Here is a 144179-nt window from a genome sequence, read left to right on the forward strand (position 1 = left end):
CTTCTTTCAAGAAAGCTTGCTTCTAGCTACCTTATTTCATGGGAGATTGTCTCATGCATCCTTCATGCTCTAGCTAGCTTCCATTTTCATGTATGTATCTATGATTCAAACAAGCAAAAGTAAATTCAACAATTGATGACTTAGGTAATATTTTCAATACAACACACTTAATGCAATGAGAATGCATTTCATCAATTGTAGGCTACACATGTTATGGGAACAAGAAGAATGTGGTGAACTTATTTGCTTATTAAAATAGAAAAACACTCATGTTAAATCAAAGACTCAATTTACCATATGAAGATAGATAAATTACTTCAATATCTTTAACATTTTATTAATGTAAGACAAATACTTATAAGGACACAATATCAAACTAATAAATAAGTCACTAACAAATATAAATAAGAGAGAATAATATGATATATAATGTGCTCATCAGTGGTCATACTTGGTGGTGGAACAAGGAAGGGATCCTATCCCGAGGACATATTGAGATGTTGTTTATAATATCCTCTCAACGACCTTGGTTGTCAAACAAGAGCGACTCATCAGTTAACATGTGGCAGTGAGTGGACTTGACACAACCCACCTCAAAAAACGACATAATATTTATGGTAAGTCTTGCAAGGACCACTATCTCATGAAGCATACCAAAATTTCGGCATAATCTCCCTTGAAGTAGCCAACTATAACTGCACAAAAACAACATGTATAAAATCTCAGTCCACACTCAACTCCTAAAGCCACCATGCTCCCTATAATTCCCCAAACTCTACAACCACAACCATTATTCAGAATTCACAATACTAAATAGTTTATGATTCTCAGAGCAGTACTAAAATCTCACAACTAATTTAGCGGAACCTGCAAAGATGACTATGCCTCACTTCTGGTACCATTGACCTCATCAAGCTTTTCCTGCGAACTTTGTTAGAGTGAGTGGACATAAAATAATAAATCAAACTTGTGATTAAAGTAAAACTGAAACATTAAATACTTTTCCTAAATAGTAGAAAATTACTTAATAGTACTAGACAATATTTATATTAACTAAAAAATCACTTCTCATATTTTTTATACAAATTAGGACATAAGCCCAAGCCTAAAAATGAGTGTACTCAAACCTGATTAATTAATTAAAGCTGAAATATACAAACTACCACTAGTTTCACGAAAATTATCAAGCTGTCATTACTAGATCTAACAAGTTTCTCTCTTCTCAGTTTTTAGTTTTTTTTTTCAAAAATTTTAATTTTTCAGCCAAACCATCGGAAATTTAGAGGTGAGCCAATATATAAAGTTGTTTCTTACGTCATGAGATTTCATTTAAGTACCATATTACATATTTTTTTTAGAAACTTTGAAATTTCGAATTTTGCTCACAAAAAATCACAATAACAGTTAGATTCATAGTCGACAATAGCAGCTAGATTCATAGTTGATAGTAGCAGGTACATTCCTAACTAATAGTAGCACCTTTCAAGTCGGCATAAGCAGCTAGTTTCATACTCGACAGTAGCAGGTTACTTAATTAAATAGTAGTTGTTAGTTTCATAATCAACAGTAGCATTAGTTTCTCAGTTGGCAGTAGCATGTAGCCTCTTAGTCGACAATAACATGTATCTTCTTAGTCGATAGTAGTAGATATATATATATATATATATATATATGTAGATGTGATATGTGGTAGTGAGAATATATTTTGAATTCTCTTAAATGTGATGGGATAAAGAGGGGTAAAAAAGTAAAATATCTTATGACATGTGGTAGCTTCCCATTATATGGTCATTATTTATAACTTTTGGTCATAATTTGCTCCATCAAACTAGAAAGTGAGTTGTTTGTAAACCAAAATGTTGTCTGGTACTTATTAGTAGTTTGTTATATAAATAAACATCCATGCGATTAATGAGTTTAGGAATAAATGTGATTCCACCTTATAACCTTAGAACTTCATTTTCGTAAACCAAATTCAACAATAGCATTGACAAAGAATATCAATCACCACTCACGTTCTGAAAAACATAAGCAATCAAAATAATAATATAGTATAAACAAAACTTCACACACACGCCCGTCATATCACTCATAACACAATACAAGACTGCAACAACACTCAAACGAGCTACCAGTGAATCTCCTCACTCTCTGAATCTATATCTAAGATCCACTAGTACATCCCATCGCTTCTAGCGACTCAGTGACATCTGTAACACTGCTAGTTCATCCCATCTCTTCCGGTATCGTACTCTTAAGAGATCACTAGTTTATCCCATCTCTTTTAATGTCTCAGTAACATCAATATCACTGTCGGTTCATCACCACTCTTCCGGTTCTATAAAATGGACTAGCCCCGCTAGTCAAAATAATGTCATAGTGCCACATAGTATGCCCCCGGACAACAATAACACTCCTAAACTCCTAATATTGTCACGTCACGCTAATGGGGAGGGTATTAACCTATCGTGATATTTCCGGATATATCACATCGTCTCCCAAGCGGAAAAAGGATATCATAGGAAATCTGCTAGTTCATCCCCTCTTTTTTAGCTCATACAATATGCCCCCCGGGCAATCAGAAATGCTCTCATACTTCTAATATCATCATGTCACGTTAACGGAGAGAGTATTGGGCTGTCGTGGTATTGTTGACTATACCACATTGCCTCTCAAGCGGAAAAAAGATTTCACACTGATACGGTTCTCAACCGTATGAAAATATGTAGATAAAATCCGTTAGTTCACCCCCTCTCTTTTACCTTCTTATACAGGTGAGATTACTAATACATTCTCTTTCTTCTAGTTTCTCAATATATCTTATACTAACTCCATCGACCACTCCGTAACATCACCATGAGTCTCACTCGTATCCATGTATCTAAACACCCTTTTCAGACTTAACAATAAATCACCAATCATAACCAACCAACTAAATAAGTAAAGTAATTAGATCTATATTATTTCCCAGAAATCCCATTTCTGGTAATTACCTAAATAGAATAGTAGTTTTTCATAAATCACATTTCTGAATAACTAATTAAATAACATAGTTTTCCGAAAATCCTTTTTCTGAAATAAATATTTAAAGGACAAATAACTATAGTATTCAACTCTATGTATGTTTGGTCATAGAGGTCTGAATAATTTGGAATTTAAAATCAGAGGATGTGATGATGTTGAATCAAATATCCACTGTTCTCCAACACATGAATTTTAGAAAAGGTCATTGGCTAATTATAGCGTATGCCCTCTAATTCTAGTTGTCCAGTATATTAATTTAGGGAGCTTCTATTCATATCTTCCAAAACAGCACTTAGACCTCCTTATGTTCCCAAGTTTGTTTTGAATTTTCAACTTATATGAAATTACTAAAAAGATATATGAGTGAAAAAAAAAACAAAAGAATTCTTAACCTGCCTATTTTTAAATAGCAAATATAAATAATTTTTTCTTTCTTGTCAATTCTTTATTTATGTATTTATTTCAGGAAAGCCCTAATTGGGAATAATAAATTGAATAAGATGATTTAATTATTTTTATTTTTTATTGTTAAAAAATAGAATAAATAACATTATTAATCTTCATGTATAAATTGAAAAGCTACATAGAAGTTTTGATAAACTTCGGTTAATATCGGAGAGAAAAAAATTGTTCGATAGATGTTAGAATTTTTTGTATTGATTTTACTATTTGATGAGTTTCAAATCAATGAATGAAAAAAAAAAATTATTAGTCATGAATTTAGGAGTGATAGAGAAAATAAATTTGAGAAGATAGATTATGTAACTATTAAGAATTTTTTGAATTTTTTATAATAATGGAATAAAAGTATAATTGGAAATATATTAATGGATATTAGATTGAGTTGATATCTAATAATGATTTATTGATTATGGACATTTTTGGAAAAGTATAAAGGTCTAAATATCATTTTAAAATTTTATAAAAGTACAAAAGAATCTACTAAATGAAGAGGTCTAAATATTATTTTTTGAGGTTCGAATAGAAGCTCATATTAATTTATGATGCCTAGAATTGGACTACCGACAGAAAAACATATATACCATAATAAACTTCCTAGGGGCTTCAGCAGTTCAGTCTATGGTGATCAGGCTCACCTGGGCTTCACTAATATTAACCAACTGTTTTAGAAATACAAATCGGGCACGGAGATGTTCAACAATTCGTGGATGGAGATGGGCTTCACTAATATTAACCAGCCTATGGTGTCTATCATGTCCCTTAAAAAAAAAACACTATATGCGCGCCACTTTATTAGTGTTACTTCATTCCTAGCATTTGGGCCAACGTCACAAGTTCAACAAGAACCTATGCAGTGTAGATTCTGAAATTAGTCATTCATACAAGCACTCAGCTTTGAACAAATTTAAAACTGCAGTTATTTTTCAGAAATTAAACATAGGAAACCATATATATAAAGCTAAGTTATGTATACCACTAACATGTTGATAATTTAGTGCCCTAAAATCGCTTTACTAGAGTTCTGTCAGCAACTCTAGAGAATTGAGATTGATTAATTATTGACCAAAAAAAAAAAGAGATTGATTAATTTTTTGTGATGGCATGAAGAAGATGCTACCTTCTTCTCTCCTATGGCAATAAACTCATTTAACTGTGATTTTTAAGTGAGACCCCAATTCAAAAAGGGCGAGTTTCATCTACATTATGAAAGAAATGACAGCACTTATATGTTCACTTTCTCATTGCAATACTTGACAAAAAAAAAATGTAGCAACATCTGTATGCAGGGTACGAAACTAACCATTTGAATTCTTTAAAGTGCACACAACAATACAGAAAATTGAACTTTTTTCATAATGTTTATTTTTATATGATATGTAGCAACTCAAAAGACATCAGTAACCAAGAACAAGCAGGTCTTTTTGATCAGGCCCAAATGTTGTTGCGCTCGTGATACTATGGAATACATAAGCATTTGATTTGAATCATGGGATTCATTCCCAAATGCAAACTATAGTATTGGTCAAAGATTATTGCTTTACTCATGATAATCATAAGAATTAATTTAAGTTTATCCCACTAAATTTTACACCTAAAATTAGTTCACCCTTTAAACTTTTATTTTAATTAATTCACCCCATATACTTTCAAATAACATTAAAGAAGGATAAAATTCAGATTTGCTTGGTTAAAATCCGATCAAAAACTATCGAAAGAAGGATTCAAATCATATATGCAAGACCAAAACAAAATTTCTAATAATTTTACAACAACACTAAAGTTTTAAAATTAGGTCTCGTAGCATGATTATCGATATAATTCATATAAAAATTTAAATTTTGTTCTTGTTTGATGTCATTTGAAAGTATAGAGAGGTGACCTGATTAAAATAAAAGTTTAAGGGGTGAACTGATTTTGGGTGTAAAATTAATGGGGGTAAACTAAAATTAATTCTAATCATAATTAGACAGAAACCCATTAAAGGAAAATCACATGTTCACAAACAAATTCATTATGAAGATTGGGAAGGAGAAGTGGAGCTAGCATACCAAGAAAAGGGAGAAAGTCAGCTTCCAAAGAAATGTTGTTGGAAATGAAACTAAATTGTGAGGGTTTAATTTTAGGGCTTCTTATAAAAAATGCATGTTTGATTCTTGAAATTAGAAAAAAATCAAATAAGATTTCAAAATTAGAAAAAAATCACATTTCAAAAATCCTTAACCGTTGCCCAGAAAGTTAGTTAAAATTACATGATGCCACTACTACTTTTCTTTTACGACTTTGCAGATTGTCATTTTCTTTGAATTTGCGTCGCACCTTCTGCTTGACATCGTACACGATTTCCTCCCAGACCTTGTCCACCATCTTTGGCCTCGACGCGGAGGAGGACTGGATTTGCATGCTAGTGGTGTCCATCATAGTTATATGGGCGTCCGCCGGGGGAAGAGTGTTATTGTAGACGTCGCGGAAGAGGCCGTCAACGGTCATCGGCGCGGGACTGGCCGTGTTAATGTAACCGGTAGAAGTGTTGTTTATGGTTTGATTGGCGGTGGAGGAAGAAGAAGAAGGATGGGAGGGTTTGGGTTTAGGGTGACGAGAGAGATCAGAGTTGCGGGACCTGGACGAGGAAGAGGAGGAGATGAGCTTTGAAGAAGCCATGCGTTACCGGAGAAGCCAAAATCTCAGTCAGGATTATGTGTAGGGTTTTGGGGTAACTGGGTATGAGAAATTGAGATTGAGAGAGATGGTTTGGAATGTGGGAGCAGTTTTTTAGAAAATTGTTGTCACACTAGCTATCACATTACCTATCACACTACCTGTCACACAAATTATCTAGTGTGATAGGTAATGTGATAGGCAATGTGATAGCTAATGTGATAACAAGTGTGATATGTAGTGGTAATGTAATAGATAGTGTGGCTGGAGTTGTGACATCACATTATTGTCGATATTTGGATCATATGAGTTGATTTGAGAAATTTAAGATCACATAATAGACAAAGGTTTGTTATTTACTAGTCATTCTTTTTTATTTTTTTTCTTCTTCTAATTATTATTATTATTATCACATAAAACAGTGTGATAGCTAAAGTGTCAGCAGGTGTGATAGGTAGTATGAAAACAAGTGTGACAACATGTGTGATAGCGGGTGTGATCAGTAGTGTGACAGGAGGTGTAACAGTTGGTGTGACAGGTAGTGTGATAGCAAGTGTGATAGGTAGTGTGACAATGAGTCTGATAGGTAGTGTGGCAGCAGATGTGACAGGTAGTGTGACATCGAGTGTGATAGGAGGTGTGGCAGTGAGTGTGACAGTGGGTGTGACAGTGAGTGTAACAGGTAGTGTGACATATAATGTGATAGGTAGTGTGACAATGGTAGTTAGTGTGATATGCAGTGTGACATCGGGCGTGACAGCAGGTGTGACAGGTAGTGTGACAATGGGTGTGATAGGTAGTGTGATAGTGGGTGTGACAGCGGGTGTGATAGGTAGTATGACAGTGGGTGTGACAGCGAATTTGACAGTAGGTGTGACAGTGGGTGTGAAGGTTAGTGTAATAGGTAGTCTGATAGTGGTTATAACAGATAGTATGACAAAGTTTGTGACAGTGGGTGTGACAGTTAGTGTAAATAGATAGTGTGACAGGTTCTGTGACAACAGTGTGATAACGCTTGTGACAAGAGGTGTGACAGTGATTGTGACAGAAGGTGTGACATGCCGAGAGGAAATATGCTAAATTTTGTTAAAATTTAAATGAGATTGGTATAAGTATGCTCAGAATGAAGAGAATAGTTAGAATTAGGGAACATTGAGCTTCGGTTTCGCCAGAATTGCTTAGAGCACCGCCATCGATGTCGGCAACCCTTTGTGATAGTTGTTGCGTCTTGTATGGTTGGTCGATTTAGAGTGGGTAGTATATCAAATGAAAGAGAGGAACAAGATCTTTCTAACAGTACCAATTTCGTCAAAATCTATCGCCGGACGAGAAAGTTATGGCCGAAATTAGAAAAATAAGGAAAAAAAGAAGAAAAGAGTCAAAAAGGGCAAAACAGTCTATAAAATATTTTTTAAGTGATTTTTTTATAATTGTGTTGACTTTTTTATAAATTAGAGTTAAATGTGATGACATTTTTATAATTAATTCATAAGTAGTGACTTTTTTTCTAATATAAGTTGGGAGATGATACATTTTTATAATTTATCCTTAATTTTATAGCTAACGAGTCTTCTCATGCGGGTTCCCGACCCGATTTCCGAATTTAAAACAATGCATTACCTAGCCTTAAGTTAGTTTCTAAATCCTAGGTCCCCCTACTCCCTTGGTTCCATCATATTATACATTTTATGATGAATGATAACACCTCAATGTAAAATCTTTCTGATTCAATGCCCTAAACTTGTAGAATTTTTCTGACTATCAAGTGGCGGATTTAGGAGTATAAATGAGCTGAGTCGAGCCGAATAATAAGTTATTCATGTTTGTCTTGTTTTCATTCGATCAAGCTCGAGCCGGGCCAAAATTTAATTTTTGTGCTTCATGTTCAAGCTCGGCTCGGCTCATTTTATTAGATGAGATCGAACTTAAATTGAGCCGTCTTGAATTATATAAAATTAAAATATTAAAATTAAAAAGAAAATTTTAAATCTAATGTCATAGCATCACACAAAATTTCTTTTATTTATAATAAAATAAAAATAACAAATCAAACTCGTTATTGAACTTAAAGTCTTTAACTAATTAATCTAGAAATAAGTCTTTCAGCTATTTCGAATTAATATTATATTTTTAATATTATTTCTTATACTAAAATTATACTTTTTATATATTGTAAAAATAAATAAGTTAAACTTAATTAATAAACGAGCTGAGCTTTTAACAAGCCCAAGCTAGCTCGTGAGCTAAACGAGTCGAATAAGCCGAATACTTATTGTTCAACCTCAGCTTATTTTAAAGGTCAGGCTTATTATTGAGCTCAAATTCGGCTCATTTAATTTTACGAGCTCGAGCCGAACGGGTTAAAAGCAAGCCTAGCATGAGTCGAACACGAGTGGCTCGAGCCTACTTACAGCCCTAGGCGGATTTTGAAATAAATATTTGGAAGGACCAAATTATCTGGAGGGGTTAATGATTACCAATTTTTGGAATTAAATCGTAATTTATACACAGTTCTGCTATAGGATTGATTGAGCGAGACTTGTATCGCATGGAAGACAAACAAAATATACATGTAGTCTTTTTTTTTCTTTCTGTATTTTGAGATTGTTCACCATATTCTACCTCTACTTTGTGTATGCCAACCTTTGTCTTATCTTCATCCTCTTCCTTCTTGTGTTGCTACCTTTTATATAGGAGCACAGTTTAGATAACTAACTGATGGGCCTTCAAATCTCTTTGTTTTGATTTTTAAATAGGGATTTTATCTTTAACAAGTGTGAGACTATGAGCAACGTATCATGGAATGCTTCTCATTTGAATGTGTCAAAGCCAACAAACACTACTAGCGAAACGTCTAAAGGCTACAGATCCAATGGGACGACATTTTTGTCTGTGACAAATGTACTAATTAGGGACAGAAGAGGGGTGGCCGTCCCAAAATAGAGACGTGGCCACATCATTTGTCTCCATTTGTAGAGAGGTATCAGTTTTTTGACGGAGACATGGATAAATCGTTTCAAAATTATGTCCCCAATTTGGCCCAGACACATCCCCAATTTGTAATTACCTATGTAGCACGGACACGGACATGAGTGTCCGTATTGGACACGATTCGATACGTAGACACGGCATATAGAAATTTTTTTGGACACGGACACGTGGTGGACACATCAATTAAAATTATTTTAATATATATATATATTTATTAAAAAATTAATTTAAAAATTTGAAAGTATTTAGATGTATATATATTAAAGTGTGCATAAATATAACAAAAACTGAATTTGTTGGAATGGTTGAGAATTTGTTGGATCATTTGGATGACCAACGTTCGAATCCCACCACAAGCATTTTTATTTTTATCATGAGTTTATCTCCTTATATATATTAAAGTGTGCATAAATATAACAAAAACTGAATCTGTTGGAATGGTTGAGGAGTTGTTGGGTGCCTTGGATGACCAAGGTTCGATTCTCACCATAAGCACTTTCACTTTTATTATGAGTTGGTGCGTGTCCGCGTGTCCGATTCCGACACTCGCGTGTCCGGGCCGTGTCCAAATTGAGTTCGCGTGTCCAAGCGTGTCCGAGCGTGTCCGTGTCCGTGTCCGTGCTTCATAGGTAATTACTGTTGGAATAGCCACGAACACTTGGGAGTCTGGCCCCATATTTTTAATTATTATTGACTTCGTTTACAGCAACACAAGTATTTTCCTCCCCAACGTTCAATTACTAGTTAGTTTTCCATCGGATCTTCAATGGTTGTCCCCATACTTTTTATAAAAATGATAAAATTTAAACTTTGAATTGGCAATATCTCCTTTAGTTGCGGTCAAGAGTTGGCCAAAGTTATCATGTTAGAAACTTATCAAATGAGATATAGTTAATCACCGTTGTAAGGCTCCCACATTTTCGATTTATTTTAAACACCATGAGCATGAATATAGCCCTTTATAAATTGGACATATGAATTTTTTTGGGTATCAAAAAACACGATATATAGTGCATATACTAGTTCATGTAATGAGAGATGATAACCATATTAAACCGCAAGTATGAGTATTTTGATTAAAATTGATTCTTCATACTGATAGGAAAAAAAAAAGTCATCGATGTACCCTTAGACTTGGTCATATCAGACTTCTACGTAATATGTGATCTTTTTTTCAAGGGTGTTTCTAAATTTACCCAACAAATCTCTTAATAAACCTAGTGAGGTTAAAATGACTCGTACTAAATGACTTTAAGACCTATGATAAATCAAGATAACAACATAATAACCAATTAAATTTGGAATGCAATTTTTATGCAAGTACCCAGCAACAATTTCTCTTATCTTTTACTCTAGAACGTAAAAACCTATTCATATTCATTACTTCAACGCTTTTATAGATTATGGTTAAGAGAGTACTGTGTGGTTAAAATTGCAAAAGGATTGAGAATATGATTGGAGACCATGTCATTTGATAGGATATACAAAACATGGTGAACTTAATTTTATGAAGACTAGTAACCATGAGATTTGCATTCAAATAATTGTAGTTAAAAATTGAAACAAACTTCAACCAAAAAACCTGAAACCCCACGACACATTATGAACACACTGCAAATTGATTACATTATAGGCTCAATCAAAGTGTAATGACCAAACAGTTTCCTCAGATTCATAATTACAAAAGGAAGGAACCCACTGATTTGTGGGATGATTTGTATCATCATCGTGTGCTCTTCCAAGTCTGGGATTCCAAACAAAGACAAAGATGCGTATGATGGTGGGTAAAACTTCATTGTTTCTATTTTGTTTGCTTTCCCAAAGAAACGGTTCAATTGGAATCGATTTTGGTAGACATTTATGGAACGATGTAGTTTCATTTGGCTGGGTACCATCTTGAACAGTTCGAATTGATCAACTTTCTCAAAAGCAATTTGAATTCAGAGCAGAACACAATATTGCCCATGAATCAAGAAGGGAGCGGTTGAGTTTTGCTGGGTATGATACAAGGAGTGTGGTGTATATTTTTGCAGGGTTACATATGGAAGGGTATTATCAGAAAGTCGATGGGTGTATTTAGTAATTCTGTAGGTGTAGAAAGTTTATTGGGTCTAGTAAGAGATTTGTCGGATACATTTAACACCACTATTTTTTCAATGAAACAGTGAATCATATAATTAATTAATTCAGTTAATGAATGAGTCATGCTCAATTACAAGTTTCAATATTTTAAGGCCCGTTTGATTAACAGAAAATCATGGAAAATGAATTCATTTCAGTTTCCATGTCAATATGTTGTTTGATTGTAATATGATATTATAATGGAAATACATTTAATTTTACTAGAAATCAAAGCCTGAAATAAATTACCTATTTATGGATGGTATTCAATTTTCATTCTCATCGATAAAGACTATGTTTTTTTAAATTGCATTTTCTTTTCTTATAAATGAGTTTTAACAAAAAAATTAATTATTTATTATATTCTAATGATTTACCTAAATAAAATTACAATATTTTCCAAACACTCCTATAGAAATATAAAATTCTATAATCATTTCAAATTAGTTTGGAAAGGAAAATAATTCATTTCTGTAAACCAAACGGGGCTTAATGTAGCTGTTGATAATGATAGGGAAAGAGAGTCACCGCCTATCCTCTTGGACTTGATTAAATCAGACTTTACATCTTTCTTGATCTGAAGACTGAAATCACTCACCCAACGGCACCCAATTAAAAATCTGATTTTAAATCATCACAATTTTGTTTTTTTTTTTTTGAAAAGAAGACGACAACCAGTTTATCAAGAATCAAACTAAGAAGTACAATGGTGAGCAACTACCTCGCTCTGTCGCTCACCCTTGCTTCCGAATGACATTGAACCTATTACAAGAAGCAGAAGTAACCAAACCATGGCCTGCAACATTAGCAGATCTACCAATATATATAAGAAACTCGAGAGGCTCCTTAAAAAAAAAAGAAAAAAGAAACTCGAGAGCTTGTGACTACAAGAAGTTCCCTAATATCCTCTGACAACCGACCCAACTCTGAAATGTCATTATCACTAGTCATATCTAGATATATACAGTAGTTTATTATTGACGTCTTATAAATTTTTTCGGTGTGTAACTTGTTCAACAAAAGCGAATTATTGATGTCAACCTTCCCCCACACTCGAACCATGCATTGTCCTCAATGAATGTCAAAATAAATAATGCAATGGAAGACTCATAGTGGAAAGAAACAACTACAAAAATAAAAACATGGGAAAAAGATGAGAAAATCTCCCCCATGTCGCGGTCCAACAGCTTGCATTCCATGCTTCATAACGTTTGAAAGTAATCTTCAATCAGTAAGACAACAGTGGGAATTGAAAGCTGATATTTCTAGCTTTCCAAGCATATAAAGTACGTTCGCTAACTCCAAATGAGGAGAAAGTTATGCCCCTGCAAATTTGTCACGTAAAACAGGTTCATAGAATCAAAAACTGGAATGACCTTTACCTCTTTGTACCTGATTTTCGTTGACTTAAACAGCCGGAATGAAAAAGTGTCATGAATGAAAGTTTTAGATAACACAACAAACTTTCAATCCATGTATGGTACGACTGCCCAGTTTGGCCGGAAGTACTCCCTGTTTTGCAGTTTCCGGACTACAACTGCACGAGTTCTGAATTTCTGACACGACCTTCCTGCCTTCAAATTGCAACTGGGAATGATGTAGACCTCTAAATCCAGTTCTGTAAAAAGTTACAGCAACTAGACTCAAATACCTTTGTTTCCATATAAAGCACATATTCCAACTCCCTGTGAGCTAGGAGATACAGTCTGCCGAAGTCGACGGACTGTTTCTGCCAGATTCTGTTGAACGAAAATTTTTGGATCTTCTTCACGTTTTCTCGAAAACTAATTGACACAAACACAAAACACATCAAAAAGAAAAAAAAATAAATAAAAACAATAAATATAAAAGAAAACAAATTGGGTTGCCTCCCAACAAGCGCTTAAGTTTAAAGTCTAATAGCTTAGACCGAGTTTTCATTTCAATCATTTTGTAGGTGACACATTATGGGGTTTCTCCTCCGCCATTTTGTTGTCCAACCTTGTAGTATATTCTCGAGCTCATTGTTGGTCACTTCACTATAAACCTGTAGAATCTCAATTAAAATCATTAGTGACAAGTGGGACCTACCGAACATAACATAGGACACGAGGTCCTTAAGGGACTATGTTCCTCTAGCCATATGATATTCCGTGGAATTAAAAATGCAACATGAATGAGATGCAAAATGAATGCAATGCAGAATGAATGCAATTAGAATGAAATGATGAAGATGCAATGCAAAAGTTAGAGCATAACAATTAGGAAGTCATTGTATATACAAGTCACAAACATGTCAAAAGTCTTTTAAATATAATAAGCACATGTTAAGGGGAAAAAGAAACGAAAACAAGCTTAACAATCAATCCAACATAATGTCAAATTTTATGTTTAAGTTCGTTTTAATTTCTCAACTAAATAAACCTAAAAAAGTACACACAATTACAATTATTATATGTCAATTTTTTTTGTTACAAGTTACTTTTCAATCGATTTCATGCTTCAGCATTCTTAAGTTGTTATTCAAACAATTAAATGATCAATTGATTCTAAGTTGTAAACCAAAGTGGACGTGCGGCCTAAGTATGGATGTCTAAACGCAAGTTTGAATCGTTGTTTCAGAAGGCCGGATAGCTAATTCAGAGATAGTAAACATGGTAGGACACATTTGTTGAACTACGGAGGGCAAGCCCCCTATCGACTCCATCACCGAGATATATGTCAGTCAATAGTTCTCTGAGATCCAATTTTGGTCCCATGCACCAGGGTAATGAAAGAGCGTGCCCCTTACTCAGCTAGAAACAAACTTGGGTGTTAGACAAATCTCCAAGTGTTAATAAAAGCCGCCCTCAACCTCATGCAAAAAATTTGGAAGAAAACATAAGGGGTTAAGGCTAATATTAACAAAAGGGACTTTACCTATTCCGTTCGATTTACAACCTACAACAATCATTCATTCAATCATAAAAAATAACAACCTAAGATAAAATTACTATATATTAGAACAAAGTAAAAAAAAAACATATACAAATTTACAATATGAATAGTGAATTCGAAATTAAAAGATTGGGATCCATAATGATGGATCCCCGGCAACGGCGCCATTTGATCGGTTCGATTACTCGAGATCAATATTAACCCTGTAAGCATCGTTAGTAGTATAAAGCAAGAGGGTATCGTTCACAAACCGGGGATCCAACCAGGGTAAAGAATCACAAACATTTAACAACGAATTCATGAGTGTTTAAAAGAGTTTGATATATAGGATCGGGTTGAAAGATAAAAACAGAAAATAAAACCTAAACTAATATATACATGTGATCAATCAACCAACACATAATATATTACCAAAACAAATCATACAAAGCTAACGAAAATCAGATTCTAGTCCTCCTTTAACAGTCTTGCCGAGACACTATCATGAATAACTAAGGTCGGATCATGCAATTAGGGTCCTAAGCAGTAACCTAAACACATAGACACTTAACACATTCGATTCATTCCAAGCGGTCTTAATCGAAATCTAACATACTTATCCTACTATGAAACTTCAAAGCCACGCATATTGAATTCATTAAGCATGTCACCTACTTAACCCCCAATCATGCAATTCCGAAAATCACATCGAAAAGATAAACATATTCATAGCACAAGTCATAAATCCAACAACCTAAATATCATGCTACAAGCGAATACATAACACATAGATACTCTCGAAATCACACAAAGACATATCACGGCATAAACTAAAATCATAGAACTACAAACCTAAAATCGAAAGTTATATAATTTGAAACAAGTAACTATCTCATAGACAAAATCAAAACAAGTTTACAATGACCAAAACACATACACAACCAAGAACAAGAAAAACCAAAAACCGAAATAAACATAGAGAGAATCATGGTTACACTTTATCAATCAAGCGATCTCACAAGGTGTAGCCGTGGCTTTCCAAGGGGATGAAACCTCTTCACAAGCGTGCTTGAAGGCTAAGGATTGGTGGAGAATGGTGGAATCGGTTTTAGGATTTCTTGGAAGGGTGAGTATGAAATTTGGTAGAGCATTGGCTAGTATGTGCACAAGGTTGATGATCTGTTTCTGTGGAATTGAGGTGCTATATATAGAGGAAGAAACCCAAGGGAGGATGGCCACAAAGTCCACAAAGTTGAAACCAAATTGGTTGAGGTTTCCTAGATTCGGCAAATTTGACCTTTGTCCCTTGTTGTGGCCATAACTTTCTCTAGAAAATAGATATTGAGATGATTCCAACTGGCAATTTCAACTAGACTTCCGTGGCTTTTCATCCATATAAGGTACATTTTCTCAATCATTTTGAGCTGTCCAGGGGAGCCCGTCAAAGATGGATGATCTGCACTGCCAGAATTCTGATTTCTATAAGGATTGCATATCTTTTGCATTAATTACATATCTTCTTCCTCCTTTATTGCTGATTTCTTTTGCACAAATTTCTTCCTTTGAATTAGGGAGGCAGCAAAAGTCTTAATTGTTGCAGCCATGTTTGATTTTTCTTACCTCTCCTCATTAAATTTGCTGCATGCCTTCTTTGACTTTCTTGCCTCTTCTCATTTAATTTGCTGCATGCCTTCTTTGACATTCTTTGGTGCTGGGATTTATGGACATTCTGATACATATTTGTGCTCTATTTGCAGAAGGAACAAAGTCCCAAGTTTCCCTCATAGCCCTTGGATCAAAAGCAAATCAATGGCTGAGATAATTCCGCCGAGTTCATTGGACCTCCGATCAATGATTCAGTCATATCTCTCTGTAGGAATAAGATATTGATTTGATTCCAAATCCTACAGAAACTAGACGCAAATACCTTTATTTCCATATAAAGTAGGTCTTCTAAATCGATCGGAGCTATCCAGGGGAGCTCGTCGAAGTTGGACTACGAATATTGACAGCATTTTGATTCTTGAATGGATTGGGCTTTTAAGTGTATTTTCTTCTCTTTCCTTGTGGAACTAGGATTGTTTTCCTTCTCCAACATGGATTTGTATTTCCTAATAAGAATAAGTATGTTATAAACAAAGAAATACGAAAGGATGAATCCTACTCGAACAAGGAATCATATCTCAACAAGGATTATTAACACTTAGCACGATTTCATCATCAATTCACTCATAATTGATATAAGCTCTACCTAGACACTTATTCTTACAAAAGAAACTAAAACATACTAAATAAGAGGTAACAAAGAGTAAGAATAGGGTATAATCACATTAAGAACGTCACACTTTGTGCTCCTATCAACGGACTTTGACAATATTAGTTGAATGACAATTGTTATTTTGGACAAAGACTTTCCTTATTATGGGAGAAATGACTACTAATCTTTTGACTACTAACTAATATTAACTAATTTCTTTTAATTTAAAGTACATTTACTTTATTAGCACATTTACATTCAAGTTTATTAACTTGTTTATTTCATGCATCCATTGAGTTATTGATAAGTATTTATATCTTGGTGTAAAATTATATATTTTTTAAGTATTTAAATATTTTCTTAATTACTAAAATTTGTGATATTCTATTGACGTTATTGAGTTGGAGATGTGAAGCCGGGTGATTAGTACTACCCCGTGCTTAAGTGAATTGCTGGTAAAATTGTTTTGTGCTTTGTGAGTTAGCCTTAGGCCCTAGTTCCTACAGATAGTGCACTATTATACTCATAGGAGAATTGAACTTGAGTATACATACTTTGGTGTTGGCCTCGGTATGCTGAGGCTTACCGTGTTTTGGGTAAACGTGAACTGTAACATGTAAATTTGAGATTAATTACCAGTTTTCTTGAAAATTCACATAATTGAATGAAGATATTAATGCTGCTATGTATATCTATATGCATAAGTAAGAATTCGTGTGACCAGCTACATCTGATTCTTGATACATTTTACTTGGTTGTTCATATTTGAATTTCTCATTAGCCAAATTATTATAAGAATGCATTATGTATTTACTGGGTCTGTGTTACTCATGATGCTACACAATCTTATTTTCAAAATAATGAGTAGATGTTTGGGGAATGAGATGAATCTACTAAATAAAATGATGGTTTTTCTTTAATTATTATTTCAAGACAATAAATGCGAGACTCATGTATCTTCGCTAAATTTCAGTATTTCTAAATCCGTTGTATTGTAAAATAACTCTGATTTTGTTTCCTAATAAAAGTATTATTCAAGCACATATCTCTATCAGTTTTATTGAGGAAATTTTATTGGTTTTAAGCTCACACCTCTAATTCGGGAACCATATTTTCATATAATAGTGGTCTCGGATTTAGGTGCGTGACATTGGTGGTTGGGCTTCAACAGTTTCGATTGAATTTGGGGCGGCAGATTTGGTGCTACACTTTTCTCCTTTGGTCTGTTTCTTGTGCTCTTCTTGATCAGAACTGAGGGTGTGGCAAGCTTATCCTCGAAGTCACCAGGATGGAGCTGCACCGGTGGGAGCAACTCTAGCCACCGGAGGCTGTGAGGAGGTCCTCGGTTTGGTTTTGGTTATGGGCTTTTTGGCCCGAGCTTGAAATCATGCTTGGGTCCTGTTTTGGCTTGGGCCCTTGGGCTTGAGCAGCTTAGTCTTTGTTTTCCATAATAAGTTGAGGTAGAGTTTTGATGTAGCTTCGGGGTCTACCTTGACAACGTCATTTGGTTACTGGTTCTTGTGTTCTTGACTTTTTTTCCAAGGTTGTATTGCTTTAGGTGAAGCTAGGTTTTGACTTAGGTTTGCCTATCATGGCTCACTTTTGATGTAGCTAGGAATTTCCGGTCATGCAGATAATATAATCTTCTTCATACATTAATTGAATGTGACGTCTCCGATTATTAAAAAAAATATCTCGAACCCCAAGATTCAAATACTCATCCTGCACTGTTGTTCAAGGGAAGAGAGAATAATCATCACTAATCATATATCTCTACGTATTTTCACAATGTGAACTGCAGTACGTAGGGATGTTTTCAGTAGCTTTGTTAGTGATATATGTCACTCATTGGGTTAGCAAATGGAGAAATCCAAAATGCAATGGTGTTCCTCTCCCTCCAGGTTCGATGGGTTTGCCACTCATTGGTGAGACTCTCGATTTGATCATTCAAAGCTACTCCCTGGATCTACACTCTTTCATCAAGAAGAGAATTCAAAAGTAAGCATATATCCATGCATGCATGCCTAGCTATACCAAAACTAAAACTGTTGCTGATCTATTTCACAACGGTGACTCTTGTTTAATTCTCCATTTCTTTCTCATTATATTCATAGATATGGACTCATATTCCGAACAAGTATAGCCGGCAGACCGGTCGTAGTATCTGCCGATCCTGAGACTAATAGTTACCTAATTAAACAAGAAGGGAAGCTAGTTGAACAATGGTACATGGACACATTTGCCATGATATTCGGGCTAGATGGTGATTCGCGAGTAAATGAAACTGGACTCGTTCACAAGTACTTGAGGCACATTTTCTTGGAGCACTTTGGTGCTGAGATCCTGCAGGAAAAGCTGCTCACCATAATAGATACTTGCATCAACAAAACTCTATGTTCGTGGTCAAGAAAGGAATCTGTCGAAGTGAAGCATGCTGCTTCGGTTGTAAGTTCAATTCACAAATGTGCCATGCATATTCTCTCTTTACAATAGTGCGCGCGTGCTTAAATTTGATCTGCTGCTATAATAGTAAATATAATTAAGAGAAAATTAGAGTTAAATCCAATAATTGGAGCACATTTTTAATCTAAGCCCACATCCATTTTTTCTTTCATTCTACACCCAAAATTACTTATTATTATTAATTTTTATTTTTGTATAAGTCTAAACTACCCTTCTAACATATAAAAGGTTATATTAAATAATTTTCTTAATCTTAGGTTTTAAAATCAATTTTGAATGTGAAGCTCGTTAATTGTATCCATAATTATATTATTGTATTTATTTCATACTGCTAACATCAATGTGTATATATATTCATCACAAAATTCAGTTTTGCAACTTCTTGTTCTTCTTCTATCAATTCCATTTTACAATATTTTACACCAATTATTATTTTTCAAGCAATAGGAGCTAGTCGTATGAAAATTATATGAGAAATTCATATGAAGGTATATAAGGTACCAAATGATCTTGATTTAGTAAGTGTTTCTCATCGTGAGGTACATATTGTTCTTGTTGAATTATCTTTTTTTCCTTCTTGTTAGGTATATTGTCACATTAATCCATTATAAGAGGTATTGAATAATATTCTGAACAAGAATCATAGGTATATACATACACTATAACATCTAATAAAGAGGCATATTAAACTTCCCTTATATATTATTTTTTTTCAATAAAAGGTAGATTTCTATGGATGAGACATATATATCTATGAACTAGGAATTCTACATGAACCTTCTAAATAGATATGCTTCTCATTCTTAGGTTGTAATTAAAGAGATACCTACTAACTAGGTTAAACACTTAAAGTCTCACATACCTTTAATTTAGGTTATTTAATAGATGAATGAAACTTAAAAAATCAGAAAAAAGACTACGATATTTCAAAGTTCTCCAAGTTAACAACCTGATCGAAATCTTAAATCACTAAAATATAAGCTTTACATTCATTATCTTAAGGTATTTGAATATAATCTATTGGTAATAATGATGAGTTAAAAAGGAAACTTGCAAAATTGTATTCAATCTATAATTAAGGTAAAAAATTAATACTAAAGTTGACTAATTAGAATTAAATAGTGGTAATATGTAATTTTTGTTAAAACGAAAGATAATTTAGTATCTTATTTGACAATATTTAAGTAAAAAATATAATTAAATAATATGTGGGTTTATTTTAAAAGCATGCACCAAAAATGGGTATGAAATGAAATACCCTTATAATTAATTATAAAGAAAACATGGAGTATGGATTACAAAATTAGGAGTGTAAATCCTCTGAAAATAAAAAATGTTCCTCTTGTACAATATGATCGCATAGCATTCAGGTTCCAGAAGTAGGGTAATGTAGGAAAAGGTAGAATTTAAAATGAAAAAATGGATGTACAGCATATATATTAACAACAGTACGTTGAATGATTATCGATCGATCGTTGTTTATTTGCTTATCAGGATGATAACTTCTCCATTTGTTTCAGTACTTCAGTAATCAGAAGCAAATGAAGACAATGACAACATTAACGAAACTTACGAAAGAGCTACCAAAAACTTTTAGCTATAAAAGAAAAAAAACATATGAGCATGATAATGTATGAGCTTTATATAATTGCTCTTACCTGCTGCTTTTATCCCTAAACTTCAGTCTATGTTAGTCACTCACTTCTAACCTTAATATGGATTCCCAATATGTTTCTTTCTCCCATATATATAGGGAAGATTAAGCAAATAAATATAACTAAGTTTTCACTGTTTTTTGGCATCCTCGGGGTCATCTTCATGCTAATAAAATATCAGTATCACAACGTCAGCTACATGATCATTGTCATGCATGACGAGATCAAGTAGACCATATATTGCAATTGAAGTAAGTTAACTTAGTTAATTACCTTCAATATTTCATGCCAATAATTTCAAGACGATAAATGTATAATACCAACAATATATATCATAGAGAAGGAATCATCCATATTTAATTAACTACATGTAGAGAAAATGGTATAGTCTTGATGATTGTTATGCATGACGAGAGAGTTGAATAAGTTTAGACTATGGAATTTTAATATATTATATGTGCCCTTGATGATTCTACAAGAGAAAGAAAATGATCGATATATTTTTTGTAAGGAAGGCCGACTTCTTATCTTAGCGTGGAAATTGTTTACAAGGTATAGTAGATCTAGTAGTGCACGAAATGCAAATTATTTTAAGAAAATTATTTAAAGATTTTGTTGTTGTTTTGTTGTTGTTGACGAGTGTTACGTTAGACGTTTGAAACTTGAAAGTTTTCTAAATTAATTCAAAAAAGAATTAGGCAATATTAATTTATCTGATGCAGACAATGGGGCTTAATGGACACCCATCTTGGTCATTTATCATGCTTCTTTGCGCAGCAGACACAATAGGTAAAATTGATTAAGTAAAAACATTATTTATCACACAAAATGTGGTTAAAGTTTAACTGATGGAGTGACTCAAGGATATATTGTTATTCAAGACTAATCGAGTCACTGGATCATCATCTTGGTTCGAAGCAGCATGCTCATAGATCAATTTCCACCTAAGCACAACAAGAATGCTAGTTGAACCCTTGGCTTGCAATGGAAAATTCTTCCTCAGGTTTCTTAGTTCTTACACTACAAGTCGAAGAAGTCATCTAAGATTTTCTTCTCCGAAATGCTCTGATGAGTCCCTCAAAGTCGGCTCGACTCTTTCAAGATGCAAATCGTTTGGCGTTTGAGGCAGTGTAATCTGCTAGCTAACAGAAGAGGGGTCTTCACCAATACTGTGCTAAAACCTCCATTAATTTGTTCCACAACTGCTTCCAGTTCTTGGGTAGAGAAGGAATGCAACTTAAATGAATCTACTTTCTCTTCGCTGACTACTCCCTGCAGCAAAGATGTTTTGTGATGCGTAGATAAAGATAAAAAATATAATTAGAGTCTTATCAATTATATCACATGAAATTCTCAAAACTCTGACATGGTTTTCTAAGTTGTGGCTTTTCTTGGCTCGGTAAATACATATACAATCAAGTTGTTGATCCCGGGGTAACAACTACATAGAACACAAATAAGAAACAGTATCTTATTCAGTTCCTAAGTTACACAAACATAGGGATCGATCAGGCCAGCGGCCATGGAACAAACCTGAAACTCTCACAGCATCTTATCTGTTTTAAAGGAGAGATTTAAAGAGCAAGTTAAAATCAGTTGATACTGTTAGCGTGATTAGTGTAATAGCATGATTGAAGGAGGAAATCACGGGCGTGATTTCCTCCTTAATTTTTGGGGGTAGGCTAAGTTGTTTATATATAGATTACAAATCAAGTGTAATTGAATTAAGTGTGAAATACCATTTCTATTGGTATTAGAGCCTTGCTCTGTTCTTTCTGGGTTTTTTCCTTGTTTTTACTTTTTTTGGTTCGAAGCTCTGCTGGTATCCCTTCGTGAAGCACATCCCCTTCTATTGTAATCAGTTTTGCCAAAAACAGCAGGGAGAATCGAAGCAGCGTCTTCCATATCTCTTCTCCTTCCGCAAACCGAAGTAGAGCCATACCGAGGAGCTTCCTGCACCACCGGCGGAGGAACAACCACCACTTCGTTACCCGCATGCAAACCTTTCGACTAGCCACGAGTAGTATTAACCACATCATTAACCAACCGGACAGTCGGGCCGGCCTTTGCAGCCACTTCTTCACGTCTGTCTTCCACTGTCGCCGATGCGCCTTCCCATGACATCAAACGCTGCAGATCAAGCTTCTGCCGCTTCAAATCGAACGCCCGTGATCACCGCTGCTGCTCGGAACCTCCGCTCGCCGCTGCTCGAAACCTCCGCGACCCGCTCGCCGCTGCTTGGAACCACCGCGAACGACGAACAGCCCCGGGATGACCCGCAGCGACGCCGACCCGCCCCTTTCCGAAGTCAAACCCGCCGTCGGCGTCATACCCGAAGACGTGGACTCTCATCCCGGTGCTCCCGCCGTCGATCCTTGAAACTCTGGTGAAGAAGAGGAGGATGTAGAAGTGGAGCGCGACGGCGAAATATTTGGGACGAAAATCCGACCCGACCCGGTCCTTTTTCACCCAAACCGACCCGGAAACCCGGATTCAAGCCGACATGCAGACCCAGATTCGACCCGACCCGGAGACCCGGATTTTATTATTTTTTTGGTTGTCAGTGTAGGTTCACCGACAGTGTAGGCGCACCCCGTTTAACTCCGTTCTTTATTCTATTGTGTTCCCGCTGCATCAATCCTGATTTTTTATTTTCAATGGGTTTTCGAGACGACACAGAGAGTTCTCAGTTCTATTGTGTTCCTTTCTCTTATTGTCATGATACTAACCATGCTCGGGCAACATGTTGGAAGTTGTATCCACACCTTAGGCCTAAGCGGCCTAATTATCATCCCAAGGCGAAAGCAGCCATTCAATTCTTCCACGAACCAGATATCTATGGTCTGATTGGACATGATCATCACACAGCAGGAGGAGCAATACTTGCCGCATCCATAGTTGTTCGTAGTAAAATTGGTATGATGTTAAATATTTCTAACTTTGTTGGTTTTGATACATGGATTATTGATTCTGGTGCATCTGATCATATGACTTATGACAAATCTTATTTTACCGTATTGTCTCCTCCACCAGTACCCTATGTTACTAATGCTAATGGTGAGGCATTCCCCGTGTTAGGGAAAGGGTCAGTTCGTATTACTCCCACAATAGAGCTTCACAATGTGCTCTATGTCCCTGTTTTATCTCATCATTTGATATATGTTCCCTAATTGAACACTGACGCTAAGTGCTCTGTGACATTTTTTCCTATGTATGTGATATTCTAGGATCTTCTCACCGGGGAGCTAATTGGTTGGGGGTATCTGAGGGGCCGGTTGTTTGATCTAGATCCGACATATGCGGGGGAGAAACCAGGGGCACAGTCTCGGACCGCTTTAATCTCCACTTCTGACAAGCTAAGTGAAATTTGGTTATGGCATCGTCGCTTAGGGTATCCATCTTTTAGTGTTATGAAAAAATCTATACATACTTTATTTATTAGTGTAGATGAGTCACTTTTACGTTGTGAGACATGTGTTTTGGGCAAGAGTCATATATCTACATATTCCCCTAGTAATTCTCATAAACGTACCCGTCCTTTTGACTTAATTCATTCTGATATTTGGGGACCCTCTAAAGAGTCTACTGTGTCAGGGATGCGGTATTATGTGTCATTTATTGATGATTGCACCCGTCTTTCGTGGATCGTTCTCCTCAAAAATAAAGATGAGGTTTTTCCAGCTTTTCAGGCTTTCTATACCACTGTTCAAACACAATATAATGTCACAATTAGAGTTCTTCGTTCTGATAATAGGGGGAATATGTGAATCATGTCTTTCAGAAATTCTTTAACACACACGGAATTGTTCATCAAACAACGTGTCCTTACACACCTGAGCAGAATGGAGTTTCCGAAAGGAAAAATCGTCATTTACTTGATATGGCTCGGTGTATTCTTTTTAGTGCTCATATGCCTAAGTACCTTTGGGGTGATGCTGTCATAACTTCCGCCCACCTCATTAATCGTATTCCCTCTCGTGTCCTTCAGGGAAAAGTTCCATATGAGGTGCTTGCATCTCATGTCTCATTACCTTCTTTTCATAATCTTCTGCCCATGTTTTCGGTTGTGTTGCTTTTGTCCATCTTCCAAAATATCAGCGGTCTAAATTGGATGCCCGGGTAGTTAAATGTGTGTTTGTTGGGTATGGAGGACATCAGAAATGGTACCAGTGCTATCATCCGGATGATTCCGGTGGTGTAGTCACTCCAGACATTCAAGTACCAGAAGATGACAACACAGCTGCCCCTCATGTCTCCCGTACTACTGATTCTACACCTGACCAATGCTCTCCTGGTACAGAAGATCACTCATCTGAGGTTAGTCATCCTTTTGGGGCTAATACTAGTGAGGTTTATAGTAGACAATATGTCTTTCCAAATAGGTCTACTCGGGGTCAGTCAACAAAAAAATATGAACCCACCCTTCAGGCTAAAGCTAAGTATCCTGTGGCAAATTTTATGTCTACCAAAAGGTTGTCTAAGTCATATGAATCATTTGTGAATCAAATATCTACTGTATCAGTACCTAACAAAGTGCAGGATGCATTGGGAAATCCAAAATGGAGGAAAGCCATAGAGGAAGAGATGGAAGCATTACAAAAGAACAATACTTGAGAGCTTGTATCTCCACCACATGGCAAGAAGACTGTGGGATGTCGTTGGGTGTTTACAGTGACGCCGGTATAAAGCGCGTCTAGTAGCAAAAGGGTTCACCCAGATATATGGCATAGACTATGATGAGACATTTTCACCTGTTGCAAAGATAAACATTATTCGGGTATTGCTCTCTTGTGCTGCTAGCTTAAACTGGCCACTTAGACAGTTTGATGTTAAGAATGCATTCCTTCATGGAGAACTTACAGAGGAAGTGTACATGGATCTTCCGCCTGGATATGTGGCCGCTTCTCCAAGTAACTTTGTATGCAGATTGAGAAAGTCTTTGTATGGTCTTAAACAGTCACCTCGTGCTTGGTTTGGAAGATTCTCACAATTCATGAGGAAAATTGGCTACATATTAGAGTAATTCAGACCACACGTTATTTCTCATATATCAACAAGGGAAGGTAACAGCTCTAATTATATATGTTGATGATATGGTAGTTACTGGGAATGATACTGTTGAGGTGGATAGATTACAGAAACAGCTAGCAACAGAGTTTCAGATGAAGGACCTAGGTACACTCAAGTACTTCTTGGGCATTGAGGTAGCCCGAGGAAGTGATGGTATCTATATGTATCAAAGGAAGTACATCATTGATCTATTAACAGAGACATGTATGTTGGATTGCACTCCCATTGATACTCCTATTGAGCAGAACCATCGGTTTGCAGAGTATCAAGATCAAGTGCCTACTGACAAACCTCGTTATCAAAGGCTAGTTGGACGCCTGATTTATTTATCACATACCAGACCAGATGTTGCGTATGCAGTAAGTGTAGTGAGTCAGTTCATGCATAATCCTAGTGTGAACCACATGGATGCTGTTGTAAGGATTTTGAGGTACTTGAAGTCAGCTCCAGGGAGAGGAATAATGTTCTCTAATCACAATAATATCCTCGAAGTTTGTGGCTTCACAGATGCAGACTGGGCCGGAAATATTTCAGATCGGAGATCCACATCAGGGTACTTTACCTTTGTTTGGGGTAATCTTGTTACATGGAAGAGTAAGAAACAAAAAGTGGTAGCTCGATCTAGTGCTGAGGCAGAATACAGGGGTATGGCTCAGGGAGTGTGCGAATTGTTATAGCTTAGAAATTTGCTATAAGATTTGGGCATTAAGGCTAAATGTGCTATGTAGCTGTACTGTGACAACAAGGCGGCTATTGATATTTCACATAATCATGTGCAACATGATCGTACAAAACATGTGGAGGTTGATCGTCACTTTATAAAGGAGAAGCTAGATGCAAAGATCATTAGTTTTCCTTTTGTTCCTATAGAAGAGCAACTTGCCGATATGCTCACAAAAGGAGTGTCTAAGAAGGTTTTTTATGACTCACTGAGCAAGTTGGGCATGGTCGATGTGTATGCGCCAACTTGAGGGGGAGTGTTAGCGTGATTAGTGTAATAGCATGATTGAAGGAGGAAATCACAGGCGTGATTTCCTCCGTGATTTATGAGGGTAGGCTAAGTTGTTTATATATAGATTACAAATCAAGTGTAATTGAATTAAGTGTGAAATACCATTTCTATTGATACTTGAGTGTGTGACCATGTCATTTTCAGTTACCAATTTGTCTTCAACCTTTATTACAGAACTCATAAATGATGATTTACCTAGTTTGGTGAAGGGAGCCACGGATATAACTATTAGATCTTCCTAAGTACTGAATTTATAGGCGTAAAGGAAATAAGGATGAAACCACAAATACTTAAAAAGCATGCACTTTACTCTTTACAGAGGATGAGAATCACCTGCTGAGGTAGAATATCTTCCAACTGCATCCATGCCCAAAATCACAACTGTACAGTCTGCACTTTGTTTTGGCAAAGGTGGTTTTGTTACTTGTGTATACAAATTGACCATAAGGGGTTAGCTGCTAAAGCTAATACCCATTAAATGTTTCTAATACTTACGATGACAAATATTAATGTAAGGTAAACTACAAAGAACCTGCTAATGCCAACTCCACTGTTCACTGGAAATGCTTTTCCAATTTTCTTTGCTGCCATGTCTCTCTTTCTTCAATAAAATATGCTTTAGGCCAATAAGAAGACTAATTTATAGAAATCTAACAGTAGACCGGTGGTATCAGAACTTGGTTGAGCGTCAGAGTTGTCAAAATTTACAATCGAGTATATAAAACCTTCTAAAAAATTGGTCTCTTACGCATAAGAACGCTGAAGGTACAGGAGTTCTTAAGCATGCAAAGAAGAAGCACCTCTGTGCTGCAAAGGAATAGGGTACTGATAATATAACATTCTCTTGTCAGACTAACAAGACAAACTAGCAAGAGAAACTTCTCGAAAGGGTCTTAGGATCCGAAAGAATTAGGCAGAAATATAATCAGATAAGAAGTATGGCTTACAGTTTTGTGCACAATCCTTCTTGATCTCCAGGATACTGAAAGCCTTGTCAGATATTCCCCACTTTTCAGCTGGTTAAGTAAGCATACTCAGCAGCAAATTAAGACACCTACAAAGAAAGAGCTTCTGCCTTCTAGTGAACTGCATTTATATGACTCATGTCTGCTGTTAATAAATGTTTTATGAACCCAACTTCAGTCCAGGCTCACCTCAATTTCTTCGAAAAATTGTTATCACATAATCATAGAACCTGAATATCATAAATTCGATTGTCTGAATCTCTGAATCAATCGAAGTCATAGATTATATATAATGTTTTTCGTTTTCTTTTATGGAAAAAGTAACGATCTTACATTTAAAACCAAAAAGAATTAACTAAGAAATGTATAATACTCCTAGGCCAGCTAACATAGTCGATCATTTGACAATGAGATAAGCAAAACAAAAAAGAAATACAGGTGGGCGATAAATAGGACAGTGGAGACAGTAAAGATAATCAAATTGACAAATGCTTTGCACTAAAAAATTAAACATGGAATAGTGTCTGAACTCTGTACTTAGCAAACAATAGCTGAATCACAGCTATGGAATTCATACCTGACAACAAAGTTTTTACAACAACATATTACATGCTTTGCCAACAAGAGTACTTACAACTTCAGTCAGGTACGAAGCATGCTGTCTACTAAGTGGTTCGATTTCTTGACACTTCCGCTTGCTCATCCTTGGAGGAACCTTAAAAAACCCCGGCACCAGTTCCATAAGCCATTTGGATTCTATAGCACTGATCTCGCGCATGTACTCTTTCGTGGTCATGACCAGCTCATTGTAGATAACCCAATCTGGTTGTCTCCGGAAAGGAACACTGCTTGGATGGATATAAACTGGCTGATTATCAACAAAGGTTCTATAACCATCATGTGGATCCCTTTTGGCTACTTGGAAAAGAATCCAGCTACAATCGTCTTTCTGATCATTGTGAGATCTTTTCCTACACTTACAACCTCTAACTCATGCTTGTCCATGACAGTAAGAAGCTGCTTCCTGATATCTCGAGCCCTACTCAATGACCGAAACTGGACATAGTTCTCAGAACACCATGGGACAGAGAAATTCTTGGCTTTCCATGACTCATAAACAGTAAGTAAAGTCAGAGGCTGTAAGAACTTGGCCCTTTTCTGATCAGCTTCAGCTTGCTTTCCTCTAGGCCTGTAGAATATATTGCCTGCCTCAACCATTGAAACAATTGTCAAAATTTCATCACTGCAACCTAGGCTCACACTGGCAATGAGCATTTTTGACAAAGGTGGATCTAGAGGCAACACCGCCATTCTACTCCCCAATTTTGTCACTGACCCCTCTGCATCCACTGCTCCAAGATCTTGCAGCTGTTTTGAAGCAGAAATAAGTGCTTGGGAAGGTGGTGGATCCAAGAAGTCAAAAGATAGGACATCCTTTATCCCCATGGCTTTCATCATAAGTGTGGTATATACAAGGTTTGTTCTCTGGATTTCTGGAACTGTAGCAGGAGACATCTCATTCTTAAATGCAGCCTCAGTGTAAAGGCAGTAACAATTGCCTGGTCCTGTCCGCCCAGCACGCCCAGCTCATTGCTTCGCTGATGCTTGTGAAATTGGACTTACAGTCAGCATTTCTATCCCTTTCTTCGGATTATACACATTTTTCTTTGGATATCTTGAATCAATGACATAGTATATCCGATCAATGGTTAAAGAAGCTTCAGAAATGTTGGTAGCCACCACCACTTTCCTCTTCCCTGGAGGAGTAGGCTACTAGGCTTAAATATCTTTGCCTGCTCATTACTACGTTGGGCACCATAAGCTGGTAGTATGATCAATTCCGGAACACCTTTTCCATATTCTTTCATCCTCTCATTCAGAGATTGACACGCAGATTCAATCTCATCCTCACCAGTCAAGAAGAGAAGTATATCACCCTCAGGTTCTGTCAAGTGAATGTGCACAACAGTTAATAGAGCTGAATTCAAGTAATCTCTCTCATGCAAGTAGAACAATTCTACAGGATAAGTTCTACCAGGAATATTAAAAATCATACAGTCGAAGAAATAAGCCAAAAACTTATCAGCATCTAATGTGGCAGATGTGACAATCAAGCGAAGTTCAGGACGCCTTCTAACAAGTTGCTTCAGCAATCCAAAGAGAACATCAGTAAAGATTGTTCTTTCATGAGCTTCATCAAGCATGATCACTGAGTACTGAGAAAGATCATTATCGACCAAAATCTCCCTAAAGAGCATCCCATCAGTCATGTACTTGATCATAGTTTCCGGTCCAGTACAATCTTCGATACGAATAGCATGCCCCACTTCCTCCCCCGCTGCACAACCAAATTCTTCAGCAACCCTCTTAGCCACAGAAGTCACCGCTACTCTTCGGGGTTGCCCTTTGTGGCGTAACCTGCTTCAGCAAGATACTGTGTTACCTGCGTTGTCTTGCCGGAACCAGTCTCACCGATCACAACAAGAACCTGATTATCATGCACAGCTTGAATAAGCTCTTTCTTCAACTTGTATATTGGCAAGTTCCTATTCTGTTGCGAGTTTCTATGCCTCCTCCTACTCCTAAGCTTAATTTTTTACCTCTCTTATCATATCGATCCCCTTGCATGCTATTGTCAATCGCCATGTCCGGGATTTTGTTCTTCTGAGAAACCATTTTAGGGGGAGGAACAGAATGAACAATTGTAAACAACCTGGACATGAAATTTTCAGGCATGTCAACACCGTATTGCTTCAACACCTTAAGAAATTCACCCACCACCTCACAGTCTCGTCCCACCTCGGCTATCAACTCTGCTAAGAATCTGTCTCCAGAACCCCCATTTTGGTCTTCAAGCTCTGAGCAAATCCTGGAGACCAGGAAAAGGTATGCAAGCTTGTCGAAAACACCGCCTTGCTCAGACACAGCCATTGTTGAAGGAGAAAAGAAAACGTAAAATGAAGGAACTGGTTACAGCCTTACAGGTATATATGCATGTGTAAAGCTATTCCTTGCAGAAATAGGATTGATGGGATTCCAAGTTTTAAACAACCAGATGAATTCTGATCGAAGCTATACGTATATAAATAACAAACCTTTATACGAAAACAACAGACGAACCTTTTCTGATATACTGAGCATCGATCTTTATATGATTCAGCATCGTCTTCCTGGCCTAAATCGTCGTGGATTTCAATCCAGCACCCAAGCTCTACCAGTCTGCTCCGGGAAAGCAAAGTTTTTGTTTCCTAAATATATTCCGGGGAGAAGTAGAAAATAGTTGATTTTTTTGGGGTATAGTAGAACACGTTTGATATTATCATTGCAAGACTACGGTCAAGTCTATAAGGACTGCTGCAAGAAAATAATACTAAGATTAGGGGTCACTTTTCGTCAATACAAAATCCCAAACTTGGAGAGCACACATTAGTTTTCCTGAGGCGGCTGAAAAGTCAGGTTGACCTGATTTTTGTAATTTGTACTTCAGCATTAACAGAATGTTTATCAATAAATTGCAAATTCTCATCGAAACAAATAAATAAATTGAAAATCACACTACAAAGGCCGGACCAGATTCACGACATTTAGTGTTGAGAAAAATTACTGTCATTCACACATGATTGGGACTCCAATAACTACTGCATTAGATGTTTCACAATAACTACTGCGCAGATCCAAATGCATGTGCTCAGATTTTTATTGAGATATTCAAAGATCACAGCTTTGCTCAAGTCTAATTGAAGGACAAAAGGAAAATTGATTGTAGCGAAACTCCTAACAGTCGAAAAGCTAGGCACCTGCAGTTTTTGGTCCTGTAGGTGGTTGATCATCTTGTGGTTTCATGGCTGGGAATAGAAGCACTTCTTTGATATTCTGTGAGTCTGTCAGTAACATACATAGGCGGTCAACACCCAAACCCCAGCCACCAGTAGGAGGTAACCCATAATCGAGAGCAGTACAAAATGTTTCATCCAAAGCCATGGCCTCATCATCACCTGACTGTCGGTCCTGAAACTCACATCACATATCATCAGGGAAAAGATAATGAAATACTGTCTTATAGGATAACAATCTCAACCGTTTAAGTGTACCTTCAGTTGATCAGCGAACCGTTGGCGTTGTACCACAGGGTCATTCAATTCAGTGTATGCATTGCAAACCTGGGCAGCAACATAATTTGTGAGTGTAATGAAAGGGGACAAATGGTGCCTAATGAGATATAGATCAGAAAAGTTCGCGAGCATACTTCATGTTTGTTGATAAACAACTCGAACCGTTCAGTAAGGCCAGGCTTCGATCTGTGCCACTTGGCCAACGGACTCATAATCTCTGGATGGTTAATTATAAATGCTGGATTTACACAAGTCACCTCTAAAAAGTGTCCCACAAGCTGCAATAATAAACATAAATTTTAAAGCATAAGTCAATTTTCAATACCGTAACCACTGAACCAGGAGGAGTTAATTTTCAATTATAAAAAACTCATTTACCTTGTCTAATAAACGTGCGGTTGTTTCAGGAGGGGAACACTGGATCTCAAACTTCTTACAAGCCTCCTTAAGATAAGTGTTAACTTCCACACTGGAAAGATCCTTTGGATTTATGTTCAGATTTGCCATCTTGTTTAGCTCTTCGACCATGTCGATCCTTCGGAAAGGGGGAGTGAAGTCTATCGCAATGGGTTCCTTGTCAAGCCCATTTGAATGGTACATTACTTTATATCCTCCAGTTATTTCCTTAACCACCCCTGTTATATATTTAAAATATCAGGAATAGAAGTAACCAAGTGATTTCAAGGACATGCAAAAGATGCATGGAAACACAAAGGCAGACATGAAACTATCATAACTTACCACTAAGAATTTCCTCGGTCATCGTCATCAAATCATTGTAATCAGCATAGGCCATGTAAAATTCACACGTCGTAAATTCCGGGCTGTGTGTTAAATCAATACCCTCATTTCTGAATTGCTTTCCGATCTCATATACACGGTCCAGTCCACCCACAACAAGCTGCTTGAGGTAGAGCTCAGGTGCAACGCGCATGACAAGCTTCATGTTGAGATCATTATGATAAGTGACAAACGGTCGGGCAGCCGCACCACCAGCAATCATGTTCATCATCGGAGTCTCAACCTAGTGGTGGGACAAAATAAAAGAACATGACATAAATCAAGATGACCCCAAGGTGAGGCACTATCAAGATGTCATAAGAACACAGCGACTCGGAAAGCAGGCTGATGAAACTTACCTCCATGAAATCAAGATCGTCAAGGAACTTCCTGATGTACTTGACAACCTTGGATCTGGTCTTGAATACTTGTCGAACCTCGCTAGTCATTATTAAATCCAGGTAGCGTTGTCGATAACGAGTTTCCTAGAAAGAAAATTAAGAAGGCAAGCTGTTCACAATACTGGTGGGGGAAAAAACATATATTCATCAATCAATACCTGATACAGAGTGTATGTTTCAAGATTCCTTGGAGTTCCTGGGACCCATCCACCAGCTATCTGCAGAATTGAACAGCATCATATATCCATCATGGCATTAGTCTCATTTCACCTATACTATTAATAAAGAGTGTTAATTACCCTAAACTTTCACTATAATCAATACTAGCTTTCACATTTCCCTTTATCATCATAGGACAAACCAACCATCCTCACCTCCAGATTGGCATTTTCAGGAACACCACGCTCAGGTTTCGGCCTCGGCAACATATGCAAGCAATGTGATAGCACGGTAAATGACCTCGGAAAAATACTAAGTTCCCCCCTCTTAGTTTTCCCTGCAAGTGAAAATACTAATTCAATCCTCTGTCCAGGTCCCAAAGAAAACTGCATAACAGTTCGTATGTAAAATCATACACTGGAGAGTAACTGAACAGTTATCACAAACCTGGAAACCCACTAATACCAACAAGATCACCACGCTTGACACTGGAGTGGAACCTAGAGAATTCAGATTCATCCAGCTCTGATATCCTGCGTGAAATAAATAAACATATCTTTTAGCAATATTGATATCGAAAGGAAATAAAATCTGAAGACAGGCAGTACTGATGTACTGAAAAGGTTAAGCCAAAAATGAAAAAGACACATCCAATCACGGCTGGGAACATTGGAGTAAATAACAAAACTTTTAAAACAATTAGGTGCCTAACTCTGATGTACAAGACTTCCACTTCACTCGTAAAAATTGTGAACCGAGAAAATTTGATAGGAGCCATTCCAGTTATGTACAACAATAAAACCAACATCTTCACAATCCCATGGGAACTCCCTTCTCAAAAAGGGAAAGAAGAAAAAAGCATAACAAAAGTTCACAGGTTCACATCATTGACTCATTTCACAAAAGGCCACCCCGATTTCCATGGTTGCCCACTACCACTACCACTTTGCTTTTTTTTTTTTTATTCCTTTCCTTTCCTTCAATGTGAGAGAAAGAAAGAAAGAAATCCTACAATGCTAGTGGGTGGTGCTCTCTCTCAGTAGCTACCTTGCTTTGACTAAATTTTATATCAAATAAACAACTTGGGTCTAAAATCATATTAATCCACTTTGTACAGTTTTGCGAAATAAAACATAGAAAAAGAATATGAGTTTTACCACACAAGTCCTTTATTGACGGGCCTATTACATGTTACATTATGATTGACATTATAAAATACAGCCATTAGAAAGTGATAATCGTATTCCCAGCCCCAGGGTGATTTCATTTGAAGGAAGCAAATACCTGGCATCTGCCATAACTTGGACCTTCCAACCACCAGGGGTGACATGCAAATCATAAAACAAAAGCTTTGTGCCTGACGATCTTTTGCGCAGGATTCGCCCTATTACATAGAATTAATCAAAATAACAAACATAATGGAAGCGACAGACAAACGATACCCGTCAAAAGTAAAAGTTACTATTTCTTATTACCTGCCAATGAAACAGTGATATCCTCCTTATGCTCTCCATTCTCTAGGCCTCCAAATTTTTCCAGATACTCTCGGTCAGTCATTGTAACATGGAATTTGTGAGGATATGCATTTTCTATCGAAGCAATATACTTGAGCCTGTTTTCATGATACTGCTGCAAAACATACAATGAAAGAACAAAGAGAAATATAAGGACCAAGTCATACCCAAGTGAGATCAAATACCAACAGTAAATATTAGCTGGAAAACTGAACATACCGTCGGGTCCATTTCTTCATCGTCCACGGCTGCATTTTTCCCCTTTGGCTGTGCACAGCTTGCAGCAGCCTGGTAAATAATTCAAATAGTTCATTAACGCATCATCACACAACGACATACAGCAAACTCTTGGAATAACACACACCATCACTCATTCACTGACGATGGAAATAATAACATATCATGATTAACAACACCCATCCGATTTCATTGTCCCAACCTTTCTTCACTAAACCAAACCAACAAATCACATAGTACAACAAGAAAGATGACCACCATTATAATTACTCTGATGACTACATACAACAAAACAAAACAAGTTGTGCCGAAATTCAAACAGTACACAACATTTTATCCTAAACAAGTGCTTCAACAAAAATGTATCAATTTCCCAATTCTTTTCACTGTTCTACACCGAACCGGAACTCCGAAAATTCCAGGGAAAAAATGGAGCTGTACCTGATTACCTGTAAAGCTTTCTCCTCCGCTTTGCGCAGCCGCTCCTCTTCCTTGTGCTTGGCCTTCAACTCCTTCTTTTGCGCACTGCAAACAATCAAAAACCACCGCACATATTCCAAACCAATCAAAACCAAACATCCAGACTCTAAATCGATTGAATTACAAAACGAAATGAGACGGAGAAAAAGAGAACACCTACGTTTTGCTTATTTTGTTGGTGCCTTCGCCGTCCATCGTGAAATCGGAGACGGACTTAGGTGGTTCGCCGGCGGATTTCTATTTAACAACGAGTCAACGACCACTGTCGCAGAGAGAGAGGAAAGAGTGTGTCAGAGGCTTTGACACTGACAGTTTGAGAGCTGTTTTTCTGACAGTGGAGGTTTTATAGTTGAGGTGAGTCGGGTCGGGTCGGACCTCGGGTTCTACAGAGCCAAGTATCCGACCCTTCTCATTCGTCTCTAGTCTCTAGTCTCTACCAAATCCCAAACTTGGAGGAGACTTGGAGAGCACACGTCAGTTTTAGCGCCCCAGAGTTGGCTCCCAGTTTTAAACCACGGTATTCTCAGAGTTGGTTGTCTTGCCAATACGTACATCTCCCATTTCAAAAAAAAAAATATACGTACATCTCAACATAGGAAAAGTTGGGTTGACCTGATTTTTTTTGTTGGTTACACAGGGGGGCACAAAGGCCCAAAAAAACCAAACGAAAAATACTAAGCACCAGCCCCAACTCTGGAGCTTCTAGGTCTTGTAACACTATTCAGAACTTGATCAAACCAGGAGCATACTTAATGCTATTCTTAGCTAGGGAATCCGCAGTCATATTGCACTCCCTAAAGACATGATTAATTTTAGGATTGTCCATAGAAGATAAGAGGTGGTGGCAATCAGTGATAAGAGAGCCAAGGGGATGAAGAGAAAGATCAGATCTCTGAAGAAGATTAATCAAAATGGCAGAATCTGCCTCAATCTCAATGTTGGAAATGTTAAGATCCCTGGCCAATTTCAAACCATAGTACATTCCCCAAGCTTCAGCATCAATGATAGCACCTTACCCAAATTTATCTGAAAACTAGAAATCCAATTGCCCAAATAATCTCTTATGACTCCCCCAGCACCAATCTTGCTTGAATGGCCAGATCGTGTGCCATCCACATTGATCTTAAAACAATGTTCAGGGGGTTTAACCCAAGAAAACATGTTAACACAAGTAGAAGACACTAACTTTGTGCAAAGCATTTTTCCATTCCTCAGCAGCATCAAGAATGAGTTTTCTAGGAAAACTAGGAAAAATGAAGCTAGGATAAAAAAAATCATCTTATTCCTCCATTTCCAAATGAACCAGCAAACTCCAACAAAGAAATTACACCATTTAATGCCCTCATGAGTAAGAGACTTACAGTTCATATGGCCAGCAATCCAACTGTTCCATTCCAAGGAATTAATAGAAGAAACAGCAGCAAGCAAAGATAAACAACTCCAAACAAGTTTAGCCTTGGATCAGTCTCTAAAGAGATGTAATAGAGTTTCAGCATCAGAATTGCATATAGAACAAGCGCTTGACTGCACAAAACCACGCCTAACTCTCTGAACATTAGTTAAAAATTTCTTGTGTAAAACAACAAGAACCCAGAGAAAAGTTTTCTGCTTAGGGGGTAAATCAAATTTCCATAAATATTTCCAATGAGGATCAATAGGACTATCAAAGTCAAAAATGGAACTGTAGGCAGATTTCATAGTAAAAATACCATTTGAGGTAGCAGACCAGATCTTCACATCCTTACCACAACCCTCAAAACCAGTTGGAGTATTAATCACCCTTTCTATAGTATTTTTAGGAAGACAAGTAGAGAGTATGTCAATGTTTCATCCAAACTCATCCCAAAACTCACTAACAGTAGCATTATGATTAATTGCGGCATTAGGAATAACATGATCAATAAGAGTATCAGAGAAAAGCCAAGTGCCATACCAAAACTTAATTGTTTTTCCATCACCAACACGCCATTTTAAGCCTTCTTTGAGCAAAGCTGCACCATGAGTGATACCTAGTAGTCGGAAGGAGGCAGGTAATTTTCATCAACTAAAGAACAATTTTTCAGAAATTTTTCATCTAATGGTTGTTTCTCTGTCAAGTCTGCTTACAACTCTTTGTTTGAGATAAATAGCGCCCAAAACCCTCTGTGGAGATTTGTTTGGAAGGTGAGTTGTCCTCTCAAGCTGAAAACTTTTCTTTGGTATGTGATTCACAAGAAAATTCTAACTAATGTCCAAAGAGTGAGAAGAAGATTTGCTATAAGTGCTACCTGCCCTATTTGTAACTCTGTGGATGAAAGCCTCCTTCACATTTTTAGAGACTGTCGCAGATCCAAGACCATTTGGAATGGTATGAGTCCTCTTGTTTCAATTGCTAATTTTTTTTCTCTTGATTGGAATGGCTGGTTGGCGGCTCAGCTTCACTGCCATTTAAAAATCAAGAATAACATTCGATGGTGCAATATTTTTGTCTTTGTTTGCTGGTTTATATGGAAGTGGAGAAACATGTGTGTTTTTGATTCCTCATTTATCATGTCAGTTTACACTGCTAAAATCATTTGGGATTATGCTGAAGAGTGGAGCTGCTCTCTAAGCAAGGTTAAAATGAGTTCTTTTTATAGTTATACTATGTTTTCTTGGTCTCGGCCTCCTGCTGGTTGGAATAAGTTGAATATTGATGGCACCAGAACTTCTAACTCTGGAAAAATTGGTGTTGGAGGGGTGATTAGAGATCAGCATGGGCATTGGATTCATGGATTTCAAATGAACTTGGGGATTGAGGAGATTTTAGATGCTGAGACTTGGGACTTATTTTTTTGTCTGAAACTCATTGCCAAATATTACAGTGGAAATGTGGAGATTGAGTCTGACTCTGCCATTTTTGTCCAACTTATGCAAATGGATAACACTTTTATGCATCTGCTTGGGTCTCTGCTTGCTAGTTGTGCTTCTACGATTTCCAAACTACAGAATGTGAAGCTCTCTCATATTTTTAGAGAGTGTAACATGGTTGCCGATGCCTTGGCCAAAAAAAAATATTTCTAATGAGTTGGGGCTGATTGAGTTTGCTGATCCCCTTGCACATGCTGCGCAGACTTTCTTAGACGATCTGACCAGTGTTGCTAGATGTAGGCTCACATGAGCCTGTTTTAATATTTAGTCTCTATATTTTTTGTTGCTGTGCCTTTTAGGTTCCCTTTTTTGTAACCCAAAAAAAATTCAGGGTTATTTTAGTAAATTAAGTGGAGGTCTAGTGAGCAAATGTTTATGTTCAAAAATAAAATGAAGGTGCAGAGAGAATGAGAGATCTAGTGAGCAAATATGGAGATCCCAGTAGCAACACTCTATATGTATTCACCTTATCTACAAGGATATTGCAGGTGGAAATGAATCTTCAGAGCAAAGCAGGAGTGAGGAGAAGAGTCGTTAAGCAATGTTGAAGCTGGGGATGAAGCAAGTAACTGATGTTAGCAATGTCACCATCAAGAGAACCAAAAGGGTAAGCAGCTGCTTTGTTTCTTTGCAATATATTTCGTTCCCTGTACATGTTTATCCAATGCTAGATGCTTATTTATGTTATTCCTTTACAGAATCTGTGTGTGATTTTAGAACCGGATGTGTTTATAAGTCCAAACTCAAATTCGGTAAGGATTTGTACTCTCAGCTGCAGACACAGGCTGCCCAGCAGTTGAGGATGCCTGACATGAGTCCTGTAATGGCCAAACTAGAGATTTCTGGAGCTGGTGCTGGAGCCCTTGCAGATGAAGAGGAAGAAGAGGGTGTTGAAACTGGTGTTGAACCTCAGGGACATTGATTCTGTCATGGCACAGGTTGGTGCATCAAGGAGCAAGGCAGTCGAGGCTCCCAAGACTCAGATGGGATATTGTCAGTGCTATCATGGACCTCACCACTTAATGTGGTTGGATTAGTATACTGCTCATAGACAAAACTCCAGTGCAAATGGATGCATTTTTACGACGATCTAATTACGCTTGAGATCCTAAACTTGTTTATCTAAAAAATTAAAAACTAGTTATGACTGAGAGAAACTGTTATTTTACAAGTCTTTGGTCTTCTTCTTACTCATCTCTCTCCCAAGCTCCTAACAGTGGCTTCTTTTTCCTACTCTTCATCACCACTTTTTGTTTGATCACGTATCACATGCAAAGCTCTCAAGTCCTGATATTCACTTTGTTCAGGGACAATCTCCAGCATTTGGTTGTAACGTTAAAAGGACATTAAACTTTGGTCGCTACAATGTATTGAATTTCGCTTTCAACCCCATGAATGCACCAATGAACGCTGCTCATGATTAGCAAAATGAGGAGGATCTTTAGAAGGTCTCAGAAAAAGTATCAATGGAAGACCCGTATACTGGAGGAGGATGTGCCTTTTAATAGTCAAAATCGAACAGGTCTAGACACTCTTTTCCCCTCTTGTTGTGTGAGACATATATGAACCTCTACTCTTTCTGAGTCGCTCATGAAATGAAATATAGAATCCAAGAAAAATCCTCTGACCCAGTGGATTCGGGGTTGAGGTCTCTCACTTAGTTTCAGTGTATCAATGAATATAAGGATTGATGTCCCTGTCTGCACTAATAAAATGATTCTACCTTACATTGCAGTAGAATAACCTTCTAGTTTTTCGGCCAATTACAAGTAATCTCAAAAAACAACTTGTATCTTCCTCATCGAACAAGTGGTATAAGTAGATACTCAGCATAAAAGAGCTGCAGGAAGATCGAAATATTGGATTAACGAAAAGTTTACTCATGGAAATCAGGTGCATATGATCTATAACATTAACTACTAACATTAACTAACTGGCATACTCCAACAAACAAGGCTCAAGCATATTAAAATCACAGTTGGCTTAATATGGATGTAAGTTTTAAGTCTTTCGTGTTTGAAAACAGTTTGATGTCTTGAGGAAGAAAAAATAACTACAAAGAATAGTAGGAATAGTAAAGTGAGCAACTGAAGTGGTGAGCATCTGTAATAAGAGCTTAACAGAAAATAGTTTTAACATGTACATTATCAAGATGTTACTCTTGGGTCGACTAATTTGAACAAAAAAGAGAAAACAAAAAGTAGCTGAGATGGGCATTTACCTTCCAAATAAACATGTAGAAGGTCGTTATTGCAGCTTTGCTGGTGAGATCTACAGATTTTGCTCGGCTCCAGAGTATCAAAGCCAAAATTGCATGTCCCAAAACCTAAACATGGATAAACAGAAAAAGTCAAGATGCCTATACTTTGTTGAGATTGTTCAGTTCTTAAGTAGACTAGTACTTGAACATATATAAAAAGAAGACTATAGGTTGAATGGATTATGAAAATCGGATCAAGCTTCCCCAGTATCATCAATTTAATCTCAGATTTTAATAGTATCACTGATTCCATGTAAAACCAATCATATCAATATTTCAAAAAGCATTAACCCTATATATGTATAAAGAAGTTGAATACAAAAAACAGTATATTGACTGGTTGTACTTTACAGTGTAAGCATTTGTGAGGAAGCTAATTAGGTTAAACAGAATAAACCCAAAAGTTATCAAATTGGGTAAACAATGAACTGACCCATTAAAAAAATTTATCAAGTTGTAATATCGCTAGATTAACATTTAGACTATAACTGTAAGCCCTACCGTGATGCATTTGCTCAACATGAAGGAGGATGATGCTCCAACTAAAATGGCAACACCATAAGCCATTTGAAGTAGCCATATACATATCCAAAATACCTGACCCAAAATAGCAATAAGAAATAACACTGAAAAGCAAATAGTAGAATATCAATTTGTGGAACATAATTAAGTTTAGTAAAAGGTTACCCGCTCTTGTCCCAGACGTACTGTAAAGGACCGGATGCCAAAGATCTTATCTCCATCAATATCAGGGATATCCTACATAAGTCGGTACATATTTAACATTAATCTCAATCCTTTGTGTAGGAACTGCCTGAATTAAATTAAGACGAACCAACAATGAACAAAACAAGTATACAACTTTGATGTAAAATCACTACTGTTCCTCTTCAAACGAAAGAAAAGGAAAAGGAGAAGCATTTACCTTAAATAATGCAATAACAACAGAGAAGAAACTCATAAATGCAGTTGCGAAGATAAGTGGCCTCGAGAAGGCAACCGGTCTTTTGTACACATGAGTCTGAAATCGAAACGTAAATTAGTACAAAAGAATGATAATTTGCTCCAATTATACTAGAATCTGTATGAACAACTCTTCATTTTTCACCCTGATGCCTCTGCCAGAAGTCGACTCTGTTACTTTCTCATGTTGCACATTTGAAAAAAATGAATCATGACGGTTTATGTGTTGATACTGGTGTGTGTTTTTTTCCTCCCCATAACTGCTCTCCCAGAACTTATCCATTCCATCTAAGCATGGATATATCCCTAATTAAATTTTTTTTATGTATCCCAAAGAAATGATGTGTGTGCATGCAGATTGTATTTCCCAAGCACTGCATCAGGAACTGACAATTATTATTCAGAGATATCAAAACTGATAATTTTCCAATGATGTTATATAGGCTACGTCTTGCAACAACCTCCCACACATAAAAAAGTATGGTTTGGATAAAGTACTGCCAAAGAGAGAAAGTGGAAGTAAGATAGATTAGAATCCAACGTAACAAACCTGCATGTGCAGGAAAAAAGCAAGTTGAACTATCACTGCTCGAACAGCTAGAATGCACATTGCTGCAACCACAGCAGACCTCTTCCATCTCAGTAGTGGCACCTGAATAAATAAGAGTAATAGACCATGTTACGACACAATTGTTTAACTTTATCACATAACATCAACATATTAATCATCAAGTTTTATCTAAAAGAAAAGGCAGATAATACAGCCATGTATGAAACTGAGGTTACGTATATTTAAACCATATGCAAACATATGTGCATTTAAACTCCTGAAAACTACATACATATGCTGTAGGTTATGCAGTAGCATGCACATGTCGGCATGAGGATGATCGATTTGGTCAACTAGTCACTTGGACTCTTGGAGATAAGTTTATAGAGATGGGCAGTAAAATATCCCGACAAAGGGTTTATGCACATGCATCTGTATGTAAACATTAGCATGAAATCTTGCACTCATTCCCCCCCCCCCCCCCCCCAAATTGTATTTCTTGTCAGGGATATGTTTTTGGGTCAGTCTCACTTAACAGTTCCAGCTACTGAATTGAGGTCATCTGTATGCGAAGGTAATATTCTTTGATTCAAAATTCAGTCATCTGATTGTTACTAATGAATTCATGTAACCTTTAAGCATTCAATATGCAGCTATCGGAGGTCTCTAATATTGAAGACAACTTACATTGATTGAATAAGCAGTTCCAAGTACAAAACTGATGAAAAGGGCCCACAACAATGGCCATGAACCAACAATCCATCCCAGCCAAAAACTCTGGTAAAAACGAATAAATTTGATTAGAAAACATTGCCTAAATTATTGACATGGTATACTATCTGAAGAAATTAACTTCAAAATAAATAAATAAAATTAGTCAGGTGGTACAGATAGTCAGCATTCAACATGTAGCACCACTTATTCAAATTATGAGTTATCCGCCTAAATTGTTTAGTATTAGTCAGAATTATGGTGAACTATGTTTCCTTCAAGCATATCTTGCCTGTCAATGATTTGCATGCTGCCTAAAAAGTTGTAATAATTTGAGAAACAGACTTGAAGAAAAAACCTCATAGGTTATATATATCTTAACCCAGATGACTTTAAATATGCCCTTCCTCTATAGCAAACTTCAAGTGAGGAGCAGCAAAAATCAGGGATTTAAATCTACAATCAAGGGGAGAGACAGAGAGAGAGAGAGGTTTTAAATAGCTTTTGGTTTTCATTTCTAATATCATCTTTTATCTCTCACTTGTTCCAAACTTTGCTGATCTTTGTCTCACCACGCTCTTTCTCTTCTACAGTAAATAACAAAAACAAAGCCAGATGTTTCTTGAGGGGCTCTACACAAGCATAATACTTAGATGAGTATATGCTTTGACAATGCTTATCCATACCAGAATCACGAAAGAAGTCACAATCATGATGCCAGTCACCACCGAATATTCCCCTGATGCTAATGGAAGATAAGGCTTGTTCACCTGCAATAAAACGTGACCAGATTATCATTTAGAGAATCCAATTATGTAGATATATTTGGTGACGCCTTCCAAGAACAATATAGGGCAACAAACAAAGAAATCTGCCTCGATAGCTCTAAAAAAACATACTGTCTACTGGAATGCCAAGCTGAAATTTCTCCAACCAAATGTTTTTAAGCAATGCAATGCAGTGCAATGTCACAGGTAAAATTTCAAACCTACCTTGTCTATATCAATGTCAGACAACTGATTTAAACCGACAATGTAAATATTCATGAAGAGAGCAGCAACTACAGCCTGAAAATAAAACAATAAATTTGTAAAAATACAGCCATATGATAACAACGTAATGATTTAAACTTAGCAAGATATCGGTATCACCTCCAGCAACCCACTGAAAAATAAGGGGGAAAAATCTGATAGATTCTTGACTGCAAGGAGAGAAACAGAAACTATGCTCAATGCCTGTACAAAGGAAAACATAAGTGAGCTCTCTATACATTGACCAGAAAATAATTAAAGCATATGTCTAAAAAAAATTCTTGACCGACTGTTATTCACCAGTATATTTCATGCATCAATTCGTAATTATTGCATTACCAGAAATGATGATAATTACAATGATACTGTCAGAAAACTTAACTGTGCCAATAACTGTGTGCGGCCTTGAAAACCGGTAAAAAGCATCTGTTGCATTTTTGATAGTGCCCCAGACGTTTTTTGCATTATAAGCTCCAGATTCAGAATCTAAAGGGTGACCAGCAGTTGCATTCACCAGGAACTTTTTATGGGTCCTGTAGGATGTAGAACCTTCCCTAGTGCCTAAGTTATGATGCCTTAAATGCTGTTGCGGATGCTGAGGCCCAACAGCACAGTATCTTTGTAGGATGTCCCATTCTCTGCACCTTGAAACTCTAACTGCAGTATATGAACCTATACACACAAAAGTTGGGGTGATGATATGTACCAAATACCAAAACCAACGAGTAAAATGCATTTACATAGTAGTATAAGTCCTTAAACTACAACTCAGTCAGTCTCTCTAAGCTTAAAGTCTATATTGCACAGTGCTTGTGTGAATTCTTGCACAAAGGAACTTTCTATTGCTCAAAAATTCAAAAAAAAGGCAGCAATAGACATTCTGATGAGATATCAAACCTGAAAAGCAAATTTTCTTGTGATTCTCCCTTCTCCAACTGTTCCCACCTACAAGTATTCATCGTGCATCAGAAACATACCAAGATTTCAGTCATCAGAAACTCTATGTTGCAGGAAATGAACACTAAAAACCAAATTCAAAATATAATATTGGAAAAAGCACAGTCAACCGAACCAGTTACAGTACAGAAACATAGAGTAAAGAAGGAAAAACCCCTATTACATGAGAAAACAGAGAAACTCAGATCAACAATAATAATCTTCGGTCACTCAGCTCACCATGAACACTAAAAAGAAAGAAACTTTAAACACATGAAAAAACAAAATATTCCCAATAGAGCATAAACAATTGAACCAAACCAAATGACCGAAACCCAAAACCCAATGCATGGTTCATTTCCAGCATTGGAATCATCTAAACCCATCAGACCCCAAACATTCAACGCCAGAAATTAACAACAGCACTTAATCAAGAAACAGCGAATCAGTGCATCTTCATAAAAGTGAACTGAAAACCAAGTACCTAAACAAGCTTTTGGGAAGGACCCAAGAAGCGCATAATCCATAGCTTCAGCCAAGAAAACGATGCTCTTTCAGTCCAACTATGAGCAATAGAACCAGTGATTCACCGAGTCCAAAGACTGAGAGGGTGCTTAAATAATTAGAAACAAAATTGAATAATTAGCCAAATTTGAAAAAACAGGGCTTGTGCGTCACAGACCAACAGATGTCTTGTAATGGAAAATACTGTACACACGATGTGGCAGAAGGGTTCAGTTGAGTTCAGAGAAACTGTTGAGTCACTGACACCTCAGACCCGTGTTCAATTCTGACATTATTTAAACGGTGTACTCCGACCTCACCAAAGATATCTGGTAAAACTAGGGGCGGGCACGGACGGATTCGGACACGATGAAACTAATCTCACGTCGCGTCTCACTTATTAATATTTGTGTTTTTAAAAATTCGTCTCACCCGGAATCGGGATGAGATCAAACATATCACACTTTCTCGGATTTTAAATAATAAATACTTAATTTACTATTAATAAAAATTTAGTATCAATTATTGTAATAGAAAAAACATATAATTGTTCTAAATATTCTTCATCATCTACTTCGATACTATGAGTTTAATTATTATAAAATTAAATTAATCATTCAAATTATAACGTTATAGATATTGTACATAAAAATTCTAGTGTTATCATACAAGAGAAATATATATAAATATATATTGTATATAAGATTATATAGGTTTTGATTGCTAAGTTCATAGAAATTTGCAATATACAAATTGTCTTTATTTATATCGTATAACTCGAACTATATATTAATGAAAAAATTAACCGGGATTGGTTTATCTTTAAGAAATTAACCAAGGTCCAAGATTCATTCTTTGAAGTTAGTCATTTCCTTATCAAATGCATCTAAGATGTTCTCATAAATTATAAATATATGATTATGATGAAATATTTGATGGTTAAAATTCAAATGAAATTTAAAACGAGACTAAACAAAGCAGGATAGAAATTATTCGTCCACACGTCTCGTCCCACTATTATGAAACGGGACGAGATCGGAATTTCAGCTTTTTATGCCCACCACTCGGTAAAACAACAAAAGTTGCATACTGGTACAGTGTCCCCACCCTGATGCTTTTATATTCAGAAAAGAAATGAAGTAGAAAATAATTTGTTGATTTACCTCATTGGAATGAAACTTGTAGAAAAACCTCATGAAGCCAATGGTCCTCTTCTATAGCAAGAGTTGAGAATTTTATGCAAATATGAAGATAGATGGTTGATAAGCTCTTAATTGTAATAATGATACCCACCTTCATGACTACCGAAATTTGAATGGAAATTCTAGTTGTATATTTAGATATCTTGGTGTTCTTTATTTTTTATATTATAAGTCAATGCATTACTAGTGGGAGCTTCAAGAGTTAGAGTTGCTTGTCGATAAAAGAGTTAAAGAGTTGTGATCAAAGACGTAACTAGTTTTGTATCAAAAAAAAAAAAGACGTAACTAGTTCCTGACGAGTCATGTCTGCTTAATTGGTTCTAATCATAGGTTGATTTCATTGTATAAGCATCTAGTAAGAGTTTCAAGAGAAAACATAACTTTTTTTTTTTTCATTTGATGACTTCAAGGCATAATTAGTTCACAATCGGTGATCTCACAGCAACTCCAATATAAAAGAGTCAAGTGACAAATAACAGTCCCAACGATTATTTTTAACAATGGAGGTGAGTGGCCTGGAAATGCAGGTGCATGATGAGGGTATTCCGATTATGGCCACTGAGATGCCGAGTAGTGCAACGGTGATTGGCTCGGCCCTAGTTGTCCCATCAGCAGAATCAGCATGCAAAGGTGGTGACCCTAATCACTTTGGTGATACACATATTTAGCTAGATATTGTGGGTCCCACTGATTTCAAATCAGTGCACTGATTTCTTCTTGGGAAATTTTATGGTGCAGCGCTGCACGTGTGTAGCGTTGCATGCGTGCAGCGCCTCTAATCCACCATTCATACATCACACGGACCACACGTGCATTTTAAGACACATTCTATCCACCGTCGGATTCGGTATGTATGGTATGCAGCGCTGCACCATAGACGAATCCATTCTTTCTTTGGTGAATTACTTGAAGAGATTGGCCACGTATGAGCTCTGTCGCTCGTGGAAGAAGTATATTTAGTCCAATATATACTCTTTCGATTGAAGAAAATATGTTGATTGTGGTGCATAATGAGAAGTTGTGGGTGTCCCCGAAGACTAATTGTAAACCTGGTCATCCTAAAGGTAGTACGAAGCCTAAGGTAGCCCGAAAGTTAGCGATGGAGGCTTCAGACAACACTGAGGCTAATTCTTCGACTAGGAATATGGCTGCTAAAAGAAGAAGACTAAAGTTTCGATACCAAAGGTGGTCTCTAAGCCTGAGACACCAATAGAGCCTCCGACAACTAAGTGTGTGGGACTAATTGAGCATGTGACTCCTATGGAGGCTGCGCATGAATCAAGGATAGAGACTCATATTTCTCCCCATGTTGAAAAGATAGTTTTAATCTAAGAGCAAGTCCAAGATGCATCATTTTACTCTTTTGTCTACATTAGTTTAGACTTATTATCTAGAACGCTTTAAACAATTTTGAAAATGTAAGTGAGTTATGGTCATATAGTTAGTTTTGTCTAGACTTTAGAGTCAAGTGATAGCTCATTTTTTGGGCCTCTAGGAGTGTGCTATCTTGATAATTCTTACTAAATAATATTGATTGACTTTTTAATTCAAAAGAAAAAAATAGAATATGCAAGTGGGCTAATTTGATATATTCTTTATTGTTTAGTGAACAAATCATAAACTCATAACATTTAAGACTGGCTTTACCAAATGTGTTCATGGTAGTGTAGGGCTGGACAATCTCTAAAATTAGAGTTAACAAATTTTATGGCCAAACTAGGTAAAGATTTAATTATCACCCGCCCATTAGGGTCGGGCTGTATTTGGCTCGGTTGACCACACATTAATGTATTCTTTGCTTTACGGGTTTAAGTTTCGAGTTTCACCCCAATGTAAATCTCACTATAAGAAGCCTACTCGTTTCTCTCTGGCCATGTAGGGTTTGACCGTTTGACCATGGTGGTTGGAAATTCAGATTGAAAGATTGGCTCATCATACATGGTTTCCTGAATTTGTTTCGATAAATGGAGTTGGTAAATCCGTAATGATTTTAGTTTGTTATTGGGGAATAGCTGTGAACATCTCGACCTTGGTCTCAAGCCATATATAAATTGGTTGGATGCGTGACCATGGAGGATGGTTTGCGTTGCCCCGAACGCGGTGGTGATCCAATAGTGGTGATGGTGTGGTGGGGGACTTGTGGACTTCTTTACCCTCCTAGATGTCGTGGTTATAATGTAAAGATGAGCTTAGTTTGAGCCTAGATTGATTTATCTTTAATTTCCTAAGTTCTATTAAAAACTTTTATTATACAATAATAAGCTGCATTAGAGCGACATCATTTATATAATTAATAATTCCATACCTTTGTTTAGTAGGGCTCGGCTTGGTGGGCTTTGTCCCGTTTTATGCACTTAACATGCCTTGTTTTCCAAATTATTGACAGAATTAAATGAAGTGTTGCTAGATTTATTCATTGGTTAACATCATAATTAGAATTCTGCTATCTTGATACTTATGCTTTGTGATTGTATTCGAGTCATCCTACTATTAAAATTCACTTTTATGCCAAAACTCAAAACTGATGGAGTAAGCATTCGAGCGCTCTTCAGTCTTCAGTCTTCACTAATTGGGGCATGTTCGAAAACATGAATCGCATAGGGACTCTAGATATTAATTTGAGACATTCTCATAATGCTTTTTGTAATATGGAATTTAAACTCAATATCATCTCATATTTGGTAATTTCACTAATTAAGACTTAAACACAACTACACAAACTTTTTTGTCCTACATAATGTCGCACTTAAGTCTATGATATTACGTCATTGGAGGAGCTAAAATTATATTTTTTTTCTTCAGATTTTAAAATATTGTTTTAATAGATTTTAGAGAGCAATGGGAGGTAGATTTGATCTACAAAAGTACAAAACACTTCATAAAATTGTAACATAAACCTTTGTTTATAAAACCCAATCTTTTTGCCCATACCATCTTCCAATAGAGGCCAGTCATCTCCCCCAATCTCTCTCTCAGTTTTACATAATCAATCTAACCCAACACCAGCTTCAATAAAAACCAATCATCTCCCACACTCCCTCACTCCCTCAAAAGTACCACAATGCTTCCCCCAGTTATCCAAATCCAATCTTCTTTACTTCTCTAGCTTTCACCAAAAACCCAGAACCCCAAACTCCCTCTCTTACAATGGAAGGCACTCTCTTCCCAACTAGACCAGTCCTTCCAATTCAAACCAGCAGACCAGTACAACCCAGCCCTCCAGTCAAATTCAATGCAACCACTCTGCCACCTCTCCCCCAAACCCCATCTTCATTCCCTATAGACTCTCTTCTCCAACACCTCCTCAACATCTCTTCACCTCCCAACACTCCCCACAACCTTAAACCCTTAAACTCACCACACCAAACCAATGGCACTTTTCCTTCTCTTCACATTTCAGCCGGTTCGACTCCGAAAAAACAGCAAGAGTTCAAGAGACCCACTTCGGTTCTGGTCCCGAGTTTCGAGGACAAGGCCAGAACTGATGATGGGGTCATTGACTTCTTGACTATAAAGGGTAAGATGATGTTCAATTCCATTGTAGAGTCGCCTTTGCATTGTGTTAGTGAGTTGTGTGATTCTGCTAAGTTTGAGTTGCTTGAAGTTGATTTGATTAGTCTGTTGAAAGCATTGGATCTTTCTGGCCATTGGGAAAGAGCCCTTTTGGTGTTTGAATGGATTATGCTCAACTTGACTGCCGAAAATTTGAAACTTGATAAGCAGATTATTGAACTAATAGTTAGAATTTTGGGTAGAGAATCACAGCATACTATTGCTTCTAAGCTGTTTGATGTGATTCCCATAGAGCAGTACTCGCTGGATGTTCGAGCTTATACTACTGTCATTCATGCATATTCTCGCACTGGCAAGTACGATAGGGCCATTGACTTGTTTGAGAAATTGATGGAGATGGGTCTGTCGCCGACTTTGGTTACTTACAATGTAATGCTTGATGTTTATGGGAAGAAGGGTCGGTCTTGGAATAAAATTCTGGGCCTGTTGGATGAGATGAAGAGCAAAGGAATGGAATTTGATGATTTTACTTGTAGTACGGTGATATCTGCTTGTGGAAGGGAGGGTTTGTTGGATGAGGCAAAGGAGTTTTTTGCCGGATTGAAGTCGCAAGGGTATGTACCGGGAACAGTTACCTATAATTCTTTGCTACAAGTTTTTGGCAAGGCGGGGGTGTTTATGGAGGCATTGAGCATATTGAAAGAAATGGAAGATAACAACTGCCCACCTGATGCTGTTACTTATAATGAGCTTGTGGCAGCTTATGTGAGGGCAGGATTCGCCGAGGAAGGTTCATCTGTGTTAAAAACAATGACCCAAAAAGGAACTATGCCAAATGCTGTTACATACACTACCGTTATAAATGCATATGGCAGAGCAGGGAAGGAGGAAGAAGCTCTGAGATTGTTCAACCAAATGAAGGAGACTGGCTGTGTTCCTAATGTTTGTACCTACAATGCTGTCCTTGCAATGCTTGGAAAGAAGTCACGGCCAGAGGAGATGATAAAAATACTTTGTGATATGAAGTTGAGTGGATGTGCACCTAACCGGATTACGTGGAATACAATGCTTGCCATGTGTGGTGATAAGGGCAAGCACAAGTATGTAAATCAGGTGCTTCGAGAAATGAAGAATTGTGGTTTTGAGCCTGACAGAGACACCTTCAATACCTTGATCAGTGCATATGGGCGGTGTGGATCAGATATAGATGCTGCGCAGATGCATGATGAGATGATTAGAGCTGGATTTACTCCATGTATTTCAACTTACAATGCACTTCTAAATGCTCTGGCTCGGCGAGGGGACTGGAAAGCGGCAGAATCTGTTATTTTAGACATGAAGAATAAGGGTTTTAAGCCTAATCAAACCTCATATTCATTGATGATCAACTGCCATGCAAAGGGAGGGAATGTGAGGGGGATAGAGAGAATTGAGAAAGAAATCTATGACGGTCATATTTTTCCGAGCTGGATTCTTTTGAGAACACTTGTTCTTGCAAACTTCAAGTGTAGAGCACTGAGGGGTATGGAGAGGGCATTCCAGCAATTGCAGATTAATGGCTATAAACCTGATTTGGTCCTTTTCAATTCTATGCTTTCCATTTATGCTCGAAAGAACATGTATGACCGGGCCAATGACATGCTGCATATGATTCGTGAAAATGACCTTCAGCCAGATCTTGTTACGTACAATAGCTTGATGGACATGTATGCCAGAAAGGGAGAGTGTTGGAAAGCAGAAGAAATTCTCTTGTCCTTGCAAAAATCTGGTGGGAAACCAGACCTTGTTTCTTATAACACTGTCATCAAAGGGTTTTGCAGGCAAGGGCACATGCAAGAGGCTATAAGAATTCTCTCTGAGATGACAGCTAGAGGGATCCGACCGTGTATATTTACCTACAATACTTTTGTGACTGGCTATTCAGGGCGAGGAATGTTCTCAGAAGTAGGTGAAGTGCTTAGCTATATGACTCAGAACAACTGCAAACCTAATGAGTTAACCTACAAGATTGTGGTGGATGGTTATTGTAAAGCAAGGAAGTTTGAAGAAGCTATGGACTTTCTGTCAAAGATCAAGGAGATTGATAGTTCCTTTGATGATGAATATGTTGAAAGACTTTCTTCTCGCATCAGGGGAAATTGGGAAGCATTGGAGAACTTAAGTAATCCAGGTTACTGATCGCAGTACAGGACTTTGGCAGTCATCTTTCATACATCAAAGTAATACCCGAGAATTTTGGAAACACCTTAGTCTGTAGGGTTTGAAAGTACTTGTGTAAATTTGTAACTATATTTTTCCCTACAAGGGTTGGTACTTTGCAGTCAGGGTAAAGTTTGCTGTGCATTACAGTGTCAGAACTTTGAGCAGGTAACTGTAATTTTTCCTCGGGCGCTGTATTCGCTGTTTTATAGAGTTTTATCTGGAAACTATTTTGCATATGTAATAGAAAAGGCTGCCTTTATTTCTTTGTACATGATTCCTTTTTATTTTGCGACAGGATCAATAAACTTATATAGTTCATATGAATCATATTGCTTCTGCTGATATCTCACTTGCCCTAGCCGCTTTTGGGATCATGAATCTTTCGATCTCTTTCAACTTTATGTGAAGGTCAAGGCAAACTGCTTTCTCTATCTTCTGATGTGTTTAAGTGAAGAACACTGTGTTGCCTCCTGCGATTTGTCTTTGCAACTTTACTAGACTTGCACTACTTTACATAGGCTGTAACCCTGTTAAAGAAGCCTAGACTGGGATTTAATCATTTTGTACTAATTTCATGTATGTAGAGTTTTAGGCTATGCAAAATAGTCAATCCTGATTTGTGTTTTCATGGAATTCGGTTCGTTTATTTTTTCTATAAAAAAAAAAACAAGTGTTTCCATTTCAAATCGGTTATATAAGTTTCCTGCAATTAGATTTGGAAAACAGAAGAATTTGATGGTAGCTGATTTCTGAGAGCTGATGTTCATATAGTTTTCCATGTTGGTTCAATCCGGGTTCTGAGTTGAAATGGAGAGCACAGTTTCATTAACTTTTACTACAAAAAACAAACAGAAAACTATGATATGCTTCGGGTAAACCTCTTCAGCCCTATCCATGTGCAATCACAACCAACACTAATGACACGGGAATCAGAACAAGAACAGAAGGACAATCAGTATCTACAAGTTCTTATGATCTTTTTAGAAGATTTAACGGAAGTTGTACAGCAATTTAACAGCACTGAAAGACTGATCTAGATACGCTCTAAAAGTACACTTACACAAAAGAAAAAGATAGAATTTATGTCTATAGAATACACGTTAGAATTTCATAGCAAAGCAATTGGAGATGCTTGATGGTACAATAATAATAATAATAATAATAATAATAAATAATAATAAAACAAGTAAAAAATATCGTCAACAACTAGAAATTTGGGTACGAATTAACCACAACAAGTAATTCAGTAGACGTAAGTCACGTAACAAACCCCTAATTTAAGCTTGGCTATCAAGCTTTGTTGCTAATGTTCACTCTCATTTTCCGGCATGTTCACATTGAAGTTAATTTTGTAGCTAATCTATCTCACTCCCACGTAGCTCCGTCTTTCTAACTTCACGGTTCCTCACTTCCTCAGGTGTATTCAATTAATATTTTAAGAGACTTTCACTGATTTTTAATAATCTATGAAATTCTTTAATTTCATAGATTGTTTATGGAGTTAACTGTATTTATTTGGATTGATTTATCTATGTTTATATAGACTTAGAAGTCCATAAATTGTTTCAAGTAGAAGAAAATATGTATCAAACCACAAACAATAGAATACAATTGGTTATGATTTGAAACAAAAATGTTATTATACTATACCGGAGGTTACTTGTAACAAATCAAAGAGAGATATACATCTAATGACCCATTCCATTAGTTATCTGATTAGTAGACAGAGCTCCAATAGTCATAGAACTCAGCCTCCTAAATAAAACAGTTGGCAACTTGGCATATCCAGTCTGAGCCATTTTGAAGTTAGGCACCCAAATGTAAGCAATACATGCTCATCTTTTGCATACAATAAACAAGAAGGCATTCGTTTGTACATAGCTCTATTCATTATTGATCTTTGAACTAGGCTACAAGAGGATTGATTAACGGGACAAAAATTTATCAACAATGGCATTGAAAGAAAAAAATACATAGGACACAATTCAACAACCCAACATGAGTTCAAAATTCTCAAAACCTAAATCACAATCACAAACAAATTTATTAACCAAAAGAATTAAAGAGTCACAAATAGTTGGCCTTGATAATATAGATTTTGTTGATACCCAATACAATCCAATTAAAAATTTCATAATTCAACACTCATTATCTTATATCCCTATCATTATTTACCAGATCAATCTAGAAATCTCAAAAACAAAAAAAACACTAGACTATAAACCCAAGATGAATCTGCCACAGAGATTGCCAAATATTGTAAACATCTTGTTTTCCATGTGAAACAATTCCATCCCAACACGAATGAAGAAGTTTCTCGATGAGCTCTGGAGCAACTTGTTGTGGCTCGCTCTTTCTTCGGCACCTATGACCCCTGCGACTTGACGAATCAAAGCAGTGACTCGAGGGATCAATCCCGTCAAGGAATGTGAAGATTCAGATGTGGGAGGCGAATTGCCAAAGAGGGGGAGGGTTAGGGTTGCAAAATTTGGAGGAGACAGATTGTCAAAATCTTGAGGGAAGTGGCCAGATTTCACAATGGATCTTGTATTTATATCTAGCCCCTTGAACTCTAATAGAATCCAGCAGTTAATGAAATCGGGAAGAATCGAGGGAGTTTTCAATACCATGGTATTTTGATGGATATTTTAAAATCCAGATTGAATACAACAAGATTTGTCAAGACTTTTTATAATCCGGATTGAATACTCATAAACTTTTAAAGTCCAAAAAAATCCAACAAATTCTTAATTGAATACACCCTCCTAAGTGTCCCCAACATTCTAATGTTCCAGTTGAATCAGTTGTGAAAACAATGCACCTGACACCTACTCTAACTCAACCTCTATAAAAATGGTAAAATGATTTTCACAATTCTTCTAGACTCTCCTTTGAAAAGGGTTTAGTAGTCTAGTAGTCTGCATATCTCTCTCCTTAAGGGATTTTTTTTGGTATTTTAAAGAGATAGTTAATTCATCAACTTTTCGATGACATTTTCACATCTCCACCGTTCAACTTTTAGAGTTTAATATGTAGATTACCTATGTAAAAATTCAGCTAAAATGATGATCATTAAGGTATTAAACTTGGTGAAAGCAATGGACGCATCAAATCTGTTAAACATGAACAATTTATGTTAAGTTTAAATCTCAGTTTTATATGTCTTAAACATTTCTATTTTAGTTGAAGTTTTACAGAGGTAATTTACACATTAGACTCTAAATGTTGAATGTGGAGATGTTGAAATGTGATCAAAAAATCGGTCAAGTCACATATCCCTTTAAAATACCTAAAAAGAGATATCTTAGCAGAAATTCCATATATATATGTATAGTCTTTATCAAGAGTGAAGCTTCATTCAGAAATTTCAGAGTGAAGTTCCAATTTTAGCACACTTTTCGGTCAAATGTTTTCACTATAAGCGATTCAATATGTAGGTATGTTATTCAAGATCATCTCTACAAAATTTCATCTAATTCGGACATCGTTAAAGTATTGAAATTACATTAAATCAATGAATGAATTAAAACTGTTCAACGTGAACCGTTCGTGTAAATATCAATTTTGAAAGTTCAAACCATTGTCAAATTGGATGAAACTTTGTAGAGATGATCTTGAATAACATACCTAAATATTGAATCGCTTATGGTGAAAATATTTAACTGAAAAGTGTGCCAAAATTGGAACTTCACTCTGTAATTTCAGAGTGAAGCTTCACTTTGGATATTAACTATATATATATATAATTATATATATATTACCATTACCCGACCCGAGTATGAGATTAGTACCATCTTTTTGGGTGGCGGTGGACGAGTACACGAGCTACAAGGTAATTAAACGAAAGCCGACCATCCGTTAGGCTTCATAGCTAACTTTCTCTCTCTCTCTCTCTCTCTCTCTTCCTCTACTGCCAAACACTGCCTACCACTCGTTGTTCTCTCCCCTGATCTCTTCTCTGCTCTTTTCTCTTCTCCGTTTTCCGATTCCCCATGGGGTGAACCACGAGCCTGATTCCAACAAGCAAGTAGTACTAGCATTAAGCCAATAACAATGGAGTGGGACAGCAATTCGGATCTGAGCGCCGAGGAGGAGGAGGAGGAGGAGGACGAGGAAGAGGTCAGCTCCTCCTTCTTCAACGACGACGAGGCCGCGGGTATGGGCCCGCTTCCTTTCCCCGTCGAGAATTTGCTCCACACGGCGCCGTGCGGCTTCGTCGTCACGGACGCCATCGACCCTGATCATCCCATCATCTACGTCAACACCGTGTTCGAAATGGTCACCGGCTACCGCGCCGAGGAGGTCCTCGGCCGCAACTGGTCAGTTTTCAATCTCTAATTCCCTCTGCTTTGCTATTTAGGGTTTTCATTTTCAGTAATGTATATATTTATTTTTTGAGTTTGCTGGTTTGTGATTCTGAGAAATGGCCTGTTTTCGTTGCCGGAAAGTTATGAAATTGATTTGAGTTATTTTATGGAAGTGATCGAATTAGAGTTGGAAATGAGTAGCTTGGTAGAATTAAATGGATGTGAACCAAGCACAAGGCTTTTTTGTGTATAGTGTGTACTTGCTCTCTCGGTACGAAATTCTAGGCTCAAGTTTAAAAAGGATTGAGTTGAAAATATGTAGTCACTAATCAAGAAAGGTGATATAGCTCGGGGATAGTTTGAGGCAAAAGGCTCGGGGATGAAGCCATTGGAATATAGCCAAACCAGAGTGTGTTGGGTATTCCTAGGCACAGTCGGATGTTCTTTTATATTGAAGCTGGTATTCTCTAGCTTTCACACTAAGCAAGTTTACTAACTTTTAATGGGAGTAGCTAGATACAAGCAAACATTCCAGCGGGAAAAAAAAACGCTGATGGACTTTCAGTCCCCCAACTTACTTTCTTCAGAGTGAAGAAAAGCTGCTATTCAAGGGGCTAGGTGTGGCCCTCTCTTTTTACGGTGTTGCTTAACTTGTCAAGTGTTGGGGAATTTCGGAGACTTGTTAAATTATGGGATGACTCTTTCCAGATCTGAAAGAGATGGCATGGGTTGAGGGTCTAACTCTAGGTGACTGTAGTTTCATAGTCATTTTCTTAATCATGTTCCCGAAACATCATAAATGCTCTGGCATGAAAATGACTTTGGGAAGTTACTTTAGAGAGAGGAAAATGACTTAGATCTGAAGATTTGACAGATTGACAAAGAGGGTTTCTTTGCGTACTATATAATCACTGCATTTTTTTGGCATGTCATTGTTTCGGAATAGGATGAAATTCTTTTTTCTACTCTTATTTGTTTTTACTTATAGGGGTGTAAGGCTTTTTCTGTGATAAATATTCGTGCTCCTAATTTCAGATATTGTGCTTTTCAGTGGCATGAGTATTATGTCTACGAGTTTTAATAATCTGATCAATATCTTGGTTTGTTTTTGCATACCCACCTAGCTAGGCATAACTTGCAGTTTTTCTTAAATTTGCTGACATAATTATCAACTGAGATTTCTGTCATTGATATACATAACCGACTTCTTTCAAATGAATGTTTTTACTTATTAGATATTGTAAACAGTAAGAAAAGCATAGGGTGGTGAATGATTTGAAGATTCATTTCCCTATGACTTGATATTTAGTTCCATTTAGAGTTACACCTGAAAAACAAATCAATCACATAATAACTAAATTAGTGTAGAACATATAATAGAAGAAGAAATACAGTAGAACCCGTTACAAATAGGGGTATGCGTTTCCCTCAAGAATAGGTCAGGACAGTGAAATTCACAGAATATTACTATGACTTGCAAAATTTTAAGAATAATGGTGCTGAATCACCGTGCCAAACTGAAAGGATGTTATCATGTTTGAAACTAGCTATCTTATACTAAACCCTTACTGGGTCACGGGACCAGTAGGTCCCTGTATGGCTCCACAACTTCCTGTGAACTTGGAATGATATTGATAATTAGGAACTAGGAAAGACACTTTCTTCCCTTTTATAGGTATAGTAACACTTGAACAAGGACGATAATTGAGTCGAAGTTGCAATCTTTATGCAGGAAATTTGTAGCAGGAAGTTTTTCACAAGTTGTAACTTTATATTGTAAAGTTTCCAGTTCATGGAGGTCACTTAAAATTTTAGTGTCTATTGTATACTTTTATTTTCATAATCCTATCCTTTATGTTGTCATCAATTTGACCTCATAGAGGGTTTTGAAACATAAGTGGAATGCGAGTTCTTTAGCTTCATGTTCCAACAGTATAATGATAAGTATCTGGAGACATTGCGAGTCAATCTTGTGGCTCTGCATTTGTAAAATAGAATACTTTTATAACAGAATAACGCATGTATATCTGCCGCCCTTTATTTTGTTCTGATGTTGTTGTATATTTTTTGCAGCCGATTTTTGCAATATAGAGGGCCATTTGCCAAAAGAAGGCACCCACTAGTTGATTCTGCAGTAGTGTCAGAAATCAAACGATGTATGAAGGAAGGCATGGAATTCCAAGGAGAGTTGTTAAACTTTAGAAAAGATGGTTCTCCAATGATGAATAGGTTGCGGCTGACACCTATATATGGAGATGATGATATGATAAGCCACGTCATTGGAATTCAGTTTTTCACAGAGGCAGATATTGATCTAGGTCCAGTGCCTGGTACAACCATCAAGGAGTCCGCAAAGTCTTATGATCGGTTTCATGCTTGTCTTTCCGCTTTTCGTCCTGGACTGCCTGTGGGCGAGCGAAATATTTGTCGTGGAGTTTGTGGGATATTGCAATTAAGTGATGAGGTTATTGCTATGAAGATTTTATCTAAGTTGACGCCTAGAGACATTGCCTCTGTGGGTTCAGTCTGTAGGCGACTCTATGAGCTTACAAAGAATGAGGACCTTTGGAGAGTTGTCTGCCAGAACGCATGGGGTAGTGAAACAACCCGTGTTTTACAGGCTGTGCCTGGTGCGAAGAGGCTAGGTTGGGGTAGGCTGGCACGTGAACTGACCACTCTTGAAGCAGCAACATGGAGAAAGGTCACTGTCGGAGGTGCTGTGGAACCCTCACGCTGTAACTTTAGTGCATGTGCAGTTGGTAATCGTGTTGTTCTTTTTGGTGGCGAAGGCGTTAACATGGAACCAATGAATGACACCTTCGTATTAGATCTAAATGACAGTAACCCAGAATGGCAGCATGTCCAAGTGAGCTCCCCTCCTCCTGGTCGTTGGGGCCATACACTTTCTTGTGTGAATGGGTCACATTTGGTGGTATTTGGAGGCTGTGGTACGCAAGGCTTGCTAAATGATGTTTTTGTACTGGATTTGGATGCAAAACCTCCAACATGGCGTGAAATATCTGGCTTGGCTCCTCCTCTTCCAAGATCATGGCACAGTTCCTGCACTCTTGATGGCACCAAGTTAATAGTTTCAGGTGGTTGTGCAGACTCTGGAGTCCTTCTCAGCGATACCTTTTTGCTTGATCTCTCGATGGAAAAACCTATCTGGAGAGAGATTCCAGTAGCATGGAAGCCCCCTTCCAGATTAGGTCACACCCTGTCTGTATATGGTGGTAGGAAAATATTAATGTTTGGGGGTCTTGCCAAGAGTGGGCCACTTCGGTTTCGTTCGAGTGATGTATTTACAATGGACCTTGGTGAGGATGAACCCTGCTGGAGGTGTGTCACTGGGGGTGGAATGCCCGGTTCTGGAAATCCAGGAGGAATGGCTCCTCCTCCTAGACTGGATCATGTTGCTGTGAGTCTCCCAGGTGGAAGAATTTTGATCTTTGGTGGGTCTGTTGCTGGTCTTCACTCTGCTTCACAACTTTATCTACTGGATCCAACTGATGAGAAACCTACATGGAGAATATTAAATGTACCTGGGCGGCCCCCAAGATTCGCCTGGGGACATAGCACATGTGTTGTTGGGGGGACAAGGGCAATTGTCCTTGGTGGTCAAACTGGAGAAGACTGGATGTTAAGTGAGCTTCATGAACTTTCACTAGCAAACTCGGTAGTCTGATTGAGAGTTATGGTTGTAATGTGGTGTAACCGAAGGGCACAGAAGCCAACAACTCCAGCATTTCAGATCATTCTTAATCAGGAAGAAATTGCTGTTCCAGTCACTAATCACTCTTGACAATTGTTACATTAGTTGGGACTCCTTTTGGTTCTGAAAGTTTCTTATATGGATTTGTTCTGGCATGGGGTGACATTTCAGTTAATACAAAGGGATCTGAAACAATGTTTGTTTTTTGTGAGGTTTGTGTTAGACTGCTCCAGTACAGACAATGAATAATTCTTTCTTGTCAGGTCAGTAGTATATAATGGACAGGTAGGCTTATATATGTAGGATTAGTTTATTATTATGCCTGTGTTATCTGAATTCAGGTTCTGTAATTTGAACCAAACATGAAGATGATGCCTGTTAATACTTAATAGTAATGTATTGCTAGTTAGATATGTAATGAATATTTCTCCAGTTCTCTTTTACTCATTTTATATATGTCATCCAGCTTTTATATACAAGCAAAGATTGTGAGGCAGATCTCTGAAGAAGCCAGCACCCTAATTTTGTAGAACGTGGCAGTGTAGTTTTTGCGTCCAGATTAAGTTCCGTTTACTGACTTGAGTGTCCCTTGACAAGTTTTCATCCTTGAAGGATGTGGCTTCTTTGGTTTGCTGCCCTGATCTTTGCCTTTAGTTTATTTTCAAATAGGCATTTTCCTTTTAACCCAGAGATACATTTGTTACTCTATGCTCTTTAGTCTCCATTTGATTACACATTCTCTGTCTGCACTTTTCACAGCCAAAATACAGTTATACTTTGATTATTTATTCTACAAATCTAACGTTACAGCCGTATGATTTTGTTATGGTTGTTGACTAAAGCTGTGTTCTGTCATTCAGCGTTTACATGCACTCGCTGAGTCAGTGACATTGAGTCATTATCAGTTCCTGTAAATCTGTAATGCTAATGATTTATTTGGCCAAGTTTTGCATGTGTTTTGGTTGCTGAATTGAGTTAACTTTTGGTTTGCACTATGCCTGTCTGTGACATGGAGTCATGGTTTCTGTAGTGCTAGAGATTGATTGGATTTTCTGCATCTTTTTTGGTTGCGGAATAAAGTTAATTCTGCGGTCACTTCCTTAGAATTCTGTTTCTTAGATTCTGCAGTCAATATTTCTTTGATAGTCTCGAGTTCTCCATGGCTCTTTGAATATCAAGTCTGTCGTCTTCAAGTATAATATCAAATTCTCAGAAAATGTGTATCCCATTCCACTGGTAAGTACTTTCCTTGCACTTGTCATTCAGAATCCCCTTTTTATTGTTTTGTTGGAACTTGGAACAATGATTCGGACTAGTTTCAATTCTGCTAGATTAAGTCCCGTCCTGCCGAAGGTTTTGGTCCCTTAGTTTGGAAATTATACTCAGAATGACATACTTTTGGAGTCAACGTCAAGTCTCAGTAAGGTAAATTAGCGATATTGCTGCACTTTTTGCTTAGTTGGCTTGCTCGATGGTCTGGAAAATAAGTATTGGGTCATCATTGGATCAATAATTGGCATGTATGGAGTAATTGGGTACTAGGGTTTGGGTAAGAACAAGTACCAAGGGAAAAGTTATCCCTCCATGCTAGTTTTACTACAAATCGCAATCTGAGTAAGACAGATTTAGCTTAATTGGAGTGAAATCTTCATGAGAACCATGCAACCATCTCATAGCTTTATTGTTTGTAGACTATTTTGTAGCACTGTATTATCGGGCTATAATCATGAAAAAATAACGTGGAGTATCTTATACCACAAGACTAATCATTTTCCCTAAACGCATATCCTTTGGCAGCTTGTGATGCAATAACCTGAAAGGCTCCATCACTTAGAAAATAGAAAACATAATTGCTTTAGTACTAAGCTATACTTGTGGATCAACGATTGATAAATCCACTAACTCAGATTTCTCCATCCAAACTAAAAGAAATCATGAAGCTTGACCTAAATTAATTTGAGTTGAGGGTATGAAGGCACAACTAATTAGTCACTCAGACTAGTGGGGGCATGGCCGCAAGATTGCTACCATCATCTTGGTCGGAAAAAAGAAGAAGTTGTCGACTCTTTCTGGTTCCTTTACATAGTTACTTTGTCATTGAAATTTTCTAATTAAATTGTTAATAAGCAGTAGGCAATTAAGCATACATCCCATGTGGCCCTTATATTGACCATGTTGAGGAGATGGGGTTTGTGCCCCGATTCCCAATATCCTTGTGCCTAGAATTAGGTTGCGCTAAAGAAATGCGGTACAGAAAAGATCACATTAGAATGATTAGATTAGTGATAAATAAAAAGGTTAAATTCAGTTTACCTCCCAAAGGAAAGGTTTGGGGCAACATCATGTTACTCCATGTTCTTTCATTTTAAACAGGTATACTCTTGTGCTTTCAATTTTTCATCAAAATGGTATTTTCCGTTATCTTTTCCGTTACCCCTCCGTTAGTAGTTTAAAACAGTTTTTTATTTTGACTTTTTTACCCCTAGTTGAGTTTTATTTATGCTCAAGTCATTTTTATTTTCTGACGAAGCGTAGTGGGCCCATACAGTTGAATTTATCTATATAACTTATCGCATGTACATGAATCTATCCTCGATACACAAAGATAAACAGTTAATTTTTATCATAATAGCAAATTACATAGCAACCAGATTAGATCTTTTAGCAGAAGTTAGACTTTCTTATAAAGAACTACAAAAGCCAAATTAAGAGAAAAAAGACTCATAAAAATTAGAAATACTCTCCCTAGAGATATCCAAGATTATTGGGATATTATCTATGATATCCAATAGCAAATCTATCACCTAAGAGAAGAAATTGCAGTACTTCAAGAAACATTTGAAGAAGATCAAAAGCCACTGAATATTTTGAGCATTGGTTAGATCCACAAACTAGCTGGTATCAGAGCCTAGCCATGAGTTAGTGCTCAAAATCTTAACCCAAAATCCAAAACCAAGTACCAAAGATGGGAACATGAATTGAACAAATATTAGAAAAGCTGAATTTTTTAGTACAACAAATTGACGCAAGGCATCAAGAAGCTATAGTCGAAGTCTCTAGACAAAGAGAATATCTAGAACGACTTCCAGATATAGTCTACCAGTTGACTAAATTGGAAAGTAAAATAGACTATATCAGATCCTTCCCAAAAAAAGAACTATTGGCAAAAGTCAGTAATAAAATAGAGGAGCTCAACTTACAGATGGGAAAAATCTTGGATCATGTTCAACATATAGCCAGAGAACATAAGAGGTTAAAAAATGAAAGTCAATATAAGATTAAGACTACAAAACCACAGGGATTCAAAGAGGTTATGTAAGGGGTTGTGCACGTATGCACAAAGATTGGATACATGCCAATTTGGCAATGGTGGAAATCCTAAGTCCTTTTAATCCCTTCCAAAATCAGAACATGTATTGACTAAAAGCTTTGAATAGCACAAGAGTGAGTTCTAGTAATTTCTCTAGTCCATTAAACTTAATCTATGGCAAATAATCAATCGAATTGAAAGAATCATGAGATCAAAAATCAAAGTAAGAAAATAAGAACATTTTTCATTTCACGATCAGAAAGAAAATGTACATATACGGCTCAAAACCTAACAAAACCACAAAGACACAAAAGAGAACACACTAAATATACTAAAGAAAACACACTAAACCTTTCAACATTAGTCTCACATATTTTCATGTACAAAAGAATAGCATACCACCAAGACTTAATCATGAATCATTCAAGAGTTAAATAAAGCATATATATGACACATCACATGTAGGACTTGGTGAAAACGATGGTGATTGGGTGGAGCTCAGCATATTTCAGACAAGTAATGAATCAACCTCACAATGGATACACTCTTTCTTCTCTCAGAATCAAGGCTCATGCTTAAAAGTTTATTCACTTAAATGCATATGTGAGAGAAAATATAAAGGCAAACAAATAGCTCACATATTAAGAAAGAAAATCACTTTGTGAAAAATAAAGATCTCATCAATGATATCAATTACTTGCACAAATGGACCCAAACCATATGCTCACTCTTGTAATACCTCCACATATCAAACGCTGCCCATCTTAAGGATCATAAAAAGACTATCAAGGTTGTACTTAGGCCAAAGTTAGGGTTTAAAGAATAAAAGGATAAGGGAAATACAAAACATCCTAAAAACCTAGTAGATCCATAAGATAACCTTAGAAGAACACTAAGAGGACAAAGACTGATAATAACAACAATAATTAGGCCTTCAATTGTAAACAAACTCCTCAATCGCATATGAGGGACTTAATCCAAAATTCACTATTTTTTTTCTTCTTCTTCAATGCCATCATACATGTACTAATTTTCTCTTTTCAAACTATCTTCAACTTCCTTTTTTTTCTTTCACGACAACAACATTTTTTTTTCAATGATAAGTCTATCCGCACCCACACGTGCTCTTCATCATCACCTCTTTCTATTGAATACTAGGAAGCACAGAAACGTGACTTCACTCACGTTTCCCACTTCCGAAGCGGAACCACTCCGGAAACGCGACGGAAACGCTCGGAAACGCCCGGAAACGCGGTGGAAACGCGAGTATAAAAAAAAATAAAGGTTTTTTTTATGTTTTTTTATATTTTTTAAATGAAGGGCTAGACATACATTCGTCGAGTCAAATGACTTATTTCGACATATTTTTGACCTCTCGCCGAGTCGCCAACCCTCCTTTTCTCTTATTGATACCTATATCTTTCATTATATTTTTATTATTTCGAATGTTGAACACCAAGTTATTTAAGTTATTTGAGATTTTGAGTTACTTAAACTAAAATTTTGTTATTATATTTATTTTTTGTATATTTATATATATATTTTTTATTTTGACGTTTCCAAAACGTACCCGCTTCCTAAATTTTTTGAAAAACATACTTCCGCTTTTTCAAATGTTTCGCTTCCACGTACCCGTACCCGATTCCGTGCAGCCTAGATTGAATAAGCACAAATCACCAAAGTACAACTCTATTAGATCTTTAGAATAAAGGTGAGGATGTAACTATACTAAGGCTTCAAAGGTAAAGGCTAATATGGGTGATAAAACAAAAGGTTAAACATGTAAGCTCAAAGAGGTTATCTAAGGGGTTGTGCACGTATGCATAAAGATTGGATACATGCCAATTTGGCAATGGTGGAAATCCCAAGTCCTTTTAATCCCTTCCAAAATTAGAACATGTATTGACTAAAAGCTTTGAATAGCACAAGAGTGAGTTCTAGTAATTTATCTAGTCCATTCAACTTAATCTATGACAAATAATCAATCGAATTAAAAGAAACATGAGATTAAAAATCAAGGTAAGAAAATAAGAACATTTTTCATTTCACGATCAGAAAGAAGATGTACATATATGGCTCAAAACCTAACAAGGGTAATTTTTGAAATATAACTCATCCTAACATGCACATATTTTGTACCATGTTAACAAAGCATCGACTACACATCATATGCCACATATATTCTATTTAACCAAAGAATAATATCAAACAAGACTCAATAGCATGAACTCTTAAACATGAATTTAGAGATATAGAATCGGCCTAGACATAATTGTTGAAAGGGATCCTAGAATTCAAGACATAAACAAACACAAATTATACAAAAAAAATGAACAAAAAGAAAAATCAAATTCCCTTCCCCCACACTTAAATCTAACATTGTCCCCAATGTTGAAAGAATTAAAGCAAGTAATGCAAATAAAAGCATGGAGATAAGAAACAAAATAAAAAATGTAAAGAGAAGAGTTTAGAGCTCCCTGAGAATGAATGAAGAGTAGCACAGAGTCAATTTGAAGTCGAGTCAGAAGCAAAATAAAAGTTGTCTGAATTTCGTGTAGATTGAGTATCGGTTACTATTTCATGAATATCTCTCATCTTAGAGCTCGAAATGATAATCCGTCGATTGCATTGGAAAGTAGACTCGCAAAGCTTTCTGGTGAAATATAATAAGGCTACAAAAAATTCTAGAAAGATGTCCAAAACCTGTTGCAAAAGACACGTACAGAACCTGAAAAGAAAGATAAGATGGAAAAAAACAAATTCAAGTTATAAAAAGAAAAACTAAAAGCAATCAAATTAGAATTAAAACCAATCGTCGATCTCCGATAACAGAGCTAGAAACTTGATGTGAAATTTTATTTAAAACTTACAAGCGCACGAATCGATGTTAGTATAGTGGGCAAGTATGAGGTCGTTCCAACTAGGGATTGAGAATCGATTTAATCCTAACTTAATTAATCTAAACTAAAACCTTAAAAGCAATCAAGATATAGTTTTTAGATTTTCAAATAAAAAATGAGATAAGATAACAAACAAACAAACAAACAAGATATAAACCTGGGGTATCAAAATCAACCACTAATAATCCTGATTACATATCGATGCAACTAATGGATACTTTCTTCTCTCTAGATGACAATTCTTGTATCTATGTCATGTCCTTCTCAGGTACTCTAGACCATAGTTTTCCTTAAGTGTATGACACTATCCCTCTCGGGTAAAGGTCGTATATCCTAGCTATGCAGTCTATCATTCTTAGGTATAAATTTAACATGTATGACTCATTACGTTCTAGAAAATAAGGAAATCAAACAAACCATCATTCTCTCTCGAATAACAATGTAATTCAGCGCACTTAATCATAAGAAGTTTTCATAAATTATATTGCATCTCTGCTTCAAATTTATCTTCGAATTACTATATGCAAAGCCCTAAGATGATCAATCAAAGAACTTAAACATAAAGCATCAATTCAAATAGTGACTAATAATTCATCATAAAGAAACTATAAATCCATTAATTAAATATCAAACTACATAAACAATCATGATATGACATCATTCTAATCCTAGAAAAGGGTTTAACAAACTATGATTAAGAAAAACATAACAAAACATAAAAGAATGAAATGGTGAAAATGGATGGATGGTCTATGCTCCTCTAGTATCTACATTGTGCTATGGAGATCTCCCTCTCATAAGAAATTCGTGTTCCTTTATATAGGGAAGATTCTTGCTCATCTTTGACTTCATTTTTCTTGTAAAACTTGGTTTCAGACTACTAACTTGATATGAAATAGGAAAACCTTAAAATATTTTTTGTAAAAGTAGAAATCCATGTACTCTTTTAATCGTCATCTGAATCATTGACCTTGATGTATTGAAATTGATGCATTGTGCCATGAAACTTGAGTTCTCCATGAATGCTAATGAACCCGTGTAGGTTTCAGCTCTGATCTCTCGTCACTCAAGCGATCATAACTTCTTCTCAGAGTATCGAAATTAAGATTCGTAAATTTCTAAAAAAACATGGACATCCGTATCCATCTAATGGTATAAGGCTCATTTTATTATTTGATCCGGACCATTCTTATTATTTGAAGAATACTTGAATGAGTTTCAAGAGTACTACTACACAATAAGAGATTTGGAAACTATAGATATGATATATCTCCTATATAGAAAACTCCCTGAGCCATGGAGATCAACTGTAAAAGAAAGCATAGACATCAAACCACTTGAACGACTATAAGTCGGATGAGTGGCAGAAAGAATCAGAGAACTGATGAGAGAATAATGCAAGGAAAATATAAGAGCTAAAGCTGCCAAGAAACAACTCAAAGGAGCTGATAACTTTTGCACCAAACTCCTCGAAGTCCCAACTAATTGGGGTTGCAAAGAGCAACAACGAAGGAGAAAGAAGGAAAAGAAGATCTACAAAAAAACGTTTTGGAAGGAAGAATTAGAATTTCAAAAGAAGCTCAAATTATAAGAAAGAAAAATATAATCCCAAAAGGAGATTTGTTAAGAAGAAAAAATCAACTCCTTAAGAATCTATAAAGAAGAAAACATGCAGATGTTAGTTGTGCAAGGCCGAATGACATTACGCAAACGAATGTCCGAAGAATGAAAAAAGAACTTCGAAAGCCCTATTTGAAGAATATGAAGAGGTTATAGAGATGGCCAACATAAAAGGGTTTGAAGTAGTCTATTCAAAAGATGAAGACAACATGTCTATCTACTCGGCTTGTTCAGAAGATGATTCGTCAGAAGAATATGAGTTAGAATATGTGTCAGAAGAAGAAGACGATAACTCTAGAAAGGTTTATCTCCTTCAGGTTGAAAATTGGGGAAATGATAATGTAGAAGAAGTCTCTTCTTATGGTGTGAAACCCGGTTCATTCACATGTGACTTTTGTCTGTTTTGAAAAAGATGGGTTTCCTATATCTTGTGAAAGTCAAGAAAAACTTATCACAAAGAATGCTTCATAGCTGAGCGAGAAGGAAAACAAAGAATGGTTCAATAAATCAGCTAGTCAAATAAGAATATGAAGAATACTTCTATGAGATAGAAGAAAAGAAAGAAGCTATAAGAACATAAATCCAAAGAATCCAACTTGAGAAAATGAAGTTTGACAAAACCTTAAAGGAGGAAATAACTTTGGATAAACTCTAGAAATGATTTCCACAGAAAAGGAGGAAGACATTAAAGAGGCAAACATTGAAATGCATGTAGAAGATGAAAGTTTCACATAAATGTGTAACCCTTATACAGAGGTAAAAGAAGTTTTACTATCTCAAGAAGAGCGTCATACAAAAATAGTCTCTACAAGTAGATTCAGTAACGACATGGAAGTTGGATTAAAATTTCCTGGATACAAAATGTATCATCTCCATGCATTTGTAGATACAGGATCAGGTTTCATCTTAGCAAAAAATTTTGCTATACCAGAAGAATTTTGGATAAAAGATCCAGAAAGGAGCACCATAGGAAAAATTGTAGAAGGAAGACGCATCTATATGAATACAATAGCAAAAGATGTTAAAATCACCATCGGATTAGAAAATTTTATCATAAAAAAACTCTGGCAGTCATAGAATCAAGATGCGAATATGCTAATAGGAAATGAGTTTATCCTACAACAAACCTTCATCCAGAATTCACTTCTAAACTTTATAGGTTTTGAGAAAGGAAACAAAATTTTCTAGACAGAAAGGTTACAACATGCTAAGAGCATAGTTGGCCCCGGCTTTACGACACTATCAGAAGTTGCCGCAAAATCGTGGTGATCCTTAAAAGCCAAAATGTGAAGAAATTTTACAATACAAACAATATAATATGCAAGAATAATACAAGCAGTATTAAATACAAGAAGTGTTGGTTGAAGAAGAATCTTCAAAGGAAGAAAAAGAGGAAATCAATGAAGAAGTAAGGTTTATTCAGGAGCATAATCTCAAGCATTTTAAGGCCAAGCTCGAGAAACAGAAAAAACATACCCTTGGTGAGATCAAAGAAATGCTGAAGTAAAACATTGACATAAACCGATTAAAGTTTTGGGTAAAGGATCCAGTAGTATGTGAATTGAAGCTCTATGACATGAATGTCATCTGTCATGTATAAGCGATTCCTCAGTATAAGGAAGAAGATCATAATGAATTCAAAAAGGATATAGCATATCTCTTAGAAAAGGGATTAATAAGGTCATCAAACAACCCTCATCATGCTCCTGCTTTCTACGTAAGAAACCATGCAAAACAAGTTCGTGGAAAGGAAAGAATGGTAATAGATTATAGAGATGTCAATAGGAAGACTATCAAAGATGGTTACCAAATCGCAAAAGCAAGAGTTTTGATTAATAGGCTCAAAAGAGCAAAAGTATTTTCAAAGTTTGATGTTAAGTCTAGATTTTTGCAAATCAAAATGCATCCAGATAGTATCTCTCTTATTGCATTCGGAACTCTACAAGAACATTATGAATGGTTAGTAATGTGATTTGGATTAAAACATGCTTCATCAATCTTCCAAAGAAAGATGGATAACATCTTAAAACATGTGGCAGAATTATGTGTCATCTACATTGATGACATGCTGGTTTTCTCCAAAAACAAAGAGGATCACATGAACCATTTGTATGAGGTTGCCAAGCTGATAGTTCAACATGGAATCATTCTAGGAGAAAAGAAAGTCTTTTTTGTCCTAGATGAGATTGACTTCTTGGGAATAAACATCAAAGATAGGGTGATTAAACTCCAACCTCATATCCTGGAAAAGATTTGGAAATTCCTAGATAGAATTCCTGATGCCAAAAGCCTTCAGAGATTTTTAGGTGTTATAAATTATGACAGAGATTTCCTACCAAAAATTTCTGGATTAACAGCAATATTGTCCCCCAAGACAAGTTCCAAGAAAGCCTGGAAATTCACGGGAGACAATGAAAAAATTGTCAGGCAAATTAAAAATTTGTGCAATAATCTACCTACACTCCACCAACCTGAAGAAAATGATGAGATCATTCTCCAGACGAATGCAAGTGACAATTTTCTAGGCTGATGTTGTTTTAGCTAGAACTGCAGGCACCAATAAGGAAAAGATATTGAAATTTTGTAGTGGCAAGTTAAGCCATGCAGAGCAAACTTATCCCACAGGGGAAAAATAAATTCTTGCAGTTAAAAAGACAATTGAAAATTCTCCCGCCTTTTTAGGAAAACCATTCACTGTACACACAGATTGCACTAGAGTCAAAAACTTCAAGAATTTTAAACTTGATAGAGCAGCTAATCGGGGTAGATTAGCAAATTGGTAGTTATTTCTTAACAAATGTGATTATAATGTGAAATTAATTGCAGGAAACAAGAATTATCTCCCTGACGCTCTAACCAAAGAATTGACAATGTTCAGTAGAAGTGAAGAGGACGACGAAGGTCGAAATCCCAAAAGCAGGAGGCCAGTACGCAGAGAGAATAACCTTTGGGAGAAACATAAAAGTGGTGATAAGACTGTGGGTCCTCTTCATGACAGATCAGATTATCAATTCATTGTGTCTTATGGAGATGTTGAATCAAGTTAGTCGACTGATCATGTCAACAGAAAACTCCCTGCTCGAGAAAACCAATTTGTAACCCATGAAGAAGAGCTCGCCAAGAAGTTTTTGCTGTGCCCTACGGGAACAGCCATAACTGACCGGTCTCAGGGTAAAAGACCAGCTAGCTCATCTCAAACGACAGACGGTAAAGGCAGATCAAGACCATTGATGGCTGCTGCTTTGCCAAAAAGCAGAATTGCTCCTAATGGAGTGTTAACTGTGCATGGTTACCAATTAAACACCTTCCCTGAGTTGATTTTTCATTATGGTGAGCCATTAGCTTTTTATCATAAAGCTCTGTTGGATTATCTGATGTTTTCTTTTCAGGAAAATAATTCTAAGCTCATGATAAATTCGCTTGAAACTCTGGCAGAAGAGTTACACTAGAGAAGAATAAGCATCAAAATGTTGCTCCAACAAATGTAGCCAAGATAAAGTATCTTGAAGGTCTAAAATGTACTAGAATTCCCGTTCTTGCCTTGAAAGAATCAAAGTGGTTCAAATTTTATAATTGGATTGGGAGTCATGAACCCCTGCCACATACAGTGTTTGAGGTTCCAGGACCATACACAAGAAGATATGTTGTAAATGTTCAAAGTGAACATCCACAAGAACACAAAGTTTGGCTAGTGGAAATGACTTTGTTCATAATTTATGGACAAAAACTAATGACGATCTAAAGGGATTGTCAGCCATTATAGTCAATACCGTCAAAAATGTAAGAAGGACATATTGTGTTCTCAGACTCAAATTCAGATCCACACCTCCTGAGTGGATACAGAAAAGAAATGGGGAAACATAATATATTTCTCCATATCATTATGTGAGGATCATCCAGGGTAGATACGCAGAACCTGCATGTGCTGGATATAATGGACATCCCAATTCCAGTATCCCATGGATGAAAGCGAGGGCTTTGGAATACATCAAAAAGATCATTGAAGAAGACCGAGAAAACACATATCTTGCCTTAGGAGATAAGATAATAGTTACTGCTTACGATCACCCTGATGTGGGAAGTAGCGATCTATTTTTATCTCTCAAAAGGGAAAGAGATTGATTCCACCTTAAAGTGTGCCAAGTGGTTAGAAACAATAGAAAATGATAAGCAATACAAGGTGTTTGAAGATACCAACATGGATGACAATAGCAGATATGAAACAGATCCTATCTTGGGTAATAATTCAGAAGACTTTGAAGATTTTTAAGGAAGCTGATTTTTCCTTTACATAAAGGATTTAACTTTTGGAATCTACTTTTGAAAAAGAAGATGTCGGCAAGTTGTCATCTAGTGCAATAATGGAGCTGCTACTTTCCAGCTAGTAGAACTGTTAGCAGAAATTACAGAGCTACTTTTTACTATTTTTAGGTTTTGTTTGAAGTTTAGTTTGAAGTCCGCTGCCTATATAAAGAGGCTGAAGCCTTCAAGAACGGCATCGAAAAAACAAGAGAAGAAATTTTCTCAAGAAGTTAAAGAGTCAGAATAGTTAAGTATAACAAATAGTATTATAATATAGTCTGAGTTTGACTATGTGAGACTACTTAATCTGCGTGAAGTATCTCTCTACTGTAATCATTTGGTGTGGTGTGCTTTTCCTACAAGTATGTATTGTGTATGTATTGGTAATCATGTGTAACTAAACAGCCTTTAGTTGTTTACCCAAGAGTGAGGTTTTGGGTTTTGTATAAATAAACTCTTATGTGTGCCCATAACCTTCATCGCAAAAATATTTTTAATCACTATAAGTGAATCGTTTGCAACTTTCAGGCCATAACACCTTAATGTAGAGAAGTTATCCAATAATTCATAAAATCTGATTACAAATTAGACAAGCTATGAAAGCATATCATATGAAAAAGCAAGACCACGACTCAAAAAATAATCAAAAACCTACTAAGCCAATATTGCATTGTTTCCACCGTGCTCCGCGCCGCGCAAACAAACACACTACTACTACCATAAGGAATCAGGAACAAATATAAATGCTTGTTATCGAATCGCCTGTCTAAGCACAAATATCTATAAGATTCCATTAGTTGAAAATCGAGAGCAACCCCATTAGTCTCCAAATACTCCAATCTATGCACAAAATGCTCTTTCAAAACAAAACTTCTGAAACGACCAACTTCCTTTCTATATAATAAGTATAGAATGTTGGAGGATGCCATGATAGTTATACTGAAGGTCCATCGGACGAAATACATGCAAATTTTCAAATTGGCCTTCTTGAGATTCATTGTCTTTCCTCAAGAGATAAACTTTCCTGGAGTACCAAGATGATTGAGTATTGCGTAGGGGTGGGCACGGGACGGAATGGGACGAGACGGGGCTCATCCCACGTCCCGTCCCACTCTTTTGAATTGAGACGGGACCATGGTTTTTAAGAATACATCTCACTCGGGATTAATCCCGGTTAGGACGGGACGGAATCAGGACGGGACGGGACAAATCCCACATTCCTATGAAGTTAAATAAAAACCTATTTTTTTATTTTTTTTCATAACAAAGTAACATTCAATAATGAAATTTTAACAAAAAAAATTGCATATTATGTTCAAAATATTATAATTTACCATTATTATTTGAGTTGATATAATTTTAGAGTTATTAAGAACATAAATTAGTTTTATTTTGATACAAATATATAAGAATTTTGAAGTTTTCATTAAAGGTGGGACGGGAGGGGACGAAGCGGGATAGAAATTATTCGTCCCACGTCCCATCCCACTATTATGAAGCGGGACAGGATCGGGACGGAACGAATGTTTTTAGACTTTCGTCCCGTCCCATCCCTATAAATTTCGGGACGGGATCGGGATTTCCGTTTTATGCCCACCCCTAGTATTACGCTTCTAGTGCAAGAGATGTCGCGTCCTCTAAACAACAACTGCCATTTTTTCTTCTTAGATACTCCAAGATTGTTTAAGAGGAGTCGGTACAATATATACCTCTCATCTTCTTCATAGCCGGCTGGAAGAGTCTCAAAACCTAAATTTGGTTGTTTATCACATGGGTGCTTCCTGTACACATCCACCATGTACTTTTGTGCCATAGTAGTTGTTTCAGAAGCTTTAACAGGCCCATTAAAGTCCACAATTTTTTGTTTCAATTTCTCATACATAAGGTAAGGGTGGGCTCGGGCCGGAACTGCCTACTTTTTGCCTGAACCCGAGACCGGACCAATGGCCTTTTTTTTGGCCGGTTTGTAGTTAAAATTTAGAAAAACTGGTTGGGACCGAACCAAGCCGGGCCGGGCCGACAGGCCGAAATGGGCCCAAAAGCAATATTGTTCCAGAACTTCAAGTTTTCCTTCTTTTTTTTTCAGAAATTCTAGTGTGCAAGCAGTCTATTATGCAGTGCAACACTCTTCCGTTATGGATTTATGCAATTTCTAACACTAAATGAACATATGCAAATAATGCCATTATGCAGCATCAAATAAACATAATGAAGTGACGAAATTTACTATCGAACATTTGGTGACCACCGGGAATCGTGCATTAATGTTCACAAATGGTAAAATTCTCTCAAATTGTTAATGGAGGGCATATGTAGAATTACACAAAGCAGCATTGAGGCTAAAATGGTCTGTGCACTAGGTATATCAGATTTTTATGAGCCAACCTACCTTTTTTCAACTGGAATTAGACGACATCAGTTTGCTCTCTCTCTCTCTAAATTTCAATACAAATTCTATCTCTTCCTTTGAAATCAGAGGCTCTTATTTTTTTCTCATCATACTCTGATGCTAACATCAGTATTTTAGTCATTGGCAGAATCCATTTGGTTCTCTATTTGGTATGTCTTCATTTTCTCTTGATTTTTAGGGGATTTTCCCCCTTTTTATAATCAATTGTAGCTTAATCTCTGTTGTTTTCTTAATCTCATGCTGGGTTTATCACCACCAGTGTTCTAAATATCGGGATATATCGGCGATATATCAGTGATATTTAGAAACCGATAGGATAAATGTCATATCGCCTTAATATATCGGTCAACTCAAAATATCGGGTCAACAAGCGATTTCGTTTGACTTTTTTTTTCGGTGACTTTTTTTCTTGTTACTTTTTTTTCGGTGATTTTTTTTCAAGGAGACGATGTCGTTTTGAGGAATTTCAACGCAAATAGGCAGAAGGTGATTTATGAAGATGATTTTATCTCAGAAGATGAGGATGAAGATAATGGAGAAGATGAGTTTGACCTTGATTCTGATGATGAGAGAGTTTATAATGCATGAATGCTTAATCAATATCTCAATCTATCTTTTGTGCACCTATTTTTGTTCAATTAGTACTTAGTAGTTAATATTATTTGATATATTTTGAATATTTTGAAGTATATGTTTATAAATATATTAAATTTAAATTAAAAATTAACAAAAATGATAAATCCGATATAATCTGATATATCTCGATATATTCCCGTTATATCCTTATTTTACAAAACCGATACGATGCCGATAATCGCTATTTAGACCATTGATCACGACCAAACTAGATTTTCTTTGGTATTCTAACTGGCCATTTTTCTGATATAGGAAGGAGAACGGAGTGAGTTTCAGGTTTGTGAGTTCACCCATTTCTTTTTCCCTCTTTGATCTCGGGAAAATATGCATACTAATGCATTTTTCTGTTGCAGAAAGAAGAACAATGGGAATCTGGGGTTTTTGGATTACATGTATTATATATCTTTTTTATCGGTTTTTTTCCTGTCTGATGAAATTGGTAGTGAATGTATAATAAATTTAGGATCCATGGTCAAGTGAAACTTGAAAAACTATGTAGTTGATCTTAATCTGATTGCAAAGGTCATGAGAATTGCAACCATGACAGGAATAATCAGGAGAACAATCCTCTATGATCACTAGCTTAATTGTTTAATTACTCATCCTCCTTCGCATCAACAACCTATTATTTTGAAATCTGATATTATTACTTCAATGATATAGTTTTATAGTCTTTCCCTTTGAAAAATTTGTTTAGAGTTTAGAGTGTCATCAATAAGCTATAAGCTGAACAAGGATTGTGAACTGGGTTACTGAGCTTCACTCTAATTGGGAGCAAGAAGAATTTGGGCAAGTGCTTTGGTTTTGCATAGTTAACTTCTACTGATACTTTGGATTTAGTTATGAGTAAAAATAATAATTTAATAGGGATCTTTGTTGACTATGAGTTAGTGAACCAAAGTTAATACGCACCACACATATATTACTTAGTGCAAAGTTTGCATCTTCTTAACTATATAGCTTTTGGGCTTTATTTAGTTTTGAGGTTTTGAACAGAACAATGTAGAGAAAAAAATTTGAATAATTTTTATTTGATATCATAGTAACATACTAATTTAATTTATTAAATACTAACAGGAAAATCCATGTGTTACGTCGAGATTCCGGCGGCGGAACTCCGGCGAACCGATGAAGCTCTCTGTCACCTGAGATCCACAAACACACGGCGTTATGGGGAGAAGATTGGGTTGGCCGGCCTTCAACGCTCCGATGCCTAAGTCAGTAAAGTTAGACATGTAGGGTTAGGATATATGTGACGGGAGTATAAGAGGCTAAGGAGACTTACCTTTTTGTGGAGAGGAGATGCCTATTTATAGAGGCAGAGATGGTGTAATAAGTGAACTTACCAAACTGCCCTTGTGGGCTAATAATACCTGCAAATGGGCTTTTGAGCCAATCAGACCCTAAAGCCGTGAGTAGTCATGATGTTTAGCCCATTAAAAGGCGTAGCGTTAACAAGTCCCCAAATTTCTGGTCAAAAGACTTTCTTGGGTGGAGATTTTATCAAATAAAACATCGGGAGTGTAAGCTTGAACGAGTGTTGGAGCACTAGCGGCAACACTACCAGTCCCCAGTCCCCCAAGTTCCCATGCAAGAGAAGGGCAGACCGGGCGTAAAGAAACATGCACAATGATGTGAGTATGGTCTGTGGGACATGTGATAGAAATACATGATGAGCATGCAAGTGGTGCACGATGAGCATGCATATGATATATAATGAGTGTGCACATGATGCATAATGTACAAGTCCCTCGGTCTCTGTATGGCAAGGACGGACCGATTGAAAGACGTCAAGCCCCGGAAAGACCGGGCGAGAAAATAAGTACGGTTCCGGGAGAACCGAAATCAAGAGGCGAATGTTACAATCTATAGGAGCATGACGTGCCGACATATAGAGATACGTGATCTGGCGGATCATATGGCGATGCCTTCGATAGGTGTGGCGGGACCCGAGGGATCAGACGGAAGTATTAGCGACATATGGTTGCCTCTAGGGGCGAGAGTGCCTACGTACCCACGTATGAGACCAAACTAGACGTAGTTCCTTTGAAATTAAGTGGGTGGGTGCGACCGGGACAAGGTGAGTATGCGTGTAATGCAGGTGATCATGTGGCAGGTGAAAGACATAGTACCCGGTATTCGGGTCATGTCGAAGGGGAGGTACAAGTCCCCCAGTGTCCAGAGTTGTAGGAGCCGGGCCGGGGACTGTCTAAGTGCGCGCCTAGATCGGGCTGAGGCTAGATGTGGCTGATGTGGTCGAGAAGGGACCGGTGCGGTCGGGGCGAGTGCATCGGGGGTCGGTACGGCCGAGGAGTATACCTATTTTTTTAGGAAACATGACAAATTTTGTTAAAGCAAGTAAGGTATAAGATAACAATCATTTGCTTATTTACCTGGAGGAGAAGAGGGGGTACCGCTAGGCCCGGAGGTGGCCCAACGGTTGGGGCAGCCATGGGTCTGGCGAGCGACCTAGGACCTTGGGACTAGTATCAAGGGTTAACTAGCATCCGGAGCGTCCATGGATCTAGAGTGACCTAGGATGTCAGGTCAGGTACTGACCGCTCGAAGCATCCATAGATCTATGGCCCCGGTTTTATGTGTTACGTACCAACCGCTAGGGCCGGTCGAGGACCCCCGCATTGGACACATGTGTTGACCAGGTGCGAGCGCCCCCTGACCTGTAGTGTGCCTAGCTAGGGCTTGGAGAGTGGACTAGAGTCTCAATGTTAGACAAGGGTTAACTAATGGAAGAGCAACCTAGGATCCCAATGCTAGGCCCGGAGGCGGCTTTAGCAATTTGGGCATCTTTGATCTGGCGAATGACCCATGACCCCTGTTGGCGAAAATCGTAGCGTTAGAGCCATTGACAAATACGTGGATGTTAGAACCCGTGGAGAGAGTGGCCATCCAAAGAGAGTGAGTCAAGATTTTAGCAGATTTTACGATAGTATGTTGGCAAGATTTAGTAGTTACTTACATCCTTATTAATTTTATACATGCATGTTAAGCAATAACAAACATCCCTATGTATTATTAGGGATTAATATCTCATTTTTACATAATCCTAAACTGATATGAGTTTGATTCAATTGTATAAACTTCCAGAAGCATCAATAAAACAAAAATACAAGATCAATATCATAAAGGTGCAACTATCTTGTATGAGGATCAGAGATATAATAATAATTTTATAAACTTTCACCCAATTAACATTTAATAGTATTCTAAAATCTGAAATTTGATTGTTATACAATTAATTTTTAGCAAAACAACTATTAGTACAATTATAAAAACAGCCATCATTTCTTTTTTGCCTACAATAATTATACAAAATCATAAGAAAAACCTAGAAAATTGATTTAAGCAATTAAAATAAAACACATGATTAAGAACATAAATTTTTTCGATCTTATTGAGAGAGAGAGAGAGTACATCAAAACTCATGTCTAGATGCTTGATTTCTAACCAGCATGATATGGTGTAAAAATACTTCAAAATCCTACAAAATCAACTAATAAATGAAATCATTCAAAATCAATCTATTTTTGAATACCACCAGAATTCATAGGAGTTTTTGAATTTTTAATTGAATATCTTGAGATTTCAATGGATTGTTTAAAATCTTAATTGAATACCACAAGATTTTAAAAGATTCTTGAAATACAAAATAATCATATAGAATCCTAGTTGAATACACCCCCCTAAAATAGCACTCGGATACATGCTGCTCTGATTAACGAGAATGCAACAAGCTCGTGGTATCACATTTTCAGAAGCAATCAAGGGTCAAGCTTAAGAATAGGAAGACACCAGGCATGATTCATATATGGAGCTGTCCGGGCGAGGTAGGAAATCCGGGTCAACGAGACCCCAGTGTTCTGCCTCTGCCGTCCGAGTCGAGAAGCATCCGGGCATGAAGCTGTCATCCGGGTTGAGGAGCGGCTGGCCGGGGCATGGAGCCGGGGGAGAGAGTCGGCCGGGTGAGAGAGAGCCGTGCCGGAGTGAGTTGCCGGGGGGGGGAAGCTATGGCCGGGTGAAGACTTGGTGGAGCTTATTTATACTCCGAACGGGAACAAGCATGAGCTCATTGTTGTTGTGACTCATCTTTAGAGAGAAACATGAATTTTCCCTTATTTCTCATAATTTTAACGGTGAGGATGATACAAACAGCGGCTTGCACTTCATTGGCAGGAGTAACCCAAGATAGATTATAGGATTAATTCATATAACTGAGATATGGTTGTTTCTTAGGGAGGCCAATACTGATGGAAAGGGAGAGAGAAACCAGATCTACTTTCTCTCTGCTCAAAATTTTCAGCAAATCTGACAACCTAGAAGCCCAAGAGATAAGGAACTTGATCTCCGTGTGTAGGAGACAAAATCAACATACTACAAGTTGATGATACACGCAAATGGTGTAAGAGAAACCCAGAAAGAGGTGAGATATTTGGTGACCGGAGATGAAATATTTTCAGTAGAATGGCTCGCAGAGAGCTATGAGGGCCTCCCATGAGGACCATCATTCTAGCACCAAATGTTACATCGGGATTCTGGCTGCGGAACTCCAGCGAACCGATAAAGCTCTTTGTCACCTGAGATCCACAAACACACGACGTTACGGGGAAGAGACCAGGTTTGCCGGCCTTCAACGTTCCAATGCCTAAGTCAGTAAAGATACACATGATACACATGTAGGGTTAGGGGGAGTATAAGAGGCTAATGCGGCTTATCTTATTGTGGAGAGGAGATGCTTACTTATAGAGGCAAATAGGGTGTAACCAGTGAACTTACCAAACTGTCTTCGTGAGCTAATAATACATGCAATTGGTTTTTGGGCCAATCAGACCCTAAAACGGCGAGCAATCACGATATTTAGCTCATTAAAGGGCGTAGCGTTAACACCATGAAAAGATGCTTTTAGAATAAACACTAAAAATGTTTGGTTTACAAATTTTAGTATTGATAATTATCCCTTTTTTTTTTCTTGAAGGCACTGATAGTTACTGTCAGTTGTGGGTTATTTATTACAATTGCATAGTCGTGAATTAACTTGAAATACATATTGATGATGATTATCAATAGACATGGATTATGTAATTAATAGGAAAACAAAGTCTTGGTTACAAGAACAACCATCTTATCTTATATATGAAGTGTTGTGTTTTATTGGTTTACCTATTATTTCGAGTTCTGATATTATTACTTCAATAGTTAGAACAATGATATAGTTTTGTAGTCTTTCCTTTTGAAATATTTGTTTGTATAGTTACCACATCTTACATTAACTACACATGTATCATTCAGATCTAAGCACAGTGATTTAAACATATTGGAAAACAAACTATTTACTTCATTTGTCTCACAAAATAAGCAGCTTCAACTATAAAAATTTCAAATTCAATTGCCTTCTTTCACTCACGATGGTCAATTGTCTGTGAATGCTTCTCCACAGTCCTATGCACAGAAAATACAACTATAAAACTTATCGGAGTCATCACATATGAACTTCTAATATGTAAAATGTAAATTAGTCATTAAATATAATGGCCTGCTATTCAGTCCAAAGATTTTAAGAATATAGTAACCAATAGTATTTTCTTACAAAATAATAATTTCATTCCCACAATTTTTGTTATACTGGGTGTAGAAACTCTTCACTTAAATTTCGCCGTTCAGAGACTAATTATTGGATTTTTGTTAATGCAACTAAACGTTGTTGTTAGGTGGCAGGTTTTGGATTAATGTTATTAGTTTTTCAATTCTTCTCATCAATTAAATGTTTATATATTGTTAGATGGTGTTCTAGTCCAACTAAAGGTTGTTTAGCTATGCTGTACAGTTCAAATTTTCTTTATTAACATTCTAGGTGAGTTTTTTACAATTGATCTTAAGTCATGATACTTTTAGGTGTAGTTTAGTTATTTGATTTAAACTGTTCAATAGTCAAAATTTATACATTTGGGATAGTGCTTCGGAATTCAATTGTGCTTTAGCAACATTCTGATCAGAATGTTTTACAACATATAACAATAATTTGATTGTTTTGTTTTACTAGTTTTATAATTAGTATGTTTTAGAGGATTGAGGACGGTTTTCGGTCTTCAATTTCAGAGATCAAGTTTGACGCAGAATTAGACTAATTTATATTTTTCATATATCTATAAGCTGTTATTGATCTTGTTATAGTGTTAAAGTCATTTAGTTTGGTTACAGCTCAAATTTGGCACTTATTCGTTAAGCATTAAAGCTATAGTTCCAATATTTTTTTTATCATATTCAATGTCAAATTAGAATGATTACTGATCGGTTCGATTACTCTACATTAATAATAACCCTGTAAGCATCGTTAGTAATATAAAGTAAGAGGGTATCGTTCACAAACCGGGAATCCACCAGGGCAAAGAATCACAAACATTTAACAACGAATTCATAAGAGATAAAAGATTGATAGTTATAGATTATAAGTATAAAAACAGAAAATAAAACATAAACTAATATAAACATGTGATCAACCAAATCACACAAACATCACCAAACAAAACGTCACAAGTAGCTTCGAAATCATCCTATGCAAACACCGAGCCTTAGCGGACAAGTATTAAGTGAACAAACAACAACCTAATGCTGAACTAGTTTACTTAGCGCATCCCTAACTCGAAACATGGCTTGGTAATCCTATCTTAGCACTTAGAAATTACAAGGTAACATGTCATTCTCAATCTTGCTACTTCATTGATTCATCTCTTATCTAATTACTTAGCGCATCTTAGATAACGAACGATTCATGGTTAATTTCTAGTGATTACCAACAAGTCAAGCATGTCACTTACTTTAATAAGTTAACAAAAACACTTAAGAATCCTATATGCAAAACTAACTTAGCGCCTTGAATCACATATAGTTAACGCACAAGAAAGAGAATCATCAAATCATTGAATTATAAACTCACGACATCTACATAGAAATCATAGAAAATAAAACCATAACTACTTTATAACATCATGCAAAATCATAAATTACATAAGAGTATTCCACAAATTCGGAACTAGCCAAAAACAGAAACACAACATCACACAAAGAATCCAAACTAAAAACATAATTGAAAAAGTAACGAGTTACACTTTGTAAATCTCCATAGCGGTACCAAAAAAAGACAGCACGGCTTCAACTTGAATGGAAATCCTAGGCGTAGCGTTTTGGATCGAATGGAATGAAAGGAAGATGGTGTTTATGGCTTGAATGACTTTGAGGAAGATGAGTAGTGTTTAAGGCAGAGATTTGGCTAGTCTTGTGAGCAAGGCTAATGATTCTTTTTAGTGGAAATGAGGTGCTATATATAGAGGAAAAACCCTAAAGAAGCCGGCCACAAAGTCCACAAAGTTGAAACCAAATTGGTTTAGGTATCCTAGATTTTCTCAATTCGGCAGAGTTGACCTTTGTGCCTTGTTGTCGCCATAACTCTTGCTAGAAAATAGCTACTGAGGTGCTTCCAATTGCATTGGAAAATATACTTCCGTAGCTATTCATTCATATATCATACGTTGTCTGAGTCATCGTGAGCTATCCAGGAGAGTCCGTGAAAGCTGGATGACATGCACTGGCATAATTATGATTCTCATAAGGATTGGACATTAATTGCATATCTTCTTCCTATTTTAATGGTGATTTGTTTTGCATGGATTTCCTCCTTTAAATTAGGGAAGCAGCAAGAATCTTATTGGTTGCTGCCTTGTTTGATTTTCCTTCCTTCATTTGCTGCAGCCTTCTTTGATTTTCGTACATTTTCTCATTTATTTGTTGCAGCCTTCTTTCATTTTTTTAGTGCAAGAATTTATAGTGATTCTGATATAGATCTGTGCCTCTATATATAGGAGAAACAAGGCCCCAACTTTCCCTCACAACCTTTGGATCAAAAGCAAATTAATGACTGAGATAATTTTGCCGAGCCCACTGGACCTCCGAGTAATGATTCGGTCATATCTCCATATAGGAATATGATATTGATTCGATTCAAAATCTTACACAAAATAGACTCGTAAAGATTTCCATCCATATATGAAACATCTTCTAATTCGATCTGAGCTGTCCAGAGGAGCCATTCAAAGTTCGACTACGAATCCTGACAACTTTCTGATTCTTGAATGGATTGGGCCTCTAAGTGCATATCTTATTCTCCTTGATAATTCTGATTTATATGCACGAAAATATCTTCATATACACCTTGAAAATCCATCTCCAACTTGGTTTCGAAATCCAACTCCTAATTGGAAACCTTCAATGTTGCACGTCATCTCCTTATCCTACTAGGAAACTGATTTTCAAGCTCTCCTCTTTCCTTGCACAACTAGGATTACTTTCTTTCTCCAACACGGATTTGTCTTTCATAATAAGAATAAGTACGTTAAAAACAAAGAAATAGGAAATGATGAATCCTACACGAACAAGGAATCATATCTGAACAAAAAAATTTAACACTTAGCACGATGTCATCATTAATTCACTCATCATCGATATAAGCTCTACCTAGACACTTATTCATACAAAAAAAAACTAAAATATACTAAATAAGAGGTAACGGAGAGTAAGAATATGACATAAACACATTAAGAACGTCACACTTTGTGCTCCTATCAATTACATGCTTTCTAAATATGCAGTTAGTTTGCATCAATTGATTGCGCATTCCCATTTTTATATGGATTTAGGTTTCCATTAGTTTTGAACTTAGATGAATTTTTAGCTAAAATTTTCATCATCTGCATATTGGAAATTGCATATATTAACATATAACAAATCTATAAGATGTGTGTAGAAAGCATATTGAATTTTTTAATCTAAATCTATACAAAGTAAACTAAGGAACTATAGAAGTATGATTAATTAAAACGGTTCATACCCTTAAATTATGTCCATTTTAGTTTTATGTTGCACTATGCCATGTGCATATATAAAGCATATAGAATTTTGCATGTACTTGCAAAATTGTTCTAATACCACCTCATAAATATAACTGGCCTTTGGTTTGAAATTGTTCACTTACTCAGCCTATATGATTGAGTCTAATTGATTGGCATACCTTTTTTCTTCTTCTATTTAGTGAATCAACGTATTGAAGAATGAAAAAATGAGGAAGTTGGCTTTTGTAGTTTTTTGTTTTTTTAATCTATGATGGGTTAGAGTTTTTCGACATGAACCAAGTAGGTCAGAATGAGAAACAATCTTCTATGTGTATTATTTTTTGTGTAAGAATGATATAGAAGTTTAAAATAACTTTGTTTTCTTTCATCATTAACCCATAACTTGAAAAAGTTCCTCTTAATTCTATTATATGTACAAACTAAATATGTTTTTTTTATTTGCTTGGAAAATAATTTACTTAATATTTGGAAGTTTTGTTGTTCACTAAAATTTTATACAATGGTCAAAGATCTTATGTAATTGCTTAATTCCTCAAGAGGAATCATTTGTTTCCTAATATGTAAGGTTTAAAGTGCTTGATCGAACTGTAAAAAAAAATCGTATAGCTTCTCTTGGAGAATTGTAGTACGTAGTGTGCTTTAATTTACTTTCTATTATTTATTCACACTATTATTTGCATTTAGCATTTATAAAATTCATTTAAATTCTAATATGTGTTGTAGATATGCCACGTAGAAATCGAGTTTCCTCAAGAAAGCGATTTTTTTTAACATGTCACACCCCGGGACCAGTTCTGGTCCCAAAATGCAGCAATAATCGTCGTAGTCCTAAATTAGTACCAATCGATACGGGATCCTACGCATCGATAGCGCCAACTTATGACTACAAGGCTATGGGGATAAGTAAATAATAGTAAATTCAAGATAAAAGTAAATTAAGCTTAATTTACTGAATAAATAAATATAAGCGGAAGGTCGCAAATAAAATGAAAGTTCAAGTATGACAAGAGAAAATCACATCATCACAATATATACGGACCAAAGGGAACAACCACACGACTGAAATGCAAAGTAACAAAGTACGCGTCGTGTGATTGTTGAAGTAAAAACGAAGATCGAGTAAATAAGAAGTCACACCGGAAGTTGGCTCCTCTGTATCAAAAGTGAACCACGAGCGATGCAACGTTACTAGCACCTAATCCAAGTCCTCGCGAACCGGTTGCCAGGTACTTGAAAAGTAGGGGTGAGCACTCGTCCTCGCTAACCCGATGCGGGTGAGACGACCTAACCATAGTTAGGTTTGAAAACCATTTATATATACATATATATATATATAAATCTAACAGTATGTATATATATAGACTGTTAGCGTAAAAACATGTAACGAAAGTTGAACCGACACTATAACAAGTCTCGTAAGGTTTAGGGAAGTCAAGTAAAATCATGCAGATGTAAAATATGCAACTCGGCTCGAAATATCAAATACGCCGATGGGGTATATCCAACCCGACCGACTCGAAGGTTCGCCTGAGAGCCAATAATGTACTACGATGCCAAACATCAGGACACGGTTATCACCGTAGTATTAAGCCACACGGTGCCAGACATCAGGACAACAGAATCACAGTGGATAAATCATAGTGCCCGGACATCAGGACGCGAGATTCACCATATAATAACAAAACATACGGTGCCATATATCAGTACACGGAATCACCAACTTATAATCATGCATAAAATAAAATGGTCAGTCTCAAGACAATATGACCAAAGTGCCAATGAATGCAACATGTGATAAAACGTATTACATATACATTTTATATATAGAAAACCACTAACCGAGAATGTACCGGCTTACCCTACCTGATATAGCAGTGCTGAAATCCGCGCCCCAAGTCTCGCTCCGAGTAAAATCACATCTATTAAGCTCGTCTCGTAGCTAAACAATAGCGAAAAAAATGGGAAAATGAGATCCATGACGTTTTTAGTCAATTTAGTAATTGAACGTTGGTTTGACTAGTTTGACTACCCGAGTCGAGGTCTCAGGATGATCAGTTAACTTTTTTTAAAGGTGAGTGTAAATTTGTTTTATAGATATTCGTATCTTTGATTTAAGACGCGAATAATTGATAAATGAAAATCTTAAATTTATTCTTCCGACATTTAAATCTCTCACGCTTAAGAGTTCCTATCGAGTTTAAGGTTTAACTGTAAAGTTTAAATTACGTTTTAGCTAAAGGTTACTAATTTTTCTTAACCCGCTCGTGTCGACGTATAGTTTAATAAAAATATCAAACTACATCTTTGACATTTCAGAAAAATGTTGATTAGCGTAACAATAATGACGAAAATTTAAAAAGAATTTTGAAGAGCTCACAGAATAAATTATCTTTGAAGATGAACATGCAGAGGTAATAGAAACTGAATAAACATCAATCCCTGGGAATATGTCACATGATGATGCAAATATCATAGGTAATATGTACCGTACTTTTTTTTCTCCAAATAGTTACATTGTGTAGATTGAGCTTATAATTGTCTTTCTTAATGCCTATTTTGTTCGCTTCAAAATTGGCATTCATTATTTCATAATGATATGTTTTGCAGTTAGGCGGCATCATAACAGAAGACCCTCAACCAGAAACGTTCGCCAAAGATTAGATGATGGAACATCAATAGTTGGTAAAACTTCTATAAACAAGTTAATGTCATGGACGAAAGAACAATGGGTGGAAATTTAGATGAACATGAACATGGAGATGTGATGCAATTGGATGTTAGAATGAATCATCATGTGGAACCTGGTAATCTTATTTTGAGATTCGCAATAATTGATGAGAGATTCGTAGAAATATATGATGAGAAGATTACATTAAATTTTGTTTATTGTCTTAGATGAATTTTTGGTTTCATTTGCGTTCCAGTAATAGATGAGCTACAAAATTTATCTTCATTTGGCTGGACATGTTACCAAAGGCAAAAATAAGGTTACACATATCCCTTAATTTTTTTTTTCCTTTACAAATTCAATACAACTTCAATCTAAGAGAAGTAATTTGCTATTACAGGTGTCATTGTAGACTACAAAGACTTTGGTGATAGTTCATATCAATGTCTACATTGCAATGAATATTTTTGGAGAGATGACCGGTACACACGTGGAGTGTACACCAATTGTTGTTTGCAAGGTAAAGTGAAGTTACCTCAGATGTATCCAACTCCATTATTTCTTGAATATCTTCTAGATCCAAATAATGGTTCTGAAAGTATAAATTTTCGAGAAAACATACGGTTTTATAACTCTATTTTTGCTTTTACTTCAATGGATGCACAAATTGATAAAAGCGTAAATGATGGATTTGGACCTTATGTTTTTAAAATATGCGGACAAGTACATCATTTAATGTTTCTATTTTACTACATGATAGTGGATCACCTAAATATGCACAGCTATATGTTTATGACACTCATAATGAAATTTCAAATCATACGAATGTTATAGATCCTTCTCATAAAAATGAAAAGATTAATCCAGATGTTGTTAAGGGACTTATACAAATGTTTGCTGAGATTTATAAACTTACTAAAATATTTCGAACTATCAAAGATAAATATGAAGATGCTACTTTACCTTTATTTAATATGAGCTTACTGAGATGACAACCATGCGATAGTCGACAATATGACGAATCAACACATGATGAAATAGTTGGACTGATTGTCGGTGATATTGGAGAATTTGATTCCAATAAAGATATTATTATTCAATCTCTTGATGGGTATCTAAACCGAATATCTAAAATACATCTCAAATATATGTCATTACAATATCCTATACTTTTTCTGTATGGTGAAGATGGATATAAAATTAGCTTAACTTTACAACAAAGTTCTATAAATTAGAATGAAAAGAAAGGCAACTATTGATATCTAATTACATTACATATCAAATTCATGATAGAAGTACTGAAACACTCTTGAAAGGTGGAAGACTATTCCAACAATATTTAGTTTACGCTTATGCAACTGTTAAAGAAAACTGTTTGGAATACATAAGAACACACCAAGAAGATTTTAGAATTGAAAAAAAATGCATTTATTTGTCGCAGCTTCATCTGGAGTAACTAAAAGCTGTGATGTAGGACAAATAATCATCCTTCCAAGTTCTCATACTGGTAGTCCTCGAGACATGATTAACAATTATCAAGATGCAATGACAATATGGTAATCCAAATTTGTTTATAACTTTTACTTGTAATTCTAAATGGCCAGAATTAACAAAGTACTTTTAAAACAATTATGTACATCAACAAGAAGATAGACCAGATATTACCTCAAAAGTTTTTCATTTGAAATTAGAAGATATGATCTCTTATATTAAATCTAGAGAACCTTTTGGAGAAGTTGACGCACATGTAAGCACTGTAAAATTTCAAAAAAGAGGACTTCCTCATGCTCACATGTTGTTTTGGTTAAAAAAGGATTACGAATGCTATACAGCAAACGACGTATGTTGTATTATTTCTGCTGAATTATCTGATCAAAATGCCAAACCACAACTTTTCCAAATTGTCAGTCAATTCATGATTCTTGGGCCCTGCGGAGTAATTAATCAAAATGCTCTTTGTATGCATGATGGAACATGTTCTAAATTTTATCCAAAACTTTATAATGCTAACACCATATTTGAAAGAATTAAACCACCTATATATAGAAGACGAGATGATAACACAAAGTTTGTTCTAAACAATGGAGTTCGTATTGGAAATAATTTTGTTGTTCCCCACAACTCAAAGTTATTATTAAGATACAATCAATGTTAATTAAATATTTATTCAAGTATATAAATAAAGGTGCACATAGAGCTCAAAATTTGTTAAACGAGGAAAACTGCGATGAAATCCAAACACATCTTAATTGTCGCTATATAAGTCCTCATGAATCTGTTTGGAGACTATTCGAATATTCAATTCACTCCAAATATCCTATAGTACAATATTTAGTGGTTCATCTACCTTCAGAAGAAAATATAGTATTTCCAGGGTCTACTCCTCTAAAGTCAATTATTAAATACCAAGCAAATTATTACAAGTTGCATTATCATTGTATTAACGGGGTGGTTTGAAGCAAACAAGAACTTGAAAGAAGCAAGACAATTTAACTTATGTTGAATTTCCGACTAAATATGTTTGGAATTCAAAAACAAAAATATGGACACCAAAAAAAAGATATAAGACTATTGGCAAAATGGGTTACGTCCATCCTTTAAGAGGTGAAGTATATTTCATGAGAATGCAACTTACTATACAAAGAGGTGGTATGAGTTATGATTCAATAAAAACTGTTAATGGTGTAACACATTCTACATATCAAGAAGCATGTCGAGCGTTGGGTTTATTAGAAGACGATAAAGAATGGAGTGACACCTTAACAAGGTCCTCACATTTTGCAACAGCATCTGAACTATGACATGTGTTTGCAACAATCATCATTGTAATAACCTGAATTTTCAATACAATTTCTTTTAATTTCTCAAAAATTAAGAGAATGGTAATTTGATTACATTCACATTATATGCATTTTATTTTGTCGTTGTTCAAAGTAGAAATTAGTTTCGAGAGCTAAATGTGTGTTATTTGATTAAGTTCATTTGACCCAAGAGTTGACTTTTAATCAGTCACTCTTTTCAGAACACTTCATTCATGAAAGTTGTAGAGTTCATCAATACGAGTTCGTAGACGCGCGGAACGCTTTAATCAGATGTCGTATGTGAAAGTTATTAGCAACGAAAGTTTGATTTCCGATTTTAGAATGAGTATAAGAGGAAGGAGAGGAGATTAGAAATTGAGAAAATCAGTTTTTTTTTTCCAAAATCAGCTCGGTTATTGTTCACGTGATTTTTCCCTCTTAGTTGCCGGATCTTTCTCCGGCCATATCTCCGTTGTCCGGAGATGGAATTGAGTGAGACTGGTGGCATTGGAACTGTCTCTTCGTCCTCTACCGATCTGGGTTAGTGTTTGGGAGAGATTTGAGTTGTTTGAAGCTCAGAAATGAAGACACAATGAGGTTGTCCCGTTTAAATAAGTGAGGAGAACTCTCTCCTCCGGCAACCAATCAAGGTGATTCTTTTTGTGTTTTAAAGCTTGTAGGATTTTTATCAACCCTCTAAAATAGTTTTATCTATTTCGAAACACACAAGGAGAATCGACAATTTCTTTTTATATGGTATGTGAATAGTGTTGATTTTATGTTCTTTGTCGATTGGACTATTTAGGCTTCGATTTAGACTTTGATGTCAACTAGAAAGTTATTGGAAATACTGTTTAGATTGTGGTGGTAAATTTAGTGATCATTGGTGGACACTAGAATAGTGGCAGTGCCGCCACTGTTGGTGGCGTGTGGCGGTGTGTTGAGTCATGTTTCGGAGTAATGATTTTCTCCATTGTGATGTGCTCGTCAATACGAGCGTTTACATAACTCATTTTCATGTGTTATGTTAGTTATTGAGTAAGTTAGTTGTTGTTAAATGTTTAGTAATTCTAGGTTAAATTTGTTATTGGTTGTTTTCGGGAATTAAACTATTCTCGGTTTGGTTGTTTACTTAATGAGGCTTGTGTCACTTAGATACTTGGAGTTCGTTGAACCAAGGGAGTGAATCTCACTTGAGGTTGCAAGTTGCTAGTGGGAGTGAAAATGTGAGTAAATCTCACGTTAAGCTAGGTAACTAGGCGTATTTCGTATGCGTTGATTATTTGTATGTTGTGAGATTGATATATATATATATATACCTTTAAGTGATAATGAGATCTTGCATATAATTTCATTGTTTATATGTTGTTATATTTTATTTATCGCTTTGAGATATTGTGCTCGTTTTGTTGGATTATATTGATTGTGGGGGATTGGACCGAGAGGGAACAAAATGTAACTCTAGGTAAATTGGAGGTTTGTGGAAGATAATTGTATAGTTGAAGTGTATGTGTTTTGTTTGGCCAGAAGGGAAGAAAAATGTACCTTCCGGTCAAGGTTCTAAAAAACGCTAGGCGTTAATCAGGCGGACAGCTAAAAACCAGTGCCCAGAGGATTAATCGGGGATTAATCGGCCCAAAATCGAGGCGGCCAAGGGTCTCTGGGCGCCTAGGCGCCGCTTAGGCGGTCCTAGGCGGGGATTTTTAGAACATTGCTTCCGGTATTATTGATGTTTGAATGTGGTGTGAGTAGTATTGATGTTGTGCTTTTGTGGTTTTGCCAAAAGGTATGTGGTGAGTGTCAAGGTGTTTTGCCTTTAGTGGCGGCCTTGATGGTAAAATGTTTGTGAGTGTGTGTGCGTCTCGCATCGTGGTGGCCCAAGGTTGGATGTTTTGACATTGTGTTAGTATTAATGTACCTATTAGCAAGGTTCTTGATCCACCAACCTTAAAATCATTCTAAAAATATAATTATTTTGAAAATACATGGACTTGATCGCCAACCATCCATGGGTAGGTAAAATTGAATTTTAGTAAAATGGTTTGAAGGGTTTTTGGATAAGAGGGTCATGTTAAAGGTGAGCTGTTTTATAGTATTTATTATTTGTGGTAGTGAGGGTGTTGACATAGTCGTCGGGCCATTAACCTACTAAATCTTGATAAATATATTTTGTTTTCAAAATATATGAACTTGATCGACTACGGTCCATGGGTAAGTAAAACATGATTTTATTGTTATGGTTTTTAAAAGAGTTAATGGTTAATGACCATGTTAAATGATTGTAATGTAGGATTCTTATTTCTTATATTTATCTATTCGATAAGTGATATCCTGAACTACGCTATTATGCAGGAATCACTAATTATTCTTGCGTGCATTGTAATATCCTAAACTAAGTTATTATGTATGGATTACACTTTTCTTATCTTATTTCTTGTGACGTGAATTCATGAACTACGCTTTCATGCAGGATTCACTACTTGTTTTCTTGTATGTTCTTTCTGGTGTGAGTGAGTGTTGTGGGTTGGCGTGGTGTGTGGGAGTCTTGTAATGACTGTTCTGGGGAGTGACTTCGGGTTACCGTAACCTCATGGATATTTTTGTATGTGTTGCTTGAGTGTTGTCTATACTGGGGGTGGCTTCGGGTTGCTGTAACCTCAGGAGTAGAGTTGTGTTATGACCCCAATCTTTTATTTTCGTAAAATAGTATTATCGTCCGGATTTTTGGCACGTTCGTAACCGAAATCCGATTTTAATATTTTGGAGTTTGGATATCCTCGTAAAAGTGTTTCGTCGGAGAAACACCCATTTCAGAAAGTTACTATTTATGGGGGGTTTTTATAAATTGGGAAATGTTGCCATTTTTGGGAAAGAAGGAAAAAAAAAGGAAAAACGCAGCAGCCGCGCCTCCCGACCCCGCCTCTGTCCCACCACCTGTTCTCCGCCGTCCTGCCAAAGTGGGCCGCCGCACGGGTCTCTTCTTGGAGCTTGGAGGGTCGCCGATCGATCGAGGTAGGTGGCGCCACCCCTAGGTCCGCCATTCGGGAGCTACGACGCCGAGAAGCTCCGGCTGCCACTTTCCTCTTTTCGTCGAAACTCGCTCCTCCGGCCACCATACGCCGGGATGCTTGGTGTGTTTTGAAGGCCTCGTTCCATGCTTCAATCTCACCGAAGGAATTGAACCAATTCGAAGGGTAAGTGATCGAATCGACAAATTGAATTTCTAGGGTTTTGAATTGGGGGTTTTCGGAAATGTTGAAATTGGACGATTTAGAGTTGAAATTGGTTGATGTCGTGAACTAGAGGTTGTTAGGAATGTTACTTGAATTCTGGTGGTGAAATTTGGTAGCCATTGGTGGTGGTCGGATTTTGGCCGGCCGGCCGCTAGTCCGGCGGCGCCAGGGGCGGCTGCCGCCGTGCTGGGGAATTTTCGATGGCATTTTTAAGCTTTGTGATGGTTGAGGATGTTGTAGGAATATTTATGGAATTTTTAGAGGAGTTGTGGGATAGTTTGGGCAACTATTGTCCGTATTTTATCCGAAATTAGGTTGTGGTTTAACCTGTGAATTGGGGAACTCGCAGTATTAGGATTTTAGAATATTGTGGGAAGTGTACGGAGGTTGTTAGTGGAGTTGATGAATTTTTGGTGGAAGAGATAACGGTTTTGGGCGAGTGAGAGTTGTTGTTTTTCGTTTATTAAATATTACCGGGTTGCGGTAATTAATTCTTTATGTCTCTGCACAGGAGGTGGAGAGACTCGAGTTGAGGAAACTTCAGACCGACCCTCGGTGTAGCTCGGTTACTGTGAGTTGACTTTTATTTTGAATAAAATGCATGCATGATTATTTATATTTAAGTGATTTTGGCGTTATATGAATTTAATTGCCTTTCTTGATTATCTATATAATATTTCCTTTAGTTGTTTTGGAAATAAGTGTGAGAGATATATATATATATATATATATATATATATATATATATAACGCCTTATTTGATTTAATTAGAAGTTGTGGGATTTTATCCGGGAACAGGGTTCTCGGAAATTGTTGATTATATTTGAGATTTATATGTACGGTGGGAAACTGTACTCGTTCTATCTATTCTTCATTCGGTATCCTCTCCTTTAATTATTTAAAGGGGACACGATCAACGGATAAGAATGATTTTCTATTTTATTTCGGTATCCTCTCCTTTAATCTTATAAAGGGGGCACGATCAACGGAATCATATTCCATTCTTCCGGTATCCTCTCCTTTAAGATTATAAAGGAGGTATGATCAACAGATAAGAATATTGGCCATTTTCTGTGGTTTCGCTCATTTATTATCTTGTGACTAGTGGGGATAGTTCACTTAGTTAATTTTCTGTGGCCATACTTTGAGATGATTATGCTAGCATAAGAATTCACTCTTCCGCCTGAGAGGCGATGCCGCCTGGGGAGGCGAGGTTATTTAGCCGGCACTGATATGACGACTCAATACCCTCTCCATAAACGTGACGTGACGGTATTGAGAATTTGAGATTTGATAAATGTATATATATATATATATATATATATATATTCTGGCCCGAGGGGCATACGGTATGGCATTCCTTATTTCATGTTGACTAGTGGGGTTAGTCTATTCCTTTATTTGTTTGGCATCCTTTATTTGACTAGCGGGGTCTAGTCCTATTTTAATGAGAATATTTCTATTTATGAAAACTTTTTAATTAAAATGTGCATGCATTAGATTTTCTTAGTATAAAAGGAAAATGGGGAAGTATAAAATATATCGTTATTTATTGATACTTGATTTTGTCCACTCACTCTAACATTTTAAATGCTTGCCCCTGGGCCCTTCATTTTAAATGCCCAGTTCGTAGGCTTACAGACTTCCTATAGCTACCGTGAGGCAGCGTTTTCTTCCGCCGACTGCCAGACTGTAGGTTACCTGTTTAGCCTACAAGTCGTTTGATTTCCTTTATGCCGTTTAGTTGCTCTGATACTCTGAATTTATTTGAATGATTTTCTGATGTTTAAGGGATTGGATTTAAGTTGTGTAACTAAGTTTGAATTATTTGTTATGGAAGTTGGATATGGTTGGATGTTGTTAGAAGTGTAGATTTTCTTGCAGGTTGGGTTGGCTACTCTTAAGGGAGGCTATGCCGATTTTTGGGTAGGGCCCCTTTGTCAGTAGTCCCCGCACGACTTATCATAGATATGAGGTTAATATTTGGGGTGAGTCGTGTCAAGTTGTGTGTGGAAGTGGTTGTCGTAGTTGTGGAGTGATATATAATGTACGTGTTGTTCGTGATGTGCATATATATCATGCGTGGATTGATATATATTGTATGTGTTGTTTGTGGTGTGCATATATATTATGTGTGGATTGATATATATTGTACATGATTTTAACATTGAGTCTTGTTAAAATGTTTTCTGGTCTTCGGACTTTGTGATAACATTTAAATCAGGAACCAAGCCTTTAGCCGAGTGTTTGTTACGATGAGTTAGAGCTCTAGTTTGTCTGTCATTGTACGGCATGAGGGGTAACCAGATGGACTGCCCGGGTCTCATGAGTACACATGTTTTAAAATGTTATTTGTTACATTTCTTTTGTTTGTGTTTTGTTGTGTTTGTTGTTTGTTTACTTATCTCTTCTTATTATTTGTTAAGTGATTTCCGAACTAAGATATTATGCATGAATCACTTATCTTTTTCTGTGCTTTTCTTCTTGTTATATGTGAATTCCTGAATTATGCTTTCCTGCAGGATTCACTAATTGTTTTCTCGTTTAGTGGTGTGTGTTAGACCTTAAGTAAGAGGTGGAGAGTGTTCTAGGATATGTATTGGGCGTGGTGTTATTGTTGTTGAGATGATAATGTTAAGTCGAGAACTTAACTTTGATTGAGATATGATGCATTATCTATTGTTGTTATTTATATGTTGAATAGTTATATTCAGTTTACTCATGCCAGCTGTGAAGCTGACCGGGTTTGTGTTTGTAATTCCGGTGTACCAATCAATCATACAGGGAGTAGTACCGTAGGTTGTACGTAGTTGCAGTTAGTAAGGCGAGTGGCTGTCAGCAGTGTGCTGTTTGATTCAGTTCTTTAGTTTTGGTGAGTCTCAAGTGAATCCTACAACTGTAATTTATACTTAATTATAAACAGTACGTTTGGATCAAGTTGTAACTGAGTTTGTTATTTAAACTTATTCAACAGATGTATTGTAATTTCAATTACATTGAGATTATTCTAGAGTGTTAGCATTCTAAATTTTGAAGTTTTACTGTTCAGAATTTAGGATCGCTTCAATCATAGTTTGTGAAGTTGCCAATCCACAAAAACTACTTGATACACATTGGTTAAGTATGTGCGATGATATGATACACAATACTCGAAGAGAAATGAGAAATCCAAATTTTATCAACTAAACCTGAATTAAAAAATATTATTTTTATTTGAGCTGGAACAAATTTACAACATATCATCCAATTCTTTAAAAACATTTCACTTGCCAATGCCAAATGAAAATAAAATAACAGAGCTTCATAATAAATTAATAAAAGAAGAACTCAATTATGATTTGCAGGCATTAAAACATCAACATGAACATTTTCTGGCCCTGTTGAACACGTGTCAAAGAATTGCCTATGATCAGGTTGTAAAAATTGTGGAACAAAAGAGATCTACAACCTTTTTTGTTCACGGTAGTGGTGGGACTGGAAATACATTCTTATGGCATGCAATAACAAGAAAATTAAGAACTAAAGAAACAATTGTTTTGGTCGTAGCTTCCTCTGGCATTGCATCATTATTACTAGCAAATGGTAGAACTATACATTCCCGCTTTAGAATACCACTTGATGTGACTGATCAAACGATATGTCCAATTAAAAAAGGAACTCATCTTGCGAAACTTCTTGAAAAGACCGTTTTATAAAATTGGGATGAAGCTCCAATGTGTAATAAATATTGTTTCAAATCATTAGATAAATTTCTCCGTGATATGTTTCGGCGATCTAATAATAAACCAAGTGATAAACCATTTGGCGGAAAACCAATTTTGCTTGGGGAGGATTTTAGACAAATATTACATGATATTCTAGGAGGAACTAAATAACAAATCATTGAAGCTTCATTGAACAAATATTACATTTGGCCATCATTCAAAATATTTAATTTGACGGAAAATATGAGATTATTAAAAAGTGGTTTAACTGATAATGGAAGAAAAAAATTTCTGAATTTGCAGATTGGATGTTACAAATTGGTGAAGGACGTATGCAAATAATGCTAGCTACCGATGATATAGATGTGTCATGGATTGAAATTCCAAATGATTTATTAATAACTTCTAATTCAAATTCAATAGAATCAATATTTCAAGCCACTTATACAAACTTTGCTACTAATTATAGTAATGTTTATTATTTAAGAGAACGCGCAATTGTTACACCAAGAAAATTCAACATTTAGTGATATAAAAAATTATGCCATAAATTTATTACCTGGTGATAAAACTACATACTTTAGTTATGATTCAATTTCAGCAGATTTTTGTAACAATGAAAACATTAATCCTTTATACCCAACCGAATTTCAACTCGAGTTAAGTGAATTACCATCGCACGAATTAGTCTTAAAAGTCGGCATGTCCATAATGTTACTAAGAAATCTTAATCAAATGTGTGGCTTATGCAATGACACAAAATTAATCGTGACAAATTTATATGATAAAATAAATGAAGCAAAAATTTTAATTGGAAATAATGTTGGACAAAAATTCTTTATACCGAGAATTGTATTAACTGCAACAGAACATAAATGGCCTTTTTGTCTAAAAGATGTCAATTTTCTATAAGACCATGTTATGCGATGATAATAAATAAGAGTCAAGGTCAATCATTAAGCCAAATCGATGTGTATCTAAGTGAACCAGTTTTTACACATGGACAATTATATATTGCACTATCTAGAGTTACATAAAAAATAGCTTTAAAATATTAATAAATAATAATGGTGAATTATCAAATAAATACACAAAAAACATAGTTTATAAAGACGCGTTACAAAATGTATCTATAAAATTAAATATATAATGCACTTTTATTTGAATTAAATAATGATGCATATAAAATGTAACATATCTTTCCAAACAATCATTTAAAATGTTAAGCCTTTCTATTGCCATACAATCGTAACTCTTGAATCTAATTGACCCTTGGAGAAGGTAATTGGAGACCGTAATAGAACCTTGGAGAAGACTTATCCAAAACAGTAATAACACATGTTAAATTGTCTAACCATTTTGCTTTATAAGGGATTCATGACTCTGGAAAGGTCATTGTCGCCTTATTCAAAACATTGTGATAAGTTTGAAGTTCATATCCACCAACCATTTGAACCAAGTATCTTCTTCTTTCCCTTTCTTTCTTACTAATTACTTTCACTTGTATTTCTTCTCAATCCCTACTCATTAATACCATTTGATAGTTTCATCAGTTTAAATATACGTTTAGGAATCAACCACTTTATTTAATGTTTGATGTTAGAATCCTACATATCACACACTCTGTTTGCATCCCGAAATTATACTTCTTAAATAACTCATGCATTCTATGATTCTTTTAAGGTTCAAATTTGGTGAGCAGAGAACTAACCATCTCCAGATCAAGGTTTAGAACATTTGCTAATGGTGAAATCAAAAACTTAGAATACATTAGTATTAGTAATAGTCAATAATTGATCCTTGCAAAATTCATTTGCTCACTGATATACTTCCTTTCAGGCGACAGAGGACACAAACCCAACACTCATTCGCAATATAAAGCCGTTCACTATGTATTACAGAATTAGAGTTCGTATGGGGAGAATTTAGAGACCTAAAACACATATGAGTGATGCCTATGATGGTCTTCATTATCTCTTGATTGAGCAAATGGTACTTTCTTTTCATAAATGTAAGTGATATTGATCATCTCCATCTAGCTATATATTTATGTTTGGAACTTTGCCTCAAAACAATTCGGTGCACTTTGCATTAATTTAAATAAAAATATAATATTAGTTTCACATCTCTTTAAAATTTCGCGCTTAAATAACTTACATCAACAATTTATATTGTTGTTTGGCTATTATTGCATTGACGGTACTTTCTATTGTAGAGGAATTAATTTATATCAGTAATTCAATGTACCAATAACATACTTTATGTATTAGAACTAGGTTTGATGGTACGTTTGAGCATATAATTGCATGAACACTGCACATTCTATTAGAACTAGGTTCTTTCTTTGAGCTCTCTACCTATTTTTTATTTAATTGCATCTTTTGAAGACTGCTAAAGGCCTAAAACCACTTTCCCAACATGACATATGACACACATTAAATTACTTTGCACAATTAACAGTACCACAAACTAAAATGTACTTACACTATTTGTCATCATTTAATTGATGAGGAAATATCAAATGCAGGGAGATCGAATTGAGAGTATCATTGAAGAGGAGAGCTGTGAATCTGTGAGTGACAAAATGAAAAAATGTCAGATATATGATATTTACAAGTTTAAGAGCAGAAAGTATAATTATGCTGGAATCAAATTAGTCAATCACGAATTGCAGCTGCTCTTCAATAGATTCAGTACAATCAATGGCTCAATCCCTTCACCTCAAAGATATGGATTTCATCTTCTTCAATTTGATGAATTTGTTGCCCAACTTGACAACCAAAATGTTCTTGCAGGCATGTCCACAATTTCAGAAAAAAAAAATTTATATCATTTACGAAATACAAAAAGCATGTTTTATGTGTGAGACTAACAATCTTTTCTTTTTGTTATATGCAAGATCTTTATGGTTGTATCAAGACTATAACGAACAAATATCAAGTTTATGTGACGTGGAAGAAGAAATGGGAATGGGTACGTGACATATGTCTTCAAACCTGAGGTACAACATTAACAAATCCCATTATAAACATATAATCATCAGTTGTTTAATTAGTAGAATCTAGAAAAAAAATATGATTGAACTTTTTCTCATATCTAATGCAGAAGAGAAAAGCTAAAGGTCTCCCTATGGAGTGAAATGGCCAAGAATTTTGACGCCAAAGCTATGTAGAAAATGCCGCAACAAATGTATGTTGTCATCACCAGCTTGAAAGTAACAATGTATAAATGTAAGCACTGAATAAAAAATAATGCATTACACTTTTGTAACCAACAATTACACATAAATGAATACTATTTATCATTCGCAGATAAACTCATAGCATTAGCCGCATATCACACATGCTTTGTTTTTTATCACGACATTGATGAGAAACAACAATACAAAGCTGGTTAATTTTCTCACTACGAAATGATTATGAATCAATATCTTACCTTTGATAACATTAATGCCAAAGCATTAGCCGCATATCACGCATAATTACTGTATAATATTTTTGGTAAAACTGAAATAATGAAATAGTGAATTCAAAATCACTATGTGGTAATTTTTTAAAATTACGTTTTAGTTTACCACCTCAGTAAATTATGATTTCCCAGAAAAGTGATTTTTTTTTTCGTGGATCGGATCGAGTAGATCCGGGTCGGGCGCGTGGGTGGGATAGACAGATCCGGGTCGACTTAATGAGAAAGAGGGTGGCATGCTGTGCCGATCTGCGGTGGAACGGGGGGCGAGGCACGCCGGCTTTTGGGCAAGACCCTCGCGTCGTCCTTTCTAGGACGATCAGATCGTTGGGGCTGCAGGGTACCGACTGGATCGTCATCGGTGATGGGCCTTCGCCACTAATTTTGTCGTCGTTCTGGGTTGGACGACCAAGGCTGGGTCACGCACAACCGGGTCGGAGATGGGCTGCTGGATCGCCGGCGCAGGTCGCCATCGGTTTTGGATTTGCACTTGTTAGTACTTGCGCAAGGCGAGGCAGATCGGAGAAGATGGTAGCCATGCAGATCGGCGCCGGCTAGGTTTGGTACCCAGAGTGGAAATCTGGGTGTCCAAAGCACAAATCGATTTCTGCTGGTTTTTTTTTCTTCAGCAATGGTTGTGAAAATTAAAGGTGGGATGCGGCATAATTTTGCTAGGGTTTTGATCTCTCTCTTTTAAAAAAAAACTCAATGGCTAAAGCCACGTGCTGATAACGTGTTGTAGGAAAAATGGAATGATATACTTATCTCATCGATTATCCCCTTTATATAGGGGTCAAGATTACAATAGAAATAAATAGTAATTACAATGACAATTAAGGCTACATAATGGTGATTGATCCGTTACATCCGTTGACCATAAATGTCATTAACTTATTCATTTATTTGCATTAATGAAGGCACACTAATGGTGTTTTTCCTTCACCACAATTAAACATTTTAGAATAGTTGTATAGTAAATACCAAATCATTATTCGCTAACTAGCTACTTAGAGTAACTCCAATATCTTCTATATAATTTTTGCATCATTATAAAAAATTAATAAATAAATATTTTTCTATTCCTCGCGCTTCAACTCTAAAATCTTCTATATTTTTTTTGCATTATAGGGAAACAATAAAAGAGAAAATTCTCTATTCCTCATGCTTCAACTCCAACAACTTTCATATTTTCGAGTTGCCTCCAAAATCTTTATACTTCTTCGTAAAAAGTGTAGAGAATGCTGTAAATTAAGAGAATTTGGTTTCCTCTCGTTCTTCGCATTCTTTCTTTTGGAGATAGTTTTAGAGAAAATGTAGAGTGAAATAGCTTAATTTTCCCCTGAAATAAAGAAAGTACAAAATTTAGAGAACCTGGTTGGAATTGCTCTTACATTCCATTCATCAAGAGACTTCATTGGGATCCCCACTCTTAGTTTTCTCCTGTTTTGGTCTAGTTAGCACTCCAAGAATAATCTAATATTCAGTATATTCCACTGCAACCTCATCATACTTACTTTTATGCTGCTCTTTTAGATTTCTGATATTAAGCTCGACATGTTCAAAACAAGTTCAAAATTCAACTCACAAGGGATATGCACTCCGAATATTTTCTCTCAAGAACATGGTATAAAGCAACATCGTCATTTGATCGGTTCGATTGCTCAACATCAATATTAACCTTGTAAGCATCGTTAGTAGTATAAAGCAAAAGGATATCGTTCACAAACCGGTGATCCATTCAGGGCAAAGAATCACAAACATTTAACAACGAATTCATAAGAGTTTAAAAGATTTGAGATATGTTTCGGATCAAAAAGAAAATAAACCTAAACTAGTATATACATGTGATCAACCAACCAACACATAAGCAATCATCAAACAAATAACATAAGAACAAAGGAAATAAAATCTAATCTCAATTAAGTTCATGCCGTAAGGTTCATTATACATCCTAAAATTGGTTATGCAATTAAGTTCCTCCCAAGGTTCCTAACTCAATGACACTTTAACACATTCGAACTCAGCCCCAGCCTCATTCGAAATCTAACATACTAACCCATCATGCAACCCCAGTCACATAAAGAAATTAACATATTCAAAGACACAAGTCTAATCGAACCTAGGCAATAATCAGTAAAGGTGACAAAGAACAAACAATTAATCAACTCCCAAGTATCAAAATCGTTTATAACTTTGGATTATTACACATGCAACATCAACTTCCGGGTATCAATCACACACATAAGTAAGAACACACCGAAAATTCTTTAAATAAATAAACAGAAACTCATGACATAAAACTTAAAATTATTGAATAAAAATCGAAAACCTTAATTCATCATATCATTCAAAAGTTACAAATATCTCATAGACAATAATAAAAATAGTTTTAACAAAACCTAAACAGAAATCATCCAAGAACAAGAACATAAAAACCCAAAAACTAAACATGAAAATCATAGAGTTACACTTTTATAATTCTCCTCCCAATGTTTCTTATAAAGGTAGTACGAAATCTTCAAGAGTATCGTATCCTAGGCTCCCAAGCTTTGGACAGAAAATATGGTGAAGGGTGGTAAATTCGGATTCTATGGTTCTTGGTGAATGAAAGTGTTTGGGCAGAGCTTTGGCTAATCTTGTGTACAAGTTTGATGATCTTTTCTGTGGAATTAGGTGTTGTATATAGGGAAAAAAACCCAAGGGAGGCTGGCCACAAAGTCCACAAAGTTGAAACCAAATTGGTTTAGGTTTCCTAAATTTTCTCAATTCGGCAGAGCTGACCTTTGTGCCATGTTGTTGCCATAACTTTTGCTACAACATAGCTATTGAGGTGATTCCAATTCTATTTAAAAATAGACTTCCGTAGCTTTTCATCCATATATTATACATTATCTGAATCATTGTAAGCTGTCCAAGGGAGCCGTCAAAGTTGGATGAGCTGCACTGGCAGAATTCTGATTCTGATAAGGATTGAACATTAATTGCACATCTTCTTCCTCCTTTAATGCTGATTTGTTTTGCAGGATTTTTCTCCTTTGAATTAGGGAGGCAGCAAGAATGTAATAACCCGATTTTTTTCGGGGTCAATTTGTAAGGATTCGTTGAAATTTATAAACTTGATAAATTTATTAAGTCGCGTATTTTTTTCGCTTCATGATGATGCCAAATCGAAACGGAACCGTATTCGGAAAGATAAATTGGAAAAACGTTACGTTTTCGCAACGCGAGAATCGACTTCTACCCCATCGCTCGTTTCCAAAAACTTTCTTCACGAAAGATGTAGAGCTCGTCGATACGATTTCGTGGACATGTCATGCGTTCTAATCGGACATTGTGCATGAAAGTTATTAATGACGGAAGTTAGTTTCCGATTTTGGAAAAAGGTATAAAAATGAATTTTTAAGAACTAGGGTTTCCATTTTCGGAAATCCTCATTTCTCTCTGTTTCCTCTCCCCCGCAGTTCTCCCCGAACCTCTCTCTCTCTCTCTCTCTCAAAAATCACCTTCGGCGATCTCCCGATCCAGGCCGCCGTGGCTCTCACCGCCGGCCTCAAGAGCTTCGCACGATCCACCGCATCAAACCCCGAGCACGACGCTTCCTTCCACACCACCGTGAAGCCCGCACGACGTCCCAAAGCTCCTGCATCTTCCTCTGCCGTCCAAGCTCGTCGTCGGCGAGTTTAGAGCTCAGGGGATAGTTTGTAACTCCGATTCGCACCCTTGGTGCCACCAGTGAGGCGACCGGAGCTCGAATCGCATCGCCAAATCGCCGCTACTCAATTTGAACCCGTCAGATTCTCGAGTCCTCCGGCGACCTCCGGCCGTTCTAGGGCTCCATATAGGTTTGAGAATGCATTAAATTCAATGCTATGAGTGAATTTGTGAAGTTTGGGAAGAATTGTGGAGAAATTGGGGAGAATCGGAGGAGGAGGGGAAATAGAGATTTCCTCCGCCTTAGGCGGCACGTGAGGGGGCGTGAAGGGGGCAGGAGGCGGCTTAAGGCCATGGAAGGGGAGGAGAGGAAGAAAGGAGAGGTTTTGGGCGGCGGTTGGAAAGCCACGCGCGCCTGTTTGAGCGGCGCGTGAGCTCCACATGCTGCAACTGTGAGGAGGCGCGTAAGCGCCACGCGCTGTCGCCGGAGGTGGCGCGTGAACAGTAATATTTTGTTAAAAGTGATTTTATGTACGGTGAATGTAAACAGTAATTTACGTACAGTAAATATAAAAGTATTTTACGTACAGTAATTGTAAAGTAAATTTTGAAAAGTAAATTTTGAAAAGTAAATCGGTGATTAATATTTATTGACAGTATTGACTATGAATAGTACATTGTGTACATGAATACGTAAACGGTACGTATATGAAAAGTAATATGTAAACAGTACGTATATGAAAAGTAATACGTAGACATCACATATATGAACATTAATACGTGAACAGTAATTTCGTAAAAAAATGAAAATTGTTGAACAGTAAAACATTAGTACTGTTTCGGATTTGAGGTTTTATGTAACGCTTCTAAATCACTTATCTATTATAGGTGATCGACACAACAAGTAAATGATTCGCTTGCGGAATTGTGGAAATTACGCTCAGGAATATAAGGTGAGTAAAATCTCACAGTGATGAATCTACCCTTAGCGGAGATTCATAATTACACATATTTTAAAAGATTGAACTATGATATGTATATGGTATAGTGAGTTGTGTATGTGTATAATTGGTAAAATCGTTACATATATATGGATTGCTATATTATATACTGTCATATTTCCGTTTTCAAATAAGTTCATTTATAGCATTGATGTTTATTTTATTTGAGCATGTCACTTGGTTTTGTACAATAACATGTGAGGACTGTTTTGTACATGGTTTTAACTTGAGTTATGTTAAAACGTTTTTTTTTATTTTCTTCGGAGTGTTGGCATGTCAGAACCTAGCCTTGGCCGGGCGACAGTTACGATACAGTTAGAGCTCTAGTCTATCTACCGGTGTACTGGCATGAGAGGTAACAGATGGCTTATCGGCTTATGAGTACCCATATTTTTGGATATTGGGTAACATATAATTGCCCAATGTCTGGCGGCGTACTAACATGAGGGGTAACAGATGAGTATCTGAGTCTCATGAGTACCCGTATTATAAATGTATTCAGGTAAACAGATGGATTGCCTGATTCTCATGAGCACTTATATTTTCAGATATTATTGAACAACCAGATGGGTCGTCCTGTGACTCATGAGTATATTTGTAATTAAATGTTTTAAGTATTTTTCTTTTGTATTTATATGCGAGTTATATTATTGTTTTACTCATACGAGCTGCAAAGCTTACCGGGGTTGTGTTTACAATCCCGGTGCAGCTATTCGATGGTGTATGGGATAGTTCTACAGGTGTGGATTAGCAGAATTGACAGACTACTCTAAAGACGTCGAAGTTTATTTATTTATTTATTTGTGGTGAGGATTGCGAGGATTTTACATTCCCCTTTGAAATAATGCTTGAATTTTAAATTGGTTGTGTAATAATCAATTCAACTGAGTTGTACTATGAACTCAGTAATGATACGCTGTGACGATAAGATGATTTCGATTTATGAGATTGTTTTGAGTTTTCATGGCTTCGATTTTCGAGTTTCATACTTGAAAATTTCGGGGTCGTAACAAAGAATCTTAATTGTTGCAGCCTTGTTTGATTTTTCTTACCTCTTCACATTTATTTGCTGCATGACTTCTTTGATTTTTCTTACCTCTTCGCATTTATTTGCTGCATGACTTCTTTGACTTTCTTACCTCTTCTCATTTATTTGTTGCATGACTTTTTTGACATTCTTTGGTGCAAGAATTTATGGTGATTCTGATATAGATTCGTGCTTCTATATATATAGGAGAAACAAGGTCCTAACTTTCCCTTATAACCCTTGGATCAAAAGCAAATCAATGGCTGAGATAATTCTGCCAAACCCACTAGACCTCCGAGTAATGATTCAGTCATATCTCCATATATGAATAAGATATTGATTCGATTCCAAATCCTACATAAGCTAGACTCACACAGCTTTCTATCCATATATGGTACGTCTTTTAATTCGATCTGATCTGTCCAGGGGAGCCCGTCAAAGTTGGACTACGAATCTTGACATTTTTCTGATTCTTACATGGATTGGGCTTTTAAGTGCATATCTTTTTCTCTTTAATAATTCTGATTTATATGCACGAAAATATCTTCATATACACCTTGGAAATTCATCTCCAACTTGATTTTAGAATCCAACTCCTAATAGGAAACCATCAATGCCGCACGGCCTCTCCTTATTCCTTGCGCAACTAGGATTGCTTTCCTTCTCTAACATGGATTTGTCTTTTCTAATAAGAATAAGTACGTTAGAAACACAGAAATAAGAAATGATGAATCCTACTCGAACAAGGAATCATATCTCAACAAGGATTCTTAACATTTAGCACGATTTCATCATCAATTCACTCATAATCGATATAAGCTCTACCTAGACACTTACTCATATAAAAGAAACTAAAACATATTAAATAAGAGGTAATAACGAATAAGAATAGTGCATAAACACATTAAAAACGTCACACTTTATGTTCCTATCAATTTCTCTTATGTGTTGGCTAATTGATCTATGCCTTAGCATGTTGTTCGCAATATTAATAACACCAAATGACAACCTCATAAGAATTCTCAAGTCAAGCTCAATTTTGGCAATGCAATTCACAATGGGAAAAGTTACTATTGTCTTTGTTTTATGTGAACACTTTGGTATGTGATTTTAGTTAGCCCTAGCATTGGAGATACAATTGTGTTGGTAGTAGAAGCTACATAATTAAGCAATAGGTTATGCACAATAGCGCCCGATAACTATAAACCAAGTTATCATAGAATGAGAGCTACTTATGATATATATTCTATTAATAAAGCAAAAAAGTGATTCTAATAGTTAAATTTTTGAACTATTAAAAAAGTCCATAGTTTAATAACTTTCACAAACTGAATCTCATGTATATAAGATATTATCATAATTTAGACACAAAACTAAAAGCAAAATCACCCAGAAAATTATGGGAGAGTAGAGAAGAAATTGAGAGTTTTTGCACGCGCGTAGATGCAGGTAGAAAGACTAGTCTTAAATAATAGAAGAACTGATCATGTTCTTAGGAGGATTAGAATCTGGTCAAGAACATTCCTCATTCACCTTTTAAATGTATTTCGTTATTTCCCTTATATTTATCATGGCGCTAACTTCGTATTTGACCGATTGGTTGATTTAAGTTTCATTATCTTCCCCCCCCCCCCATTTGTCCTAATCTTCTCTTTTAATCAACTGATAGGGGAGTGTTAGAGCAACTTCAACATAACCTTCAATTTTTTTCTACAATTTGAATTTTGACACTTGACATTTGACATTTTAGTTCAATTTCTCCTCCAACCCAACTGTTAAATTTCTATAATATCCTTATTTTGTAAAAAAAATTATAATCCTTATTTAATCTTCTTCATCTCCTCTCCTCTCCTTCCTCCCGAATTCGTTGGTTTTCTTCATTTCCTACTCTTTGTAACTCTCTCTGATCAAACCACAATCTCAGTATAAATTGAAAGATCAATCAATCCTCCAAAATTACATATGTTATTGAGGATTATGAAATAGAAAATGGAACTAGCTTCATGTTGTTGCAATTCTCCCTCTTTCCCTTTCCTTCTCCTTCATCCAGAACCAATTACTCGTTATCCACCATACACAATCTAATGAAATCCAAAAACAAAATTTTGAAAACTCAGATCCATCAAAGAGCTTAATTTACAGATTAAGAAGGTTCCATAGCGACAATCTTTTTCTTCTTCTTCATCAAATCGATCAGTTAAACATACATAAACCCAGAAGTTCCGCTTTGGTCTGGGTACGAGAGAGCGAGAAGGAGTGAGAGAGAAGAAGAACCAATAAAAAAAGAAAATACATCAAGCTTGGAGACTGTCAAATTTGACAGTCCAAATCCTAAACTGTCTTCCACTGTAGAATTGAAGATTCAGTTGGAGAGGAGGAAAATAGTCAAAATATTTCCGTTGAAGCTCCTCGGTGGATTTTGACACCACCGCTAAAAATGCTCTTAAAGATTTTGTGTTATAGGTTTTCTTCAATGTACATTAGAGAGACTGAAAAAAAAAAAAAAGCGGGCCATATTCCTATCCTCGCAAGTTGCCACTTTTTTTAATTAAATTTCCACAAAACGAGCACAGTAACAGTAGTCGTCTTCATTCATCAAAAGACAAAGATCTGACCAATTGGATTGCGTGCAGTCCACAGTACTTCACTTCTTCTCCTTCTATCTGTACTCCACTCTCCACCTCTTCTTCTTCTTCAAACCCAACAGAGAGATCCAACAAACCACTTTCCTCTTTGTTTCTTCACTATCTCTGCTCCACACAACACAGTAACAGAGACCCAGATGGCTATCAACCGAGACTCCACCCCCCCACCTAAGATCGGCAAGATTGGGCCCTACACTGTCTTCATGACTCCACCCTCCACTCCTAAACCGCTCGAAGAAGAACAACAACACCAGCAGCAACCCGTGTTTGATTCACCCAAGAAAGTTGTCCTGCCTCCGGTGCAGCCGCCGCCTCAGCAGTTTGTGAAGCCGGTCACCGGCGATGGTTCTGTTGTTGGGTTTTTCAAGAATGCTGTCACTAAAGTGCAGAATGGTAGTGCATGCTTTTCCTTTGCTTTTGCTTTTTTGTTTAAGCTAGTGTTTTGGGAAAGTAGATGAAAAGGGTTTGCTCTGGATATAAAGAAATCCTCAGGATTAAATTTGTTTTGAAAATGAAAAATAGAGTTTGGTTTTTTAGAAACTTGGATTGTGTATTTTGTTATTTATTTATTGGTTTTTAGAAACTGAAATAGGAAAGTTTTCAGTGACTCTGTAGCTGGATTTTCGTTTTCTAGTTTCTCCAGTTCCTGTAAAATCATGGGTTTGGTGCTTTAGTGGATGGTTTCGTTGATATTTGAGAGGCTAGTGAGCTACTGTTAAAGGTGCCTGTTTGCTTGTTTTGCAGCACATTCGAGTTTGGATGATCACTTGGCGCGCTGGTTCGGGTTGAACCAGTCAAAATATCAGTGGGCACTTGATGATTATTATGAGAACAAGGGATTGGTAAGCACTGGATTGCATCTGTTCCTTGTAGTTACTTAGTTTTTCAGTTCAACTTTTTGTTTGGAATGTTTAACAGCTAGATATTGTTTGTTTTGATTTAGTTATTACGAAGTGTGTGTATGCTAGATAAGTAATTCAGTTTAGTTCCACTATTTCTTGTGTTTCATTATGCACTCTTATACAATCAAACATATTGTCTTCCTAAGACCTAATGCATATAGTTAAATACACCTTTTACTATTATTGGGTACTTTCCAGAACTCTGGCCAGAGAATGATTATGGTTAATTTCTATCTTTATGTTAAAACTCAAAAGACACAGCAGTTGCTGAACACCCTTGAAAACAGAATTAGGCCTGCTACAAGCTTACAGTAGTATATTTTAATTACTGCTGTTTGGTCATGAATGGCATTCTAGATGCCATATTAGTGTTGACCTGCTGTAGCTCACAAATATAGTAAAAGGGGTGTAGCTAATAAGGGTGATAAGCAGAAAATCCAAATAGAATTTCGTTAGGCAATCATTCCCTTACGGTAAAGACTACTGTAGTGGACTGACCAAGAGTATTGAAGTAAAGATAACTAACCTCCATGTGTCCGGGAATATCAATTCTGACTTCTCAGATCTATATAAATAATGTGAAATTAATAACGAATCAGAAGGTATGTGACAAGAACAGCCTTTTTTTTCTTGTCTAAATAAGGAGAACCTCAAAGTGACATGTCTGAAACATAGTAAATGTTTGTAACAAAGTTCCATAGCTATATCAAATGAGAGTTAAATGTCTGCTGAGTGAGCCATTCTGCCTCATGATATCAAACAATAGAAGGAAAACCCTCACAACTTCTGGTGCAGGTTGGTTTCCTCAAAACATCAGTGATCTGTCTTATCAATCGAACGGAGAGAATAAATATCATTTCTTTCTGCAATGTACGACGATCTCCCAGCCTTGCCAAGGATTTATATAGGGAGGCAGGGTGACTTGGGAATCTACAGCATAGATTTACTCATGTTTGCTCATAATTGTCCTAGTTCTGGGAATAGGAAAAAAGCCAAGTGTTGTGGAGATGTGGTGTCATTGCAGGGTTGTTGTGCATGTAAAGAAGTAAAATATCGTTTATCATGGATGTAGCCACGTAGAGGTACAGGTTGAGGATCATTGAAAGAGAGTATAATTCTGGGCAGTACATTGGGCTTTAGCTTCTGAGGTGCTTAGCGTTATAGTCTCTCTTGTAATTTAAGGGACTGGAGACCAGCAGCTGTTTGGTAGTACTTTTTGCTTTTTTTTTTGGGGGGGAGTTTGTGAGGATCTCTGCATCATGTTGCTTCTCTTTTGAGATATTACTGCATGTTTGTTTTCCGGACTCCTTGTGGCTTGTACATTTCACCCTCTTTTTAATGAAATTTGTTAATTTTCATAAACAAAACAAAATGATGCAGTAGAGACTTTGATAGACAAGTGTCTGCCATCTCTGTTGATCTTATTCTCTGTTAAACCTAACCAATGACCTTATCTTTATTTGCTTGCAGGAAAAGGGCAGTGCTAAAGCACAAGAGGTATCTAGCAAAATGCAGAGTGTATGACTTTCTTTCTTCATGGGTAAGATGATGTTTTGTTCTGTTGTGTTTGTGAATTCCATTTCATGTTATATCACATATATTGTTCAGCTCTTTTACTGGAAATGTGTATATTTGCAGAATTGACTCTAATAGAGAGTTTGTGAACCCTTAGTTCGAGTATACGGTATTTATATCATATATGGAGTCGCAAAAATGCAGCTGAGTATGTGTAGAGTACAACCAACATATGGCACTCCGGTTAATGCAATTATCTGCCTACTGCAACAGCTGAAGTTGGTTGTCTAAAGTTTCTAAGCCATGCAACATTATCTAAATGTCTAGTTTTGTGTTCTTTTTTATTTTATTTAAAAGCAGTTAGCTGATGTATTTCAGTTTATTGATTTTGTACCTCCTGCTTGTTGGTGTACTTGTATTTTCTGTTAAACCCACTCTTTGCAACATATAAATTCAAGCTTTCATTGTTTTATCTTATTGGCATGCAGGTCTTTTTGTTTGTCGCCGCAGCAGTAAATCTAGCTTTCACCAACTGTATTTGTGAGTTGCATTTTCTTCAGTAGACAGGCACAGATAGTTTATGTATGAATAATTTACATAGTGGAATGGTTAGTCTCATGCTTTGTGCCAATGACCTTCCTATTAGGCTGTGTTTGGGTTGGGGACTTCATGGGCATTCAACAGTTCGCTGGGATTCTAATGTGACTCTATGGGGCAGTGATTCGAGATGGGGCTTTATTAAATTTGTATGACTTGTATAATTTCACTTCTTCAGCAACCGAATTCCAAGTTCAATCTCCACCTGTGCTCCCTGATTCAGTCTCTCATTTGGGGCATTTCTCAGACCACCCAAAGAGTTCATCTTAGTGGTTTGGTATAAACTTGAACCTTAATTCTGGCTCCTTGGTTCTACATTGTGTAAATGAGCTGCATATCCCTGTCTGTGAGTAACTGAGTATTACGATTCTTCCACTGTTCCAATCACCCGATAACATGGTTAGGGTACAGTTGCAGCAAGTACTACACCAGACCATTCGATGACTTTTTGTTTTTTTTTTTATAACAAAAAGGGACTAGTTGAAAGTGCAAATATTGTTGGAACAAGAACCTTATATATCACTGTCTCAGTAAGGCGACAATGGTCCCATATAATACTCAAATTCATTTTGCTTGCATAACTGAACTGGACAAAGATCAAAACAAGACATCCTTTTGAACTATAGGAATGAGTTGCTTGCGACCCGACCAAGCAAGATATCGAACGCACAAACCTCTTCTTACAGCTTCAATTTATTGAAAAAAATTCACAGCCTACCAGGATCAGACCAGACATTTTAACAGATTCAGAAAACAAAGATTGAACACCAAATTATCATCAACGATCAAAAACCTTATATTTCATCAATAACATAATCTACATACAAAAATAAAGAGAAGATTGAACAAGAAACAATTTTGATCTTTCCTTTCTCCGTTTCTCCATCTCTTTCTTTCTTTTTCTTGAAATCTACAAACATATGTCGATCATTCTTTCTATTCATGAATGATGAATCACTAGCTAACTACAAAACAGGATTACTGTCACCACCAAGATCGATCAATGCTTCAAAGGACATTCAAAACTTGAACAGAAGTCGTTTTTGTTGTAAGTAAACAGTGATATATTGCATATATAATTTAATAAGCTGAATTATCAATAATTATAAATCAGAAATGAAGAACACGAAAAGAAATTCAACCAAAATACCGAACGATTTGTTATGGAAGAACTAGTCGAGACGTGTGTGATACCACACTGTCCTTAAGACGTTTACGCCTCCTCTACCGGTGCAAGGATGCTTGGCGCTTGTCTCCCAGGATATAACGACTAAACAATTCTAGAAAGTTGCACTACTAACTATAACCCTCAACGAACTCGAAAGGTACCTCTATCTATCACCAGAGAAGAACTAAGAACTTTGAGAGTGGGAGAGAAATGTGTTTCGAATGGGATGATCTTACAATGAAAGGATGGTGGCTATTTATACTGTGAGGATTTGCAATCGGCAATAAAATAAGATGGCGGTTATAGAAATCAAAATATCATGACATATATGAGTTACATATGTTACAAACATTGATTTCAATTATGTTATAATTCTCCATAACACACAATAACTCAGTTGTTACAAAAGAAGAATTTGAACAGTCAAAACCGAATTTTCGGAAATGCAAAAAGAAAATGCAAAAAGAATCTGCTCGACCCTCAATTCGGTGTTGCATTCGTGGCCGCAGGTCGCACGGGCATACACGAGTTTCCCTTGCGACCTAGGATTTGCACCCCCTTGCGCGTGCGCGAGAGGGTATAAAGGGGCTTACACACTTTACAATCCATACCCAATGGATTCTATATAAAGTCTTTTCAACACTTCTCTTTTCCAATGTGGGATAAATACATTTTCCTCATTCTAAGTAGTCATCTTTGAGTGACAATTTCTTATTCACCCACAAACCAAATTACACAAACAAACATATGATCTTGTAGCCCTCATTATGGAGAACTCAAATCTATGTTCATCTTTGATTAATTATAAGTTTAACTTAATTTAATTAATCAATTAAAATTTGGTTTTAAATGGTTTTTCCAACCATTTTTTCCAACAGTTTTTGGCTTCTTAATTGGTGTGGACTAGAACACTGGGCACTCCTCTTCAACTTCATGGATTCAATATTTCTCACCTCCAGAGAGTTGCGATAAGCTTTCCTCATGTTATTCATGAGTTTGCTCCCTTTGCTTATCGACCCACTTCTTTTATTGCCGGAAAAAGACGACGGAGGCTTGTCCAAAACCCTTCTTTTACTTTAAACCCTGATCAGGATTCCCTGGATGGTAGCGGATAGTACTACTCTTTAGTGACTTACTTGGGACACAAGTCATACAACTCACAGAAGCCGCGTATCCTAGATCCCCAAGTAAATTAAGCCGACTTCTATAACGCGAATTGGAAACCTTTCTGTGAGTCCTTTGATTTGTATCCCAAGTAAGTGAACTAGAGAGTAGTGTACTAAATCCCTTAATCCTCCACGTATCGGAAACCTTCCTATCCATCAGATCCAACTCTTTCGTATCGGAATCCTTCACTTCATTATTACAAACAGAATTGATCTAATGCATTGTCATTTTACTTTTTTTTTTCTCCGTTTTACAGTTTAACTGGACATACTTAAACATAACACATTTTATTTTTCTGATTTGTGTAAACTATAGATCCAACTAAGAATTCTAAAGCTTTGGTTTCCACTTTTCAATGCTAATAGTCATAGCTAATACTAATGGCCACTTATTTATTGAAGTTCCCACTTTCGTATGGCCACATAATACTGCATATAGTGGTGCTTTTCCTCTAGTAAGATTGCCTTACAGAAAGGTTTGTATTTGGTGGTACGAAATGTCAGCAGGTGAAGTCAGTACTAATAACTGGATATATACAGGTAAGTAGAGGAAGGGGAGGGCAAGTCAAGAACATTGCCCACTACGTGCACTAATCATTCATCATCCACTAGTTAAGTGAGGACACAAGATAAAGTTCAGAGCTCTACAATGGCAAGACCTTGGAAGTAGACTTGACGATTGTTAGAGACGATTCTTTGAGTTTTGGTATTCTCTATAGGGGTGCAGGCTTGCGGCGGCGTGGTGCGATGGGTGCAACTGTTGGTGGTCGTGCTTACCAGCTGGTCAACAGTGGCGTGCATCAGACATAATTTTGCTGATTGCGGAGCACGATAGAGGAAGATTGAGAATGGGACGGCCTAGCTTTTGGGCTCAAGGTGACTCTTTTGGGTTGTGCTCCCTTTGGAATAACATCATGTGTTGGTTGTAGGCCTTTATTGTTAATTTTTAATTTAGTGCATTGCATATTGTTATGTCTGTATCAGTTATAAAATATGCAAGTTTAGTTCGATATGCACTTATTACCAAAGAATAATTTTATGCTGCACATTAGTTTTGAGTTTAGGCTTATAATCTCTTATTTAATACGATATCGGCGAAGGGGTACGTAATGACTATTCAGATCACATAAAATTTATAAAAACCTATTTGGTTGTTGTAAAAAAAAATTAAAAAGGAAAAGACCCTGGTCTGTATCAAAGAAAACCCTAAAGTACGTCGTTTCAGTCGTCTATTTAATACAAGGGCTTCCGCTTTCAGTGAAGAAAGAGAGAACCACCGAAATTGAGAGTAGCCACCATAAACCCTCAAAACTCCGCCACCGCCGGCAGAGAGATGATTGGAGGCGGCAAGAGCTACGTCTCGGCCCCTCCGGCCTTCTCCACCGACGCCAAGCGCATCCTCGTCTGCACTGGCTCCGTCGTTTCCGTCTTCAGCACCTCCACCGGCTTACAGATACTTTCCCTAGAGGCCCACGCCGCGCTCGTCACCGCCGTTATAGTCGTCCCCGGAAACAAAGCTCTCAGCTTCTGCTGGACGGCCTCGCTTGACGGCACCGTTAGGTATTGGGACTATGCCGCCGCCGAGCTTATGAAGACAATTGATATTAAAATGCCTATCTACTCTATGGTACTAGTTTCGTCACTCTTGACTGTTTCTGTTGATTCTGTTCATTATTTTACGGAGTTTATGAGCGTATGAGTTTGAATTTGATGATGATGTTGTTTTGATTCTGTTGTTTTAGGTGATTCCGGCGTTGTTGTTGGGGAAACCTGATTCAAAGGTGATGCCGGCGGATGCTTTCGCTTATTTATCAGTTGAAAACACTCAAATGCAGGAGAATGCTGCAGGGAAGGCCTTGCGGGGACAGATTCGCAAGTGTAATTTGACTGAATCTCGCTTGGCCGGTGTTGTTCTTGCTGAGGTGTGGTATTGTGAATTGAAATTATGTGTGCTTTTGAAATTTTTATGTGGGATTAATGAGGGTTTAGTGTAAGATGCGATGAGCCAGAAGAAATGAATATACTAATGGAACCAAAAGTACATTATTTGTTATTATCGTTGCATAAAGTTGTATGGCTTTTTTTTTTAATATTTTCTGGCTTTTCTATTGGTTGGTGATTGTTCTTTCCATTATGTTATGGTACAAAATATTGCATGTTCTATTTAAGAGATTGAACTAAATTAGGTCTAACAGATGACTATGTTTATAGCATGTGAACTTGTTATATTGGAATGTCTTACTATAACTAGTTTCAAATGGCTGAAAACAGCTTTCTGAAGTACAAGTCATTGACTGTTTGATGTTAAATTAAATCAATATTAATTGCTCTGAAACACGATGTAATAATGTCTTCTGTCATTCCAATTGTCTTCGTTTCGTATTGAGATGTATGACAATGAGTTGTCTTCATTTGACAGACTAGGATACCAGAAGTTATATCTATCAGTCCCTCGGGAAAATTCTTTGGCATCCAGAACAAGCGGAAGCTTCACATCTGGAAGACTCCTGCTAAAGATTCTAAACTCCCAGTGCTCAAGATCACACTACACCATACAAGAAATTTTACACTTCTTGCATTTCATCCTACAAAGAGGCTCGTTGCTGCAGGTGATACATCTGGGAGAATTCTGATCTGGAGAGGGTTTGGTAACTGTACATTTTCTGATGGTGACAAACTAGTAAATAGAGGATCAATGAACGATGAGCCAGATAGACCTGGTATCAGGGGAGATGATGATGCTGATTCTTGCACCACTTGGCACTGGCATCCTACAGGAATTAATCTCCTCCGTTTTTCTTCTGATGGAGCGTATTTATATTCAGGTTTGTGAATTTTCAGTGCTATTAGGTGAAATTGGGCATGCCTTGCACTTTTCTTTTCCATCCTCATACTTTATATATGAAAACTTCCTCACTTTGGAGTTTAAGGATGTCCTCTTTTGATCCTCCCTCTATTTATATACTTTATATATGAAAACATCCTCAGATTTCTTATTTTTTCTCCTCCGTCATTTTTCTTTAAATTGTAAAGTCGACTTTCAATGACAAAATGTTAGTTTTCAGGTGGAAAGGAAGGAGTTCTCGTGGACTGGCAACTAGACACAGGGAAGAAGAAATTTTTACCAAGAATTGGATCGCCACTTATATATCTAACTGATTCTCTAGATCCATCACTTTCCGCTGTAAGTTTAAAATTCAACATACTCTGATGGAGTAGTTTAGCAAACACAGTCACCATCAAAATGATCAATTCTACTGGTTGACTGATATAAGGTTTTCAGATATCTTGTGCAGATAATCAAATTCACTTGCTAAAAATGCCCTCAATGGAGATCACAAAGTCTATTTCTGGGATCAAGGTTTGTTTCATAGTGTAAACTCTGATGTGCTCTGCACGTTTTCTTTTTCACGGCCATAATAGTGTGTTACTGACTCACTAAATATTTTGGATTATAGTTATTTGTGACAGTGTACACAAGAGGATTTAGGACACTACTATACATAAGCTGCATATTTATGTTGTAATTAATATCAAAGACTTGAAAATGCAACAAGAAGTTTTTTTCCTTCATTTGCAAGGCAAGTGCAATAATTATCTGGCGCTTCTTTATTCTCCGGAGTTTTAAAATCTGCTACAATAAGCAAGGGCTTGAGACTTAAAATGCAGAAGCTTGATAAAACACATATTAACTTGGCATTAAAATTTGGTAGGGATTAACATGCCTGATGAAGTTTTTACAAACTATTGACCACAAGCCATTCCAGAATTGTTTTGCCCTGAGGCCTAAGATGATTCTTTGCCATATGTCCTGGTTGAATATTAATTTGTGATATATATGAAACAGTGGATTGGTACTTACTACTTATTTATTGTTTAGCAGGCTATACTTGTGGGATCATTCATAATTTCATTAATTTGTACTCCATCTTGCAGAAGTACTTGCAGCTTTATCGGACAAAAGATAGTATGACAACTTCTAAGTACTTGTTCTTTTTTCAGCTCCCTTTTTCTTCTCCAGAGGTACATGAAGGCATGTGTAGAAAATTTTCTTTTGATGACTCTGCTGGATTAGTTGCCTTGCGTACAGAGAACTATCGCATCCAGTTCTACAGCTTGTTTGATGACCGCGAGATTTCTGAGGTAAAGATGCTTCTTTGGCTCTTGATGTTTCCCAGGGATTAAATGGTACACCATAATTTTATTTTTGTTCTCTTATAACTCCCAAGGCATTTTCCCACAGCAGCATTTCCTTTTGATGAATGTTGCTCATTAATCTATTGACATCATAAATCAATTAATTCATGATAAATACATTTCTCCCATATAAATCATGTCCTTTTGTCGTTTTTTTTTTTTTGCGGATTGAAATCGTCGTACCCCTTTTTGACAACCCACAGCTGCTTCATGAGTAATGTACATGTGCATGGAGGGGGTGTGATTTTTAACAAGAGGGTGCCAATTTCACACCCCGCCCCCATTATTTTTTCTTCTACTCTTTTCTTTTCACCGTTCTTCAATCCTGTAAATTTCAAAAGTTGGTATTGTTATGGTTCTATTTTTTGGGCCTATCCAAGAATTGTAATTATCATGTAACGAAGCCACATCTTTTTTTTACAGTATCACATTACACCCTGTGAGCATCTGCTATGTTTTGATGGCATGTTGGCTAAATTTTTTCTGGATTGTATGTCTGGCAGGTTCAAGTCTGTGAGAGAAACCATCAACCAGGCGATGAAGTCTCTGTAAGCTGCTCATTACTTGAGACTATCTCATTAGTTCACTTATCTTTTACATTTTTTATCACTGAATGTATCATATCTTGGAATATGGTGGCCGCAGGTAATACTGACATTGGTGTCTTTGTCTGGAGATGGCTCTATGATGAGCACTGTTGAAGTTAATCTTCCTGAGGATGGAATAGGTGGTCTTGTGTGTCTTAAGTTCTGGGCATCAGAATCACAGAACAAAAAGTTCAACTTGTCCACCATTGTGTATGAACCTCACAGGTACGACCTCAACGGATCTACCAAGAAAATTGGACAGTGTTCTTTCTTTTCAGTGAGATATTTTTTATCGCTACTGGACTTGTTAACTTGAGCAAGTCACGTCTTCTGATTCTCACTATCTTGCATGTTTCAATCTTTTGTAGCTGTATAAACTTATTAATTAGGTTGCACTGAATGCTTGTGGAGTATGCATCGGATAATGATGATAAATGTTTTTTTGTGTGTGTTGTGTAGGGATGCTGGAATTTCTGCTCTCGCTTTCCATCCTACCCGTCAAATGGTTGTCAGTTCATCATATGGTGGAGATTTCAAGGTAATTATCGGATCAGTAAAACATTTGTTGTTTGGTTTCCTTATGAGATTTACAATTTGTTTTTTCAATGCTTCAGATATGGATTAGCAGTGATGAAATTCAGCAGAGAAAAGATGCGCTACAGCACTCTGGTTGGATGTGCCATGCTGTAGGTTCATACAAGTACGTTCTTCACCTTAGAAGAATTACTTCTTGCAAGGGCCTTCACCTTGTTCTCCTTTGTGGGAGTTGAATATGCGACAACAACTTGGTGATAAAACTATATATTCTTAACGGCATGGTCATTTTAATACTGTATGTATGGAGTTTATATATGGAAAATAAAAAGGACAAAACAAAACACGCTTTATATTCAATTTTATAATCAATAACTTGGTGGTAAACTCTTGATTATTCGGTATATGCTTAACAGATAGGAAATATTTTGAGATTTATCTCTTAAGGCTATGATGCATTGCAGGAAAAGGCCGATGACAGCTGCTGCATTTTCTGCGGATGGTTCTGTTCTGGCTGTTGCAGCTGAAACGGTAATCACACTATGGGACCCTGACAAGAACATGCTTGTGGCTGTGCTTGGGGAGATGCATATGGTGAGCTGTCAGGTTCTACTTGTCTTTACTCTTATGTGTCTTGAGAAATGAATTCCATTTCAGGAACAAACTAGGGAATATGTATCCTGTTGTCTAGCTTTGAATCTTTTCATTTGGTATGTCTTAAACATTGTACACATAAATTCATTTTACTGCATACTCTTGCATTGCTTTCTTTCACAATTATAAATATGCATCTTGTTATCCCTTTCAGCCAGTTGTGACCCTCTCCTTTGCTGGCGATCATCTTCTGTCCATCTCTCGAGGTTCAAAACCACAATTATCTGTATGGAGCATGTCAAAACTTTCTGAGTCTTGGTCATACAAGCTTGACATAGAAGGTTTGAAATCGTCCTTTCTATTCCCTAAACTTTGTAAAGTAGTCCTTTCTATTGCTTTTGATATAGTAAAAGAGATATGAGTCAAGGTTCCTATCTTTATCCTAGTGTAGAATTCATGCAAAACAATCAATAGAGTTTTAAGCTAGCTTGACATGTATCTGAACTCATGAGAGCTTAATAGTATCTTAGGCAACAATTTGCCTCCTTATATATAATCTATGTAAAGTATGACGGTTTTTTTATTACTTTGGATAGTGATGTTCTCTTATTTGTATATCCTGCAGATGTTACGTGTGCGAAAGATTCATCATCATTTGCTGTTCTTGCCCTTTTGCCAAAATCATCTAATGAACCAATTTTTCAAGGAAAAGATGGGTTAATCTTAGTATTTAATGCTACAGTTCCTGTTCCATTGGCTATGTGGTCCGTAAGGAAGGTAGGATATACTTGAAATTCTTGTGCCTTATGGGATGTTTTTTTTAACTGCTTCCTCATGTTTGTTTGTCTTGGATCTCATTGGGAAAGTATAAGAAACATCATGCAGTGTTTATTTATCTATCTCCTTCATCAACTAGTGGCTAATTTTTATCTATTCTGATCCAGAAATATATGAACCCCATTATGTAATGGGCGCATCACTGTCTAAAATATCCGAGGGTTGATATGGATATGTTGAAGATGTGTTTTAAGATGTATACCTCCATGATTACCAACTAATTAGTTTATTAACAGGAAAGTCTCCGATTTACTAACATGCCACTGTCTTGGTGTGCTTGTGTGGAAAATGTTTTTTGAGATGTATGCCTCCATGAATACCAACTAATTAGTTATGGGAAGTGGAAACTCTAGTATTTACTAGCATGGCAATTTCATGGAAAGTGGAAAATCTTGTATTTACTAGCATGGCATTTTCATGGTCTGCTTGCATTTGTTTGTCTCTGGAATTTTGTTTTTTATTACGCTATATTCTCTAAAAAGTTCAACTCGCTCAAAGCACATCAAGATGTTGTTTCTGATTCATTTAATCAGAACTGCAGGTATCTAATTATAGATGTGTATGAGGGTTATGTTTGAGTTTGTGATGCTGTCTGCTGTTATTATTCTTGTTAGAAGAATGAAGTGTGTTAATCCTTAAGTTTGTGTTGCAGGCTAAGGGTGGTGGACTTGCTTTTCTTGAAGGAAACTCACCTTCCTTTCAACAACAAAGTATGTGGGATGGAAAATCTCCGCAGGCTTTGCTTGCTTATATAAATGCCGATCATGAGTACATCCTCTTTGATCCATATGACAGTGATGCACGTGAACTTAGTCTGATCAGGAGGAAAGAGTGTATTGCCATTGATGAAACAGGTGGGTTGCTTTACAGAATTTGATGCTCCAGTTCTTCTCTTGACTATCAATGAGCTAATTTTTGGTATATAGTGGTATTTGTGTTACAAGATTTGGTACATGTGTACATTATTCTATGGTTATTGGATTACAGCACCTCTAATAAAATATTGGAGCACATTGCCTCTAAAACAGTTTTTGGAGTTGCTTTAAGTGAACTATTCTAAACTAGAATCGGAGCCTTACCATGGTTCTGTTATAGACTTGTACCCTAGAATGAGGATCACTTATCTATGACTATGATGCCTGACTGTCTTTAGGCCCAAGAGCCATTCTATTCGCACATGAAATGGCATGCCTGTGTCTAAATTGTATGAGTCATTAATCTTGTGCTGAAACAAAATCTTGGCACAGAATGGGCTAATCTTGCAAGCTTTGCATGAAATTTATAGTTCGTCTTTTTAAGACTTTGTTTACATTAGTAACTCTTGATCTGCATATCATACTATAATGAAGAAAATTATCTTTGTATAATCATGATTATCAAACATATGCTTATTATAAATGGGTTTAGGAACCAGATAATATGGTAATTCTGAAGTACTAAGTTTCTGTTGTGGTTACTGTTACTCCTCATTCTACACTATCTCTGGACGCGTGTCTAGTTAGATCAGGCATACATACTTACATCAGTTGCATGTGTATATAAGGAAACATTGATTTCTTGTAGGATGGTAAAACTTTCTTAATGGTCTGATCTTTGTCCAATAAACTATATATATGAATGTTTCCACTTTCCAGTAGAAATATCAAAATTCTCAAAAAGTTCATTAGCATGATCATTTGATTTGTTGCAAAAATAAAATCAGCCTGATTTGGTTGCAACTAATGTCTCTTTTGCATATGGGAACCTCAGTTTAAAACATATATCTGACATTCTGAATGATTACGTTTTGACAGCTCAATTTGGATATGCATCTATCTACGGGGAGCTACCGCAATTTGAGATGAATAAAGACCAGAACTTGTTAACCCCATACGCTCCATCACAAAGGCCTTGGGAGACTATATTTAGTGGGTCATCACATAATCTCCTACCCCTACCTAAGTTGTGTTTAGAGTTTATGGAATCGCTGCTAGAAAGGAGGACTACCACAGTAGAATAACTCGATTCATTTCACTCTGCTGTACTGCCAATCTCAACATCAGGTGAGTACAAGATTAGTTGTTGATTGATAAAGTTAATGATATCTGGTGCAGAAGGCGAAACTGGTTATTATATAAATGAGGACAGATTTAGTCTTGGTGAGGATTATGGTCTTAGTTTTATGTCCTTTGTTGACCATGTACACGACCATGAGAAGAAGGAACGGTACCTCTCTAAACCCGGTGGAGGGGGCAGTTCCTGCAAAGTTTTGTAACTTTATATACAGAAAATCTTGTAGTTTTGAAGTGTTTGTATCAAGTTATCTTAGCTGAGAATGATTTGATAGTACTTTGAACTCTGGCCCTTCTGTGTGGGAGTTGATATAGAAGTCATACCCGAGACGGTTCCGAGGCTTAGAGCCCTAAACCCTGCTGGGAGAGTAACCTTGCAGTTCTAGTTGTTGAAAGTTTAGTAACAGCTAACTTCTTCTCTTCAGTGCTCACTACAATTGCTCTTCCCGTAAACGTTAGATCCCGGATTGATTCACGTGCTCAATTTTAATTATGTATGTTTCAAAATTCATCTTGGTGAAACTCACGTGTCCAAATCTGTCAATCACTTTACATCAAGCCAACCATTTAGGATCGCTTACGGTTTTATTTAGAAAAAAAAATCGGTGTATTAATGTGTTGATACGTCAGGAGATAGTGTAGTTTTCTGGATTATGAATTTGAGACCAGGTTGAGTTGGTCATGTTAGAAGGCTTCGTCTCCTGCTACATGTGGATTGAGCACCTCAATTCTTACCAATCTCTACCGACTCTACGTTTCAAAAAATAGAAGGCATAAGCTTAAAGCTCGGCAGAAAGAATGTTGCACTCGTAGTTGAATATAATCATGGAAACAGATCTCTCAACATGAAGGCCACTACTAACATATGAAGATTGGGGTCCGACTCTGGGACATAATTCATAACAGGACTCGTGTTGTGCTGCGTAGTTTACTTATAATTTCAATATATTACTAACATAATAACAAGCAATCTTGGAATGAAAACTTCTCTAGCTAATGTTCTCTAGCTACCATTTTCCCATTGGTATAGAGCTTTCCACTTAAAAAAAAAAAAAAGCCACATTACACACGTGCTTGTAAGGTTGTAACCAAGTTTCATCACCAAGTGTTTGTTTACAGTTGTACTTGTTGTATAACTAACTTTCTTACACCAGTTGGACTGTGCAGCGAACTAGACACTAACTTGTCCCTTATATTTTGCACCACCTCTCAAGTAGCACAATTTAAGAGACTAGACCACCAACCCTGTTTCTCTTCTTTCATCAACTTCTAGTCTTCTGCTGCATTTTTGCAGAAGAGCCACCAACAATGGCACCCGAAAGGCTTCATTGTCTTGAGAAATATATCGTACCGTTATTGTGTTTACATGCAGTTCTTTTGTCAAGTTTGTGTGGGATAGCTACCTCGCAAACCATAGTCACCAGTTTACCTGGTTATGAAGGGGACCTGCCATTCACACTTGAAACTGGGTGAGTTTATTCTAGAATTTTTTCTCTTTTTTTCTTTTGTTTTTCTTCAGGAGTAATGCAACTGGAGATTGTGGAAGTAGCAATTAAGTATTTGGGTTTTGCAGGTATGTGGGTGTTGGTGACTCAAACACCTCTCAATTGTTCTACTATTTTGTAGAGTCGCAGAGAAGCCCTGCAGAAGACCCTCTAATGCTTTGGTTCACTGGAGGACCTGGCTGCTCTGTTCTCTCTGCCTTCTTTTATGAAAGTGGTATGGAACGTTTATATTAGTCTAGCTTTTTCATTACATACTAGTCCAAATAGTAATTACTATTCATGAAATGTGGACATATCGCGAGGTTTAGTTTGGGAATGAACATATAATAATGTACAAGAAAACATGAGCAGCTAATGGAGAAGGAAAAAAGTCAGCAGCAAACGTTATAGTTCACTACATAAACAGCTTATGTGTAATGCGCTTTACAATAATTTCATTACATGTCATTCTCACATCATAAAACATCAACACAGATTCTTTTGGTTAATATTAGTTGCTGTATCAGTAGAAAAATGCTTAGAAAAGAGAGAGAAGAAAGTATCGCAGAAAACAAAGACCATAAATAGTAGAACTTAGTCTGTTTGATTTGTTTTGTGGAGTGCAGACAAGGTGTTCTGGAAATTAATGCCCAAGTCAAGTATTGTGGGTAGTAGGAATGTAGGATAACCATCTATCTAGCATTTTTTATAGAGGTGTGTTTGTTGAACCTATGCATGCCTGACCTGTGAGATATCTAACTCTAACTATCTTCCAAAGAATCTGGACTAAGAAATGAGAAAAAACCAATGTTAAAGTTGTTATTACTCATTAGTTTATAATCTTATTGTGCAAGGATCATTTATCTCTACAGTCCCAAATTCGCAAACTAACTTACTGCCACTCGTCATCACCTACCCGAGTAATCTAATTTGTGTTTGAGAGGATTAATAGATGGATAAGAACTGTCCAGGGAAAACTTCCCAGTTAAAAGCCAACAACTAGAATACTACTCGAGGACTTTTTTGTTTTTTGGGTATCATACTCTAGAACATTTATATATCACATTATTTGCGTGTAAGTCTAGCTGTCTAGTCCATTCAGGCTCCTAGTGACAATGAAGGAGACAATGAGAAATGACATATATTCAAAAAATTACGACATTGATTCTCTTTTTTGCAATTTTGCAGGTCCCCTTTCTTTCACATATGTAGATTACAATGGAAGTCTACCCTCACTTCATCTGAATCCATATGCATGGACACAGGTGCAAAATTTCACAGTGCATATGCTTCCATCAATACTACTCTTTTTCTAGACATGTTTATCTGACTCAAGCTTAGCATTGGCTCTGCAGGGCCTTAACATGATATATGTAGATTCACCTGTTGGCACCGGATTCTCTTACTCTACAACCCAAGAAGGTTACTATATAGATGATCAAGATGCTGTGGCCCAGAGCGTCCAGTTTCTAAGGAGGGTATGCTGAATAAGTCTAGAGTAAAAATCTTACATAACCGAAACTCCTAAACTTAGAAACTGATGAAAATAATAGAGATCTTCTGTGTACCAAAAAAAAAAATGTTTTTCAGTACTAAGTGTATTTGTTATTCGGCCTTCAATTACATAAAACTCTTTTATATGCAAACATCTGCTTGGAATGACATCTTACTACGAAGTGAACATAAAGAATGGCAAACCAAAAATGTTTTTGTGTATGTTTTAGAAGGAATGCTATATGTTTTGATAAGGCTTATTTATTAATTTCTTACCTTGGTATGTAGTGGCTGCTGGCTCATCCTCAATTTTTGAACAATATACTCTACATTGGTGGTGATTCTTATTCAGGAATTCCTCTTCCTATGATTGTACAACAGCTTTATAATGGTAAGTTACATCCTTGATGACCTCAGGAGGTTTGTGCTTTCAAATTTTCATGGGAAGTAAATTTTTTATGTCCATTATGTATAATACTTTTGGGCTTACAAAATTTCCGACAAAATGTTGCTACAGGTAACGATGAAGGAGTGGAGCCCTATCTAAACCTTCGAGTAAATTCTTTTCTCCAGAAGATAGCTGTTTCTAATTTTCTTTTCATTTATGTCAAAAGGCTTATACTTGTTGATTGCTCAATGGAAATGAAAATTCATACCCTCAAAAAATAAATTGAAAATGAAGATTTTCAAGTTCTATAAAATCTGTAAAATTTAATTCATGTTTCATACGTGAAAACATAACAAGCATAATATTATGGTGACATTGAGCTTTGCAATGTATAGGGTTATATACTTGGAAACCCAAAGACAGACGACTTCATTGATGTCAACTCAGTTAACCCATTTGCACACAGATTGACTCTCATATCAGATGAATTATATGAGGTACTTTCTTTGAAAGTTTTTCTTTAAATTATTTATATTTTCCTTTTGGTAAGTTGGTCAAACTAAATCAATCTAAAATTTGATGTACATCTTGTCTTTCAGTCTACCAAAGAGAGCTGTGGAGGTGATTATGTTAATGTAGATGATAACAACACAGCATGTGTGACAGATCTGGCAACTATTGATCAGGTCAGACTTTCAGAGAGATTAAAGCTGATCCTTAGTTATATGCCCCTGTGGAATTATTCTGCTCTTCAGAAACTAAGAAAATCATTTGACATTACAGCTCCTTCTTCAAATTAATCTTGTCCATGTCTTGGAACCCAACTGTCAAGTGGCCTTCCCAAACAACAGGGAAGAACAAGGAAGACGATCAATCCGAGAACTACCTGAAAATCTTCTCACAGACTCTACTCCTGCATTATGGTGCCGGGTAAATACTAGAGTACATTTCTTATGTGAGATATGTATTAGTAAATTACTGAGTCTAACTTCTATACTTCCTTTAACAGTACTACAACTATGTGCTCTTGGGTGTGTGGGCTAATGACCACAGTGTCCGCGAAGCTCTTAATGTTAGCGAGGTATTTAGCATGGAAACTTCTAATTACCTGACAATTTTTATTATGCAAACTGAATTATATTTGACCAGTATGTACCTAGCCATTTCACATCAACTGATTGATGCCTTGATTTTCAAACAGAACTCGATTGGTGTTTGGAAGAGGTGTAATATGAGCATAGCTTACACAAAGACCGTCACAAGTTCCATTGATTATCATAAGAATCTCAGTGACTACACAAACCTTCGAGCTCTTGTATACAGGTGACTTTTTTTTCTTTTGAGAAAATTTGTATACTGATGACAGATCTTGCAGCTGAAACCAGGATTCTCCTACCATAATTTTTATCTGTCATTCAGTCATATATTACTTGGAACATCTATATATTAATAGACTTCTAAAACAGTGCATGATAATCGTTTCATTGCAGTGGTGACCATGACATGTCTGTTCCACATGTTGGAACCCAGGAGTGGATCCGGTATCTAAATTTGACAAATAGTGAGATTTGGCGGCCGTGGTATGTAGATGGTCAAGTTGCTGGGTAAGTTTGTGCAAAAATAATTTACCGTGATGTCTTTAAACTCTCAACATCTCATTGCTTTTTGTGTGTTCTTTATATTCAGAACTTTGCTACCAAAATTCTGTGACTAATTTACTGTACTTATCTGATGCAGATACTCAGAAAAATTCTCACAGAATGATTACAATCTGCAATTTGCAACTGTAAAGGCAAGTGCTACCCCTTAGTTATTTTCTCTGTAGTTAAACTCACAAAATAAATTATATGGAAGTTGTAAATGTATAAATATGTTTGTGGTTCATGCAGGGTGCGGGTCATGTGGCTCCTGAGTACAAAGCTAAGGAATGTTATGCGATGATTGATCGGTGGCTCGCATATTACCCTCTGTGATCCATTTTTGCAGCTTCAAGGATAAATCTTAATGTACCCTCTTCTTTAACAGGGATTTTGCTGTCTTGTATACGAATAAGTACGATATTATTAGGGGAACCGTTAAAGTGCATATTTTGAACCATATTCTGGTGCAGTAAACAAATCACTATTATAAGTTGTGAACTTGTGATTAATGGAACCCAAATCTCACAGTTGATCTGGGACTGATACATATGAAAGATACACAAAATGTACACTAATTCTGAGTGATTATGCCACGATAACTCAGACGGATCTTAGATAATGAAATGGCTAACTCCTTTCGTGGGAAACAAATGGACTTATATAAAAGGTTTGAGAAAGAACCTTTCAATTGATGGGAGAGTTAAAAATGAAACTACCAACTATGCCTTCTTATTGAGCCTTGTTTTAGTTGTTTATACACATGCATACCAACCAGAGATGCAACCACACGGCGATCAGGCCAGCCTAAATCCGGCCTAGACTCACCGAGAAACACTCCAGGGTCTACCTGTTAGAGTTTGAGCCCTAACTCTCTGAGATTTTTGGTTTAATAAATGAAGAACAAGAAAGGAAATAACGAAATTGATATTAATTCTCAGCATAGGGTTCTTACAACCAAGACTTGGCTTAAATACCCGATCCGTGCCTCGGTTGCCAAGTGTAGCTACAACACTGGCTCAACCAACACGAGGGAAGCATGAGAATACAGTTAGCGCCAGCACAGAACACAGCGTTTGATTCAAAGAGAAAACAACAAACAAAAGATAACATCTCTTTCCTAAGTCAACTAGGATTTTAGGTCAAACATCCTAACAATCCACTCCCCTGGAGACAACACTTGACCTCAAGTGACTGAAGTATTTGTAGAATAATTGAAATCCGGGTACCTCTGGATGATCATATCAGCATCCTCCCATGTGGAGTCTTCCAGACTTGTTCCCTCCCATTGAATGAGCCACTGAGCACCAGCCTTCCCTTTTTTCTTAAACAATCTCCTTTCCAAAATAGCAGCAGGTCGCCACTGTGGGTTAGTAGGGTCAATTATATGTGGTAACTGGGGAAAGCTGGTCACATGAGTTCCCACAGTCTTCTTCAATAATGAAACATGAAAAACATTGTGAATTCTAGCCGTGGAGGGAAGCTGTAACTTGTAAGCCACTTTACCCACTCTCTCAATAATGGCAAATGGTCCAAAATACCTAAGAGAAAGCTTATGCCAACCAGCTTGATTGAGAGATTGCTGTTTGTAATGCTGCAATTTGAGATAAACCAAATCACCCACTTGAAACTCCCTGTCAGTGTGCTTCTTATCATAAAAACCTTTCATTCTTGATTGAGCTAACTTCAAATTCCTCTTGATAACTTGGAGTAACTCATTTCTATTCCTCAATTGCCTATCCACATCTGCTACAGCAGTAGAGCCTGGCAAATAGGGAATGATTGCAGGAGGTTGATACTCATACATTGCTTGAAAAGGACTCACCTGCAAAGCTGAATGGTATGCAGTGTTATACCACCATTCTGCCCAAGGCAAAGCTTGTACCCAACCATCTGGTTTTTCTCCTAAAACACACCTTAAATATTGCTCCAGAGTTCTATTCAAATTTTCTGTTTGTCCGTCACTTTGGGGATGATAAGCTGGAGATTTGTCTAACTTTGTGCCTTGGAGTTTAAAGAATTCAGTCCAAAATGTGCTAAGGAAAACTGGATCCCTATCAGATATGATATGTTCTGGCATTCCATGTAGCTTAAAAATATTTGTGACAAAGAGTTGTGCCACTGTAGCAGAAGAATAAGGATGAGACATAGCTGTGAAATGTGCATACTTGGTCAATCTGTCTATTACCACCCAAATGACAGTTTTCCCCTCAGAATTAGGCAAGCCATCTATAAAATCCATTGAGATATTAGTCCAAGCTTTGTCTGGTATGACATTAGGCTGCAACAACCCTGGAGGTGCAATAGCCTCATAGTGATTAGCCTGACAAACATGGCATTTAGCTATGTAGTGCTTGATATCATTCATCATTCCAGGCCATGCAAAATTCCTCTTAACTCTTTGATAAGTCATGGTTCTTCCAGCGTGTCCTCCCAGCAAACCATCATGCATCTCACTAATGATCTTTTCTCTCCAATTCCCAAAGACTGGCACAAAGACTATGTCTATAAAAAAGCTGGTCATTATTCAAGGTGAAATGCTTCATACCAGATTGTCCTTGTTGCAACGCTTGCCGCACAGTTTGAGCTTCCTGATCTTGCATGCAGGCTTGTTGAATGTCACTAACAAATTGTGGTATTGGAGATGATACATTAGTTAGAGTAGACAAATCTAATTGCCTTGATAATGCATCAGGGGCTGCATTATTTTTTCCAGTTTTGTAATGGATGGAGTAGTCATATCCCATTAATTTGATAAGCTATTTCTGCTGAGAAGGTGTAGTGATCCGCTGATTCAAAAAATACTCTATAGATTTGTGATCAGTGTATATCTGAAAATGATTCCCAAGCAAATAAGGCCTCCAATGCTGAACAGCAAAAACCACCGCCATCATCTCCTTATCATACACTGAGAGAGTAGTGTGTCTAGGAGCCAAAGCTTTACTTAAAAAAGCCACAGGGTGACCCTCTTGAGAAAGCACTGCTCCAATTCCTTTCTCTGAGGCATCGCACTCTACCACAAATTCTTTGGTGAAATCAGGAATGGCTAAGACTGGAGTTGACATCAATGCCTTTTTCAACAGTTCAAAAGCGACTTCTGCCTCCTTAGTCCAAATGAAGTTATCTTTCTTGAGCATATCTGTTAAGGGTCTTGCAATTGTGCCAAAATTCTTCACATACTTTCTATAATAACCTGCCAAACCTAAAAACCCTCTCAACCCCTTCAGAGTCTTAGGTTGAACCCACTTAGCTATGCAACTAATTTTTTTCTGGATCCACAGCTACTCCCTTGGCACTTATAACATGCCCCAGGTATTCCACTCTATCCACACCAAATTGGCATTTACTTTCCTTCACCTTCAAGGAATGTTGCTGCAACTTTTCCAAAACTGCATGCAAGTGCTTAAGATGTTCTTGCATAGAGTTACTATAGATCAGTATATCATCAAAGAACACAAGAACAAATTTCCTCAACATCGGTCTCAACACGTCATTCATTTCAGATTGAAAGGTTGATGGGGCATTAGTGAGGCCAAATGGCATCACTAAGAACTCATAATGGCCTGAGTGAGTTCTGAATGCAGTTTTCTGAATATCCTTGTCATCCATTCTAATTTGATGGTATCCCGACCTTAAGTCCAACTTGGTAAAAATCGTAGCTCCATGTACTTCATCAATGAGCTTATCGACTACTGGAATGGGGTATTTGTCCTTAATAGTTGCAGCGTTAAGAGCTATATAATCGACACACATTCTCCAAGTGCCATCTTTTTTCTTGACCAATATGATTGGAGAAGAAAATGGTGAAACACTAGGTCTTATTACTCCATTATCTAACATTTCTTGCACAATCTTCTCTATTTCAGCCTTCTGGAAGTGTGGATACCTGTAAGGTCGAACATTAATAGCTGATGTATTTGCTTTTAGCTCAATCATGTGATCATGGTGTCTAGGAGGAGGTAGGGTAATTGGTGGTTGAAACACTTCTTCATACCGATTAAGAAGCTTTTGAATCTCTGGATGGACAACTTTGGTTGGTGATTTGTCATTCTCAATGCCCAATGGACAAAGTTCTACCATTACTGCCTCAGCTTCTCGTTTAAGTAGCCTAGCCATGGACTTGCAACTGATAACTGAAGCTTGTGGTTTTGTTTCTCCTTGCAACACATATTGTACATGATGCATGTGAAACTTCATAACCATAGTACCAAAATTCCATGTGATATCCCCTAAAGACTTCAACCAGATTGCACCAAGAACAATTTCACATCCTGAAACAGGAAATATATAAAAGTCACCAGTGAACACATACCTTTGCACTTGTAGCTCAATTCGCACTTGACCCGTAGTGTACATAATAGCACCACTAGCTAGTCTTACTCTCACTGGTTTAGTACTAATGACTTCAGCTTTCATTTTCTTCAATAATGCAGGGTGTATAAAGTTGTGTGAGGCTCCTGTGTCAATGAGAACATGCACAGGTTTTTTGTCAAACACCCCATTCAGTTGCATTGTTTCAGAGTCATCTTGCCCTCCCATAATTTGAAGTTGTATTTCAAGCTCTTGAACTTCAGTAACTATGATATTCTCTTCTACTGTTTCAGTTGGGGCTGCATCTCCCACCTCCATTTCATCTGGAATCACCTCAAGAACCATGAGTTGTCTTCCTCCATTAGCCCTTCTACAATTGTGACCTGGTCTAAATTGCTCATCACAGAAGAAACATTGGCCTCTTGCTCTTCTAGCATCAAACTCAGCTTGAGTAAGTCACATATTAGGTCCATTAGTAGAAGCTGTAAAATTATTGGGTGCATGTCTTGCCCCTCCTCTAATCAAAGCTCCTCCTTGCACACGATTATGTTGTATACCTCCATTAGCCTGCCTTGGGGTAGTATTGGTCACTGTGGTTGCAGGAGGTGGTTGCCTAATAGTATTAACATTCTTGTGCTGCCCTCTATGTCCCATTTCACGCTCTTCAAAAATCCGAGCTAGGTCAAACGCTTTATACAAGGTTCTTGGCCGCAAGGCACGCACATCAGACCTAATATCCAAGCGTAGTCCCTCGATAAAAAATGATCTGAGTGTATCCTGAGAAAAAACAGGTGCTCGTCTTGCAAGTTTAACAAAATGTTCCATATAACTATCCACATTCCCAGTCTGAGTCATTCTCCCTAGAACGGCTTGATGATCAATCGAGTTACACCCACCAAATTCACGCATTAACAACTCAGTAAGGCCTTGCTAATTAGCTTGGAATTCATGGCGAAATAAATACCAGCGATCTGAAGCTTTTCAGTGAAGTGCATAGTTGCAATTAGGACTTTCTTCTCCTCAGGAATTCTATAGAACTCAAAAAATTGCTCAGCCTTGTGAAGCCATTCAATCGGATCACCCCCACTGTAAGTAGGCAACTCTAATTTCATTTGTTTCATAGTAGGTAAGGTATGATCTGTTGGAGACACATGCGTATCCATAGAGTAATGGTTTCCACTCCCGTGAGACCAATATGGCTGAGAGGAGGACCCTCCAAAATGGCCAATGGATGGATATTGTGGAGGAAATGAAGGCAAATGGGGGACTAAATGTGGCAGCATGAGGATTAAGAGAACTTGAAGTTGAATAACAAATTGGAATCAAGCTAGGACCAGCCAAGGAATGATGGTTGTTGCTGACTAGATGATATGACTGAGGGTATATACTGTATGGAACTTGATTATAACTAGATTAAAATGGAGCAGTGTAACTCGCTGAGGTATGTCCTTGCAAAAATGTGGGGTGTGGATCAGTATAGTGTGTAGTAGGAGCACAATTCAGTGTACTAGAGATGTGTATATCCGCTGAGCTAGAGTATGGACCAGCAATGTAATTAAATGGCTGCGATCCCAAATTGGTATGCTGATAAGAATAGTGCATCCTAGGTTCTTGATGCCCAACCTGTAAAGGAGCAAGATTCACCCGTTGACGCACTGTAGAATGTTGGCTGCCAGTAGGTAACGACGGAACGCTCGGTGGTGGCTCTGGAGGCAGAGATCTGGACTCTCGAAGAAGAAGGCGCATCTCAGCGATAAGGTCAGATCTGAATGATGCCATCGAACCCTGAACGGTACCCAACGTCTCCTGGATATCAGCAACCGAGCTTTGAACCCTACTAATGGTAGTAGAGGTCTCATCCCGATGGGCTTGAAGAGCGAGCTCCACCTGAGCGATGTCAGCGGCTGGAGCGGACATACCGGCACTAACCTGATGTCTATTTTTGGCCATAACCCACAAGATCGAGGACTCTGGTACCAAATTGTTAGAGTTTGAGCCCTAACTCTCTGAGATTTTTGGTTTAATAAATGAAGAACAAGAAAGGAAATAACGAAATTGATATTAATTCTCAGCATAGGGTTCTTACAACCAAGACTTGGCTTAAATACCCGATCCGTGCCTCGGTTGCCAAGTGTAGCTACAACACTGGCTCAACCAACACGAGGGAAGCATGAGAATACAACTAGCGCCAGCTGATAGGAGCACAAAGTGTGACGTTCTTAATGTTCATCTGCCCTATTCTTATGCTTTGTTACTTCTTATTTAGTTGTTTTAGGTTCATATTTGTCATATGTATGTTCTAAGTAGAGCTATTTCGAATTTAGGTAATTTGATGATGAAATTGTGTTAAGTGTTACAAATCCTTATTGAGCTAGGATTCCTTACTCGACTAGGACTCTACTTTCCTATTTTCATTCTTTCATATTCCTTAATCGACGATTTCTTTTCAGGAAAGACAAATCATATTTGGAAAGGAAGAAGAGATGCCGAGATGCATTCCTAGGGAGACAAGGAAATCATGTCCGAGTTGAAGAAGGAGAAGAGGAGGCCGGCCTAGCTACTCCTAATTGGACCAAGTATCATGCCGTGCAGCCCTTAAGTGATCTCCCTATTGGACTTGATTTCCTACATCAAGTTGGATATGGAGTACATGAATCAAAATCCATAACAAAGAGGATTTCAGTTTCCCAATTGGTTTCTATCTCCTAAATGGGACGGCAAGAGGCTTCCTAGACTCCTATATATAGAGGCTCGGCATCCCCATATTTTCATCATCAACCTTGCACACAAAGCACAAGCCATAGCTCTGCCGAAATACTCTTCCACCCTCCAAGAAATCCTAAAACCAAAATTCATCCTTTTCCATCCTTTGGATTCGAAGCAAGTAGCCTAGGATCTTCGTTTGCTTGGAATAAACCCCGTAGGATTATTTCAAAGTGTAACTCTATGATCTTCATGTCTTATTTCAGTTTTATGTTTTCTTGTTCTTGGATGATTTTTGTTTTTGTTTTGTTAAAGTTCAATTCAATCTTGTCTATGAGATAGTTGTTCTTTCGAATTGTGTAAGAATTAAAGATTTCGATTTCTATTTCAATGATTTCTGTTTTGATGCCGTGAGTTATTGTTCCATGTTCTTGATTAAATTTCAATGTGTTCTTATATTGCATGTGTGATTAAGACAAGTAGTTGATGTTGCATATGTTAATCATTCAAAGTTAGTAATGATTATGATACAAGTAGTGGATTAATTGTTCTTTGGTTTTTCACCGATTTTTGATTCTAAGTTCGGCATTGGATAGGTACTTAAAGCATGTTGATTCTCTATGTGATATGTAATTGCATGATGAAGTGGTATATTAGATTTCGTAGCAAGACAAGTAGTTAAGCTCGAATGTATCCATGTATTAGGAACCAAGTAGGAACTTGATGCATGATCGAACTTAGGGTGGAATCTTGATACCTACGGCATGAACATGAATGAGAAGGGAATTCGATGGCTTTGTTCTTACATGATTTGTTTGGTGATTGTTGATAGATCGTTTTGTTAAAACGTCTATAATAAACCCTGTAAAACATCATCGTTAGTATAGAATAAGCAGGGATCGTTCTTTCCGGGAAATTGAAGGGAACTCTAAACTTTTAGTGTTAACAAATAATGAGGGGTTTGAGATTGATTATTAACTACTTTAATAAAACCTAAATTACTATTTACATGATCGACTTCTCTTTAACAAACTTAAATCAAATTTACCATTACACCACATAATTACAAGTTCAAACCTATCATGCATTCTAATTTGACCAATTACATACTTTTTAGACACCAATACAATTAGAGCCTTAGGGGAACATCTAATCATGCAAGATTTCAGTTAACATTTAGATTGACTTAGGGCCTAATCTAAATTTGCATGCAATCAAATTCAATAACACTTAGAGTGGAAATCAAATAAGATTACATTTGAGCACCAAATCTTTGTTGGAGACATGTTTCATGTATGGCGTCACCCACCATGGTTTCACATGCAAATTTCCAGAATTTTTACCACTTTTAATCAACACAAACTGAACCTACTTAGGGCATGATTCGATTTGTGTCAATATGGTTGATGAATCTAGCACTTAAACACAATCTTAGGGACTGCATCCAAGTACTAAATTCATATGCACATATCTGAAAATTATCTAAAAGTATGAGAAAGATGATTAGACCACAATAATAGAAATACAAACTCATTAATTATAGGAAACCATCAATTTGGCAAAGAACCAAAAATCCAATAAAACAATCTGAAAATTTCGATTCTTAATACAAAACAATAATCCCACACAAACATCATACTACAATCTTCATAGACAAAGTATTGTAAAAAAAATCAAAAACGAACAAACCCGTGGAGAAGAGTTTCGAGAATCACATGTAGGAACCTTGGAGGTGTGTCTTCAATGGTGATTTCAGTGAAGATGGAATTTGTATATGGGGGAGAATGACTTGCTGTTTTGGTGAAGGATGTTTGAGGTAGTATTTTGGTAGAGGTTTGGTTCTTGAATGCAAATGAGAAGTGATCATATTTGAGAGGTGAAGCCATGTATATATAGAGGAAAGATGGAGGGTTTGAAATTTCTTCTTTCTTCCTATAATAATGTCATGCTTTAATCCCTTAAATCATGAAAAGTTTTATTCATTAAAACATGTCATGCTTTAATCCCTAAAACATGGAAGGTTTTATTTCCTAAAACATGTCATGTTTTATGCCTTTAATGATCAACTTCTATTTAATTGTTGCATGACTTGGCTCCATCTTTTTTTCTTTAATTATCTCTTCAATCCAATCTGAAAATAAGAAAATAAAATCATAAGTAAGAGATAATTAGTTTCAAAACCTAACAAGGATTCCTAGTCAAACTAGGACTTTAAACCAATTATGCGTTTTTAACTCATGTAAGCACAAAAATGCATCAAATACCGCTCAAGACTCTTATTACGACTCAATGACTCAATAGTACAACAATAAGGGCTAAGTAAAATACAACTTAAGGTAAAAACATGTTAAGAACGTCGCACAAAGTGCTCCTATCAACTACCCCACACTTGGCTTTTGCTAGTCCCTTAGCAAAATAAAACTAAATGAGACACTATTGCCCCTAAATGATTGCCTCATAATCTCAAAACACATAGTTTTCATGTTTAAGCATTTGAATGTAAGCACATAAATTCCAAGTTTCATAAACATGCTTCATAGTATGAATTAGTCAGATACGAGACAATAAGCATCTAACATGTTTAGTCAATCCAATCCTCCTCACAAGGCATACTCTATTCTTTTCACTCAAATTCATGGTTATCATTCACACATAAGTATATGCAAGAGAAATGATATTAAGGCATCAAATAACTTGCATATTTCAACAAATGAAAGCACTTTGTGAATAACATAGGAAAAACCTTATTTAACAACTAAGTGCACAAATGGACCAAAACCATATGCTCAACTCTTGTGATCATCTCCACAAACCAAGATTTGCTCATTTTAAGAATCATTAGGATCATTAGATAAGGTATTTGTTTAGGCGTAGCTAAAGGCATGGAATATCAAGGAATCACAAAGGTAATCCTATAGACTTAGCAGAGTAAACACCATTCTTATGACACCACACACTATCAGGGGCCGAATATAACAAGTTGGGCACAATCATCATTCTAACCACAAAGTGAACATGGACAAAGGTCAAGTAAAAATTTTTAGACCTTCAATTACAACTCAACTCCAAATCACAAATGAAAGACAACATAACATTTTTTCTTTTCTTGCCGAGTTCATCATTCTTTTTTGTTTTTATTTTTCTTGTTTTTTTTTCGGCAATGCTTGCTTAAAAGCTTGTTGATTTTTTTCTCAAATGTCTTCCACCCCACACTTATTTCATGTATCATCACAACATCATCTCAATATGAATTCTGCCAAATCTATAGGACAAGGTAGATGTAACTATACTAAGCATGGAGATAACATAGGTGATGAATAAAATGCTCAATGTATGCTCAAATGTGGTTCAACTAAGGGGTCTCAAACAGGGCACATATAGGGATACATGGTTGTTTGGCTAAAGTGGTGGTATTCCTAGAAATGATCCATAAATCATTTTCAAAATAAGAGCATTTTATGACTTAAATGTTTCAACAATCACAAAAGTGAGTTCTAGTAAATTCTAGAGTCCATTAAAAGCTATGACACATAGTTATTGAATATGCAAAGAATAGTGAGGTTCATGAATAATCACGAAATTTCAAATTACATCTCATGAAAAAAAATCAGTACATATAGGCTCAAAAACTCACAGGTTGTTATGGACTTTAAACTTACCAAAACATGTATGTCATAATCAATCAATCCAAATCTCACATGTTCATACCAAATCCACATCATCAATGAAACTTACAATTCAATTCGTATGAAATGCAAAATCATCATCTATGTATTTTAGAGACATAATCATCCTAGACTTTAGGGGCATCCTAAGACTCAATAAAGCAATAATTTTTATTTCTTTTTTTTTTACATTCATTTTTTAGGATTTTTTTTATATCATGACACAAAAAATAAATAAAAATAAAAATAAAAAATAATCAATGATCTTGCAACCTTACCCCACACTTAGAAAATTACATTGTCCTCAATGTAAGCTCAATAGTAAGAATGTAATTCACAAGCATAGAATAAGATTACATATCAACACATACAATTCAACCATAAAAGTGAAGGGATTAGAAAATTCAAACTCTCGTAGACGATTCCTCCACAGATACGGTTGAAATGGGTTGCCTCCAATGCAGCGCTTGAGTTTTATAGTCTCTCAGCCTAGACTTTCTCATGTTCATTCTCCGTTAGGCGCATCTCTCACAATTGTCTCCTCATACGTGTGCTCCTCAAATGGCTCATAGTAGGGCTTAAGTCGATGCTCATTCACGTTGAATGTCTTCCCTGTTTTATCATTTTGAATCTCAACTGCACCATGAGCAAACACGTTAATAACAACAAATGGACCAACCCAATGCGAACGAAGTTTCCTTAGAAACAACATAAGCCTCGAATGGAATAACAGAATTTTCTGGCCCACTTGGAACTTCTTTCATCTAATCATTTTTTATTATTTTTTTATATTTTCTTTTATTCTTAATTTTTTTTAATGTTTACGAAATACAAGTGTAAAGTATTACTAAGTCTAATTGATTTTAATTACACACAATCCTAACATTTAAGGTACGTGGAGTAGATGAGCTAACTGTGCAATGGACTGAAACAACCTCAGGTAAGGGTCTTGTTTTATCTGATATACCTTAAAAGTTAGAATTTCATTTTCTTTTGAAACTATATACATCTATTTATACAAAGTTATTTTCTAAGTTATAAAACGAGGTGGACATGCGGCCTAAGTATGTTGTCTAGACACAAATTCATTCTTTTGTTTCAAAAGGATGGATAGCTAGATTCATAGATAGTCACAAGGCAGGACTCATTTGTTGGACACCACGGAGGCTACACCCTCGAAAGGATGTTTCCACTATCGACTCCATCACCGAGATGTATGTCAGTCTATGGGCATCTGAGATCCAATTTTGTAAACCTTGAACCAGGGTAATGAAAATAGCATGCCCCTTACTCAGCTCGGAATAACTTTGTGTGTTAGATTGCTCACAAATTGTTAATAAAAGCCGCCCTCAACCCCAAGTGACCTTAGCAAGATACAAATGGAGAGTTAAAGCTAATATTAACAAAATTGATTTTACCTATTCCATTCACTTTATAACTTACAATAAACTAAGCATAAATAAACATTTTAGTTTCCTTAATTATCTAACTGTAACAAGTATCTTATATGCATACTACAACAAAATTAAAACATTTATCACAAAAATATAGAATAAAAAAATCTAATTTTTTTTACAAAAATATTGTTCACATTTGTTATTTACTGTACGTACTTTACTGTTGCCGATTACTGTTCATATACATTTATTTTTTATTATTCTTTTTTTTCGATTTACTGTTTACTGTACACAAAAATTATTTTTACCTTTTTTTTTACAATGTACAAGTATTTTTACATTTTTACACTTTACAAAAAAAAAGTAAAAAAAAATTATAGAGATTTACTTTTTTTTCAAGTTGTAAAAAAAATAACTTATAATTGTTTTTACTGAATGTTACTGTTTACCGTACTATTTACACGAATTTATTTTTACAAATATACAATATAGTACAAAATTAACACTTCAAAGAATTGAGATTTTCTCAATTCCCCGGTAACGGCGCCAAAATGATAGATCGTTTTGTTAAAACGTCTATAATAAACCCTGTAAAACATCATCGTTAGTATAGAATAAGCAGGAATCGTTCTTTCCGGGGAATTGAAGGGAACTCTAAACTTTTAGTGTTAACAAATAATGAGGGGTTTGAGATTGATTATTAACTACTTTAATAAAACCTAAATTACTATTTACATGATCGACTTCTCTTTAACAAACTTAAATCAAATTTACCATTACACCACATAATTACAAGTTCAAACCTATCATGCATTCTAATTTGACCAATTACATACTTTTTAGACACCAATACAATTAGAGCCTTAGGGGAACATCTAATCATGCAAGATTTCAGTTAACATTTAGATTGACTTAGGGCCTAATCTAAATTTGCATGCAATCAAATTCAATAACACTTAGAGTGGAAATCAAATAAGATTACATTTGAGCACCAAATCTTTGTTGGAGACATGTTTCATGTATGGCGTCACCCACCATGGTTTCACATGCAAATTTCCAGAATTTTTACCACTTTTAATCAACACAAACCGAACCTACTTAGGGCATGATTCGATTTGTGTCAATATGGTTGATGAATCTAGCACTTAAACACAATCTTAGGGACTGCATCCAAGCACTAAATTCATATGCACATATCTGAAAATTATCTGAAAAATATAGAATAAAAAAATCTAATTTTTTTTACAAAAATATTGTTCACATTTGTTATTTACTGTACGTACTTTACTGTTGCCGATTACTGTTCATATACATTTATTTTTTATTATTCTTTTTTTTCGATTTACTGTTTACTGTACACAAAAATTATTTTTACCTTTTTTTTTACAATGTACAAGTATTTTTACATTTTTACACTTTACAAAAAAAAAGTAAAAAAAAATTATAGAGATTTACTTTTTTTTCAAGTTGTAAAAAAAATAACTTATAATTGTTTTTACTGAATGTTACTGTTTACCGTACTATTTACACGAATTTATTTTTACAAATATACAATATAGTACAAAATTAACACTTCAAAGAATTGAGATTTTCTCAATTCCCCGGTAACGGCGCCAAAATGATAGATCGTTTTGTTAAAACGTCTATAATAAACCCTGTAAAACATCATCGTTAGTATAGAATAAGCAGGAATCGTTCTTTCCGGGGAATTGAAGGGAACTCTAAACTTTTAGTGTTAACAAATAATGAGGGGTTTGAGATTGATTATTAACTACTTTAATAAAACCTAAATTACTATTTACATGATCGACTTCTCTTTAACAAACTTAAATCAAATTTACCATTACACCACATAATTACAAGTTCAAACCTATCATGCATTCTAATTTGACCAATTACATACTTTTTAGACACCAATACAATTAGAGCCTTAGGGGAACATCTAATCATGCAAGATTTCAGTTAACATTTAGATTGACTTAGGGCCTAATCTAAATTTGCATGCAATCAAATTCAATAACACTTAGAGTGGAAATCAAATAAGATTACATTTGAGCACCAAATCTTTGTTGGAGACATGTTTCATGTATGGCGTCACCCACCATGGTTTCACATGCAAATTTCCAGAATTTTTACCACTTTTAATCAACACAAACCGAACCTACTTAGGGCATGATTCGATTTGTGTCAATATGGTTGATGAATCTAGCACTTAAACACAATCTTAGGGACTGCATCCAAGCACTAAATTCATATGCACATATCTGAAAATTATCTAAAAGTATGAGAAAGATAATTAGAACACAATAATAGAAATACAAACTCATTAATTATAGGAAACCATCAATTTGGCAAAGAACCAAAAATCCAATAAAACAATCTGAAAATTTCGATTCTTAATACAAAACAATAATCCCACACAAACATCATACTACAATCTTCATAGACAAAGTATTGTAAAAAAATCAAAAATGAACAAACCCGTGGAGAAGAGTTGCGAGAATCACACGTTGTAGGAACTTTGGAGGTGTGTCTTCAATGGTGATTTCGGTGGAGATGGAATTTGTATATGGGGGAGAATGGCTTGCTGTTTTGGTGAAGGATGTTTGAGGTAATATTTTGGTAGAGGTTTGGCTCTTGAATGCAAATGAGAAGTGATCATATTTGAGAGGTGAAGCCATTTATATATAGAGGAAAGATGGAGGGTTTGAAATTTCTTCTTTCTTCCTATAATAATGTCATGCTTTAATCCCTTAAATCATGGAAAGTTTTATTCATTAAAACATGTCATGCTTTAATCCCTAAAACATGGAAAGTTTTATTCCCTAAAACATGTCATGTTTTAATCCCTAAAACATGCCATGTTTTATGCCTTTAATGATCAACTTCTATTTAATTGTTGCATGACTTGGCTCCATCTTTTTTTCTTTAATTATCTCTTCAATCCAATCTGAAAATAAGAAAATAAAATCATAAGAGATAATTAGTTTCAAAACCTAACAAGGATTCCTAGTCAAACTAGGACTTTAAACGAATTATGCGTTTTTAACTCATGTAAGCACAAAAATGCATCAAATACCGCTCAAGACTCTTATTACGACTCAATGACTCAATAGTACAACAATAAGGGCTAAGTAAAATACAAATTGAGGTAAAAACATGTTAAGAACGTCGCACAAAGTGCTCCTATCAATTGTTTATGTGTTGGTTGGTTGATCACATGTATATATTAGTTTAGGTTTTATTTACTATTTTTATGATTCAATCCGAAACTTATATCAAACCATTTATATCTTTATGAATTCGTGTTAAGTGTTGTGATCCTAAGCCCTGTCTGGATCCCCGGTTTGTGAACGATACCCCCTTGCTTTATACTACTAATGATGTGTTCAGGGTTAAATATTGATGTCGAGTAATCGAGCATTCCTCAAATGGCGCCGTTGCCGGGGATCCTTAAGAGATGGATCCCTAACTTTTAATGCGAATTCATTGTGTATATTGTACATTTGTATATTCTTATCTTGTTTCATTGTACATATAGTAATGTATCTTAGGTTGTTGTTTTGGTGCTTGAGTGAATGATTGTTGTAGGTTGTAAATCGAACGGAATAGGTAAAGTCCCTTTTGTTAATATTAGCCTTAACCCTTCATGCTAGCTCTCGAGTTTGCATGAGGTCGAGGGCGGCTTTTATTAACACTTGGAGATTTGTCTAACACACAAGGTTAAGTCCAGCTGAGTAAGGGGCACGCTCTCTTATTACTCTGGTGCATGGGACCAAAATTGGATCTCAGAGAACTAATGACTAACATACATCTCAGTGATGGAGTCGATAGAGAGTTCGCTCTCCGTAGTTCAACAAATGAGTCCTACCATGTTCACTATCTCTAATTGAGCTACAAGGCCTTTTGAAACAAAGACTTGATCTTGTGTCTAGGCATCCATACTTAGGCCGCACGTCCACCTTGGTTTACAACTTAGAATCAATCGATCGTTCAAGCATTGAAATGGCAAAAAGAACTTGTGAATTGTATGAACTTTTGTAAACGTAAAGAACTAACTCTTTGTAAACTTGACATAGTTGCCGTGGCCTTCCCCATAAGTGTGCGTGTGTGTGACTAAGGGAAGACACGAATTATATGTGTTCATTGTGTATTCTTCAATGCTAACTCTTTAACTTTCGTACAACAGGTACTATGCATGTCCGAATTTTCTAAGAGAACACAAGAGCTCAAGGATCGAATTCAAGCACTTAGAGATTTAAACAACTCTTTCATAAGTGGACCTTTAAATTTTGAAACATCTCTAAGCAGTTCAATCTTAAACTCTTCACCTAGATCAGAAGAAGAGGAGGATCTTTCCTTCCCCTTCATCTTCAATTCAGACTTAGACACAATTGCGGACCGTGACATAATTCATGTTGGTGCTCCAATGGCACTCAAGAATGCATTCATTCCCACCACCCCTGAATCACCTTCATGCATTGCTTTCACTCCACCTGATGAAGCTAACTTCTCCATTCCGGTTCAATTGCTTGGGCAGCTGCCTAAGTACTCTGGCTCTTCAATGGAAGACCCTAATGTTCACCTTAGGGAGTTCTTGGACATTTGCAAGCTCCAATCGATTCATC

The 144179-nt window shown here is 36.5% G+C and overlaps 10 protein-coding genes and 1 pseudogene across 12 annotated transcripts; 7 read left to right on the forward strand and 4 right to left on the reverse strand.

The window, feature by feature from the left end:
* The first annotated feature begins 18215 nt into the window (after window positions 1–18215).
* Window positions 18216–18898, forward strand: LOC126792099 (beta-amyrin 16-alpha-hydroxylase CYP87D16-like). The gene is made up of 2 exons (XM_050518588.1): window positions 18216–18403; window positions 18520–18898. Exons 1-2 carry the CDS (start codon window positions 18216–18218, stop codon window positions 18896–18898), a joined length of 567 nt encoding a protein of 188 aa, XP_050374545.1.
* A 9264-nt stretch (window positions 18899–28162) lies between these two features.
* Window positions 28163–30878, reverse strand: LOC126790707 (probable pre-mRNA-splicing factor ATP-dependent RNA helicase DEAH5; annotated as a pseudogene).
* A 363-nt stretch (window positions 30879–31241) lies between these two features.
* Window positions 31242–35655, reverse strand: LOC126790305 (lysine--tRNA ligase-like). Its single transcript, XM_050516496.1, has 14 exons — window positions 35414–35655; window positions 35223–35298; window positions 34756–34824; window positions 34498–34651; window positions 34307–34406; window positions 33470–33555; window positions 33238–33359; window positions 33022–33081; window positions 32822–32947; window positions 32424–32706; window positions 32061–32317; window positions 31817–31960; window positions 31662–31730; window positions 31242–31578 (listed from the first exon to the last, which is right to left on the reverse strand). The coding sequence occupies exons 1-14, from the start codon at window positions 35446–35448 to the stop codon at window positions 31360–31362; spliced, it is 1800 nt and encodes a 599-aa protein (XP_050372453.1). The 5' UTR covers window positions 35449–35655; the 3' UTR covers window positions 31242–31359.
* Window positions 35656–35974: 319 nt separating this feature from the next.
* On the reverse strand, window positions 35975–36474 carry LOC126792100 (uncharacterized). The gene is made up of 2 exons (XM_050518589.1): window positions 36333–36474; window positions 35975–36243 (listed from the first exon to the last, which is right to left on the reverse strand). Exons 1-2 carry the CDS (start codon window positions 36472–36474, stop codon window positions 35975–35977), a joined length of 411 nt encoding a protein of 136 aa, XP_050374546.1.
* Window positions 36475–39814: 3340 nt separating this feature from the next.
* On the reverse strand, window positions 39815–45383 carry LOC126790631 (homogentisate phytyltransferase 1, chloroplastic). Its single transcript, XM_050516952.1, has 14 exons — window positions 45276–45383; window positions 45078–45195; window positions 44555–44602; window positions 44040–44329; window positions 43778–43861; window positions 43619–43693; window positions 43313–43396; window positions 42603–42692; window positions 41916–42017; window positions 41328–41423; window positions 41090–41161; window positions 40904–40999; window positions 40364–40468; window positions 39815–39982 (listed from the first exon to the last, which is right to left on the reverse strand). The coding sequence occupies exons 2-14, from the start codon at window positions 45118–45120 to the stop codon at window positions 39941–39943; spliced, it is 1227 nt and encodes a 408-aa protein (XP_050372909.1). The 5' UTR covers window positions 45121–45195; window positions 45276–45383; the 3' UTR covers window positions 39815–39940.
* A 3907-nt stretch (window positions 45384–49290) lies between these two features.
* Window positions 49291–52313, forward strand: LOC126790746 (pentatricopeptide repeat-containing protein At2g18940, chloroplastic). The gene has a single exon (XM_050517089.1). The coding sequence runs from the start codon at window positions 49447–49449 to the stop codon at window positions 51988–51990; it is 2544 nt and encodes an 847-aa protein (XP_050373046.1). The 5' UTR covers window positions 49291–49446; the 3' UTR covers window positions 51991–52313.
* A 3596-nt stretch (window positions 52314–55909) lies between these two features.
* Window positions 55910–60451, forward strand: LOC126791040 (adagio protein 1). The gene is made up of 2 exons (XM_050517434.1): window positions 55910–56333; window positions 58395–60451. Exons 1-2 carry the CDS (start codon window positions 56068–56070, stop codon window positions 60004–60006), a joined length of 1878 nt encoding a protein of 625 aa, XP_050373391.1. The 5' UTR covers window positions 55910–56067; the 3' UTR covers window positions 60007–60451.
* A 7570-nt stretch (window positions 60452–68021) lies between these two features.
* On the forward strand, window positions 68022–69835 carry LOC126792101 (uncharacterized). Its single transcript, XM_050518591.1, has 3 exons — window positions 68022–68238; window positions 68618–68761; window positions 69465–69835. Exons 1-3 carry the CDS (start codon window positions 68022–68024, stop codon window positions 69833–69835), a joined length of 732 nt encoding a protein of 243 aa, XP_050374548.1.
* Window positions 69836–108270: 38435 nt separating this feature from the next.
* Window positions 108271–111222, forward strand: LOC126791047 (uncharacterized). 2 transcript variants are annotated; one of them, XM_050517445.1, is made up of 4 exons: window positions 108271–108717; window positions 109069–109166; window positions 110697–110766; window positions 110946–111222. In XM_050517445.1, the coding sequence occupies exons 1-3, from the start codon at window positions 108462–108464 to the stop codon at window positions 110748–110750; spliced, it is 408 nt and encodes a 135-aa protein (XP_050373402.1). In that variant the 5' UTR covers window positions 108271–108461; the 3' UTR covers window positions 110751–110766; window positions 110946–111222. The 2 variants fall into 2 exon arrangements, with proteins under 2 accessions (XP_050373402.1, XP_050373401.1); XM_050517444.1 differs by having other exon boundaries at window positions 108272–108717; window positions 110865–111221.
* Window positions 111223–114954: 3732 nt separating this feature from the next.
* Window positions 114955–122736, forward strand: LOC126791037 (uncharacterized). Of its 2 annotated transcripts, none has more exons than XM_050517431.1 (15): window positions 114955–115299; window positions 115415–115594; window positions 116092–116497; window positions 116738–116856; window positions 116956–117033; window positions 117675–117815; window positions 118373–118417; window positions 118515–118681; window positions 118916–118994; window positions 119071–119156; window positions 119455–119596; window positions 119799–119925; window positions 120210–120361; window positions 121074–121275; window positions 122215–122736. In XM_050517431.1, the coding sequence occupies exons 1-15, from the start codon at window positions 115006–115008 to the stop codon at window positions 122418–122420; spliced, it is 2424 nt and encodes an 807-aa protein (XP_050373388.1). In that variant the 5' UTR covers window positions 114955–115005; the 3' UTR covers window positions 122421–122736. The 2 variants fall into 2 exon arrangements, with proteins under 2 accessions (XP_050373388.1, XP_050373389.1); XM_050517432.1 differs by having other exon boundaries at window positions 119455–119584.
* Window positions 122737–123718: 982 nt separating this feature from the next.
* LOC126791042 (serine carboxypeptidase-like 18) lies at window positions 123719–128008 on the forward strand. Its single transcript, XM_050517437.1, has 14 exons — window positions 123719–123941; window positions 124046–124191; window positions 125145–125221; window positions 125312–125434; window positions 125739–125841; window positions 125968–126005; window positions 126234–126335; window positions 126438–126524; window positions 126622–126768; window positions 126848–126919; window positions 127040–127161; window positions 127329–127442; window positions 127576–127630; window positions 127728–128008. Exons 1-14 carry the CDS (start codon window positions 123781–123783, stop codon window positions 127809–127811), a joined length of 1431 nt encoding a protein of 476 aa, XP_050373394.1. The 5' UTR covers window positions 123719–123780; the 3' UTR covers window positions 127812–128008.
* Window positions 128009–144179: the final 16171 nt, after the last annotated feature.

Source organism: Argentina anserina, chromosome 4 (genome assembly GCF_933775445.1).
Source record: "Argentina anserina chromosome 4, drPotAnse1.1, whole genome shotgun sequence".
Taxonomy (NCBI): Eukaryota; Viridiplantae; Streptophyta; class Magnoliopsida; order Rosales; family Rosaceae; genus Argentina; species Argentina anserina.

Coding starts and splice junctions, on each gene's coding strand:
- LOC126790305 (XM_050516496.1), bottom strand. CDS start 35,448: ATGGACGGCGAAGGCACCAACAAAATAAGCAAAAC. Junction 34,407..34,497: donor TATCACTGTTTCATTGGCAG/GTAATAAGAAAT, acceptor TCTATGTAATAG/GGCGAATCCTGCGCAAAAGA. Junction 31,731..31,816: donor TGTTTATCAACAAACATGAA/GTATGCTCGCGA, acceptor GTTGCTGCCCAG/GTTTGCAATGCATACACTGA.
- LOC126791047 (XM_050517445.1), top strand. CDS start 108,462: ATGGCTATCAACCGAGACTCCACCCCCCCACCTAAGATCGGCAAGATT. Junction 108,718..109,068: donor TGTCACTAAAGTGCAGAATG/GTAGTGCATGCT, acceptor CTTGTTTTGCAG/CACATTCGAGTTTGGATGAT. Junction 109,167..110,696: donor ATTATGAGAACAAGGGATTG/GTAAGCACTGGA, acceptor ATTTGCTTGCAG/GAAAAGGGCAGTGCTAAAGC.
- LOC126792099 (XM_050518588.1), top strand. CDS start 18,216: ATGTTTTCAGTAGCTTTGTTAGTGATATATGTCACTCATTGGGTTAGC. Junction 18,404..18,519: donor ATCAAGAAGAGAATTCAAAA/GTAAGCATATAT, acceptor TTATATTCATAG/ATATGGACTCATATTCCGAA.
- LOC126792100 (XM_050518589.1), bottom strand. CDS start 36,474: ATGCTGCTGAGGAATGGAAAAATGCTTTGCACAAAGTTAGTGTCTTCT. Junction 36,244..36,332: donor TGGCCATTCAAGCAAGATTG/GTGCTGGGGGAG, acceptor TTGATGCTGAAG/CTTGGGGAATGTACTATGGT.
- LOC126790746 (XM_050517089.1), top strand. CDS start 49,447: ATGGAAGGCACTCTCTTCCCAACTAGACCAGTCCTTCCAATTCAAACC.
- LOC126792101 (XM_050518591.1), top strand. CDS start 68,022: ATGGCCAACATAAAAGGGTTTGAAGTAGTCTATTCAAAAGATGAAGAC. Junction 68,239..68,617: donor TTCTTATGGTGTGAAACCCG/GTTCATTCACAT, acceptor ACCCTTATACAG/AGGTAAAAGAAGTTTTACTA. Junction 68,762..69,464: donor ATTTGTAGATACAGGATCAG/GTTTCATCTTAG, acceptor GTCATGTATAAG/CGATTCCTCAGTATAAGGAA.
- LOC126791040 (XM_050517434.1), top strand. CDS start 56,068: ATGGAGTGGGACAGCAATTCGGATCTGAGCGCCGAGGAGGAGGAGGAG. Junction 56,334..58,394: donor GAGGTCCTCGGCCGCAACTG/GTCAGTTTTCAA, acceptor TATTTTTTGCAG/CCGATTTTTGCAATATAGAG.
- LOC126791037 (XM_050517431.1), top strand. CDS start 115,006: ATGATTGGAGGCGGCAAGAGCTACGTCTCGGCCCCTCCGGCCTTCTCC. Junction 116,857..116,955: donor TAGATCCATCACTTTCCGCT/GTAAGTTTAAAA, acceptor TAAGGTTTTCAG/ATATCTTGTGCAGATAATCA. Junction 119,157..119,454: donor CATGCTGTAGGTTCATACAA/GTACGTTCTTCA, acceptor GATGCATTGCAG/GAAAAGGCCGATGACAGCTG.
- LOC126790631 (XM_050516952.1), bottom strand. CDS start 45,120: ATGGATTATGCGCTTCTTGGGTCCTTCCCAAAAGCTTGTTTAG. Junction 40,469..40,903: donor TGTTGAGCAAATGCATCACG/GTAGGGCTTACA, acceptor ATCCATGTTTAG/GTTTTGGGACATGCAATTTT. Junction 39,983..40,363: donor TCTACATGTTTATTTGGAAG/GTAAATGCCCAT, acceptor ATCTTCCTGCAG/CTCTTTTATGCTGAGTATCT.
- LOC126791042 (XM_050517437.1), top strand. CDS start 123,781: ATGGCACCCGAAAGGCTTCATTGTCTTGAGAAATATATCGTACCGTTA. Junction 124,192..125,144: donor TGCCTTCTTTTATGAAAGTG/GTATGGAACGTT, acceptor GCAATTTTGCAG/GTCCCCTTTCTTTCACATAT. Junction 127,443..127,575: donor GTAGATGGTCAAGTTGCTGG/GTAAGTTTGTGC, acceptor TATCTGATGCAG/ATACTCAGAAAAATTCTCAC.